At 47.1% G+C, this 121896-nt stretch overlaps 1 protein-coding gene and 1 long non-coding RNA gene across 2 annotated transcripts; one reads left to right on the forward strand and one right to left on the reverse strand.

The window, feature by feature from the left end:
• Positions 1-60346: 60346 nt before the first annotated feature.
• Positions 60347-114669, reverse strand: RGS9 (regulator of G protein signaling 9). The gene is made up of 19 exons (XM_090060031.1): positions 114532-114669; positions 104265-104361; positions 97585-97635; positions 97352-97458; positions 96612-96663; positions 95602-95660; positions 95091-95167; positions 93416-93497; positions 91852-91914; positions 82978-83007; positions 82230-82291; positions 80106-80219; positions 78944-79059; positions 78309-78396; positions 77555-77693; positions 76347-76432; positions 72452-72569; positions 65273-65775; positions 60347-62174 (listed from the first exon to the last, which is right to left on the reverse strand). The coding sequence occupies exons 1-19, from the start codon at positions 114592-114594 to the stop codon at positions 62018-62020; spliced, it is 2064 nt and encodes a 687-aa protein (XP_089916157.1). The 5' UTR covers positions 114595-114669; the 3' UTR covers positions 60347-62017.
• Positions 114670-114864: 195 nt separating this feature from the next.
• On the forward strand, positions 114865-121020 carry LOC149859077 (uncharacterized). Its single transcript, XR_016443978.1, has 3 exons — positions 114865-114997; positions 117644-117787; positions 118060-121020. It is a non-coding gene; the product is annotated as an uncharacterized LOC149859077 (long non-coding RNA).
• The last annotated feature ends 876 nt before the right edge of the window (positions 121021-121896 follow it).

The following is a 121896-nucleotide window of genomic DNA, read 5'->3' on the forward strand; positions in this document are numbered from 1 at the left end:
GGGGTGGGAATCTTAAACCGGGTTCTCCCATTTTTAAACCAGTCTGTGTGTGCTGAACTTCTGCTTTGTTATAGATATAGACCTGGTTCTGACCACTTATATTGCTAGAAGTGTAATATTGATACCTGGCCTGGATTACCATGGATTCATTTGCCTTAGTGTTTGTGTGTAGATAAACCCGAGACTACCTTTGTGCAGGAATGCTTACTTCACTTTGAAAATGAGACCAGCTACCTTGCACTTGTTGTCTGCATGCAGGGTTAGTGAAGAGTAACTGATGCACTGGGAATTTACACCCGGCCTTACTTCACACTAATGTCCCTTATAGAGAAGCCCAGTTAAACAAAGAAGGTGCAAGGAAGGGAAATAAAATGAACTCACGAGCTTTTCACTCCTTATTAAGTGTTTCCAAATGTAGGGGAGGGTTATTTTAGCCCATATCATCTACAAAGCAGACTCATGATATCGACCCAACTTTTCAGTTCAACAGACTTTTTCCATTGCTTGCAGTAAATACCCAGTGTCTTTGTTACAACCGGGCTAAAGGGAATTTGTTTTCTTAGGAATATGGGGATTCATGGAATACAGCCCAAAGCAAAAACCAGATTTAGAGTTAACTGGAATAACTGAGCCCAAATGAAGAGAGGTGCTGAAAGGTGATTTAGCACTTTCTCAGGGGAGATGCTGGGCAAGTAATCTTTCTACTGTTCTAGCAGGAGAGAATTGTTATGAAGGCAAAGTACATGTGCCAATGTGAGGCCTGATTTACAGGCATAGACATAGTCAGGGCACTGGAAGGGACTTGTCAGGTGTACGATCTGTGCACTCCTATACTGTAGGCTCAACTACTTGAAATACTAGGATATTTAAAATGGGAGATTTAAAATCAGGTGAGTTCTATAATAAAGGTGTTGTATCAAGTCTGACTCATTTCATGAACCAGGGAGTCAGGCCCTTTGGTAAGTCCCACTGCGCACCTGTCTGTACCTCCAGGCCCTCCAGGCCTTTGTAAAATGTCCCTCCATTGACAGTTGCATCATCTCTGCTAATATAGTTGATGCTTCTGAATTCTCTGCTTCAAATAGCTAGTTCAGGGTCTTTTCTACAGAGATCAGCACTGAAAACACAGGCCCCCCTCCTCAAAGTAACCCATTCAATGGGCTCCTTCTGAAGTGGTGGATCACATCAAGGGACACGTCCCAAAGTCAGGAACGCTAATCCGAAAAGGCTGCTCTAACCATGCAAAACCATCCAACGTGCCATCAACAGGGTGAGGAACCAGGTTGGCAATTACAGCAGAGAAATGTAGCGCACAGGGTATGCTGAAACCAAATGGCACAGGGGCCCAACAGTCTGTGGTTAGACATCTGCATTTTTATATTGCCTACATACAGTCTGATTTTGCTCTCGGGCTGGTGTAAATCAGGAGCTTTTCAGTCTATTGAGTTTTGCTGATGGAGGTGACAGAAGAATTGCCTTCAGAAATCCTACAAAATAAAAAACTCAAATGCGTGGCCCCAAGGCGGAAATGTCTGAGTTCATGACCTGCCCTAACATATGCAAACAGCACCCTCCCAGGCAGTCAAAAACAGTGAGCTGAACAGCATCTGTGTTTGGTGCAAAGTTTCATGAGGTTACTTTAAAGCAGACACAGGATCACGCTGCAAAACTGGGATCTAGGTTTCGAACAAGCCAGAGATGAAGAATGTTCATATATAAGATTTCTGGCCAGTTCTATAGAGAGAGGCTATATGCAAAATGTGGATTTGTGTTGGGATTTTAAATGCAAAGGATGGACTGTCACTTGCGTCTGGGTGCTAGTATAAACCCATATCAAATATGAAGACTCTTTTTCTGACTCAAGGGAAAGATCAGGGTTGAAAATATCTGCACAGAGACCACAATGAATGGTGTACTATAATAAATGAGAAAGACGTATTAGTTTAAGCTCATGGGACCTTGGAATGGCTTAGTCCTTTTGCCAAGTGGGTTTTCTAAAACAAGCAAAAGATTGCAACAAATCACATCTGCCCTCACATGCACACGTGCGTCTGCTCAATGCTGCACCTTGCCTCCATGCTTCATTCTTTCTAGATCAGGGAAAGTACCCACTGGGCAGAATAAAGTCTCATAAAGCAAGTGCTGTCGCTGAGCCTTGAACTGTTTCTGCTGATCCTGCCCACAAGAGCCCAGAGTAACAATCCTCCCCTTTGTTGGAAAGGTGGCCAATTGGTCGTGATGTCTGTTGTCTCACCCCCTGCTCTTAAAATAAACTACAATCCAATAAAACCAAGGCTGCATTCATTTTGGTGGAGCAGAGAATTGCCTGGGCTGAAAGACACGGGGCACAGAAACAGAGATTATTTTGTTGACCAATGTTCTTTTTTTCTCTGCCACTGTCTGAGCCGCCAACTGCCAGCCACAGGACAAATTAAAACTCTGCAATGAAACAAAGGGACCAGGACATCATGAGCATGCAGATGACACCAAGCTGGGGGGAGTAGTAGATATGCTGGAGGGTAGGGCTAGGATTCAGAGAGACCTTGAGAAATTGGAGGACTGGACAAAAAAATGTCTCATGAGGTTCAATAACACCAAGTCCTGCACTTAGGACAGAACAATCCCTTGCACCAGGACAGGCTGAAGACCGACTGGCTAAGCAGCAACTCTGCAGAAAAGGACCTGGAGGTAACAGTGGACAATAAGCTGAATATGAGCCAGCGGTGTGCCCTAGTTGCAAAGAAGGCTAAAGGCATCCTGGGCTGCATTGGGAGGAGCGTTGCCAGCAGATCCAGGGCAGTGATCCTTCCCCTCTGTTCAGCACTGGGAAGGCCACATCTGGAGTGCTGTGTTCAGTTTTGGGCCCCCCACTACAGAAAGGATGTGAACAAACTGGACAGAGTCCAGCGAAGGGCAACAAAAATGGTGAAGGGGCTGGAGCACTTGACTTATGAGGACAGGCTGAGGGAACTGCATTTATTTAGCCTGGAGAAAAGAAGACTGAACGGGATTTAATAGCAGCCTTCAACTCCCTGGAGAGGGCGTCCAAAGAGGATGGAGCTGGACTGCTCTTAGTAGTGGCAGAAAAAGGAGCAATAGTCTCAAGTTGCATCAAGGGAATTTTAGGTTAAATATTAGGAAAAACTCTCTCACTAGAAGGGTATTAAAGCACTGGGGCAGGTTACCCAGAGAGGTTGGGGAATCTCCATCCTTGGAGGTTTTAAAGACCCGGGTAGACAAAGCCTTGGCTGGGATGATGTGGTTGGGGCTGGTCCTGCTTTAAGCAGGGGGTTGGACTGGATGTGACCTCCTGAGGTCCCTCCCCAGCCTGATTTTCTATGATTCTCTGCAACAATAAATCCTGTAGCAATAGTTAGCTTTTGTAGGAGAAGATTGCAGCTAAACCGCACTCTGTGTAGGAAGGAAAGCAATGGGAAGGAGCTGCCCAGAAGCACGAGAAGCACCTTATCTCACTGAGTCTCTTTCTCACTTTTGCAATGGGCCAAGCCATTCTCATTAGTATTATTTAAAACCCACAGTTTACAGTGGCAGACTCCAAAACTGTTTGCTATCTCTGCATTAATGACCAGCTGTAACTTCTATCTAGGTCAATGCAAAGTGAATGGAAGCTGCAGCAGGAGCTAGAAGAGTCAGTCATGGTGATCCTAAAACCTACATGTCCAGGCACAGGAGAAGACATTTATGTCAATGTTTCAAACTCACTCCAAGATTGCAGACTGTAGAGTTAGCAGTAGCCAGCTCCGGGAAGGTCTGAGTTGCATTTGGCTCTGGCAAAAGACCAGTCCTCTCTTAGTTGCTATTATTTCCTTTCCTTTCCTGGGTCATCCTAGAAGGAGGGCAGGAATTACTAAACCACTAATTGGAACTTGAGGGAGTGGGTGGTCGTTACAGGGAAAGCATGTTCTGCAAAACTTGAGGCTCGGCCAAAGAATTTACTCTTTAGCCCAATCCCAAATCCTTTGAAGTCAACACAAGTCATTCAGGTGCTTTCCGTGGATTTTGCATTAGGCATCTGGAGCAGCTGTAATTCTGATCATGTGGTTGAAGACAAGCATATGCCATGTGACTTATAGTTAATGTGTTTTACCAGTCTGGCAGTATCATTTCTTATAGGAAATGGCAAAATTCTTCATCAGGCCGCCTATGAATACATCATTAGACCTTTAACTGCAGGTCTCTTATTAGTAAACGCTTGTTTATTAGTATACTTCTCTACAACCAGGAGTTTCTTAGTTCTGATACTGTGACCTGAGAAGGACAGCAACCCCTCTCTGATGACTGCACTTTCAGGATGGTTGCCCACCTGAATAAGTCATGTCAATATTTCCACTGTAAGAACTAAGAAACAAGTCACGCCCAAGAGCTCTTTTATTTGTAAAAGCATGAAGGGAAGGCCTGTGAGGCTTCCAAGGGAGAAGATGAGCTCAAAACAGGATGGGTAGGTCTGGTCTCAGTTACTGAGCCTGCCTAGTGAATGATTTCAGGAAGAGGGAAAAGTGAGGAAAGTTTGGGAGAAAGGAAGGGCTACAAATGTCCAAGTCCCTCCAACACAGGTGTTTCTCTCCTGACTAAGCAGGTTAGAGAAATGCAAAGGGTTTGAGTGAGCCTTGCCCTGCTAGAACTAAGCCAGCATCTTTAGAAGAAGGCGCGGTACTTAAACCACTCTAGGGAAAATACGGTTAGCTTTGCTGGCTGACGTGAGATCCCAGCGAACTGGGAAACAAGAACTCAGAAAATTAATGAATTCTGCAAACATCTGGAGAGCTCAGCACTGCCCTGCAAGCCCACATATATACAGACTGGGGCTCTTTACAAGCAAGTAAGCCCTGCTGCAGAGCATACACACGGGAAGGCTTTCATTCCCAGAACCAGCTTTGACACCTACGGCCAGACAGCCCTCATTTTAGCTTCTGATAGCAATGGTTGGCAACTAATCCTTTCCCAGGGCTTTGGTATGAGTGGAGCAAATGCTTTTTTATTATTATTATTTTGTTCCCATGATATCACTAGCTAATTGTAACCAGCAGAGTTCCTCTCGCTTCCCTGTCAAGTTATCATTCTGCCTCAGAGGATGAGAGTCGGTCCAGGGGGCAGGGTACATGCTGCTCTCTCTTGGCTTCATGTTAATTGTCAACCTTCCTTTGAAACTATTTGCATTTCAAAACTTCTGAGTTCAGGCAAATTCCTTTTTTCCTTGTTAATTGTATCGGTCAAGGGACACGCCATTTAAACGATTGCATTCGGACATGAGGCAGATATCGGAAAATATTGTTTGACCCATTAGATACATCCTCAATCCTGGTCTGGTCTGAGCTACAGATTGAGGTACTTACAGATAGAACAGTAATAAGCCTGAGTGTGGAGTACAAAATTAATGAGGTCTATTCAACAATTATATATTCAATATGAAAAAAATGATCCTTTGAAGGCTGCAGTTATATATACATCACCCAGGGGAGGAAATATGAGGAAATGGCTAAAACAAGTGATTGTTCTATTCCACTGAATTCCTAGACTACCTTGCCCTCTCCATGCCTTAGTTTCCTCTGCTGTAAAATATGGGGTAATAGGTATATGGGTTATTGTGCAAGTTAAAGAATTAATTAATTATTATTTATAAGTGTCTAGGATCCTCCAATAGCAGGTACCATAGAGAAACTTTAGAGAAGGTTGAGCATTATACTAATGTTAACCATTATTATATGTTGTCCTTCAGTGCAACCTCTCTCAGGCTGATCTCAAAGCAGTTTACAGGCACTACCCAATTTCTCCATCATTTTCATCCAAGCTGCATATTTTGCTTATTTTATTTTTAATCTGTCTGCAAAAAGAAATGTAAAGAGAATTTTTTATCTGTCTGAAAAGAGAATGAGACACTGGCCTGGGTTCCATATGAGGATCCAAACTCTTCCCAAGTTCAGACATGTTAGATCTGGTCTCAGTCATCACAGCAGACTTGTCATGGAAGAGAATATGCTTTAATATCAGTGCAAGAGAGAAGATGCCCAGGCTGTAGCATGGGCTCTGTCCAATGCAAAGATCCTGAGAATGGAAAACTCACGGCCCCTGAAGAGGAAAGACACTGGATTGTGGTTTCTAAAGGAGAAATTTAATACAAGTTTGGAGAGTAAATAAACTGCAGTCTCATCCTTATGACTAGTGTGAGAATCTGCAGTCCCAAGCACTGAGAACTAAATCCTGCCCTTAATGGGAATGGGAGCAAAACAAAACCAGATGCAGGTTCAACACGAGCGTCATCCTGCCAGGGAAGTGCCAGCTGGACTGAGTTGGCCCGGTCCTAGGAATACACTTTGCTGTTCCTTTGCAAAGACTCAGCATGTGCTCGTGGCTAGTGCACGCTTCTTACCGCAGGAAGCTGCCTGGAGACCCGGGTCCAGCCTTTATGCAGCGGTGCGTGTGCAACAAAACCTGGTCTGCACCTTTAGTGATCATCGCTACGAGTGGGCTGAGAGGTGGTGCTGCAAGAGGTCCTCAGGGGACTCGCCTAGCACAGTCAGCCCTCAGAGCTCCTCTTTGTTAGCCTAAAAAAATACCCTCTACCAACTTCTCTCCTATTAAATATCTGGACCAAAATCCCCACAAAAGGCCAGTGATTTAAAAATCAATGGACAGCTTTACAAATCTTTGGCCCTGAATTTTAATTTCCAGACACTTAACATTTTGTTTTGTTTCTATTTTTTTTCCCATTGGAAAGGAAGCTTGAAAAATTCTCTCTCACTCATAATCATGGGAATTTCTTTGAGCAAGACCCTACCAAACAATTATTCAGGGGAACATTATGTTGACATTACTGTTTAGAAAATATAAAAAAGGGGGTTTTAAAGAGAGACACTAACATCGTGACCATATAGCACTAGTGAATGATTAAAAATTTAGATGACTGCCTTTGAAACAATAAAAAGCTTTGGAAGGTTCTTAATGAGCAGCTATCAGAAATAAAGCATTTAAAACTTCAGAAAGTGCCTCTGTGGAAATTTCATTGTCTTTGATGCTGTAAAATAACTGCAGGGTGGATTCATTTCAAGTTCTTTTTAGCATACTGGTCGTTCAGAAATATTGGGAGATATCTTTCTTAGCAATATGTGGGGAAAACAATGTCTTGGTCGCTTTCATTTATCTGCAATTTGACAGGAGTGCAGTTTATTAACTTGAAAAGAGACAGATACATTATCTGAAACACAGAGAGTATAGTGGGTATTGCCTCCTTTTTATACCAGTGGGAGTCCGTGACACTTTGAACTTACTCACCATTAAACGCCTTCCTGAGTTGTTGAAGAGGCCTTTAAAAAGGGAGCCTGTGCATTTATGATGTAAATTCGTTATTTTGACAGCCTTTGAAATCTGTCATATTCACGTCCAATTTAATGCACTGCAAAAATCCTTTTCTTTTAAAATACTTTTCTTTTAAGATTTCAAAGCCATTTTCATGTAGAAAACTATTGTTATACCTAATATATCCTGAAAGTGTTTTAGCAAAGGAACTTACATGATTCTGTTTTAAGTCATGTCAGGTTTTAAAACATGTCATTTCTTCAAATATGCTTTGACCACGTTATCTTTTTCTTTATTAGTTAAAGTGCACTTGATTTCCACAGATACAATTAGTCAGAATATACGTTATTTTATCGTCATTCAAATTGAGTGAAATTCTTTTTCATTGTATTCACCTGAGCTGTTCCACACGTATCCAAGATCAGTACAGACTGGCACACAGGTAGGGAGATATACAGACAGGTGTCCTGGTTTAGGAATTTGGGAGCTTAACTAAAACAGATTGCATTCAAGAATAATTGGAACTGGTGAGGAAATTAAACTGCTTCTTTTAAAACCTGGGGGGGTCCGAATGCTTATTTGGATTGCACGGAGCATGTGCGTGCACGCGTGTGTCTGTATCCGCACAGCATCAGATGAAATCCAAGGTTCAGTTTAATTCTGATTGAATCCCAACCTCATATATTTCAACTCAATCTTCAATTCAAGAAAACCTCCTTAGGTTCACTAATCCTTATTACACAGTGGATTTTAGCTGTACCTGCACTTCTTTATCAGTTTGCAAGATATTTTCAGCTGGTACAGAGGTCTTCATGCAGCTCTGCTTCAAAGTGGCATACAGAGGCGGCTCTGTAAAGAGTTTCAGAGAGTGTTTACAGATGCCTTATCACTTTGGGGAGAGAAGGGTGGTGGGCAGAGGGAACAAATTTCTCCAAAGCAGTGAGGAATCGTCCTAATCTAGGGAAGAGATCAAATAAGAGTTTCAAAGATCTCCCTCTATAAAGGAAGAAATTAAGTTGAGTTGTTAGCTGTCCAAACTCAGTGGCTATGTTTTGTAATATGTGGAAACATGTCTGTTATACTAGGGAGCCTTACCCTGATAATTTAAGTGCCATTTTACATATGTCGCCTATGCAACATAATTACAGGTGGCGGGATTTAAAATGCAGTTTACTCTGAGTGAAATAAACTGGGAGAATAATTACTTTGGTGGCATTTAACCCTATAATTGGGGGGGGGGGTTAGCACTCATTTTATAAGGTCACCCTGTTATTTCCTTTGTTGCCTGGCTTTGTGATGGCGCTTTCACGTGTTATTTCTCTCCCGTCACAGGGATGATATTTCAGAACTTAAAGGGCGGAAGATTCGTGAGCTTAGTTCTTTCCCACACTGCGATCATCTGAAAGCTTCACATGGTCAAAAGGCTGAGTGAAAAGGTGTTTCACATGAGGCCTCTGGGGCAGAAATCCTAATTGGTCTGGGGATGGGAATGAACTATTAGGATCTGATCATCTTATAGTCAGATCCTCATGTCCTTCTGCTAAAGGCAGGCTGTGGTTTCCTGACAGAGGTCACATCGGATTTTAAACTGACACTATACTTGATCTCAGCTAAAAGGCCATTACATCTCACAACTTGAAAAAACTCGCTTGATCCTTGAAGCAGGGAATCCTGCAGCACTGGGTGCTTGCTAACCCTGTGGCCTGGCTGTGCTTGTTCGCAAAATTCCTTCTGCTATCATTTTCCCAAGTTTCAGATTTCGAGTTGGCATGAGCAAACCCTTGGGTTGCATGAGAAAATACTTTGAAATGGTGCCTAATTGACTTGGGCCTAGTTCAGAATATAGTATGCTACATAAACCACCATAACATCAATCAGAAGGGAAAGGATGTCCCCACGTTTGGCTGAAACTACAGGGTATTTCCTTTGCCGAAAGCATTTTAATCACATTTAAGTATAGGTTTGCTGTGGCAGAAAGACTGAACCATTCCAGTTATTGATTTTTCCCACAGAAGGAAACTTCTGTAACACAGCCCATCTAGCTAAACTTCCTGAGGTTCATTACACCAACTTAGCTGACTTAACTTGCCTTCATCATATCACTTCTCTTCTCTCTGTATTCCCACAGTAAAACACATGTTTCTGTGGTCTGCGATAGTATTGTTTCCAACCAATTTTGTTAGTGTTAAGCTTAGTCTCCAGGCTCTGTACTGCTTCTCCTTTTATTCTGTTATTTATTCCTTCCCCACCCTCCCAATTTACTTTGCACTAGCCGGCTACTACTGTTTATCCCTGATAGAAATCATGGTGCCGCCTTGGTAGAGAAGAAACACAATGTAGTTATAATGAATATAAAAGAGTTCGTCAATGAGGTTGCTGAAACCCTATCTATGTCTTTCGTCTCTAGAGCCGCCCCATCAGGTGTCAATAAGTCCTGGCTTAAAATATAATATATTCCTGGAGAAGGACACTGACTGTGCTACAGCAACACCCATACAGTTAAGGCAATAACCCCTTCTTCATGCACAAGTTATCTGTAGCGGCCTTCACTGGCTTCAGGACTTGGGTGGATCCAACCAAGTTGAAGTTCAGGCTCTGCAAAAGTGTCCACCTATAATTGCTAGGACTTGAAGCCCTGTCAACTGGAGATGTCAAAACAGACAGTTGACCTGAAAGACCGACCTGGTAGATTCCCGAGGTGGGGAGCAAGGGGGGTGGCCTGCCATCATTGGGCATGTCAAGTACTTAATTCTAGCTCTATAATATAACTTCTGTAGTCCAATCACTTGAAATCACTTATGGCTACACTCATTCTCAACTTAAGGATTTGTACAAACACCATCCTCAGAGCTTGAATGAATCCTAAGGCAGATTTGAAAAATTGCAGTTATCTCTTGTCCTTGCAAAAAAACAAACCAAAAATTTGGTGTCTGCAGGGATTTTGATTTGACTCCATAGATGTCTAGCTGGCCAGCTGAGCTTTGCCACTCTGGCTCACTGTAATAGTATGTTAACTTGTAATATGCTCTTCACCCACTACATTGCACTCTATGCTGGTCATCAAGGGAGACAACGTGGGAACCCGTGTTTGTAGAAGCTTGTTTGCATCTACAGTTGTCATGGTTTTATTGAATTGATGCACCATGTTTTAAGAAAATCTGTGATACCATACCTACAGGATGTTCTCAAATTCTTACATCTTTCTCAGGCCCTGCAGAGTAACCAAACTTGACTTCAAGCCTTGTTAACCATTTAAATACAGGGTCATATTTATTTATTTATTTATCTGTATTTGAGATACCTCAATTTTTGGCCTCCCTGCTTGAGACATCTTAAACAGGTTGATTTTCAGAAAGTGCTGAGCACCCATTCTCTGAAAATGAGGTCCCTTTTCAGGTGTTTCAATCTGGTCAGCCAACAACTGGGGCAGTCATAATCCCCCTTGAAAATCTTGGCAAATAGCTGTTTTTATTAACAAACCATTGGCCTTCTGCTGCTATGAGTGCAGCAGCTCGTGGACACAAAAGCAAGTTGGCTTGTCACAAAACACATGGTTTCTTGATGATACTAGAAGAAGTAAGCTTGCAGTATTCACTGCAACTGCACAGCACCCTGGCCAGAAACTCGTAAGCAAAATCAAATTCACTGTCTGAGCACATAGAAAGTAATCATTAATAGCAGTTTTAGTTGCCATCCCCATTACACAGCATCTACAAGAACCACACTCCTTTTACATTTTTTTTTATCTTTCACTTCCCATGAAACCATGGTGATTTGTTTATGAATGCCAGAGGGAGAGAGAAGCAGGGAAGAGAAATACATGTTAAGCTACTCTGATAAAGCAGATCTACAGTAGCAGAAAGGATGAAGACTGTGAATGAAAATATAAGCAACAAGTTTGTCAAAAAGCCACCTAAAAAACCACCCCCTAAAACATTTTGTTGCTCTCACAACCACTCTCCGTATTTATAACTTAGCTGAAGCCAGCAATAAGCAAACAGGATTCCCAACCATTTGAAGATATAACCCCTGGGAATACTCATGTTATTAGAATGGGGTTCTGATAGTAATGCTAGTTCGACAAGTCATTTTACCTACCACCCACACACACTCACATATGCATACGCACAAGCAAGAAAGGGTAGAGCTATAATGAAAAAAAAGCCCAAGAGCCCTCCTCCAGCATCTTCTGCCACCAACTCCTCTCTGCTTTATGTGAGTAAAGCTCTTAGCTCAATCACACTGAGCAATAGCAGAGGCTGTATTATCAGACAAAGAAGTTGTTTAGGGCTTTGTAGGTGGAAGCCAGCACCTTTAACCTTGCATAAAATTGCAAGGCAGTGCAGAAACTGAGGGCACGTATATAATGTGCAAGAAACCCTACTTAATAGGCAGGCTGCTGAATTCTGCTCTACCTGCAATTTCTAAATGGCTTTCAGGCATAGTCCCAGGTAGAGCATTATAGCAATCCAACACTGGAGTGATCCAAGGGAAAAACCAGAAGAATGAATGCTGCCCTGAAGCCTAAACATAGGATGATGTGCCTGGATCCACATTTTTGTACCTTGCAAAGGCATTTTTTTCTGACTGAAAAAAAAATACAAGAACCCACTGTCCCTTAGGAAATAGTTGTTGCCTTTACTTAAATATCGCCCGATCGTGTGAACAGGCTCACAGCTCTACCACACTGATACAATTGATGAAAAATCCATACAAGGCAAGATCAAGGAATCATAATAAATTGTGCAATGTTGGATGGAAAGCAAGTGTAAAAGCTTTACCTGGCATTGGGATATATGCCATGCAGAGGCTTTTTATAGCAGTAGGATATACATCAAGATACCTTGGTATAGAAGTGAACTGTACCAAAGAACAACCCTAAAAGAGCCGTAGCCCTGCCACTTAGAATCATTATATTGACACCCTAGTTTTATTCTTTTTTATCTTCTTACCCCTTGCACCACCAACTACCTAGAAATGTCATGGGCCCACTAGGGCTGCCAACCCTCCCAGATTGCCTGGGAGTCTACGGGAATCAGCATCCATCTCCCAGTGACTATTGAAAGCAATCTGGGAGATTAATATTGTGAACGGGTTGAACAATACAATTAATGACATTACATCATGTTGGGGGAAAAAAGTCTCCCAGAATACTTTCAGTCAGAGTTGGCAACCCTAGTGCCTGGCCCAGCCCACCTTCTGTGCACCTCCAAATCTAACCAAACCACCCTGCATGTCTTTTGCTAATATTCATTTGAAATTTTCCCTATTTACCATCTGTTTTTCCATTCCCTGAAACAAATTTCAGATGTAAATCCTGCAGTCAGGATCACTGAAAACAATAACAATTATAAAAAAAAAAGAAGGAAAAATAAGACAGAAGCAGCTAAATTTCTCAGGCTACAAGCAAAAACATGAAACCGTACCAACGGCTTACAAAAGTGACGTCCACAGCATTATGCCATCTCAGCAACACTGCATTGCGTATGAACTATCCGAAGCAATTTGTGCCCTGAAAATTCCATGGGGATCCTTAATTTCTATTAGTCAAAGTAACCGATTTTCAGAAATCCTTCTAATATCCAGTCATTTGATTTATCACCCAAGTCTGACCCTCGAATAAATATAAACACTCTGTAGTTCCAATTCCATCGTAGGCTGTGCAGAAAATGATATTCTAAACAACCTTGGCGGTTGGTTTACTAACTGATGACTTTTCTCCATCCTCAATATATTAATACATTATCTACAAGAGGATCCCAAATAGCTTGCTTACTGTAGGACCAGTTTTGCAAACCTAGCAGACCAGTAGTTTGGTTTGGTAGGTAAAACATAGTGGAGAGGTGAAATACTTCTAAGGTTACCAGGCACCCAAAAACCAGGGAGGAGGACATTTCAAAACCTTAAATGAACTAGAGTAGAATAAAACGCCACGTGCCTATATGGCTTCCATAGCACTTTGATGTCCATTTCCCCATTCGCCGGCTCTGTAACTCACAGCCCAAGTCAAACAATATGGGAGACACTTCAGCAAGAGTTGGGACAATCTCTGAAGAGTGGTGGTGGCTAGATACAGAGGGCACCTCAAAGTCCAGGTACACTAGGCTTATGCAAGGTTTGTGAAAGAAATGTTTTCAAATGCTGTGGACGGAAGAACCTAAAAGATGTGATGCAGCTGTCCTAGGAGGGTAGATGAGAAAGGATTATATCTAAGACAAACGTTACTTTAAAAATTATCCTTTCCTTGCACTGGTTCGGTAATTAAAAAGATAAGAATGTTCCTGTTTTGACTGAAATGCTGGAACTTCATGCCTAAAAATAAGGAGACCTGCATAAAAATGAAAGGTGAATCCATCCAGGCAGAGACAAAAGGATTCTGCAATAGTCAGAAGAAAGAATTAATGGTATTTTATCTCTCCACTAACACAGTAAGGAAACAGGGACTGGCAGCAAGAATGTAAACATGGTGGCAAAAAAGAAGAGTGTGCGTATTCAGGAAAGAGCCTGATGCTTTGGTGGTGGAAGCCCACTAGCTGTAGCATTATTTGCACTGAGATACGCAAGGATTCTCATTTGCATTTGGAATCGTGTTCATTTTGTTTTTGCCTGGTGCATCTTTCCATTTCATTCTTCACACACGACTCCCACAGCTTTCCAACCACAGCCCAGCCTATGATTCCTTGCATCCTGTTTTCTTTCTTTAAGGAAACACATGTCCACTGGGACCAGACTGAGATCACAAAACTTGTTTCATAGTGACTCCAACAAACCACAAATGGTATAATGCACTCACACCAAATGGAAATGCTGATCCTAGCTTGCATTTTAAATATTTACATTTTTCTCTTCTCGCATTTCAGAGATTCTAAAGCACAGAGGTATACTTATATAAGACACAAATGCAGTCTAGAAAAGTTGGCAAACTTTTTCTGATTTGTATGGTTTTTATAACAATATCTGACCTGTTTCCCAAGAGACAAAGAAAATGGCTAACTGCAGAAGATGTTTGAAAAGAACAATTCACTGCAAGGATCTGAAATTAAAATGCACTGGATCATTTTGATTGGATACGCCGGTCACATGATTTGTTTCTTAGTTTCATAGTTTCTAGGGTCAGAAGGGACCTGAGCAGATCATCTAGTCCGACCCCCTGCCATGGCAGGAAAGAGTACTGGGGTCAAATGACCCCAGCGAGGTGTTTGTCCAGCGTCCTCTTAAAGACCCCCAGGGTAGGAGCCTGCACCACTTCTCCTGGAAGTTGGTTCCAGATCCTAGCTGCCCTGACCGTGAAGTCATGCCTCCTGATGTCTAGTCTGAATCTCCCCTCTGCCAGCTTGTGACCGTTATTCCTGGTCACTCCTGGCGGTGCTCGGGGGAACAGGGACTCCCCCAGTGCCTGCTGATCCCCCCTGACTAGTTTATAACAGGCCACAAGATCCCCCCTCAGCCTTCTCTTTTGGAGACTGAACAGGTTCAGGTCCCGTCGCCTCTCCTCATAGGGCCTGCCCTGCTGCCCCCGATCATGCGAGTGGCCTCCTCTGGACCCTCTCCATGCTGGCCACATCCCTCTTGAAGTGCGGTGCCCAGAACTGGACACAGTACTCCAGCTGCGGCCTGACCAGTGCCGCATAGAGGGGGAGGATCACCTCCTTGGACCTGCTCGAGATGCATCTGTGGATGCATGACAAGGTATGGTTGGCTTTCCTGACTGTATCATATTGGCCTCAATATGACTCCAAGATCCTTTTCTGCCTCTGCACTAACAAGAAGGGAATCCCCCAGCCTGTAGGTATGGTGCTGGCTCTTCCTCCCCAGGTGCAGCACCTTGCACTTGTCAGTGTTGAATCCCATCCTATTCTCATCCGCCCACTCCTGTAACCTGTCTAGGTCTGATTGTAGCCTATTCCTCCCTTCTAGTGTGCCCACATCCCCCCACATCTTAGTGTCATCAGCAAATTTGAACGGGTGCTTTTTACCCCCTCATCCAAGTCACTGATGAAGATGTTGAACAGTGCGGGCCCGAGGACTGAGCCCTGCGGGACCCCACTGCCCACATCCCTCCAAGTCAAAAATGATCTGTCCACAACCACTCTCTGGGTGTGGCCCTCCAGCCAGTTGGCGACCCATTTGACTGTGTGGGTGTCGACACCACCGCCCCCAGTTCCTTAATGAGAACAGGGTGAGAGACAGTGTCGAAGGCCTTCTGAAAGTCCAGGAAAACTATGTCCACTGCTACCCCTGCGTCTAAGGATTTGGTGATCTGATCATAGAAGGCCACCAGGTTGGTCTGACAGGACCTGCCACTAATGAACCCGTGTTGGTTGCCCCCAAGCATGTTCTCCCCTGCTGGCCCCTCCTGGATGTGTGCCAGAATCTTCTGATTGTGTTTCTAACATCAGTATTCAAAAATTGCAAATCCACCCTGCAGTTGTTCTCCAAAATGTGCTTAAAATTAGATGCTTATGTATATGTGTCCTATCCTTTCCTAGCCCTGAAATATCCTCAGCCTACTCTCTTTATGCCTCTTCCACCTCATTATGTGGGCTGGTTTGGGAATGAGGGCCCTGACGGAAATTCCTGCACACAAGGGGGGGTTCCTGTGGGAATCTCCCACTGGTTTAGAGTTCACTTTACACGGCTGAAACTTTGTAGAGTGACGAATCTGGGCCAGGGAATTCAGAAAGTGGTGTGAGTACGTGTGCAAGAGCAACAGGATTGATAACATTCGTAGTTACTTATCACATTACAGAGCTTTCTCTTAAGGAGAGCCCAGTCATCTGGCACATGGTATTAAAATAGGTTCAGTTGGGAGGTGTTCTTTATACATTTTGTAACACTTGAATAATTTCTTCACGTTTAGGTAAAAATGCTGCTTGCCTGTTTAAAACACCTCCCCCCTTACAAATGTACACACACTCTAACATGCACCAGATGCACAAATGCAGCTTTGGTAGGGATTGTATTAGGATACAGAACTGTCATCAAAACACTTTTCCATCTGCTCATGTGCTGTGCACCTGTGTCTTCTTGGCATTGCATTCAGCTGCAAAGTGGAAAATTCCCCAGGTCTTGTCAAACCTGTTTTGCTTAGTTCTAATGTGTGGGGCCCTTAATATACAAAGGCAGCAAACACAAATTAGCAAAGGAAATGTTAGGGGTCAAAACCCTCGATCACTATAAGTTCTGATCCAGCTAGTTTGGGGTTTATATACCAGCCAGGCAAGTTAACATCACATCATTGATGTGTATCGCACAAAAAAAAGCAGCTTTGTTCCTTGGGTTTGATTCTCACTTATGCTTAGTTCCCTTTACACTGATAAAGTGAAGTAAAAGGGGCATGGTATAAATGAGAATCAGGCCACAACATTATTGAAGACCATTGCAGAGAATTCCCAGTACCCAGTTTTCCCCACTGTGAAATTACACAAAAATTACCCACTGGGCAGCAGAATAACGTACTAGAAAAGAGGATGGTAGCTCAGCATGGACCAGAGATTGGTTCATCTGTACACTGCCTGCATGGCAGGGACCACCTGTCCTTTAGTATATATTGTTTGATCTATTTTGCACTTTCTAAAAGCAAAAGTTGAACGTTTATGGAAAATGAAATCCTTTCTTCTTCTCTTTGGACACTGTACTCTTGTAAAATAGTGTATTTGCATGATGCCAGAGCCAAGGTCACTGAGCACATGCTCAAAATTGTAGAAACAACAGATTTTTTGGCCCCCAGAACACCCAATCTTTCTGGTATATGCGGTTGCTCCTGTGATAGTTTGTTTTTTTGTGGGTCATTTCTCTATCCCTGCCATGGTCCCTTCCTCCTCCAACTGCATGGAACTGGTTATGGCCTCCATTTACGCTATTCCTAACTCTGCCCGTGGGAACAGCTACCAGGCCATCTATAACGGGGCTTGAACAATCTGCCTCTGCAGCGCTTCTAATCTCTTCTGGCCTAAAAATAAGCCCTTAAAATGTGATGGGTTTAGTTCTTTTGGGGGAACTCTTCACATTCTTTTCAGACATTCATGATCAAATTAATCCTAAAGTGTAGCATGACTGAAATGATACCACCCTTGAAAATGACATTTGTGTCAATGGCACCGTCCCCAGCCAGTGCGTCTAAGCTGTAATACTGCGCTTATTAGTTTCCAACTAAGGACGACTACCTGGGGCTTCTGCAAAGGTTCACAATGTCGACGAACCTTCCCAAAGGAGTTCCAGATGTGAGCACCACTATCCTCCAGAAGAGTCCCTGAGTTTTAATATTACTTCTCTTAATTCTGCAGCAATCACTTCTTTTAGCATTACATCGTATTTAATTATGAGAACATAAATCTCCGTTCCTGCAGTATTGATGTTCAGTTTGCTCTCCTTTGATCTATCTTGCTGGAGTTCAAAGGTGGATGGGGTTTGTGTTTTTGCTGTTTGATCCACTTTTGTTTTTTCTATTGCTCTAGCTATAGCTATATTCTTTACACCCTAGCATATTCTCATCCTGATTCTCTCTCTAACTTTAAACATGCCCTGTTATATCTGGCTTTTACCTGCTTTTTTTCCTCTCTCTCTCTCATTCTCTCCCAGTTTCTCAAGGGTTCCCCTTGCAGGCAGCTCAAGCCTGTGATGTAAACTTTAATTTGCTGAAGGAACTGTGCAATTCTGCTAATGTGGTACAACAGAAATAACAGTTCAAGTGCAGTTTCAGCAACTAAAGGTGGCCTGTACAAATTGTGGACCGGATCCTGTCCTCCTAGTGAGCAAGGGATGGAATCACTCCCTGGAAACCAATGGTGTTAAAACCAAAGTAACTGAAAATCACCAGGACCCATTGTTTCTATGGACCCATTGTTTCTATCACTGGACCCATTGTTTCTATGGTCTGTGTGAAAAATACAGCCCCTGTTGTGTACCCTTTGGAGAAACAACACAAGAGACAGTGTCCCTTTGGAATTTGTGTAAAAGGGACATTGTCACTAATGAAGAACTGCAAAACCAGCCTCCCTCAAAAGCGGTGATGGAGCTAAGTCATAGCATTCAGATACAAAAATGGAAGCAAAACCCTATGTCAAAAGATTTGTGCTCTGCTTCTGCTCATCATCAACATGGAGGCATCAGGTGAAGCAAGGTCTGGAACTGCATCTAGATTCCCCAGAGTGTGAAGGTGTTGGCAACTATGTTCTGACTCCAAATTATAACAAATTAACAGTGCCAGTTAGCCTCTCAAAATGCTATTTTGCAAATTAAGTACATCCTCTTTTAAATTTGCACATGCTTCTCTACACACGTTTCACCTTCTTCCAAAGCAACAACAAGCCAAATGTTCCTGCAATTTCTGGGTGTCTCCCTCTTGCATACGATGGCCTTGTACTGTCCACACTGTTTCTCTCTCTCTAGGTACCACATCCAAACAGGATGTTGGTGATCATCATCTTCCCCAGCTCTCTTCTTCTTGAGGCATGCAGAATTTCCCGTGTCAATACATTCATCCATTTAGATAGACTCTTGGCATAAGTCAACCTCTGTCTCCCATGATCTCTCCTTTGTTCAGTCTTTCCAGTTATGACTAGATGTTCAAATTCCTCTTTCCTCAAAACAGGTCCAAGAAACTCCAGCAGTCTCTTTCTGATGTTAATCAACAGCTTCCTCCTGCAGCCTGCTCTTAACAAAATATCTTCATGTGAAGTGTGACTTGTCCAACATACCTTAAAAACCACATCTCAGTGGCTTCAATTCTCTTTTCCATTCTTGGTGATATTGTCCGGCATCCTGATGTGTACACGAGGGCTGTTATACCACAGCAATCCAAAACTCCTAACTTCGTCCGCACGGAAATTTTACTGTTTGTCAACATCTTTTTCATTTCCAGAAATGCATCTTTTGCCATCCCTATTCTCTGCTTTATTTCACAGTCGCATTTGACCATCTGATGTTATCCAGCATCCCAAGTAGTTAAATTTATTGACCTGCCTGTACCAGTGCAAATTCCCTATTGCAATCTGTTCTCTTTTAACTATGCCTGTAACTTTTGGGAAACTTGGGCCAATGCTCCTCAGTGTCAACCTTCTTCTTCAGCACATTCAGATGACAAAAGCCTTTGTGGCAATAACTCAGGTGAGAAACAAAGGAAAAGAAATGCAGCAGAATATCCTTTCTGTCTGAAGGTCTCCCAATGATATCCTTCACCAACTTCTCTCTTGGAACTGGGACTCTTGAAGGCAGGAATGTGTTGATGCTCAGCCTGTTTTGTTTTTTGTTTCCCCATCTCCAGATTTTCTCCTGCACTTACATGTTTGTTCATGAAAAAGAAATCCTCTATTGTAAAACTTGTCAAATGAGACCACCCAAGTGGTTGATGGGAAGGCACTGAGAAGGGGTAAAAAAAAAAAAAAAGCCTTGAAAACCATTTTCTTTTTGATGGCTTAGAAAGGGAATTGAATGTTATTGTCTCACTTTAAATATGTTCTTTATAAGGAGGTCATGGAGCAGGCACATCATTTTCTAATTACAACCATGCAGATAACATGGAAACAAAATATATGGAGATTTTCTAAAATAGAGGACGCACTTTCAAACAATATACTGTACAGTTCATTATCCAAGCCTGTAAAACAAAGCAAGGAGCTTTACTCAGATGGGACTAAATATAGTTGTAAGCTGTTAAACACTTTCTCTTGCCAACTATTTTGCTGCCAAGGGGAAGCCTAAGCTTAATCGATCTTTGGCTAGTAACCTGAAAATGTTATCTGCAAAGCCCATTGTTTGAACAGTTACACAGAGGATTGGGTTTATGGCTAGGATTTGCTGAAGGGGGCAGAGTTTTAATGTTCACATACTACTTACCTAGTTAAAATCAAACTTTTAACCTTTCCCAGAGTTTCATGGGATTTTGTCAATGGGAACTGTGCATAATAGGAACTGTGTGGTAAAATCCCACCAAAGTCAATGGGAATTGTTTGCAATGCATGTTGTGTGGCTGAAATCCCATTAGCACTGGGAGTTGGGTGACTAAATTCCTGTTGCTTTCAGTGGGAATTCTGTAACTAAATCCAATTAAAGTCAATGGGAGTAATTTATCATCAGTGCAATGCCACTGAAGTCAACAGAGCTATGCCCAGGGTGAACTTGCCCAGGACAACTAGTATACCATGGGAACTGCATGACTAAATCCCATTAAAGTCCACTGGGGTTCATAAGGCTTGAAACCCATTACATCAATGGAAATTGTATGGCTTAAATGACAACTTGACATTTTCCCTATCAACTTTTCTGGAGGCAGACAGCCACATTGAAGTAAAAGGGCACACAAGGCTAGCAAGGGCTGTTCCAACAGTTCGAGGAGTTGAGCAGCTCTGCGGCTGACATCACAGAGGCAACCGCACTCCTATGAGAGACCGGAAGGGAGGCTGAAGACCCCTTTCCTCTCCCAGTTTTGGCAGGAAAGCAATCAGTCAGGAATGCTGTTTTGGGGGTATGTTCCAGGTGGGGAGGGAGGGGCAGCGTAGCTTTGCTGTGAATTATTCTGGCTTTGTTTACCATGCAGACAGCTGGGGAGCAGGGGGCATAGATGGAGCGAGACGGATGGAGTAAGATAGCTTGTAGCTCCTGGTTCTCCCATGGATGCCTTTTTGATGTTCTCGCTCTTGCTAGCGGTGAGCACGCTGTAGAGGAGCTGGATGTGACTAGGCACTGAGCTCTTTCATTTGGTTTTGAGGATTCTCTCTGCTTTGCCTTAACAAAGAAAGGGTTTTCAGTAGGAACTTTCAATCCCTGCAGTGTTCGCCATCTCCCCAGTCCTGGCATATAAAGAAAGGTCTTGAACAAGAGAGGTACCTAGCAGGGAAAACTTTTCACTATCTCTCCCAGAGAGAGTAGGTGGGTAAACAGGGGCAAAAAGATCAGAGGCCTTTTCAAGGTACCTGGGACAAAGAAGTTGACAGCTTTCCCCAGCCAAACCAGCAGGACTGAGTTTCTCTTCATTGTCTCCTGGTTAATCAATGTGAGAGGCTGAGCATCATCTTGCACCCCCACCTGGACTGCACACAAAATGGGCTCCCAGCCATGCATAAGTTTTCACCCCTGTTTGCTTGAAGACTAGAAGAGGCCCCATGATCCCAGTCCCTTGCATCAGCTGGCAACCTTTTGTGCAAGGATTGCCCCAGATCACTGCCTAAAACCCTGATACACAAGCACAAGGCACAAAACCAATCTGCAAGAAGTGCTAATCACCAAAAGAGTCTTCTCTTGGGCCAGTCATCTTTGTACTGTGCTAGTAGTGATGGGGAGCACTGGAGGAGTGGCCCCAACATTGCCATTCATCCTCCCAGAGCGCTCCAGTGATGGCTTAGGTGACCCATCTCAAATGAGCTGTATACATGCTTCTTAATAAGAAGCATGTATATGCACACTTAAGAAGAGTGCATATAAGCATCATGTTAGCTAATATGAGTTAGCTAACATCACACCTAGCACAGACAGGGACACACCTGTTTAAAAGCATGCTAGACAACTGTGTGTAAATCTAGGTGTGACCAGGTACCCCATTTGATACGGAGGTTGTTATGCTCCACACTAGCTGACTCACATACAGCACCTGGTCTGTTGCTTTCTATGCGTTTTAACGTGATGCATTTTCCCAGCCTAAGCAAAAACCTGAAAGCGTCGCTTTGGCTCCTTCTAGCTGAAACGGACCACAATAAGTGATCAGGGTTTTCTGTGAAGGGCAATTTAAATGCGTTTACATGGCCACTAACTCCCTGCTTTGTTTTTAGAAGATATTCAGGATAAAGAGATGTCTCCCTGATCTCTCTGTATTTGAAGTAACACAGTAGCATGTAATTGAGGGTAGATCACTATTAGGCTAAACCCTGATTATAATCCTTATAATAACAACTCATCATGTGGTGAAAGAGAAGAAGATAAGGGGCTGGATTCTGAACTCAGCTATATCAGAGGAAAGCCTAAATTTAGCAGGATCCAAAAATGCTCCACAAATTTCTTGACTCCTAACTCATGGCTTTAATAACTAAACTGCTCTGTTCCTCTCCTGAGACTTTCTGACACTCAGAACTGCAGTCTTAGTGACTGCAACATCCTTAAGAAGATAGGGACTTTATAGAAATCACTACAGAAATCACTGGGTGCAAAATAACTCTGGTTACATAACAACTCATGCTTCCTACCCCAGGATTTCAGATTATGATCCCAGTTACACCCCTGTAAAGTTTCATGGACTTCAGGTTTGCACTGGAGCATGCTTCAAAGTCTCCTTCACTTTAGGCTAAAAACAACTGATATAGACAATTAAGTCAGGCTTGATTCAATGGGTCAGGGTGATTTCAGCACATGATTATAGCAGGATGCTGGGTGCAAAGACCTAGGAGGTCCCTACCCATCTCACCTTCCCAGGTTTACTCAGCCAGCTTTGCTGGTATCACAGGTAGAGGATATGAGTACCTGCGCTCTTTCCTAGAAGCTTATGAGACAGTTTAAGGCTTTCCCATGGTGGATTTGGAGCTGCTCTGTAATCAGTTATGAATATTGCATGTTGGCCTGTTTACTGGGATGTTTCCTATATCATATGGTTAGGGACAAACTCAGTTCAGGCAGGAAGGAAAAGACTAGTTCATATTAAGCCATTTCTGCAAACACTTCAGAACTGTTAAGGGACAAAAACAGAGCTGCTAGCTGTGATGATTTTTCTTCCTTTCTCACTGAGTCCTGAGCCTACATGACTGGGTTGACTGAAGGATAGGAAGGGATCAGGTCCACAAACTCAGAACAAAACAAAAAAAATCACTGGGAGGATTAGGATATACCATCTTTCCAAAGAGAGCAATAGCTGTTTATGGCAACAGAATGAGACTCAGACCCAGGTCAGGAAAGAAAGGCAAGCAGACTACAGGAGCAGGTGAGCTGAGAGTCCTCAATCACAAATCTAACCCCATATTTTAGGCCTCTATACATGAGCACCCTGGCATTTCAAACAAGCACCTGACTTCCTTTTCCTGGGGCTGACTTTTTTCACCTGTAATGCAGAGATAATTATTCTCATCTGTATTATAGGATAAAGCTGATCTGGGGATCTGGCTCTCAGATGTACAGAGCACCTGAACCTCCAGGCCATTCATGTAAAGCTTTCTATTGGAAAGGTGCTGTGGAAATGCAAGGTATTACCAGGAGAGGAAGGATGGGCTTGTAATTAAGGCACCAAACTGGGACTCACAAGATCCAACTTCAGTCATTGAATTTATCTGTGCATCAATTGCTCCTCTGTCACCTATGGACAATAACAGTTTTGTCTTGCCCTCTATCTGACTCATCCATTTAGACTGCAAGTTGTTTGCAACAAACTATTTCTCCTTGTGTGCATGTGCATCATGCAACATTGTTTTTGAAGGCTGAAAATTAAAATTTGGTGGGCTTTCTAATTTTGGATAAAAATGCTCCAAGAACATTTTCGAGAAAAAAAAAAATCAGCAGCATTTTCCCAGGAATCAAAATCCTTCCCAAATCAGCTGTGCTCTCTACCATTTCTGAGCTTTGCACAGGTTTCTTTGTTATCCCAATTACCGAAAGGATTTGTATGTCAACAAGTGTTTTCTCCTTTTGCATTTGGATTCCTGAAGTTGATCCTTGGTCTAAGGTCCACCCCCAGAATAGTCATCTAATTAGCCAGGCATTTGCACATTTTCCCATTCTGTGGGTGCAGCAGCAGTAACCGAATGTGCATTTCAGGACACTTTTGGAGGGTAAACTTTCGCGGACAAAACTTGGCCTCTGCCTTTGGAAAAAAAAACAGCCCCATAAACTGAACGTTGTTAATTTGCTGCAAGACACAGCAGAAAAAAAGAGGAAGGTGAAGGAGTGAATGAAGCAAAAGAAACTTACTTAAAGATAGACTGAGAAATTAAAAAGAATAGCAAGGGAGTGAGAGAGCACTGCAGGCAAAATAAATTGCTCTTTTGTTTAACTGCTTTCTTTCCAAGTCTGCCCCAGTGTGAAAATCCCCCTTTTAAAAGGGAACTGAACTGGAATTCACACCTGAAAGCTGGCACTGCTGCCTCCTAAGATCAGGATGGCTAAATAGACACAAGTCAGCTTAGATCAGTCTCGCTGCAGCTGGTCCATAAAGGAAACTGAACACTTCCCTTTACACTGGATTACTCCGGAAGAAAGCAGCGTTTGTTCGAGATAGGCTGAATAGTCATATTTTACTTGTGTATTCACTTTGTATCTAGTTCCGCCCCCAAATGCAGAGGGGTCTTGCAAATTCAAATGAAAGCTTCTTTGGTCACTTGTGAGGAAATCATGTGACTTTGGAGCTAGTCAGCCCTGGAACATTTTTAGCTACGTGACTGGTAAAATGCGTGTTGGATGTGCTAGTGGCCTTATTCAAAACAAAGTCCGTTGGCTAGCTTCAGCAAATGATCCTTTCCCAGCTCTGATCGCAGGAAGGGTTTCATAGTATTTGACTGGAATAGACTCAACACTCCCTGGGTGTTACTTGGCTGATCACAGATTCACCTCTCCTTAACCACAGCTAAAGAACAACCTGTAGGATGTATAATCTTTGTTTCACATCACCCTGTGGTCTGGACCACAATTTGGCACCATTATTGGCGTCAGTGGCAGCACAGGCAACGACTTCAACATGGCAAAGGTTTGGACCATTAAGAAGTGACCATTAGCAAATAAGCAATTAATACAAAGCAAAAAATACAACCCAGAGGTGTGGAAGCAGGGAGGAAAAGGCTCTCAGGGGCTTGGAGAGCCTGTGGAATCCACTGGTGTTGGAGAAGCTGGTACAAGCCCATCCCAAATACTCAGCTAGGGAAAACTGAAGGATGCTGAGTGGCTCAAACCCAGTCACTGCTGCACAAAACCCCATATTAAATGACAGTCCCAGCAAAGAGGTCAAGATGTGACTAGACATGGAGTCTACATGGGGCTCTTCCCTCTGGAAGTGGCTCCTTCAGGCCAGGCTGAAGCACTTGGGTAGGCATGTATGGAGAGGCTTTGTCTGCTGCTGTTGCTCAGGGTGGAAGGGTTCAGCAGCAGGTGCTGGATACACTGGGTGACACGTATCGCCAGGCTTACGCAAGAGGCCAGAAGAGTTTATCATAATAGTGCTCTGGGGCTTAAGGTCTATTAAATCAGTGAGTCTCTTTGGCCTATACCTTGCCGGGTGATTTTAAACTGTTGCTAGTCTCAGTGGGTAGCTATGTATATACTTCAATGACAGGGCAGGAAAAATTAAGCTCTTGATGCCCAAGGTGGGACCACTTGGCTTTTTCCCAGGCACTACATCTCTGGCACAGAAACCCCTGCAGAAAGAGGGAGAAAAATCCTTCCTTCTTCAAGGAGGAAACAAATACAATTTCTTTTCCATTACCTATCATAGCAAAGCACTGACATGTATGTTAGCACCTAGATAGTGGCAAGGCTCAGAGCTCTTAGGACTGATGACTATAAGCTTTCCTGATATCCTCCTGTAACTGCCTGTTCACCACTTTGCACACTGTAGCATTACAATTTAGAGTCTGGCCCATCCAGAAATGGCAACACAAAATTGGATCCCAAGCATATGAGGTACACTGGCAGAGTATTTTGAGTCACTGTGCTCTTCATGTCCGAGCAGCAGAGGAATGACTGGGTGTGGGGATAGTGTTGATGTGAAACAGAGACACCTACCGGCTAATCTCCCTGAGTGCCTGCTGTCAAACACAGAAGCAGCAAAGACATTTGAACTAGAAAGACTTCAGTATCTTATCCATCCCAATTAATTGCATCAGGTATTAATGAACATTTTTCACATGCTATAATTTCTAAACCTGGCTTGGGATAACTTGGAAACCAGCATCTTTCCTAGTCTGCACATTTCTTTTTTTGCCAGGCAACTCTAACGAGGTCAAAACTATTTTCTTTCCTTTGCTCTAATCTCCTCAAAGAACAAAAGAAATATAAAAAGAAAACACAATATTTATTGTAAATCAGTGACTTCTGCATTAAAATGATCAAAGTGTGTTTGCTGAACACTTGAAGTTCAGCTGCAAAAGAATTTGGAACTTAAATAAATAAAAGATTGTTTTTCTGTAATGCAAATTGTGAATTCACCCAAAGTCCAATCAGGCACATTTCTTGGGAAGGATGGTCCTCACTCAGCTCCCAGATGATCTGGGGTGGTTGAGGCTCTTAGTGTCTGCAAGGCTTCACATGCCACCACTCAGCGTGCAGTACACAGCACCAGGAAAAGTAGTATCCATTTGCTAAATTTTATAAATAATGCACGGATTAATAGCTTAGATTGCAACCAAGCTCTGAAGGCTGCCAGTGAGAGCTGTGGGTACTCAATTCCTCTAACAATCAGGCCAAAATACCCCAAGTGGGGCAGCTGAACACTTTGGCAGCCAAGTTCATGTGATGTCCTTGGACCTGCCCAAGGTCACAGAGTGAATCAACAAGAGAGCCAAGATGGGACTCAGGTGGGAGTCCTTGCCCATCGGTGGCTAGCTCCGACCACTGGGAACTCCGTCCCTTACTGCTGCTACACAATTACCCGCCTCCCTGAGATCTCAGCTACGCTACTGTCTGCACTGCTCATTTTTGGAGGGCCAGGGGTTTGCGGCAGGAACTTTTTCTCACGGTGAGATGATAATGATGTTTTAGGAAAAGCTTCCATTGGATGAGGCATTTCCCTTTTCAAGTGTTTTAGGACAAATGTATGGCTTAACCCCTTGGTTGCCAGATATAATATAGGCTTGCATCATGCAGGTCCTCTGACTCGAATGAAAGATGAAGATATATGGAGCCTGAAGTTGGTGAAAAGTCTGTCAGTGAGCACTTTGAGGCACGGCTGGGCCAACAGTCCAGAGGGCAGCAAAGGGACCCGCGCTTCACACTCACTAAGTAGGATGCAGTGCCAGTTCCTCTTACAACGGAAACTAAAAAGAGGTTGAATCTGAAGCATTTGTTCCTGAGGCTCAGATCCTGCAAAGCTAAGGAGTAAGCAGTCCCATGAAGCCATCTCAGCAGTGTCCGCGTAAAGTGAAACATGGACTTGCAGAAATGACCCCTACTTCTAAACTCACAGGCAGGTTGAGAGTTCTCTCCCCAAAACCATGAATTTCTCCCCAAATCCCACTGACAGAAGGGCAGATTGAATCAAAAACATAACCTGGGTTCACCCAAAGAAGTACATGGAACTGTTAACGAACCTATGCCAAGTTTTATGCTTATTAAAAACCATTATTAACTCTGCATGCTGTTGTCTTGGGCTCAAGCTGAAAAGTTTGGATCCGGATGAAAACTTTGCCAAAGATGGAGCCTCTCAACTCATCTCTGGTTTGTAGGTCATCAGTTCCGCTGTTCTCTTCCAGGACTGGTCAGCTGCCGGCTGGTCATTAGACCACACTTAACCTGCTCACTGAGTAGACCATCCAGGAATAGGACTCACCGTGTGTTCATCCTGTATGCGATCACAGCCAAGATTCATACTTGGACACTTTGTGTTTTTAAGTCAGCCAAAGCATAGTCTGCTGTAGCTCAGCTGGTAGGAGCTGTGATGAACTGAACTCAGCAGGACACTGTTTGTTTAGCTGGAAGTCTAAAAGCTGTATTGTATTCTGCATCTGGGTGAATGACTATATTCACATTTACGTTTTTGCAAATGGATTAAAGAAAACGGGCGTCCATAGATACAAATTAGACAACACTTAATGTATGTCATGAAACCCATAATTAGCAGGTAATATTCAATGTTCAATTAAAAAATCTGTTATGCTAAATAACACGATTGTTGCTTAATTACAGGCTAATCCTATTTTCTCAGAACATGTGATATTTTCTTATCTCTCAAACTGGAAAAGGCACATTTGAATGGAGAGTATATTTGTGTATTATATTATGACAAATTGATGCATGAAGGAACCTTCATTTTGCTATGGGATTTGTAACTAAAAACGGCAGGGACACTATAATGGCAAAAACACCATGACCCAGTTGATGTGGCACAAGTCTGGGACTTGGAGGTACAGGGTTAATATCTTGTCCTGCCACGCAACTCCTGTATGATGTTGGGCAAGTCATTTAAACTCCCTGTGCCTCAGGTTCCTGTCTCTAAAATGGGGATAATAGCATTTCCTTGCCTCTGAAGGGTGTTGTGAAGATAAATGGGTTTAAATTGGGAGATGTCCCATTCTGTAATAATGAAGACCAAACAGACGTGCTGACAGATCTGTCCAGGGCATCCGGGCCCCTGGTCAGCAAAGCATTAAGCATGTACCTAATATTAGCTAAGCAAATATCTCACTGAAGTCAACAGCAGCACTGCTGTGAGTTGGGTTAAGTACCTTGCTGCATCTGAGCCTGGCTGACTACCAGCTGTGACCAGGAGAGACCCACACCACATGGAATATCAATAGTTACAGTATAGTACATCCATCTTGGTTGCAGACAGGTTCTTGGACTAAATGGATATTTGACTGACTCTTGGACTAAGTGGATATTTGACTGTATCTTGGAAGGGGTCTTAAAGACACAAAATGCTTTGTTACTGCTAAATAATTAAGCCTGATGACACCCCTTTGCTTTAAAGGTAAATTAGATCAATTCTACAGGGAGGGGAAACTGAGGCAGGGAAGTGGAGTGGGTTGGCCAAGATCACACCATGGATCAATGACACTGCCGGAAGAAAAAAACCCAAAAGAAAACACATATTCTGCCTCCCAGTCCCCTCCTCCAACCACTAGACTACATAGCTTTTGTGTTTTTCCTTTTTATTATGCATTCCCTCCCTTTTTCCCCTTAATGATTTAGTGATGTTTGTTCCATCACACTGTGAGCAGACCTAGCAGATCAAAATAGCCAGTCATCTAAAAAAAATTCTTTATCCTTTGTTCTTCAAAGAAACCAAATAATCTCAATCCTTTGAGAAAACTCAAAGGGTGAAGGCAAAGCATCAGGACTGATGAGAACAATGGTGGTGTATCTCCCAATGGACAAATGCATCTATAGCTGTGTGTGGTTATTAAAAAAAATACATTCCCTTGTAGTGAAAATTCCTGGGTCAATTACTTGTTGCTACAGGGAGATTTCCTAGGAGTTTTATTGTTATTATCATTATTTAATGATTATATGTAGCTAACACAACGGTGAATTTTTATGTGGAGACACATAATGTTTGGTAAATCTGAAGTAACATACTGTAGCAGGGAAAGATCTACTGCCTGTAATCTCTATGGTACTTCAGAGGCAATGCAAGTCACTTGCTATTTCATTCAGAGGTCGAAGGGGTTTTGCTCATTTCTGACGAATGCACAGAGAAAGACAGCAGAGTCCAAGCAAATACAACCCCATTTTGCACAAGAGCCATTCCCATACTTTCAGGAATAAAGGGCTGAATGAATGTGCAGTCTGCTCCCAATCAAGTTAATGGCAACGTTCCCATTGAACAGAGAGGGTGAAGAAGCAAATCTCCTATTTCTCATTGTCGGGGGTGCTGATTTGGGGATCTAAGATGGGGATCACCACATCCATAGATATTGCACCTGGGATTTGGCAGCTGCATTTGAACTGCACAGGGAGACTAACTAACTGATTAATTGTGGGCACGGATCACTTGGGGCCTGGTCCATCAGTTCACCTGGCCTTCATTTGCTTCTGAGTCCTAGAGACCCTGCAATTACTGTGGGGCCTCTACTGCTACATGCTTTGTGCTTGTGACTGAGGCACGTTTCAGATTCTCTCTTGATTGAACAGAAAATCTCCATACCGTCTTCTTCAAGCTCATGCACCAGTTCTGGATCTAGTCCATTCCTCCCTGTTTGTTGGGGACATGAAGTACACACAGTGATGCTCAGGCTCTACAAAACAACTCTTCAGAGTCCTCCTGGCATCCCTGGAAAGGAGAGGTGCTGGGCAAAATGTTTTAGTAACAATTTTTTTTCCTTGCCAAACCTGTCTTTTCAAACCAAACGGATATTAGCCAGGATGCATGTCCTTTTGGTCAAAAGTTCTTGGGTCTATTCAAACCAAAAAATGTTCAACTTGTTTCTGAAAAAAAAAAATCATTTTGTGATGGTGAAAGGGAATCAGTCTCTTTCTTTTTTAGCTGGTAGGGGAAAAAAAGGAGAAGTTAAAAAAAAAAAATGGTGGGCAAGGGCCAGGAATGGAGATTTCCTAAAAGACAAACAAACCACGAAGTGAATCTTCTAGGGGTTTTCCTGAAGTATTGAACACATTTATTTTGACAAAAATTAGCATTACATGGGAGATTTCAAGTAAAGAAACATTCATTTGTCTTGATTTATCTTTGAATAACTCTAGTGAAAAAGTGCTTTTATTTGCATGTAGAATTTGTATTGATGGCCAAGTTATAGACACTGACTGAGATCTGAGGAACCTAATTCCTTCAGGCTTCATTACAGATTTTATGGGTGCAAGTTGCTCTTGCATAAGAGTAGGCCGGCTTTGTCCTTGTTGAAAATATAGGCCTCTGGCTTGCTTAAGCTTTGTGCCTGTAATGGTGACATGCAAGCAACTACATTGCAATTCAGTGCTTACTTACTCTATTGGTGTGCAGAAACGCTGTGGACACACTCACACGCAGGGGTCTGGCAGTGACTGCAAATGCAGAGGTTGAGCAGGTGACCTGATACAAAATTCTCCCAAAATTTAATTCATTAAGAAAAAAAAAATCATGTTTTTGCATGCCCAAAGCTTTGATTTTGCACTGACTTTCATATCACAGTATCGGGCTCTCTCTCTCCTGTTTGGCTTGGTCCTGATGCACTATTGTTGGTGCTGCTTGGCAGTGACTTTGCACATCTGTGCAGGCACACCGGGTTCACTGGAAAGCATGTGCATGAAGTTCTTTACAGGAGTAAGAGGGCTGGCATTTGCAAGCTTCCCATTTTCTTTACGTGGTGGCCTAAAAAACCCTAATTCAATAAGTGCCTGTTCTGAAAAAGATCTTTGGATGGGAAATGGCTATGAAATGCAGGATGGATATCAGATAGGAAGTTGAAATATGTCTATCAAGCCAGTACTCTTTGATCATCAGAAGTCACTCATCATTTACACATCACAGGAGGATGCTCAACTCCAGAAGGCATAGAGTCAGCCAAGAAAGAAAAAGGATCAGCCGAGCATTTGTGTCTTAAAGATGTTCAGTCATTAAAAAAAAAAATACAAAAACTAGTCAAGCTCCCAAGGGTAGCAGTGTCTTATGCACAGGCAATTTATGCATGTTTTATGAGACTATTAACTCTACTATTCACCAAAGAGTTAAGAGCTGCCTTCATTTCAATGTCACCAAGTAACGTTACCTCTGATACCCCTTACAAAATCCTCCCATAGGATAGCTGTTGTATTATTTACAACCTATCAAAAGCTGAGATTATAGTTTTATGGTAGGATGGTACAGAAGAAAAACACTTTATTTATAGGGGCCCTGTTCCCATTGTGTTTGGAGCAGGGAACACCAACATATTGACTGTATTTTGGCAGCCCACAGCTCCCAAGAGAGCGATGTTCTGAGGGTCAGGCTGGCGTTCTCATCTCTCTGATCCTCATGAGACAGCAACTAGCGTAAGAGACAAAGACAGTCTGGGTGAAGGTTGAAGAGAAAAGTTCTTTTCACCTCCTCGGTGTCAGGAGATTCGGAAAAGAATGCAAAACGCAGGCTTGTTTTGCTTACGTGATCAAAAAATGAAGCCAGAGCAGACTCTACAGGGGATTTGAGATTACATGGTTAAAAAACAACAACCCTCAGACAGACTTCTTAGAAGGTCAAATAAAACACTACATGCCTCACAGGGAGGAAGGAATCCTCTACTACCAGTGTAGTACCAAGCACCAAGGTGCCTGCTACCTGAAGGGCAGCAGCATGGGCTCAGGTGCTGGTTGCTAGGGGCAACCAGGAGGAGCTAAGGGCCCACACCTGGTGAGTCAGCTGACAGGAAGGGGCAGGGCTGACCACTATAAGACTCAGACAGGAGGGTGAGGGCTCTTTCTCCCAGCTAGCAGCCAAGGGAGAAGGAGCTCTGTGAGAGCAGAGCAGCCTGATGGCATAAGCAGCTTCTGTTTGCAGCTAGCCTATGGAGAATTCCCTGGTAGGAATTTGGATGATGGTTGGCCAGGTGGCTTAGATTTTATGTGATAGCCCAGGGGCTTATGTTAGTGTCATGTTGTTGTTGTTACACTGGAGGCTGAGTGAGGCTATTAGGGGTTGGAGGAGGCCTCATAGGGGCTCTATGGTAGTGTGGGGACCCTGGTGCCAGAGAAGACACATCATTTAGGGGTGCATTGACCCCAGCCCCAGTGCAGGTGGTGGCAAGACACATAGCCCATAAGGCTGGGGTGCACTGAGTCAGACAAGATTAAGGGCAGCCTCCCTTTAAACATTATTAATAATCAAAGATGTGGAGGGTGAGATTGTGAGGGTGCTTTCAATAACACCTGGGCATAGTAGGGGGTGCTAGGGGAGTTTGTGGCCACCCCTAGGACCCTACTCTGCTACAACTGGTCTTGCTTAGAGGAAAATACCTAGGAGAGACTGTCCTTTCTCTGTCCAGGAAGATGCTTGTGTTCTCCACTGATCACCAAAGCCAAATAGCCCTGGTGCTTCTTTCTCCATTTTGGATATTTCAGCTGAGCTCAAGCTTTGTACCTGGCCCTAAGAAAATGCCCTAATCTACCTGAATGGTTGGATACCCAGGTGCTTTCTCATTTGTGCCATCCCAAATGCTAGACTTTAGAAGACCCCTCCTAACTTTTTTCTCCACCAGCCCAGTATTGTGGTGTTCAACATCACAGACACTGAGCCAGAAAGAGGGAAACAGAAAGACCCCAAGACTCCCAACACTGACTCTGTGTCCCAATGTGTATGACCAACACTCTCTAAATGCTCCAGGTCATGACCATCCGAGCACAAAAAGTCTCAAACTTTTTCCATCTGCTTCAGTGCTCCCTGAGTTGGTGAGGGGGGAAGGGTTCTCTGACTACTTTGTACTCCTCGGTACTGCAGTGCTTATTACCATTTTCATTTTGCTAACCATGAATTAGAATGGAGACCTGCCTTTGCTACCATGGGACCTATGGTTCATTATTGCAAATAACCCAGATTAGGAGTTTTGTATTGGGAGGAAATACAATCATTTGTATTATATTCCCCTTTTACAGGGAAGTGGGGTGATTTTTAAAAGGGAGGTGTGGGGTTTTTTTTGTTTTTTGTCTCTTTTAAGAATCATTCCCCCTACCCCACATCAGTGCAAAAACTAACTTTGAAGTCACCTATCCCAGTGTTCAGCCCAGGTTCGTTCAAAGCTTTTGCTGACATTTGAAAGATCCTTGAGCAAACCTGGTCCCAATTCTGGTCTCATTTGAACCCAATTTAAAGCAGGCCTGAGTTGATTTATAGTTTTGCATTTTATATTTTAAAAAAAAAAAAAAAAAAAACTTTGTTCACATTTTATATGAGACCAGATGAGATCATGGTGGTTTTGATTAAATTTCCCTTACTTTTTTTTTTTCTGTTTAAGCCAGAGGTCAAACTTTGAGGAGCAACTCAGTCCAATGAGAGCCAGTGCTTCTAACTAGCTGCCACGACCCAACATCAAATCCATTTGCCACTGACATCTGGGCTCAGGATGAAATCACTTGGCAGGCCAGACCCAGCGTGGAGGTTGCTGGTTCCTGGTTTAAATGCATGAGCCCAGGCATATCTTGAGATGGGGGTGCTGGTGAATCTAAACCAAAGGGAATGTTTGCACGTGCCCCCACATCAGAACTGTTACTGCATTACAACTCTCAGACAATGGGAGAGGGGAGATTTGTTCATCCTCCTGCTCTACCTGTGACAGGTTAGGGTGGTTTTGAGTCGTGTGCCTTATAGTTGTGCAAAAGCATTGTTTGTATAATGCTAGGAATAAGTTAGACAAGCACTTTTATGGGATCATTTGACTAGGGATAAATAAGGGCTTGGACAAAATGACTGCCTGAAGTTCCTTCCAACCTTGTCTTTCTAAGACTTCAAACCTTTAGCAGCTGTAAAGGAAGAGCTGCTTTCCTACTAGTTACCACTGCATGCTCTGGCTTTAGCTAGGGTTTTGTATTAGACTCTAGACCTGACCCTGTACTTCCTCAGACCAGTGACACTGTATAGACTGCTCTTGAGCTTGTATTGCAGCTGCAGCTGCTGTCCTTGGGAGATCAAAAAATTAGCAGATAGGATTAGGTCATGGCAGTGTTTGAAGCTTTGACCCTTCAAGTCTTAGTGAATAACATATTGGTGCTAATATTTGAATGGGTTCAGTAGGCACCAAATAAATGGCTTCAAGATGCAGTATGCACTGAACATATTTTAGAGCTACTTTTTTTTACTGGGGAACATACTGGAGCCTTTTAAAGGATTAAAAATAACCTGCAGTCAGTTAAAGCATTCAGATTATTCAAAATCCAGTATATGATACCAGCCAGAAAGTCTGGACTGTTTGCACCCATGTCAATTCTGTACATATATGTCTGGCTATCTCTTATATGAATAGCAGCTTGTACTGGTGACCAAGATGACAGGTGGGTTGCCAGTCAGGATTGTGGTATATATAATGTAGACTGAGGGAACAGAAGTTTGCAAAGCCTCTCTCTATACCTTACATACCTCTTGCAAAGAATACTTGCTCCTCAGTATTCATCTCACCAAGTGCTAAAGATATGAGCAGAGCAGAAGGAAGCATACCTATCTCAGCATTGCTTTCTGAGGGCCAGGAGTAGGATCTACAGAGATCTATAGAAAGACCCCCAAAGACCTTGATAGGCAACTGATTAGGCCCTAGTCGTCTCTGGTAAGAAGTGGATTGGAAATAACCTCCCTAAACTCCTTTAAGTGCTGCTGATGGTCCTCAGTCCATGCTTCCACACCAGCCCTCTCTTGGGGCAGTGATGATGATGCGAGTTTTACCCAGCCAATATTTAGGTCTTCCTAGTCTAGGGAGATGCGAGGAGAGGAGAAATGAGGGAATGTTTGTGGTTTGCTGCTTTATTTTTTCCTCTAGCTAGCCTCCCTCTATCCTCCCAACAACAACCAATTTAAGACACCAGGGCTAGGTACAGACATCACACAAATTGGCTTAAGTGACCATAAACTTGTTTAAATATGTAACAGAACAGATGTTCAGTGCATATAAACCAGTTTGAAAATGGCTACAATCAGTTTGAGATAAACCTAGTTGAATATAGTATCAGACCTAACTGTTTTGGGTCAAACTGATTTATGTAATGCCTGTCTCAGACCTGTTCCTAGTTTAACTTAAACCAGAGTCCCCCAGCATCCTAGATGCTTTGCAGCCCTGGGCAGGGCTCTCTGCTGGAGCTCTGGCAGAGAGGGCAGGTACAGCAACACCTGCCTGGTTTCCCCTTGCTCCCCACCCCACTCCCTGCTCAAGCAGGGATCCCCCTTCCCTCTCCCAGAGCACAAACAGTAGTCAGCATGTGGTATGTTAGCTAATGCTGAAAAAGGTCTGTGTCAGGTAGACAGGAGGACAGTTGGAGCTAATCAACAGGTAATCTCCCTCCATTCCTTCCTTGGAAAAAGTTGTTTAAGAAGAGCTTGAACTAATGAGAGATCCTTTTGTTTTCTTGATGGGCTGATACATGCTGATAAATGTTCTGTTATCAGCTCCCTGAGGGCTGCTTCCTGGTCAGGAGCAGTGAGGTGGGAAACCCCTCCCTAACCAAAGCATCTTGCTGGGGCCTGGCCATGCCCCCCTCAGCTCAGTGTTCAAGGGGAGGGAGGGCTTCTCTAGCACCCCCTGGCTTCTAGCCTGAGCCATTGCGGGCATGTGTCTGCATTTCTTCACCCCAGAGGGGATGTCTGTGCAGCTACAAACCAGTTCAGCCAGGCAGGTTAGACTAACCTGCAAAGATTGAATCAATGCAGGCTCAGGCTCTTTCAGTGTCTATCCCTAGCCCTGAAGCCTATGAACCAGTGCTGGCTGTGACCTCTACTTTTGTCCATTTGGCAGGCACTTTGTATTTTTAGGGGTTTGAATTCTCAGGCCATGCAGCAGGGTGCTTTTCTGTTCTGTTAGGCTGGTGAGGAGTTTGACTACCAAGAGGCACAGACAGCTGCTGATGGATGCAAATATACCACCTACAGGAGACTGTAGCAAATCTGGGGCCTGATCCTAAAGCCCAGGGACTAGTAGCCTCACTGACCTCAGCAAGGAGGCTACAGAATTAGGCCCCTCCACATTAATCCAAGACAGGTGCACAAGCAGTATCTATATGTACCATGTGCCAGAAAGAAGTTTCTGGGTTCAGAGCAAAGGAAAAGGCAATTAAGGGGAGTTTGCTGTGGAATTAGCCAGGAAAATGGTAAGTAAAGGGGGAATATTACATACATGACTGTGTGAGATCATTATATTACAGAGGCTTTCAACACTATCTCATAAGGACACATTGAAAAGATCTACACATTTCCTAATGAAAGACTAAAAAAAATCCTGTACCTTTTAACATCCTGCACTTTTAACCAAAGGCTTAACCTGCATAGAAAGCAGTGCTTTTCATATTTAAATTTGAGTGGGGCTGTTACAGGACAGGAGGAAATATAGCTAGGCTTTCGAGCCCAGCTGCCAACAAGGGAATGCTTAAAATGGGGTTGAGAGAGAACAAAATTGATCAGGAATGGTAATATAGCTCAGACATCCCAGTTTGCTCCCTGCCCTTGCTTCAGGCCAGTGTGTAGCAGGGTGGTACCCAGCTGCTTGCTCCAGGAAAGAAGCAGATAGTTGCTTACTTACCCCCAAGACCTTTCTGCATCCCCATAGGGACGAAGCAGGGTTCCCTGTGCTGATGCATGCTCCAGGTCACACTCCAGCTGTACAGGAGCAGAGAATATTTGTAATGCCAGCAGTGTTTGCTTTCCTGGGCACCAGACCATCAAGCCTGCCATCACAGGTAACACAGCAATGCCTTGGCGGCACAGAGGCTTCTAAGCTACTGGCCCATCAACACAAGAAACATCATCTCTTGGGTCACTACAATCAGGGGATTGTTCAGAGATGTGTCAAGAGCAGTTTTGGCTGTAGATTTGTTCAGTTGGATCCTAATGAGGAGTTCACAACCAGCAGTCAGAAACATGCTGCCCTTTTGGCCTGAGTAGTTAACAGGATGAGAAATGGGTGATGTGAGTCAGGTGACTTTGTTAACATTACCAATTAAAACAATCAACCAAGAACCTGATGTTTCCTTGAAACCTGCAGTAGCAAACACTTAGCAGACAGTCTTGCTTACAGATCCTCGTGCCTGCCATTTCAGTGAGTTCTGCACCCCAGACTTTATATCCTGCTCCCTCTTCTCCCCTTCTTTCAGGGTCATGTCACAACATCTCCTGCCGTTTTTCCCATGCCAGCAGTCCAACAGCCTCCTGCCCATACTTAAACCTGCATATGGGCAACTTGAGAAATCTTTGTGCCTGCAAATGCTGAGCTCTGACCTAGCAAGCATGGCCACAAACCCCAGCCATTTTTCTACAATGAAGAGCTTCACTTGAGCTTCAACTTGAGCAAAACTGAATGCTTTACACAACCCTTGCCCTAAATGAATCCTGCCATTGTCTTTGGAGCCCAAGACAAAAGCATGCAGAGTTAATAATGGCTTTTAATAAGCATAAAACTTGGCATAGGTTCGTTAACAGATCTATGTACTTGGATAATAAGCACTGGTTGCTTAATCAGGGCAGCAAATGTTACACAGCATTTCCTGAGTTGTATTGAAGGCTCCTGCCCCTAAACTCAGTGATCAGACTGCTAGAGAAGAGGATGCATACAGGAATGTCCTTTTGGAGTCACTGTAAGGACACTGCTCCTCGGAGTTTGAATTTGAGGCAGGGGACAGGGGAAGCAGCAACAGGAAAATCTTTAGCAATTCCTGTTTGCTCCTGAAGTAGAATAAAATCTGACACCCAAAGACAGAATCACAGTCAGTAAGTCTATGCAGGGACCAACCTTGGCATCCAGAAACCTGCCAAGGCCCAGGGTTTCACGGGCCCCTTGCACATCAGCCCAGCCTCTTGCATTGCTGGTGCACGTGGCCTCCAAAGTAAGAAAACAAAAGAAAGTTGACATGGAGCCATAAAGGCTGACCCAATCAGAGCAACTTGGCCTTGAAGGTTTTAGGCTATTTTAATCTGGATCCTGGGACCAAGAGTTTATGGGCTTGTGGCACCATGCAGCCCCACTTGGCACCCAAACTACCTCGCTCAGCGCTCATTCGAGGCCAGCACTGAAAATGGAACAGCTGCATTATTGCAGCACTTCACCCCAGCTAATTGTCCTGGTTGAGAAGAACTGACTGACTTCAAATCCAGAAACAGACCCAGTTTCCTCTTTTGAGCCTGCCTTTCTGAACAATCAGCACTGAAATACATTTATCTTTAGGGCCATTATCAGCCTGGGCCCAAGCAAGGACTTGAAACAATCATGGGAGAATGCCATAGCATAGCAGCAGAGGTAAAAGAGTGAACATACAAGAATATATTTTCTTAGGTGTCTTCCTAGAAACTTAACTCTAATGCATCTCAATATAACTGTGACATTTATAACAGAGCTAAAGGCACAGCAAATTAATTAGATGGAAAAAGTACATCAAACTTATTAACTAATTATGAGGGAAAATCCCTGAAGCAGATGCCTGTGTTGCCTTAAGTGCAACTAACTCTTAACTAGAAACCCCAAAAAGAATTCTGCTATTAAAGCATTATTTGGACTCAGACTCCTAACAAATGTCTTTTTTTAAATCCTGTCTCTCCAAATAATCCCAACAGTTTCTAAGGAGGCGGGGGTGTGAAGGAATCTTTTTAGAACATCTCAGTTGTTGAAGCAAAAAAAAGCTCTAGTTTGAATTATTTGTGAGTATTTAAACCTATTATAAGCTGATGAGCTATTGCGTATTAGCTTGATGTCCTGCATGTGTACTGCACTTAGTACCATGAAGCTCTGGTCTATGGACTAGGGGTCTTGGACAACCTCACAATTCAAATAATTAACTAATAATGTCTAAATTATGAGGGACTAGTAAACTAAAGAACTAATCTAAAGATTGGTACAGCATTTTCCAGCGCCTAGGAATAAGCATGGCCAATAAGCCACTCATGATCAATAAACCTTTCTGCTTTCCTCATCCATAAGAGTCAGATGGGTAATCAAGAAGCAGAGAGGGAGGCTACTTCGTACTGCTGCAGGTACAAGACCAAGAACTAAGAGAAGTTGGAGAAGACCTGGACTATTTGAAGTTCCTGGCAAAACTTCTATGAACTTCAGTGTTGTCAAGATTTCATCCATTGAGCAAAAAGCTATAAGAATCAAGCAGATCTCTTTGGAGAGGTTCTTAGTTATGTGTAAGAGAGACTAGAGAAAAAGTAAAATACCACAATTATCCACTATACTTCATCAGCAGATCCCTTTAGAGGTCCAGAGATCCACCAATTTATTTAAAATTGGTATTAATTTCTAGTGACAGGTGCTGCATTGAGAACCCTGGTGACTGAAAAGTAAAGTAAGATGGGTCATGAAAATATGGACACTTGTCTTAACCATCCCAACACAAATATACCTCATTCTTGGCCTAGAAGAATCAGCTGTTGGAGCCCTTCAGACTTTATCTATCACTCATTGTTGATGTTGGAGGTCATTGGTGAAGCTCTGTTGCAATGATGGGGTTTATGCTGTAGACTGGGAGACAGCTCATTTTGTGTAGTTCACCAAAAATCCACAAAATGGTAATACAGCTACCAACCACTTTTAGTCAGGTTCATTATGATGACTGACAGGTGCAAGGCATCATTCTCAAGTGCCAATCCTGTGATGCATCCAGTCGCAGGTGTTTTGTCTTTGTATAAAGATGCGCAATTGCGACCTACCCCATTGTCAAGTCAGACACTGGAATTTTATTCACAAATGCAGCAGGTAGCAAGGTTAGCAAAGGCAGTGTGGTCTCTGCCCATACGGGTACACAAAGGGCAAACTGGAGCCTTCATTGGCTGCCTGGCTCGATCTCCTGAAATCCATCCCTGCATGGAGTAGTTGAACTGCTCATCAATGTGATTGTACAGTTTGCTGACAAACTGAATTCAGCAGAAACATTCTGTGCTATGCAGAAATATTTGCAAGCGCAGGGCTCACTTCAGTGAATACCAATTACCGGCATATCTTCTTCCTTTAATTGGTAGCAACTAGCACTCAGTCTGAAACACCACCTGCAAAAAGCTTCCCTTCACGTTTCAGCTGCAGCCTCATGTTCAGGGAAGCACAAAAGGTAGCCAGTCTGCAGAAATGCATGACAATCCCAGGGCATCTCTTTTTCAAATGACACCCAGGAATTTGCCTCATTCACAAGATTTATTAACAATATAGGATCCAATTCTGGACCTCTATCATGTTGAGTTGGATCTTACTCCACAAGCCTGTTAATTAGCAAGACCTCTTAATTGCAGTGGGATGCTTTGTGGACACCGGGTGTATATAGAGGGTAAAGGTGGCAGGATCATCACAAGAAATTTTGCTTTAGTGACAGACAAACTGCCAATGGATTGGAGCAGAAATAGGCCAAGAAGGGCCTGTGTTTGGGCCTATTGCAAAACCTCAGTCATCTTTATTATTATTTTTACACTGCCCAATTGCAGGCTGGGTGCTTCACAGTGGCAGCAAGGAGACATGATCTTTACTTTACGGAGTTCACAAAGGATGTTATCCTATATGACAGCATTTCTCAACCAATGGGTCACAACCCAAAAGTGGGTTGCAAGAGTAAATGAAAGAGTCATGAACAAACTCTAAAAATGGATTCTCCTTTAAAGGAGAAAAACGTGGGAAACTGTGGCTTTTCCCTAGCAGGCTGGCAGATGTCCAGCCTGCGAGGGGCTGCTTGGGGCTCCCCATGCCACCCATTGCCCCACACTCAGGGGTTGGGATCTGGGGGTGGGGGGCAGCAGACCAGGAGTGAGGTGCCCTGGGTCAGGACCCATGTGTACAAATGGGTCCTGCTACAAAAATAGTTGAGACCCACTGATCTAGGAGACTGGAAGAGAGGGAGAGTGGGGAATGGCAGATGAAAGGCAAGAGTACCATCAGTAAGAAAGTGAAGTTACTCAAGAAGAGCTAGTTTATGGTACGGTGGCTAGAGAAGAGTTTGTCCACATAACATGCTCTGTGGCAGGGACTGGGGCTTTCATTCTGTCCCACTAGGACTATTAGGGGTTATGGTAATAAAAATAAATGTCCTTCCATTTACTTGAAGGAGGTTTGGATCAGACCCACAGTATAATTCTGTAGCAAGAATTAAACTGATATTTGGCTCTATAAACAGGCTGCTATGGAGTAGGGAAGTGACACTGGCTGTGTACAAGTCTTTGGGAAGACTCAAATATTGTGCTCAGTTGTGGCACACATACTTAAAATCACACTGAAAGCCCAGAGAGGCTTTGGAAAAGAGTTCCAAAAATTACCAGAATTTTGCAAGTGGATTTTAAGTTTACAAGGGCCTGTCCCAAATCACCTCCAGACACTGGAAGGCTTGAAATTCAGGTCCATTGGGCACAACTTGAGCCCACTGTTACTTTGCAGTAATGTTGGTGGCAAAAGTTGTTTGTGGTATCAAAAGGACAGTTGTTCAGACCCATTCATGCCTGGAATAGCATAGAGCAATTGATAAGTAAAAATTACCAGCTTTTGCCTTTCTCCCCTGTTGGTACAGTACTCCAACACACTTCTAGTCACCTGCTCTCAGCTGCCAAATGACCTGAACTGATAAACTGGGCAAATTCAGAGCGAAGGACTGTTTGCTTATTAAACCTCCCATTAGGTTTGTGTGAGTTTTGGGGGGGGGGGTTTAAGAAAAAGAAAAGAAAAAGTAATCGATGTTGTTGCTGTTGTTTCCATTTTCCTAGCAACTTGGTGGAATCGCAGTCAAGAAACTTTGGCTATTTTAAGACTCTGCAAAATCCAAACTGTGTGCTGGCAACCCATCCCTCTGCTTATTAGTAACATTATCAATAAGGAGGGTCATAAATCGCTCACCAAGTGGGAACTCAAAGACCAAAGTCATGTAACACAAACAGGCTCAAAGCAAAGGAGTCCCTTTAGTGTGAGGGTGGTCTGTGTAAAGTTAGGAGACACCTGCTAGCAAGTCCTGAGACACTAGCATCTGTGTAAACTTGCCCCCTCCCTGTGCCCACAACCCTTATAAGGTGTTGAATGAATCAGATTCATGAAAAAGGCACTGTTTAGTGTAGGTCTAAAGCTTACATATACCTAAGTAAAACAGAGCCAGCGCTGTGCAGTCCTGGGATGGATTACCAGGGACCACAGGGAGGCCTATTAATTATTGTGACAAGCTGATCTGCGTGCTGACTGGTGGATTGAGTTCCATGGAGGCTTTTCTTTTTTTGGTGATAACAGACCCCTCTGTGCAAAGTTTTCAAGGAAGTGCAATATAGTTTAAAGGATCTAAGGAAACAAGAGCACCAGAAGAGAGTCCAAAGCTAAACAATTCCCTTCACCCAACCCAGCTGACGAAATCTCATGCTGCTAGCTAATGAGACCAGCACCAGGTGAGCTGCCAGCTTTGCATTACCCAAATCTCAGTGAATTTGGAGAAGCTGAGTGCTTTCAGGCCTCTCTAAAAGCACAAACCAGATGGGAGCTTCTGGGCGACATCTTATTCTTGCACCTGTGCAAAACCTGAGTCACTTTGATGCGGTAACTCTGGATCATATAACAGGGAGCAGAATGTGGTCCCGTGCCTGTGAGAGTGAAGTCATACTAGGGCTCATTCAAGAAGCAGGGAATGCGACTCCAGTTTGAGCCTTTTCATGCTGGGGGGAAGCTAAGCTAGCAGCTTCTCATGTGTTAGAAAATTAAGTACAGCTTGTGTGGCCTGTGCAAGGCTCTGCTCACGGGGGACAGGGGCAGGGCAGAAGGAAGCAAAGAGGGCCGCAGCATGCACCCTGACTCTACGGGACAACTTGCAGAGGCCCCAGCCTCAGCTAAGGCAGCTGGGAATCAGCCAAACACAGCTGAAATCCACCCCCATGCCCCCCAGCATGCCCCATTCCACCTTTGCCAGGGTTTGGTGATTCAGTGGCAGCAGAAGCCAGCAGTGATGGCAGGTTTATGCCAACTGGGAGAGCTGCTCTCTTTGTCTGGGCTTGTTTGTACCACTACAACAGCAGCAGCAAAGATCTGGCCCTTGAAGTTTCCTGAGGCCTGATCCTTCTGCTAATGAAATCAGGAGTAAGCAGAAATGTGAGCACCGACTTATTTCTAAAGTCAAAGATGAACCTCAATTATAAAACTCCTCAAGCACTTGTCATCCAATTTGCCTAATGAGTTAAGCAGTAGAAGTGCCCTGTGCTTTAGCCCCTTTATCAGAACAAGAACTGAAATCTGAAAAAAACCCATATTGCACCAAAAGCAGGTATTTTAAAAAACAGAAAAGTCATATATATTATTCTAAAGCCTCTCATTGTAGGTGAAATCTTTTCATCACCCGCTCTCAATATAACATGCACTTATCTTAAAGGACATTTACTTTTCTCCCCTTACTGACTGTATTCAAATTGTCAAATGACACTTTGTTGGAGATATTAAAACCTAGAGGTCATTGAGAACCTGACATGAAAGCAGGAACACACATTCTTTCGTCTGAGCAAAAGTGCATATTTGGAATTTTAAATGCAAATTTTTGGAGGAAGAATCGCTTTTCTGGCAGGCAAGTACAGACGGAGCATTTGAAAGAAGGTTCTGCTTTAATTTTTGACAAGTGTTATGAATAGATACCATTCCCCACTATTACAGGGAAGGGCTTGAACAGAGGTCCTTTGGAACTGGTCCCCAGTAGAACAGCCACATAAGGGGCAGCTACAAAGGGGAAACAGTTTTTTGGGGACTGTGAATCACAGTTCATTATTCCTAACGTTGTGCTAACTTAACTGTTTAGGAGAGATATCAGGCCCGTGCTGTATCTCCATCATTGCCAAGGCAGCAGAGTCAAAAGCTAAGGCAACTGGCCTAGGAGACAAGAGTCCTAGGACGGTGATATTGCTGGCTCTACCACTAGCCCTCAGTGTGACCTGGGGGATGTCACTTCACCTCTTCGTGCATCCATTTCCCCTGTCCTCATAAAACCTGCCTCTTTTTGCATGCTAGGCTTTTTCAGGCCAGAATCATCTGACTCTGCGTTTGTTCAGCTCCTATACAATGGGGCCCCAATCTCAAGTGGGTATTTGTGGTGCTTTGTGTTACAAATGAGAATACACCATGTACAGAAATGTCACTGATATTAGCGGACATAAGGAGTAGAGATTAGGCACTGGATCCTCACTGATGCTTTGATACCATGGTGACAGGCACCCTTGAAAGGACTTGGATATTTTGGCTTATGATGTACTGGGACATTATTTCAAATCTAGCCCAGGTTAGTAGTAACCAGAGACTGTTACCTGAAGGTAACTTTTTAGTGGTCCTAGAAAGAGTTTTATAGTATCAATTTATTTCCAAGAGGGCAAAAAAAGGTCCTGCAAACACCCAACCTTCCTGCTGGTTGTTCCAGCTGTTTGGTGCGCACAACCATCCATGGGAAGCATTGCAAGCAGGCACCGTCTTGGCAACACATCTTGTCTAAAACATAAAACAGCTGTGATACTGGGCTGGAGGCTGCTTGTTTCCAGCTGTTGGGCAACTAGCAAGATACAGTCAAACACAGGGATGGAGAAAAGGGAAGTGGTGCTGGCTCCTACCTTGGGGGTCTTTAAGAGGAGGCTTGATAATTACCTAGCTGGGGTCATATGAGCTCAAGCCTACCAGGGGTCATATGAGCCCAGTATTCACTCCTGCCCAGGCAGGGGGTCGGACTTGATGATCTGCTCAGGTCCCTTCTGACCTTACATCTATGAAACTATGAAAAAGCCCTCTCCATTAACCAATCTCAGGAAGAGCCAGGACAGATATTTGCGCTCACATCTCAGTGGTGCAGCCTACCTGTGTACGCCTAGAAAAGAGCAAGGGAGATGCCGTCGAGGTCAGTCCTGGTGCCCAAAGGAAAGCAGGTTACACTTGATCCTTCCAATACTTTCCTCCCCCCCACCTTATAGAAACCCCCCCACCCAACTTTCTCCGTGATATAATTTGGGCCTATGTCAGCGAACATCCGTGAACTGAAACACCCAGGCAATCTCATTAACTTGTATGCACAAAACAGACAAATCTGGACCATGCCATCTAGTGCCAAGAAAGCTAACCACACATAGTCCTGGAGAGCCCAGCTCATCCCTTTGCCTTTAATCAGATTTCCTCTTTATTGTGCCCAGCAAGGGGAGAGAAAGGGTAAAGAAAAGATGCACAAAGTTTCACTTCATCCTTTAGTTGCAAGGGGCTAATTCTGCAGGCCATTCTGGGATTATTTACTAGCCACCTTCACACCCCTTAATACCTCTCTTTCTCCTTCCCTTTTTTCTGCGATGTCCAGTTGTGTGACATGCTGAAATGCATCGCGGGACATGAGCAGCTGCAAAGCTATCAAGCCAGCTTTTGCAGAACCATTTTTCCAACTGTACCAAAGATGTCAACAACAATCAATAAGCCAAAGAGCTTGAAAGAGGATAAACAGCAGCCTTTTCTAGGTCCTGAACCAGTTCGGTTCCTCTGAATGTGTGTTAGATTACAGCCCAGCGTGCTAACCCTGACTCACCAGGGCACACAGGTGCAAGCAAGAGCCTGGGGCTATAGAGCACTGCATTTTCCCAAAGTATCACTGTTACAGAAATGTCTGTGCTGGGGCTGCTCGGGTTTGTACCATATAATGCTCAGGAAAACTACCTACTCACTTCCCAACCACAGCTGCGCTTCACAAGTTGCTTCTGCTTAGGAAAGATCCTTCTATTGTGGTAGATACCCTGTACCCATAACGTGGGGGATACTGGCTGCAACACCAGTGCTGTCTCACTGCAGACAGGAAGCTTTTTAAATGAATCTGCTATGCCGGGACATTGGTTCAGACTGGTATACACAAGTGCGTCTTCAAACACCTGCTTGCCACGTACAACAAACCACGTAGCTGTAAAATGCCGCGAGTGTGCTTTCAATAACCGTTGCACCAACACTTAGTACTCCCATAGTATTGCATCTCGAGCCACTGCACAGATGATATCCAATCCACCCTCACCTGACCTCAGCAAGGTAGGTGATCATTATTACAGGTGGCGGAGCCCGTTATCAGTCCCTCCTTCACTCTTTTGTTACCTATGTTGCACGCATGCTCTTTTTCACTAGCCGGATAAATAAGACATGAATTAAGTGCAACTCTGCGTCTTCCAGAGTGCTGAAAACTCAATCTCACAGCCTGCCGGTTTCGTACCCCCTTGAAATCAGCAAAGCCTACTCCGCAGTTCCTTTTCCGTGCCTCCCGGAGAGTTCCTCAGTGATGATCTGAAGTTTGGATGCAATGTTGTTTTTCTATATAAATGACATTATGACAAATGATGAAGGATTGAATTACACTTCAATCAAATCAAGCCAAACCCAGTAGGGATCAAGGTCCCAATGGAAAATATACACGGAGTTCCTTAGCTTCCTGATTTGAATCACTTTGTTCTTCTTCCAGAGAAAGAGAGGGGGAAAGAGGGGAAATTTGGCCTAAAATAAAACATTTTCCTTTTAAGTTGAACACTTGAAAATGGCTGGGAGGAAAGAGCTGAAATCGCTGATACTGAGGATCAGCCCAGGACTTTCACTTTTGGAAAGCAGAAGCCAGAGAGTGAGCTATGGTGTGAAAAATGCAGCGCCGTGTGCCCCGAAGGGGGCTAATGTTTGCTGCATCCAATCTCCTGCAGATTGAGACCCCTCTGCAAAGCACTAACCCAGTTAGTTCCTCCTCTGCCAAAGGGGCAATAGCACTGCCTGGAGCTTTGGGAAGGGCTAGGGATGCATTTACTCCTCCTTGCACTTCAATGAGCGACAGAGATTTTTTTTTTCTGTTTTTTTTTTGTTTTGTTTTAGGGGATCTGCTGGTGAAAGAACTGCCTTCTTCCATCTCCCTCCACATAAGAAAAAGCTTTCTTTTCCTTGCACTGACTGGCACTTTTTTGAACATATCTCTTCTCTTCTCTCCCAATTTTAATTGCCCCATCAGTATTAACTTTGTGACCTTAACAGCCTCCATTGTATTTATTTAAAACTATTTTTTTCTACACGTTGTATTCCGCAGCTCTCTTTAGGGCTGGTGTCTATACATTTGGGGGATTTTATGCTTATGCTCAGCTACATCCCAAATACATATCTGGGATTCATCTGGCCCACGGAAAGTTTGAAAAACACTACATAAAAATATCCCTGTTTCAGGATGGTGGAATTCTAATGAGATTGGGCAAGCTTAAGACATCTCTGCCAAACAAGGCAAAATTTTGCAAACACAACTCGTAAGGCTTTGAAATGGCTGTGTATGAATCGAAGCTCTAGCCCAGATCTGACTTTGATCCCAGCCCCATGCAAAACTTGTTGAGATCCATCTTCTCTGTCCATAAATTCCAACACTTCTGCATGCATTAAAAAAAAATTCTTCTTGTTACTGCTTCATCTCAGTGGGCAAAAATGTGTACATACCCATCCTGAAATACACACATATCATCTCTCGCATGAATATATGGAGCCCTGATTCCTATTTCCACTAAGACCAATTTATATCGTTCTGACCATTAAAGTAGTCACTCCCTTTCCCACTTCCTTATGCTTCCTCTGTCAATTTTTGCCCCTATCATGGTCCACACTGCCAAGATTTTACCCTCTGAGTATGAAGCCCACATACATGTACACACACACACAAATAGGCACACTTGCTATCTGGCAATCACACCCTCATCCATTCCAAAAAATAAAAAGAAATCTATTTGCTACAAGTTTTCTCCCCACAGTAATAGGCTTTGCAAAGTCTTTTAAAGAATAATTTAGGCAATAATTCCCAGGAAATCATTTGTTACCCACAGTTAATATCCAATATGTTCATGTTACATCTCAACTTTGTGACACAGGAATCAAGGCGAACAGAACAAAAATCAGGGGCATTAGATCCAAATGGGTTCAGCTTCTGAGGATAATAAAGACTTGGAAAGATGTATAAATTTAAGTGGTTTTGAATAAAGACGGCATTTCAAAAAGAGGCAGAATTGTTACTTTGAAATAAGCCATTATTTTCTGCTTTTTAAATTCCAGTCTTTAATGGGGGACGAGATCCAGACTGAAGAGGACCAAAGAGAATTTGTGATGCAAATGAAAGGCGGCATTTGAGAAGCAGAGGTATGGCATAATGGGTTGACACACCACCTGTTGACCATGGGCTCAGAGCTTTGCCTGGCACATCTGCAGGCACATCACCCCCAAGACATTAGTGGGGCAGAGGTTAATGTTCCCTTCCCCATGAAAGCACCTACCTCCTTTTTACGTACATTTTTCCTCTGGCTTTGAGCTCCAACCTCAACCCCAGGTGTGAACATCACTGAGTTTTAAAGGGGTTCCACTCTGGATTCAGATCCAGACCCCAAGATCAAAAAACATCCCCCGCCACTGGGATGATGTTCTTGTTATCGGACTGGCCAGTGCCCCAAGGCCAGGGCAGGGCAAGAGGGAAAGTGCATGATATTCCCCACCCCCCCATTGCAAACAGAAATGGAGGAGGGCATGACTGCTTGAATGAAAGAGCGCGTGCCCACGTGTTGGTGTATTGCACTGACCGTGTGTGATAATATCCCCAGCTTGTCCTCCCGGTGTACTTCCAGCAACGGCCGGCTCACTATCCTGGTACAGTTCTTGGTGGAGGACAGCCTGGAACAGAAACAGAGTCAGGGATTTGAGGGCTTCTCACCCCCCGGTAAAGCTTGAGATTTTCATTTCAAAGCCCTTCTAGCTGGCTCTTCGTGAGCCTTCAAGTGGGAGGGGGAAGAAAAGGGTAGAGAGAAGCTCGAGGCTGGGATCTTCCCCTTGCCACAGCCACCAAGACAGTAAGAAGAGTTGTAGTGCTCTTCTTCCTCCATGATGCAAAGACACAATGATTGCCATTGTGTCTCTTGCCTACACCTGCTCATGTCAGCCAGGGACATCTCTAGATACCGTGATGTATGCGTTATAGCTCCTGTGCATTCAGGAGGGCAGAGCATGTCTTTCCTCATGCTTCTGAGTTAATGGAGAGCAAGAGCCAGGGTGCTACATGGAGGGGAAGGGGGAAGAGGAGCATGTCCAACCGCTTTCTTGGGCCCAGACTTGGTCTGTAAAGGTGCTGTGTGTATGGGAGCTTTGTGAGAGCCAGGGCAAGCAGAGCCCTCCTGCCAGGCAAAGAAGCAGTTGCTCCTTGAACGCTGCTGAGCCAAGGGGGTAGTTGTTTTGGGGGCTGTGGTGTCACCTTCACACAAGACAGGACAGGTTCGTGGTGGATCTGCCCCAGCCCATCCTTCATGTCTCCCCCCCATGCTGCAGAGAGGATGAGACCTGCCCTCAGAGCACTACTTCTGCTTAGGCTGGAAGAGAGAGGGTGAAGACTATGCAACCTGCATGGTGCATCTAAAACAGTGACTGATGCTGTTAATTAAAAAGCAAATATGCAACGTGTGCTCCAAGCAACATCAGACCACAGCACGCCACCGCACACACTATCCCCCCCGGGGAGAGGACCAGAGCAAGCCACAATGCTATTAAACAGATAATGGGAACGCCTTCAAATAGCATGGGGGAAAAACCAGCATGGTACAGAGCAGAACAGGTGAGTGCTAGAATGGAAAAGAAAAAAGAGGCATCCATTAAAGAGAACACACATGCACAAAACAAACAACCCTTTATCCAAAGGGAAAAGAGGTTGTTAAAAAAAAATTTAAAAAAATAAATAAAAGAGGCTCTTAATAAGGGCCTGAGCTAGGAGTGAAGGGCTCAGTCTAATTCATGTACATCCACTTAACAAGAAAACTCATTGATAAGCAAACCACCTGATGCTTGCACAGCAGAAAAGAAAACACCTGGTTCTGCCTATGGGTTGATAAGCCAATATCTTTAATCTTTTTTTTTTCCCTTGATGACTGAAGTACACACTCTGTGCGGCCTTATGCTCCAGCCACATTGGTAATAGTGACAAAGCTTTGATGTCCCTCTCATTCAACAGAATGTTGTTTAGTTCAAAGCAAAGAACAGAGGCGATTCTTTGCTTTTAAATTATTAGCTCCCTAAGTCTTCTGTAATGATATAGTTTGACTGAAGTGTGCAGTTTATTAACTACATAAAGACGATATTATTAGAGCGGAGAAAGGCAGCCGAAAGTTTTGCCTTTCAGCTCAGCAGCAGGGGTTTCTGATACTTTGATCTCAATCAATGCTAAATGTCTTTGTGAGATAGAGGGAGCAGCAGAAATTACCTTTGGCACCATGGCTACATCAATTATTTAGCTCCTTTTCTTATAAATTAAAAGTCTTCTTCAACTTTTACCCCAATTTCTTCCCTTTTTTTCTTACTCCTCCCTACCCCCCAGTTGACTGGGGAAATAAAGGCTGACTAGATGTCTGGCTGCATACACTAATGATTACCTCTACGTTACCTACTGGTAAATCCTAACTGTGTGCTCTAGCCTTGCAAGGTCTTCTCTGGGGTTTGGCGACAGGTTAATGCTAACAACTAGAACAAAAACATGTGAACTTGGCCAATTTGCTGTTTAACCAGATGATGGCATGAATTGTTGTAGATGTGTCCATGTCTCTTTGGTTTGTTCCCAGTGCCACTAGGACTGATAGAGCTGCAGAAGCAAGAAAGCTAATGCAGAAGAGGTATTTTTACCATATAGCTTTGCTGTGAGCTGGGTTAACCCAGTGGTGATACTGCAGGTATCTTATCTATACTATAGCTTTCTCCATTGGTCTCCAGTGCAGCAGTGGGAAATTTTAAGAGCAAGAGTGACAGCTACCACCTTGGCAACATATAGGAGACTGAACTAGGGATGGCTAGAGATTCAAAGCCTCCTTATTTAGTGCTGCAACTTAGGCTTTTAACCACTGTGACTGGACATAGAGGAGGGACCCATAACACACCAGTTGGTTACACAAGTATAGCATAGACCAAACCTTTGTGTGGTAGATGAGCTGGCAAAATAAAATGCAATTATGTTGCCTAGTGATGCTGTTCTCTTTAGCTTGCTCTAATAATGCTTTTCCTTTCTGTAGCCCCTTTTCAGATAAAGATTTGAAAACACCTTAAAATTAAACTCTGCAAGGCCTCTGGGAAGTGGGCAAGTATTATTTTTCCTATTCAGAGTTGATCCAGTGCCTGACGGAGTTAGTAAATAGCATTTCATTGGCTTTAGTGAGAATTGGATCAGGTCTTTAGAGAGATATATAGGGCTATAGTGATTAATGGCAACATTCTGAAAAATATCTAAGTGACTTAGGTGCATAAATCCCATTGGCTTTCATGGGAGTTAGGCTCCTTGGCACAGATTTACTGATATATTTAAAGTGCCTAAAGAATCATATAGGTGTCTAATAGGATTTACATTTACAAGCAGGGTAGGCACCTGCCTGCTATTGGGAGTCAAGCACTTTATATCTCTGAGGCCCCTGTAAACCCATTTTGACTAGATATGAGCTAGACATGAATAGCTTTTTTCCCTCCTCAGATTTTGAGGCTCTAGCAGGCATTAAAATGGACTAGGGTTTTTGTTTGTTTGTTTGTTTAAATCAGAGCAATTGCTTTGTTTGGGTCTCCAAAAATGAGGCAAAAACAATGTGAAGTGATGTGGAATCAAGGTAAGAGGTCTTGTTGACTATGGATTACCTTCTCATTGGGCGTGTCTACATGTTCATTAATGCGCTTTTGCTAATGCATATTAAAATTTAGTATTTCCATTATGAGGAACTAGAAAAAGGTGCATTAGCCTATTTTAATGTGCATTAGTGAAAGTGCAAAATTTTTTTTGTGCTGCTTTAATGCACACTAAAGTAGGCTAATGTGCATTAAAGCACATGTGTAGACTTGCCCATGGAGTCTTTTAAGCAGAGGCATCAGGGAAACATTGCAAGGACAGGAGTTAGCTACATGGATGTTAGTGCTCTGGATATAAAATGACTGCATCATGAGAGTGGTAGGAACTTCCAAAGTCATCTCATCCAGTGTCCAGCAGGATTCACTGGTCTTAAACCAGGAGGAAGGAACACAGGGAAGGCAGTGATACCCACACTCAAGTTACAGATTCTTTTTCCGTCCATGTCCTGTTTCCCGCTGGGAGAGTCCGCACAATTGCAATTGCATCAATGCAACTCCTGTGACTGAGCTCCTAAGAAAGTCTGCTTGGAAATCTTCTCCTCTCAGCACCTTCGGTCATGCAAGGTTTTTCTACCTGGCTAGAAACACCGAGAACTAGAACATCACCTGGTGTCAATGGGCAGAACACAGTAACTTCAGGGGAACCATACAGGTTTACATCAGCTGAGCACTGGGCCCTTACAGCTCAGCTTGCATCCTGCTGTATTTTGGGAGGCTGGAATGGCATCCTTCTGACTGCAGCCTTACCCTGAGGGAGAAATGGCAGATCTTTGTGGAGAGCAAAGGCATGAGCTACAGGAAAGTTGCAGTATGGCTGTCAAGCTGTTGGAGAGCAGCATTCTGTTTTCATGGTGATCAAAGTTTTGTAAGAACAAGAACATGAGGAATTGCTTCAAGCTGCTATGGCAACATGAATTTTAAGAAGTAAATGGGTTTACAAGTCTTTTTAGAGTGGTATGGAACAGCTCTTGGAATGAGTGTCACAAGGAGGATCCTATCCAGGAATCAGATGCTGCTGAGCCAGGCACACTGCAAAATATACCACAAGGAAGAGACATCACCAAGACTGGATTCTCCTGGCCACCAGCACTGCCTCCCCCTCAGCTAGAAAAATGATGTTGGGATGGGGATCTTCATGAGATATTCATCCCTAATCTTATAAGGAGAAATTCACCCCTGGGAAGAGGCGCACTGCATGCACTACTAAATTTGGGGTATATTCTGAGTTGAGCAGAGTTTAAGCACAGGCCTCTGCCTAGAGATGAATTCCACCCACAGAGCATGATTTCCAAAAGCATCATTAATCAGAGCTGTGGACGTGGGCTCAGCTTGTGTCTCAGTTTGCAAGCCAACTTCCCCTCGGTGCAAAGGCAGCAGTGACAGGGAAGTTGCTGATGGCTCATTTCATACCATGATGCTATGAAGAGCTGTCATGCTCCGAGTCAGCTGTTCTTCTATTAATGGCATTTCAGACAGGAAGAACTTGCTCAGACAACTATGCAAACCACATGGAAACCTCATGAGAATGGGTCTCTCTTCCAAGACATCAAGTACTTCTCTTTCTGAGGCCTGATCCTGAGAGGTGCCAAGTTCCCTGTTCACTTTAAAGTCAATGGGAATCGAGGCCACTCACTCACACATAGTACCAGGCCTCTAGAGAGCAGACTCAGCACTTGGGGCACTTGTACACGTGACAGGGGTTTATTCTGTGCCCCCTAAATTGAAATGCTGGATTTTTAATTGAAACCCATAGTTTAAAATTTTCTGTCACATTATGGCGAGGGGTCTGATCCTTTTTTTTGGTCAGAGCCAGAGCCTGCCTGCTGCTGGGGGGCGAGTTTCTGGTGAGCCAAGTGGCCCCTGAGCTGCGGGGGCCCCCGGTTCTTCCCTCCATGGTAGCAGCATCCCCGGGCTTAGCAGGTGCCTGCTGAAAGCAGAAGTGGCAAGGGGCCTGCTCCTTTTTTTTCTGCACACCCTGCCCACCTCTCCCGCGGCCAGGGGGCAAGCTGACAGCTGCAACGCATCATCACAAACTCCACTTCATCCAGATGCAACTTAGTTTGCAATGATGCAAACTCAACTAAACCCCCTGCAAAACTGGTGCACGTGTAACGTGTGATACCTTTAAGCCACACAAATGACATTTTCTTCATGTGTACATTGTGACGACCGTCACGTGTATAAGCGCACTTGGAGTATAAGTCCCAGTTAGAAAGAAAACGGGAAAAACGTGAGAGTGAGCTGGGGGCAACCAGTGCTACTGAGAAAATAGGTCACTGTAGGTGCTGAAATATGCAAATGTCCAGTTTTCCAGACCCATTTTTAGCCAGAATGTCTGTACTCCAGAATATATCTCCTGATTAGCACTTAACCCTGGGCTACATTTACCCATGCCTTTCAACCACTTTGCATAGCTGTGGCACTAGTACGACACCCACAAACCCAACTTAATGGCCGCTTAGGGTTAGCTGAACACCAGCAGTTTAAAGCACAGCCCATGTTTGGCCTCTGCCGAGATGACAAGCATAGATGGGACAAAAGAAATTAGCTCCTCCTTCACTCCTGGGGTGCCCTCGCAAGGTCATAGTTGAAGTACATTGGCAAGGCACCCTTAGAGTTTGTCCCAATAGTGCCCAATGTAGACAAACAGAGGATTGCAGCCTCTTGGCGTGTCAAGCCTGGTCTCCTTTCATTGGCATCCCTCAGGCATGCCGGTTCCAGAAATCTGGGGTCAGTCTGAACTTCAGGCCAAGGCTCAAGTCAGAAATAAATAAACTCCACCCTGGATAAATCCAGCCCGGGAACTTTAGCCATTCTTTGTGCCACCTGGAACTTCTTTGCCAGTGACGGACTCAGTGCAAGTCACGCAGTTAATCAAGTATCTTGTCCCCCACGTGGGAATTTGTTACAAACTTTTCCATTACAGCCCCCCCGCTACATGGTTCCTGACAATCATAACCAGGAGAATGGAAGCTTTTCCAGGGTCTGTTAAGAGTCAAAGCAGTACTGTAGCAATAAACATTTCCTGCGAGATGTGAACAGATGTTCACGTCTCAAAGCAGAAGCAAACAGGAATAGAATCAAAAAGGCAGGGGCTGATTTCGTTCCCCGCGCTGAACTGTGAAAAGAAGTCTTCCTCCAGCCACCCACCCCTTCAACAAGGAGGCCGGTGTGACAGAGTCCTACTCATGTAGGGCAGAGGATCTTCTCTGCTGCTGCTGGTTTCTTCTTTCTTCTGTCAGCCAAACAGCAGGGGACTTTTTGAGAAACTGCCCATGGGGAGTGATCACTTTTTCCAGTCATTAACCTTACACATCCTTCACATTATCAGAGTACTTTGGATGTCTAAGTTGCTGCAGTGAGCTAATTCCTTCAGGTGACTCCAGGCAGCTTTAAATGGGCTACTGCACAGCAAGGGGATTTGAACTGCAAGAGCTGAAAGACTCCAGCACGTCGAGCCTCCAACCGGGGAGGAAAGGGGGGAGGAATATCATCAGATGTCAGTGTGCTTGCAAAGCATATGATAGCAGCACTTCTCTGAGCTACCCAGGGATCTGAGGCCTCCAGAGGAACGACTAAGCAGGTCCTGAAAATGCTCTGACCTGTGATGGGAGCCCGTACCCTAGAGCTGATTGCTGTTAGCATGTTAGTTTTGCAGTGCTGAACACGAAATTTCTTGGCTCTTTACATGTGCCAGCTCTAGGCATTTACAGGCTTCTCTTTGGGTGTAAGGGGCAAAAGTGATGCCTATGTACCACTTTAGTCCCACTTACACTCTATAATGAGGACTCAAGTGCTGTAGATCGAGATGGATTTTGCTCTCAGGGCACAAGGCAGCTGTAACTTCAGCAGCATCAGGCTGAACTTCTGCTTTTCCTCCACTATGACTCAGATCTCAAGACACCAGCAGGTCCACGCAATCTGCAACCCCAGTCTGGCCTTGGCGCACAGATTGCCAATAGCACGCTTGTGGCACGTCCTATAGGAACTAGAACAACTGCACACGGGTCACTGAAGGCCCGCAGGAGGGTGGTAACTTTCCGTCTCTAGCATGGACATTATGCATCAGCGACCAACCTCCCCTTTCACGCTAATGCAGAATCATGAGGTCAAATTCGTTGTTCAACAAGTCATCAAGTCCTTGTTCAGATAGCTCCACCTGAGAGATCCAGTACACGTGCTGCTGTCCAAAGCCTACAGCCATTGCATCCAGCTACTGCAAAGAACTTCGAAGAGATGAGAAAACCACACAAACAGACACTATGAGGTCTTTTTTAATTCCCACATATAAACATACAGGCCCTAGCTATATACACCACTGTTCTGTTCAGCCCTGTGACTTCTGCAGTAGAAGACCTGGAGGCCTGCTAAAAGGACCCCTGCCTCTTTAAAGAAATATTACCCAATTCTTATTTACTACAAAAGTCCTCCTAAAATTGTGTGCACTGAATTAGATATTACCACTGCTTAAACACTGCTGAGTAGCTGGTGGCATAGGTAGTGTGCATTATGTCACATTTCTCATGGTAGGCAATAGGAGCATGTTGCTGACTGACCACATCGCAGCCCAGTAAGTAGATGGGTAGAGAAGAAAACTCAGTTTTTCTCTTACAAAAAAGAAAAAGCCGCTGATTCTGGAATATTTTATTTTAGAGTGAGAGTTGTCTCTGTTCAAAACACAGGCCAAGCCCAGCAGCATTCCCAGAGCAGACAAAACAGGTCATTTGACTGAGCACTAACAGCAAGGAGTGGTCTGAATTGTATTACACATTCCAAGATAAAACAAACATTGGAAGATATTACCTGTGGCTCGACATTTGTACAGAAGAAGCAGTCAATGTGCTCTGCCCTTCGGGAGAAGACAATAAAAGGGTACATTTTCAGAAGGAGGTCAGAGTTGGGTATAACCATGTCATAAAACATTAGATCCTCTTTCTGGATGAGCTACGCACAATCTTTTATCTAGCAATCTAAAGGTCATCTGTCTGCTTTGCATGGGTGCCTTACGAGGTGCAAGCTGTGTTGTTGCTGGCTTAGCACTAGCAGAGTTGCACATTGGTGCAACCAATCTGCCTTTTACTTGGGTCTAAATGTCTACACAGGGCAGCCCAGAGGAGCTAAGAGATGCTTTGGACTAGAGACAGAAATATTATTTCCCTCATATCTCAGTGAATCTTTCTATACCTATTAAAGCTGGAACATCTTAGTGGGCACTTACGGTTTTCTATTACCCAGATATAAAGGCATATGGGTAGTTGCTGATTAGGCCTGAAGAAGGCATCGTCCTTTCCTCATCTCTCTCAGCCACAGATATAGTGGCCTTCAATGTGGAATGGTCTTGAAGAAGGCAAAAATTGTGGGGATGACTACCTTGTTCACCAACTCCCCTCCAGGAGACAGTATAAAAGCAGAAGAGAGAGGCAAAGAACCACATGAGAGCACCAGAAAGACTCACTATCACAGCAGTAAGTCACCATAAAGAGCTGTTTATACTCAGTTCAATTGAGAGACAATAAAGGAATACATTTTATATGTACTGAATCACAAATCTTGTGAACTCACTGCTGCAAGAGTTTAGGGAGACAAGCAGTTGATGCTGTGCCATAAGAAGATACTTAAAAACTGATAGGAATGTAAACATCATCTCCTGCAAGAGTACCTGCAAGAATGCAATGGCAAGGGAGCTTTCAACCGTCATGCTTCAAAGCATGGTATTTAATGAAGGAAATGCACCAGTGGGTTCCTCCCCTCTTTCCTTTCCTCATTTGCTGACATCTCACAAGATCCAGGGATGTAAATTCTCAGCAGAAGAAGTCACCCCTCCTTTCTGACTTCAATTAAACATCGGAATGGGAACTGTGCCACTGAAATAGGGGCTAGGCAGTAATGCCTTGCTCTAGCTGTGCACCTTTAGCAAGAGTTCAACTCAACCTGCAACAGCAAACAGTACGTGCAGTGGGATGTAACGTTCACTCAAGAGATCAGGAATTAGTCAAGTGCACGAGTTGGGGAAAACTACCCCAAAGAAGGGGAATTATTAACCCTTTCCATAGCCTTCTGGATACAACTAGAAATATGATTACTGTCCTTTGTCTGAGCCCGGGCCACAAAGGCTGGGGACTGTAGGACAATTTAGGACTGAAATCAGTGTTGCATAGGTACTCACTGTTCCACCCCCTCTCTTTTCCTCTTGCATGCACATGTACACAGTCTTACAAGTCAGCATCAGTTTAAATTGATTGCTGAACATTACAGAACAGGCCACGCTGCCTGGGTAGGTAGGTGCACTGAAGCAAGATCCCAGCAGAGGGCAGCAGCTCTTTAAAAGAGAAAAAAATATATAAGGGAAAATGATCAGGGGGAGATTCTCCCTCTTCCTACTAGGGTTGGGCAGATTTCCTTGGGGGCCCGTTGGAAACAAAATGCCACGCTGGTGCAGGCAGGAAAGATTGCCCATTTGCTCAGATTCTTCAGGCTCCCCAAAGCAGGAGCAAATTGCTCAGTGAAAACTTGTGAATGAATAGCAAGGCTTGTGCTAGAATTTGGAACCTCCTGCCACGGGGAGGTTCCAGAAGAAAAACTTTTCCAAACATCAAACTGAACTGCAAAAAAAGAGGAAAAGGCAAGAAGAAGGGGACTCATGACACCGATTATAGCTCCCCAATTCTCTGCTCAGCCTAGGGCATCTTCGAACAGATGAGAGGGCCTGCTGGGAGCCTCCTGCAAGGGAATATGGGCCAGCAGAGCACAGATGGAGCACAGAGCATATTCCACGCCTCCCCTGGACACCTGCAGTTACTCACACTGTAACAGAACAGCAGTCCTGACAACTCCTGTTATCGTGAGTCTTGTGATACCTGTGGTCTTTCTGACAGCTCCTGTTCCAGAAGTCTTATGAGCTACGAACCTTGGCTTCCAGTGACTAAAACCAGTTCCTGGTTCTCCTGGCTGCTATAAAGAGCTGGAAAAACGTGAAGCTGTACAGGTCAGAGGCCCCTGTAGCTAAGACAAGGAACCCTAAGGATTTGGGATTCTCAAGCAAATCTTGTGGTCTTGGGGGCAACGCCTAGTTTTTGGCCATCCTGGAATAATAATCTTGTCCTAACAAGATGCTTGGTCACCACGTGGAGTCCCTGGCCATGGCATCACATCCTGCAGCAGGCGGTGCTACAAGACCTGCTCATCAACTACGAATGCAACCCCTCATCAAGACAATTTTAAGATCCAGATATCACGGCATGAGAACATGGGTTTCTGAGGAAATCATCTCCTATCTCTGCTAGGAGGGGTCCTGGTAATATTCCCATCCATATGGGAAACACTCCTGGTTCCTTCCCTCCCTACCAAATTACATGAGCCAGTAGACTAGGGAAAGCTGCAAAACTACTGCCCCCAGAAGAACACATAGGGGTTGGGTCAGACCTGCAGGCTTCACAGGTCCTGGATTGCTGCTAAGGCAAGGGTGGCAAAGTCTGGCCCATGGGCTGGATCTGGCCCCCATTTCCCAGCAGCCTCTGCTTGTGTGGCTGGGGCCAGTTTCCATGGAGACCCCAGAAGCAGCCAGGCTGTGATAGCGGGGCTGGGGTTTCCATGAAGACCAGCCCTAGCCACACTGGCAGTCAGCAGCGGCACCAACTTCTTCCTCGTGGGAGCTTGAGGGGGGCTGTGCTGCAGGCAGAAGTGGGGTGGGCTCAGCTGCAGCCATCTGTGCAGGGCAGGCAGTGGTGCTGCTGGGAGGGTGGGTATGGGCAATTTTGGGGTGGCTATAGCTCCCCCCTAGTGCTGCCCCTGTTTGCAGAGCATGTGGCAGGGTGGGGAGCTGCTCTGGGGCCAGGCTGGGGTCTTGTGATGGTGACAGCATGGTCCAGAGCTGTGATCTGCAACTTGCAGGCTCTGGCAGGGGTGTGCAGGCACTGGATCGTGGCTCTGCCCCGGCTCTAGACTATGCTGTCACCACTGCAAGGAGCCAGGGCAGAGCCATGATCTGCTGCCTGCATGTCCCTGCCTAGGGCATGCAGGCTGCAGATCGTGACTCTGGATCATGTTATCGCTGCCACAAAATCCCAGCTGGGCTCTGGAGCAGCTCTGCACTCTGCCAGTGTGGCTGGGGCTGGTCTCCATGGCAACCCTGGCCTCAGTCTATCACTGCAGCTGCTGCTGGGGCTCCCTGGAAACCGGCCCCAGCCACACGGGCAGGGGCTGTTGGGAAATGGAGTCCGGCTGGATCCACCATTTTGCCCACCCCTATATTAAGAAGATTTCAGGGCTGGAGGCTGAGTATTTCTGTGGTAGATCATCCAAGCCTGGTGTTAATCCTGAAGAAGTGTTGTTCCAGGGCAAAAACACCCCAAAACTGTCCTCAGCCTTGCCAGAAAACAGGCAAGCTGCCTTAAATCTGGGCAGCAGGAGAGCATGCAAAACCAGAGACGGGTGAAATCCAGTGCACAGTGGTTAGAGAGTGCACAGGGCAAGGAGACAGACTGGTAGGGGGCAATTAATATTTAAATGATAGGCCCCAGTTGTCCTCTCTAACCTGTTTTGCTGGAACAGACAGAAGAATCAGAGCTTGCAGTAGAGGAAAGGGAGGAAGAGGGCACAACTCATACTCTAGACTTGAATGTTGTAGGGTGGGTTGATCAACTAAAGGACTTAAAGGCAGAACTTAATTTGCTGCAGCCAGTGCGACAAGCTGTGTTGAGTTCAACTAAATACAGTGCAGACAGCAGCTTTACCATCCAGGATTTCAAATGCAGCAGGAGGAATCAGCAGAATCAACCATTTCCACTTAGGGCGAGCACATTTCCACATACATTTAGAACATACAAAAACAACAGTAAAATAGCTAGTCACAGGCCACGTGGCCAATTTACAAAACACCCAAAGTTAGCCACATGTAGGCAGCCCCTCTGCGTAATCAACATGTTTGAAGCAAACAAGGAGGGAATCATAGTGTCAATGCAGTGACACCATACTTGGGGGCTGGACCTGATGGTCTGCAAGGCCCCGAACAACCTATGAATACCTGGGAAGTGACACTCAGGACATTCATGATAGGGATACAGTTTGGGTCAGTATATCCATTTCAACTGTGAATGGGCCAAAGCCAGGAAATCTGATCTTCCAAAATGGTTAGGGGGCGGTTGGATCCAGGGTTTCCAGACCCTTCCTGACAGCTGTGCAGTGCTGCCTTAGCTATTCCCCTTGTGGTTTGTCTTCTGTGGAAGTTGCGGTTGTTGTCAGCTATCGGGTTATGCCACCGTAGACCTTACTGGTGTAAGTTTCAAACATCTGCATGGGCACATATCCCCTAGCCATCGCCTGTCTCCAGTTTAAATGGACCTAAAATAGATAATTACTAATAAGAACCTGAGATGGGCCTGAGCCCAAACCCTGGATCCAAAGACGCCCAGACTTTGGAGGTGTTTGAAGTCTGAATGCCAGTCTCTGAGATGCCTGCAAGAGTTCTACGTTCCAGCTGTGTTGTATGAAATGCAACATCACCTCAGGACAAGACAACTAACTATGCATGATAGACCATCTCTTAGGATGTATTTGCATCCCCTAAAAGGTAATAAATAAGGTTCATTTGTCAAGATGCCAGTGAGAGTTGGGTCTAAATTTCAAAGGATATGAAGGAATATAGGTCTAGAGATGCACACAATTCTTGAGTTACATACAGGGTAATGGGTCCATTATTCATAACTGGTGTGGTTTCAGCTTCCTTGATGCTGAAGAATATCTTTAATGCACTTCTTGAACAGCATGGTTCTTGTATTGAACCGTATGTGGTGAACCTTGCAGAGTCAAGGTCTGGAAAAAAACATCCATTTATAAGTAGGTCACATCTTGGCTGCCTCAAGGGCTGCTTGTTATCCAGCCTTTCCTTCTTCTGTAAGGGTCTCCCAAGGGCAGATAACCTCCTTTGCGGAGTCCTTGCTAACTCGGTGGCAGTCCTCCTCTTCCTCCTCAGAGTCTATTGGATAGATTCTGCTCTCCAAAGGAACATCCGTTTTTATCTGGAAGAAGCTGTGTTGCAAAATGAAAACTTGTCACGCGTAAGGCACTTTTTGAAGTGCTCTCTGAGACAGCGAATGCGCAGCATGGAGTTTGGCTTTGAGTCTTTCTATCACTCCAGCCCCAAAGCTCAAAGTAAAAAAAACTCAGAGGCACAAGCCCACACAGACAGTAAAGAAAGTGTGCACACCAACCCCTTTGAAGAAGGAAAAAAAAAAATCTGCTGTGCAGCACTTCCCCAAACTCCTCAGGCCCCAACCAGATGGGTTAAGAGGTCTTAAAACTTGTCACTCTGATTTTGCAATGTGGACTTATTTACTTACCCAGTAGCAAAGATGGACCAAAAGAGGTGATGGTCACATCTGGATTACTTTTTGGCTATAGGACAAACCAGAACTTGCCCAGGGGATTCAGAGAGGTGGAACTTCCAGACCAAAATCTCCTGGCTCAGAAACTGTGTTTAATGATATCTTGGCTGAAAATAGTGGAACTTTTGCAATCATTTCCCAAGGTCCCAGCCACCTTGTTACCACTTTCTCGCTCATTAACTTGGGCCATATCTGAACCTGCTCTAGGGAAAGTCCCTTTCTAGTTTTGGAACCAAAGTTATATACAAGCATATTTAGACATTCAAGGCCACTCTACTCTGATATAAACTTACCATCTTTACTTGTGGTACTTTATTCATAGGAAAAAACAAAAAAAAAATCCAAAAAATCCCCTCCCTCTCAAAACCCCCAATTATTAGTGCTGTATCTTTCCAGTAACACTGCCCTTTCTTCTCCTGAATGGCTAAGTTGCTGATCAGCAGATGCAAATAAAGTGCTGGAGCCAATACTCCAAGCCATCATTTGAAAAGGGGGTGACTGAAAACAGATAGCACATAAAAGGAACAAGCTCACAATGTGTAATTTTCCATTAAACTACAACCCCCCCAAAACAAACAAACAAACAAACCACAAAACCACAAAAAAAAAAATCCTTTGTGGGCCTCTCCCTTGCTTCTTCTTGCCAGGAGATGCACAAGATCAGAAAGACCTGAATTTGAGGAGTTTGGAGCAAGGATTCAGTCTTCTAGGAAACATTCAGATGGTCTCCCTCACTCCTACCACTGCTGGATGCAGATCTCTAGGTCTCTCCCAGGTACTCAAAAGCCCCCATCAGTAAAGGCATTCAGATGCAGGTTGTGATACTAGAAAATGTTAACAGCTGCCCTCAACCACTGACCTGGAGGAAGTTCATGTTGCCTTCGTTCAGGCAAAATAAAATGCTGATTAGGTGCCTGTTTGCTGAGAGCTGAAAGGAGGCCTATTGCCCAGGCAAGGCCCTCAGAGAAGCTAACGATGTTCAGCTGAGGAGGTTTGCTGGAGATGGACTGCATAGGCAAGAGCTGGGGCACAGAAATGGTCAGCAGCTCTGTCTGGGCAAGGGTGCAAGGCATCGGGAAGCGGAAGAGAAACAGCTGTGTGCATGGCTGGGAAGGGGCACGGACAGGGCGGACTGGCGACACAGCTTGGAAACCACGAGCAAGGAAACAGCTGGCGGCTCGTTGTTCCCGCTGCATTGAGGACGACCGGATCGCGCGTCCGTTGTTTGTAAACGGAAGGCATCAAAGAAGTACTCGAATTGTGCAATCGCTCTCTCCCCAAACTAGAAAGGCCCCAACTCTTGGCTAAGTGTGCAGGGCGAGGGATCACAATCTTCCTGAGAAGCGGGAAATGCTAGCGCCCCCTTTCCCAGCAGGGAAACTGGGGCACAGAGAGGACTCTCCATGGTCGCACTAGAATCGCCGCGGAGAGTGTCGAACCCCACGTCCTAACCCCAGGCCGCTACAGCATCCTTCCTGCGGAGCAAGAGGTGACCTGTGTCGTGGGCAGGAGGGACGCTGAGACAAGGGCAAGGGGAGGAAAGGCTCGTGAATCAATCGAGCGCGGCCCAGCCCAGGCCGGAGAGCTCTGCTGGTATCACCATGGCTGCAGAGGAGTCATCCCGGGCCACGGTTTGCCCTTCCTCGCTTGCAGGGCTGGGCCGTGGCAGGACTTGAACTTGTCCGGTCCACACGAGAACAGGCGAATACATGAGCCATCAAAGCCCCCGTCGGCAGAGGGGAGCCCCCATGCATCTGTATTTGCCGCAGAGTGAGCCCCAGCCAGAGCCCCCGTCTTTGGGTTCAGGCCTGAGCCTAGCGCAGGCTGGGAAGGTCCCCAGCCACCGCCGCCGGCCCTGCTCCCCGGAGGCGCCCGGGCTCTCACCTACCAGCTGCGGGGACAAGCGCTTCGGCGCCGCCGCGAGCCAGGCACTGAGGGGACGCGATCGTCAAAATGGCGTGAAACCAGGGCTGAGCGCGAGCCCCACACGCAGGAGAGGCACAACCCCCTCGCAGAGCTGGCACCGTCCTTCCCGTAGCTCCGCCTCAGGTGCAAAGCTGAGGAGAAGGTGCCGGGGCCACAGGTGCGGCCTGTTACTTAGCTCCCAGCCTGCGCGGCTGCGGGGAGGGGGCTGCTCGCCACTTACTTCCTTGCTGTGGCCTGGGGGGGCTGGCTCCGGGCCCACAGAGGAAGCCGGGTGTTTTGTGCACCGGCGCAGGCAGAGCCGGGGGAAGTGGCTGTCGGGTGGGGCTGGGCTACCTGAGGAGGGCAAAAATCTCAAAACGCCGCAGCGAATGCGACAGGAAATGAAGCCCTTCCTCAGGCCCTGGGCTAGCTGCCCTTGCTGCAGACCTCTCAGGCTTTTTCCTCACGCCCTGGTGAGAAGCAAAGCTCGCAGGCCTCGCTTTATCCCCGTGCTGAACATAGCGATGCGCGGGGCTCGGAGCCACCCCTCTGCGACGGTTCGGCGCGGTCTCTGGCCGTCGGTGCGAGTTCAGAGCAGACTCGCGTACATCTGTTACTCGTGGCCCCGTATGGGTCGAGAGCTGCCACGACACAGAGACACGTGGCCGCATCCCTGTCTGCCCCGTTCTGTGCTCTTGGAGGCATTGCTGCTCCACAATTAAGCACCGAGGAGGATAACGGCACGAGGGGCCCAGCGCCCGCATGCAGAGACCAGCATCAGAGGGTCCCCCCCCGGCTGCCCGGCTGCCCAGAGGAGCACGGTGCAGGGATACTTACTTGGCCACTCTCTTGGAGGTCTGCTGCAGTTGCTGTTCCAGGTCATCCAGGGGCTGGACCTTCCCGTGAGGCACTGCCGGGCACTTTGGTGAGAGAGTCGCAAACACCGGCGAGTTCAAACATCCCCGTTTCAAGAACCTGCTGAAGGACAAGCTCATCCGGGCTTTGGGAGGCACCTTGGTGTCCGCATGCCCAGGCACCTGGCTGTTGCAAGGGCCCGATTCAGAGTCTGTGGAGATCTCGGTGCTCTCCGTGATGGAAGGGAAGTGGCTCGAGGTGCACCCGTTGGTTTCCCACTTGGTTTCCAAGCCGGGGGCACTTTCTAGAGCTACGCTAATGGGTGAGGGGCAGACAGTGCTGTTTGGCAGAGCGACGTGTCCGGGGGATTGGAGAGGAAGGTTAGTTGGGACGAGGCAGGAGGGGGATGGATTTGATGGTGATGGAGGAGCACGGGTACCGGTGTACACAGCCAGGTGAGGGACTGGAGCTGTGAACTGACATAACTGCAGGGAAGAAAAGGAGACACTTTAGATCAGGAAAAGCAGCCGGCGAGTCACAGGACACAGACCCCTGAGACTCTGACTCCTCTGTCTGGCTCCCAACTGGAAATAATCCCCTCCGAGACTGGAAGCCCTTTGGACTGTATACCATACTGGTGCTAGTAAGTTATAGAAATGAGAGGTGTAAGATCCTAGCTAGCTAGGTAGGTAGATTGTGTTTGTGATAGTGCCCTCACGGACTAGCCCCAAGACGGGATAAAGGCTCTAGTACGAACTTGCTCAACTTCAGAGGCTTGCGTTCTTACGTCTAAGAGACCTGCCCTCCCTGTATGAGATGTATATAGTATTGTGGGTGTTGCTGGATGAATTGCAGCAGGGACATGCTATCTGTCTGGCACTGATTCACCCCTATGCATGTTTACTATGTCATATACATGAGGATGAATATTAAGAGCTCTCCAGTAAGCAAATGCTTGGATAGCAAAACAGGTTTATGGCTTGCAGCTGGTGCTCTGGTCAGGCTGATGAATATTTAGGCTACAATATTCCAACATAGGGAGGGAAAGGAGGCAGCCTGTAAGGGAAAAGTAACTGTCTGACATGAGGACTAAAGCATGCATTACTCATCTAAACTGATCTCCTCTGGTCTAACAGCAGCTAACTGGTCTCTCAACCGAGGAGCACACAGGACTCAGTTCCAGAAAGTCCCCCTGCCTGAACAGCAGGTAGCCAGTGAGAGAATCCATGATGTCTTTGGGGCACAAAAAGCAAAAATACAGGCAAAATGTGGAGAGACAGGTAACAGGTGGGAGAAATAACCCAGAAAAAAAGAGAGAGGAGGAGAAAGAACAGGACAAAGAAAAGATGACAGCAGCTAGGCCAAACTACTGCAGTCCTCACACGGCAGAGGCTAGATCTTACTGCCTTGGGAAAGTAAGGGCTCAGATCCCTGCAAGACATGGGCTTGAACTCAATACAAAGGGCCCCAGGGCTCTGGGTCCAGTTGGACCAGGATCTGAACTTGCATTTGAAGGCCATCAGTAACAATCTGAGCAAATATCGCAAGCTGGGAGCAATCCAGACCCAGACTTTGAAATGTGAGCTCCTCGGTAAGAAGACCGGTCCCAGTTGCAGAGATCAGATTTACAAATGGGTCTGATGGCTCCAAAGTGCATTTGCCTGGAGGTCTGTCTCTCAGAGTCAGCTGTGGGGCCTAAGCTGTCTTTTCATCCTGAGATCACTAAGCCTTTTGTGCAGGATGCAGGGGGAGACCTTCATCTTCTCTTCAGGCAAAAATGAAGCACAGAAGAGACTTGTCCAGGAGAGAGCCCTGCTCTCCAGCAGATTCCTATCCTGCTGCTCCGTGCTGCCTCCCGTAGGAGTAGAGATGGCTGCAATACTGTTCAAACAGGTTGACTATAGTCTGTGTCACCAATTGTGTCTCCTGGTCAGCCGATGCTTGCAGCGCAGGAGAGCTGCCAGCTTTTCTTCACTACAAAACTGAATTCTCTTTTTTTCCAGGGATACAACAGTGCTCTCTTCAGAGGAGCTGTGCACTGGGGAAAGGACAGTGCCTTCCTCACTGCCCCACTTCAGGGACAGAGGCAAGAGGCAGATATGTGGTTTTGTTCTGGCTGGTTGCCCATGCTGGGCTCCTCAACTCCTCAACAATAAGAACTACAGGTTATCATCATATATATCTATATATCGATAGATCTATCTATCTATGTATATATAGATATATTTATATATAGAGAGAGATCTATAGCTAGATCTATATATATGATAACATGTAGTTGTAGCTAGATCTAGCTATATATATAGATCTAGATATCTATAGCTAGATATCTAGATATTGATATCTAGATAGCTATATATATGATAACATGTAGTTCTTATTGTGTGTGTATGAATATATATATATATATATACACACACACACACACACACACACACATATATATATATATATTTTTTTTTTGTTTCCTCTCTTTCTCAGTCTTCCCTCTTGTGGGGGGTGTACACACACACACACACACACACACACCCCCCCCCCCACCCCTAGAAGAGGGAAGACTGAGAAAGAGAGGACAAAAATAGAAAACGAACCTCCTGGAAGAACAAAGGAAAAAAGAGCTTGGGACTGAGAGGAAAACATCAAATCCCTGACAAATACTGCAGCCACCCTGACAGCAATGCAACATTTTTCACAAGAGGCGAAGATGAGAGGGATTCTGCTCTCTGCCTTTCTGGCTGGGGTGGTGTGAGGTGCTCAGAGGACTTTCTGACAAGCAGAAGTCACCTTCATGACCTCTCCCATGTGTCTCAGTGACATTTTGGAAAAGTTGCTTCTTGTTTTGAATGGCCCCCAACAACTCTCTGTCATACTTCCATCCTCCCCAGTCCTTCACATTGGCCTTAAATGCCTCAGGTCTCCAAGGAAATGGGTGATGGTTGATGCAGCCACCTGTAAGCGCAGCTGGAATTGCAGAGGACAACCTGACACTTCTTCTGTCCAGTGTGTGGACAACACCCAGGCAGGAATGAGAGAATAGACGGGGAACTCATTTCATGTCAGAGGCCAGGGCCAAGCCTGGCAGGAGGGAAGGAGCTGATACTGATACTGTCAGTGGCAACAGGGAGTTCAGTAAGTGTCAAAGACCTCCCTTCACGAGTGAGCAGGAAGAAGCAGTAAAGTACACAGACAGAGGAGCTATCAGTATCAGCCCACCTTTGGGAAATCACTACTTCCCTGAAAGCCTGCACATCTCCAGAAGAGCTGCAACCTAGACAGAATTAGTTTACCTGTAAGCATGTCCAAAGATTGGTCAGAAGCAGGATCAGGAGGGTAGCTGGGCCCTAATTCATCATCCATTTGTATCAATGGAAGAATTTCTATTGATTTCAGTGAATGCTGGATTTAGCTCGGGCAGACCACTGCAAAGGATTCAACTTGCTGATTTCATTACAGAGGTTAGTTGTAATCAAGGAATCTTGGAAAACTATAACACCTTGTTATTAAAGCATATAGTGAGGCTGGGACCTTGATTTTGGCAATGGATGGCATAGCCAGGCTAAAATCTGACTTGAGCATACAGATGTGATGACTGCTCAACAGACTGAGGACAGAACCAGAGACTCCAGGGCTAGAAACACACACCGCTACATCATGAGCTAAAGAATTAGGCTTTTTCAGCTGGGTCCCTAAGTCTCACATCCTCCACAGCAGGAAACCTATAGCACATGCTCATCAGAAGGTTGTGAAGATAACATGCCTATGGTTTTATCTTAGCGTACACCGCTTAGGTTTCCCCAAAAACTCCCAAATGAATCTGTGCCAGCAGAAATAAAGATAAGCTCAACATTTAAACAAAAATATTAAAGGTAATGGCCCCGACTCCCAAAAAAATACATGCATGGCAAAGAGACAATGCAATGAAAGACAAACACTCTGCTCTTTTTCACTTTCTACATTCATTTTTATTAGACAGGTGAGCAGAAGCAAGGAATGCATGGGAATAATGGCAGAGAAATAAAACCAAGCAGCACTCCGAAATCCAACAAGAACAATTAATTTCTGGACTAATACGATATAAACTCCAATTTACATGGACTGGCTTTGATGTGAGTCAGTGGTATTAGCCAAGAGAAGCAATGTCTATGCAAGGGTAGGGACTATGCCGAATGTGGGAAAAACAATTGATGGAGATGAGAAATAAAATCATACCAAGAAACCAAATAAACATTGCAGCAGGTAGATTTCTTGGACCCTGTGTCACTGCTGCTGTTTGTACCACAGCAGTGCCCTCCAGGAGACAGGAAATCTCCCATGTTCACTAGTCTCATTTAGCTTTTGGGAGATTCAAATAGCCTGCCAAGTGCTAAGCACCCTCAATAACCATTTAAACTAAAGGCTGCTGACTGTTCTCAGCCCCTTATAGAACTGATCCTTCCAAGCATAACCTGACTTCGAGGATTTACAGCCTCATCCTGCTCCTATCGAGCTTCATCCCCGCTGAAGGCAACAGGCGCTTTGGCATTAGCATCTTTAGGTGCTGGAGCAGGGCCTTACCTGGCAGGCCTTAAAATCAGAGTAGAGGCCACATTACTTATTTTGCTTCAGCTCCTCTAGGCAAGATGAACAGCCGCTGACACCAGTCGTGAACACCTCAAGCACTGCAATGAGGTATCAGAAGAGGAGCTCTTTTTATTCTTCAGTGACACCAAAAGGGCTCCCAGGAATCACCAGACTGGGTGAAGGCAGGGGGCTCTCACTCTGTATCCTGGCCCGCTGCTTCAAAGGCGGGCACAAAAATTGACTGAGGAGGCAATTAGGCAATAATCAACCTGTCCCCTGTTAGTTACAGGCTGGTTCCTGACCTGAGATATGAGGGTTTATAATCCGTCTAGAATGTGGGGTTTTTTTCTTATTCTAATCCTGGATGTTCCTTGGATCCGTTCTCTGATATTTCTCAACTGTCTGCGACATATTGAATTGCAGCATGTTCTGATCTGCACAGTCCTAGGTCTGGCATCACAGGAGAGGATGCTATGGGCTTGGACCCCCATCCCAGGGCTGCAGTAGTGTGGTATAACAGTTTAAAGTGCGAGTGGAACCTGGCACTATTTGCACGTGTGTACGAGGGGTCTGAAAAGAGCCAAGTGCACATCCACAGGACTTGGGTTCCTCTTTCTTGGGCTCCTTTAAAAATCTCAGCCTAGCCTTTTCTGGCATGGTTTCAGAGGTAATGCACTCTACCTCCAAGGACAGGGTTCATTAGGCTGATTTAGCACTTGAGTGCCAAGGGATCTGCAGCTCAGTGGGATCAGTAAAGTTGGCCCCCTCTAGGCCCAGTATGTTAGGTCCTGCTTTCACCTTGCAGATATAAAGCCCCAGATGGAATGAAGGTGACTGGGGACCACCATCCCCATCACCTTGTACCTTGAGAAAGCACCTCAAGATATAGCCCAAAGTGATAAACCACCAGGAGCACTGGATATATATATGGTACCTAACTTCTCTCCCTCATGTCCCCCTGTGGACTGTTGCATGGTACCTCCTGTGTCTCTGCTGTGCACCTCCAAGGGGTTTTCCTGGCTGGCTGGGGCTGCAGCATGATGCTCCTAAGAAACAGTAGTCGAACCTGTGATTTTGTTTTGCTCTCCCTGCCACTGCGACTCTGGGAGCTGGACCGTGCTGGCTCCCAGTCAGTTGTGTGGCTGTACAATGGCTGCAGCTGGCATGGCTCCATCCCTCATGGCTGAAACTCATGCCCCGATGAAGAAAAGCAAGTCCATTTCTGCAGTCCTTTATGCATCCTCCACCCTGTTCTCAGTTACCTCCTGGTCCGACCGCTTCTCGCTTCCAGCGAGGGCGATGGATGAGCAAGACCGAAAGGATTCAAGCTCAGCCTCTGTCCATTTCCCATCCTCCCATAAATTCTTTCACCTTCCCCTGGCCAGGGTTTTCCATGAACCTCATCATATCCCACTGACCATCCAGCCCCAGGGGCTTCCCAACAGGCCTCAAGGAAGTGGGTAGCTCAGATCTGAACTCCTCTCTGTGTCCCCAGGGGGAAAAGGAAAGTGAAACTATGCTATTTTACAAGAAGCTGAAATCAGTAACGATGTCTCCCAAACATGGCGGCTTCTACACCACTGGGCTACAAGCCAGATAACGCCTGGAAACTACCACTCGCTCTTTTAGAACAACAGGAAATAGCAGAGCAGGAAAAAGACAAGATGAATGTGAGTCAGGGTTAGAGAAAGGGGACCTGCAGCCCTGGCTGTGTCTCCCAAACCCACACACCTGCTCTCACAAGGCCTGGGCAGAACTCATCACATGAACGTGTGACAGAGGGACAAGGACTGACCCCCTGCATGGGCTGTGGGCCCCAGGATGCCTGCAGGATTGGGAGGTCCAGCTGCCATTACAGGGAACTGGGAATGCAAACCACCTGGTGCCTTTTAAAAGGCTTGATCTTATTGCTTAGGCTAGAAGCTTCCTCCCTCCTGCAGCCAAGCACAACTGCAGCTCCCCAGCGCAGACGCTGCCGTCTCCTGGGGCTGCAGGGTGCTAGGTGCTAGACAAGGGGCTCTGGCAGATGGACCAGAGTCGTACCCCCTGGAAGGGAGGACCAGTGCACCCGTGCCCCCTGCCAGCACCTTGCTGTGCTCCCAGCTCAGACCTGTCCCTGATCCACAGCTCTGGCTAGAAGTCCCCCCTGAACCTCTCGGAGCAGGGTGGGAGGAGGCCCTTCTGCCTTGCGCACTGGCACACGTTTGTCAACGCGTGGCTGGAGCAATACAGCCGGACCTGGGGCAAGTTGGAGCAACTGGACAATACTGCTGCCTTGTGGATCAGGGTGCACGGGGGAGTAATCATGGAGCATGGGCCCTGCCGCGTGACACAGGATGCACACAGCCAGCTCCCTGACTCCAGCAGCACTTTCATGCCTAACATGCCTGAAAAGTGACATCGACTGCTGTGGGTGCCATGGCAACGGGGAGAAAGGGGTCTGGAAAGGTAAAGCAGCACTGACACCTTCAGGTAGGGGAGAGGAAGCTCAGCCCTGGGCTCGCCTTGTCTTTTTCCTGCATCCTGCCCTACAGGATCTGGAGCCTACTTAACAGGCTGCTTCTGTGTGAGCTGGTTCCTACGATCCAGCTTGCTCATAACCTGGGTGATGTCCACAGCGGTGGCTGCTTCTCGGGCTTTGGCCTCTTCCTCCAGCTGCCTCAGGATGACAGGGCTGGGGCTGGAGCGGAGCTGACGGCGCGTGAATGAGAAATTGGAGCTGAGGAGAGAGAGAGAGAGAGAAGCAGGGAGTTACAGGGGTGGTAGGAGACGAGCTTGAGGAGAACAGAGCCCATCGCCAAACCTTCTCCAAGCTCCAGGTAACCTGCTCAGTGCAGAGGATGTGTCTATCTGCTCTGCTCGGAGAAAATATGCTCAGGGTGCTTGCTGCAGACATTTCAGTGCAACCCAACCCAAGCCCCTTCCTGCACAGCAACTCCCCTGAGCTCTGTCAGAGGCCACACGGGACCCCAGCCCCAGTCCTTGATCTGTGCCTGGGAGTGACCTTCTGCTGGTGACCTGGCTTGCTGAGCCCAGTGTGGCTCACCTACAGGATATGCTGAGCAGGGGTTTCCCATTACTGTGTCCTCCCACCCCATCTTCACACCTCCCCAGGAGTTCATGGTCAAAATACGTCATGCAGCCTGGTCATGAGTGCATGCAGGATCACCTATGGTCACAAAAGTGACTTGGCTGGGAAAAGCAATCAGAAGTCATGGTAGAAGTGGTATCTTTTATTAGAAAAATAAAAAAATTTTCTAATTGCAAACTTTCAGGCACAAAAAATTGTCTGGGAAAGGCTTCTCTGTGGCAAAGGCAGCCCAAAGACGTTAAAGAAGTGGGCCCAGGTTGGATTTCACCTGCAAGCTTGAATTTCAGGCGTTCTGAATTGTGTTGGGACCACTTAGCACACTTCTCATCCAGGACGGCCCCACTCTGCCACCCTCCCTCACTGCGAGTTTGCACTTTACTTTGGGCATTGTCCCAAGGAAATACGCGGAGGCATTCGCACACTGCGATGACCAAGTGGAAGAATCTGGCCAATGTAGGCACAATGGTTGTATAACGGCAGGACGTCCCTTTCACTTAAAATGTCTGTCTTGAATCTGAATTCACTGCCTTGAATTGTGCAATGAAATGAAGCACTAGACCCACAGACGCATCTGGCTCTTCACATCAGCCCCGCTCCAACAATAACCGCCCCGTTACGCTTCATTCCACCTTGTGCCCAGGATACATATTTGTTTTTCCTCCTAGATCAAGCAACACAGTCATTCACCGAGCAGCAGGCACATGCGCCGAATCCCCCATGCATCCAGATGGCCCCCAGGTAGAGCAGAAATACCAATTAGAGAAACAGCCCTGTTCAATTAAATCCCTGAGGCTATGCATGAGGTGTGCATGCGGTGCCTGGCACAGCGACTGCTAGTACACGACCAGGCAGCACCAAGGCTGAGAATCTAAGATTTCATAGACACCAGGGCTGGAAGGGACCTTGCAAGCTCATCGGGTCCAGCCCCCTGCCCAAAGGGCAGACAGTCCGTAGTGGACAAATGATCCCAGCAAGATAGGCATCCAAGTGTTTCAAGATGAAACGCAGGGAGGCTGCTTGGCACCATTCAGCCAGGGGTTTCAAAGGCACTTCCAAATGGTGCTTGTCTGGGATTGTACCCAACCTCTGAGACAGGGATAAAATGCCTGCCTGACAAGGGGATACAATGAGAGAGAAAATGTGGCCCTGGTACGTAACAGGGTCTTGTACCTCTAAGTGCTGTGCTGATCGGGAAAAAGACAAATGCAGAATTTGGTGGCTTATGGAAACCTGCGTATTTCAAAAGATAACGAGCCCAATGAGATCGGGCCAGAGACATGCAACTCAGCTGCCAAGTGGACAGCAGCAGAAAGGCATCTTTGTTCTGGGTCCTAGAGATGGGACAGTAACAAAAGACCCCTTTCCATGACAGTGGTCAGTACCTAGCTAATATTGGGCCCAAGCTTGAACCACAGATCTCAAAGGGAGCTTGGTGGGATCAGCAGGGGTCATATGTCCTAAACACTGAGTCTGTGCCCTGAGCAGATGGAGATAATTGGAGAGATTGTTTTTTTTAAAAAGCATTCATCCAGACCTCACCCTGCCCCTTTGGGTGTTTGACTTCAATAGCAGCAATTACTCTCATGCTGCTGGCTGCACCCCCCTCACCACAAGCTGCATCTTACAGCAACCTAGAGCCACCTCCTTCCACGCTGTTTGTTGGTGAGGCATGTTGTGCCGGGATGGCCCTCCCTGGCAGTTCAAGCAACAGCTTTGATGTCCTTGATGACACACTCTCCACTTCCTTTGCTCTTTCCATGATGGAACCGTGATCAGCCACAATGGAAACCCGTATAAAACAATCAGCCTTTGATGTGAGGCACTAGCCTGTTTTCCTGTCAGCGTACCCGAGATGTTGTCTGAAGTGTGAATGTTACATCCCTCCAGCAGCTATGTGAAAACATGAATGCATCTGCCAGGGTTACAAGCAACCTCTCCAGATCTGCAGCCTGGAAGTGTCTGACAAATATAGCTGTGGCACTCAGAGACTGGCCACATCTGCCCATGGGGGAAAAGAGCCTGCCTGATTATTTGTAACTTGTATTACAGCTGCACCTACGAACCCCACATGGACCAGAAAGCTGCTGCACAGCAAGGGACGTGAGCAACCAGACGGTGCCACCACTGTAGAGGAGACAGGAGATGCTGTCAGGGTGTCAAACTTAGCTTACGTCTGGGGAACCTGGGATCTGTCTTTTCTCCTCGGTGACACTGAGAAAAAACCTTGTGCCTTGTGGCGTCAGGAAGGACCTGGTCCAAAACCACTGAAGTAGGAATGTTTCCCTGGATTTCAGTGGGCTTTGGTGCAGGGCTCAGAGAGTGCAGGAAGCAAAGCTCCTCCACACTTTCTGAGTGGAGGCACTCTCTCTTTCAGAGGGCAATCGTTGTCTTTCTGGCTCTGACACTGCAACTGCATTGGACTGAGCTGTCTTCAAAGGCCATGAAAACTCTTCTGCCAACTGATCTGAGATCAAAAAATATGCAAAGGATCTCCAGAGTTCATCTAGTGCAACCTCCTGCCTAAGGCAGGATCATCTCTATCCAAATCCATCCTCTAACCTCTTAGCAAATCTACACAGTCAAGCCTGACACAACCACAAGACATAAACACCCCAACCTGACACAGGTAAAGCAGGAGAGGGGGCAGAGCGGCCAACATCCAGCTGCTGCAAAGATTATTAAAATAGGTTCAAAAAATCCAAGGAAGAGGGCAATGACCCCTGTTACAAAGGAAGGCAGAAACCCCCAGTCTGAACCAAGCTAGCCATGGGGTAAAATTCCTTCTTGCCCCCAAAAATAGTGAGTGGTTTGACTCTGAACGGAGGGGCAAGACTCTTCAATCAGGACCCTCTGGGTTTTAGTCCCAGCAGGAGAATTGGCACAGCCCAGTGCAATGGCTGAACCTGACCTGCAAAGTCACACAGAACCCGACTCCCAGTGTCCTCGACCTCTTGTCAGCCTTTGCAGCGATACCAGGGAGCATCAGATGCTACTTGTCTGGCATTTCTTGGTGTCAGCATCTACCTCAGCACTGGGCTAGGGAAATGACAGTTGTTCTGTAAGCACGGTGGGATGTGGGCAAGACCCTGTTACCCCTTCTTGGTGTGTGGCGCCCTTCTGGGAAAGCAAAGGGGCAGATCAGGGATCACAGCCTTCCCAAGCACACGCCGTAAACAAAAAGGATTGCTGCTACTGCCAACTAAGCTCTGATTGCACATGAGCCCTTTCCAAAGGGCTCCCAAACAAGCAAAGTAATCAGCCTCTAAGCAAGGCTTCTTCTCTGTGAAAAGTCCACTTTAATTAAGCAAATATCTAAATCACAGTAATTTTGCTGCGACTCAGGCACTTTGCCTCTTTGGTAAAACAGAAAGCATGTAACCCACAATTACACCCCATTACACTTGCCTTTTTCTGACTGTCTGCTGTGGCACAATGGCCTTGTCCAACATCTCCTTGTAGGTCGGAGACTTTAAATAGCGACCATAAGAGTCCTACTGGGGGGAAAAAGGGAAACTGGTAGTTATGGATTGCAAACACCCTAATTAAAATCATCTCCGAGTACAGCTGCTCAGGAGCCAGTGAGGCTGGGAAATGGATAATCTCGCCCAGCAGCCCAAGAGAATTCACTTGTATCTTGCAGGCAAATACATTTATTAAAACCAGTGGCCTTTCATCTTATGGTAGACTTCCCAAGGCAGAAATCAGAACAAAAGTAGTTTGATGAGTTTCACTCAGGACTGAAGAGTCTCCCTGTTATGACAGTATGAAGTCATTTAGACTACAAGAGTCAATGCTGGGCCATTTCCTTTGTCGGTGCAAATCAGCAGAGTTCTGTTGACTCCGATGCTATTTTATTGTACCTGCAGATTTGGCTCACACGCCCCTTTTTCCAAAGTCGGCTCTCTAGATCTGGAGGGAGGGGTTTCAGCTAGTGCATTTTTTTTTTTTACTCCTGTAGCCCTAGGAAACCTATTATCCTCCATGCATTAACTATATCTATCTGGGAGCTGACACGGTTCCTCAGCTTATTTTCAAGATACAGTGCCAAGTTCTTGATACAAGGGTCACACACTGGTATCACTGCATCTGATACGCTACACAATTATCGATGAAAAACAGCAGGGCTACACTATGTGTGCCACCCTGTGCTGACCTGCTGTGAGACACAGAATGAAATATAAGGTGGCACTTTAAAGGATATCACAGCTAGAAAAAACAATAATGATAACCAGCATGTGACATTTCAAAGTGCTGCACAAGCTGGTTACGTAAGTCCCACAACAGGGCTGAGAGGTAAAAGAGGATTATCCTTTCCATTTTACAGAAGGGAATGGAGCCATGGAAATGTCAAGTGATTTGTCCAGGGCCACAAAGTGGTTCAGTGCTAGAGGCAGGATTTGCATTCAGGACACCCTCCCTCAGAACCTAAAGCTCTGTTCTCTCCCTGGAGCCCAACAACCCTCCCAAATACACTCGCTTAAACCAGTTCCTTCTTTATGCAAGTCTGCAGGTTATTTTCGGTCAAACAGAAGTCACTTGGGAGCCAGAAAAGGCAGCACATAAACATGTCCAGGCACAGGTAATCCCTCCTGGCTTGTAAACAAATGACAAACCTTTTTCATTAGCATATAAATGTGAGTCTGAGCCGCATCCAACACATAGCGATGAGGGTGCTTGAGACCTTTGACTGTGATGCCCATGGTCGTGCCATCAATGTTAATCCAGCGCCTCGCTCCTGGAGCCAGGAAGAGTCTGAAATCAGAAACAGCCAGTCACTACCGGTGTTAATGAGCAGAGAACTCATGAAGTCCAACCCCAGTGTTCACAGGCAAATCCTGTGCCTTCGTATCATAATAAAGAGTCACGACAATATTTTGTGACCTGGTCCAAAGCCCACTGAAACCCACATGAGATGTCCCACTGACTTAGGCGTCTCTGCAATGTTTCTCATCCACAGCTTGCAAAGCAGGACACAAGTGTTAACTAACTAAACCTTGCTAAATGGCAGCAATGTCTGGACGGTCTTGTCACCCTTCTCGAGGCAGAATATAAGAATGGAAGTTATAGACTGAATCTAGGGCAGAACCCAGGTCTTTTGGCCCCAACTCTTGTACTTGCATTGACAAGGCTGGCCCTCTTCCTTATAACAACCCCATGAGCTGAGAGGGGAAGAAAGTTTTACTGCACATTTGTTCTTTCACCTAAAGGAGATTCCTTCACCAGCAGGACGATAACACATCTGTGCCCTGTGACTGCTCACACAGAAAGTCCTCAGCAATGCACTATTTATAGGGGACGGCAAATGCATGTCAAGGATGTCACAAGTCTCAGGAAGGTGTTAGGAAACCACTGTATCTAAATGCTCACTTGTAGATCTCTTCTGCTTTTTCTTTGACCTTGGATTGGTCTCCGTACTTCAGATCCTCACAGGCTTCCCAGAAACTCAGATTCTCTCCTGTATCATGAGGAGTTAGTGACAAGGAAGGGAGAGGGACAAAGATAAAGGGGGAGTAAAATCAGAATCACTTTAGTTAGTTCCTCAATTGAATTCACTTGATTCAAAATCTGCTGGCTGCCTCCTAGGAACTGTCCGGATGCCCTGAAGTTTTTAATGGGAGGCCTGCAAAGCCTAGGCCAGCTGCTGGCCCTTGACACAGGGATGAATTTCACCCTCGGTGCATGACATGTCCACTTTGTTCTCGCAGGAGCTGTGCGCGCTCTGGGGAGAGAACAGTCTCCTCGCACAGTGGCTCTTTGTGCTTGTATTTGTGTCCTGCGCCACTAGATGGTGATGCATGCACTGACTCCACATCCCAGCTCCCCAAACAGCAGTCCTTTCTCTTGGGTTTACCTCCTTTCTGCTTGTGTCTTAGATCCCCATCATATACAGCCCTAATATAAAGCAATGCTGCTACAAGTGTCCCACCTCATCTGCTACCATTGCAAAGCTATGCTGCCAGATGTTCAGGAGGGCAAGGGTAGAGACTGGCATGTAGACTCACCGCTGAATTCTTTCTTTAGGAACAGCTGAAAGTTTTGCCGGCCTTTTGGGTCCCTTATCAGCTCACTGAAATTAATGGCCCATCGCTCCACGCGCATCCTGGTGGGGATTTCCACGCTGCAAAGGTTTCAACACAAACAGCCCTGTGGGATTCATGTCACCCATTTAATTGACCTATTAATTGAAAGTAGGATGCCCTTCACTGGAGCGCCAAGAGATTTTCCCAGCCCTCTGTGTTTTCCGGTAAGCTGTAACGAGCTCCTGAGGTCAGCACACTGAGCAAGTGGCAATTAAGCAACTTTGTGCACAGTGGGATGGGGAATTACACGCAAAGGGGCCAGCTCTGCTCTGCCTCATACCAGATTTGCACATTGATTTGCTACAGCGACTTGCTCAAAATCAGAATCTCTCTGGAGGAGGCAATGCTTTTGGCCCATCGGCCTAGATTCCCCCAAGGGCACCACATCAGTGACCCAAAGCAGCTTTGGCCCTGTTTTAATGGGGAACTTAATACATACACTAGCAGTGGAACAGACCCCAAATATATGACATGCCCTGTATGGGGTTGATGCTTCACTTCCTTGGCAGGGAAATCTCTTAGTGAAGCTTTTCTAGCTCAAGAACTCAGAACCAGGACCTGCATCCATAACTGAGCATATGCCATTTTGCTACCAGTGTAGCGTAGCCATGGCTTTGATACCCTTAGATCTGCAGCCTAATACTCGTGGGAACCAATGGCAGTCTTAACCCCAGCAGCAGGGACTCAGAAGGGGCTGCAACCCCCCCAACCCCGTCCCATGACTGTACACAGTTCTTGCTGCAGTGCCAACACATGCTACATCATAGATGACCAAATGCCACTCTTCAGGCAATGGGAGCCATCCCACAGCAGAATTAGGCCTGTTGAACCTATCACTATACCCACCCGGGTGAGAATTCATGCACTCTCAAACCATTAAGGCAGACTCCACTTAAAAAAGAAAGGAGAGCAAGAACTGCAAATCCAGCACTGTGCCACAGTCAAGACCTCTCAGAACAAAAAAAAGCAATCCCATTTGTTACTAAGGAGCAGAGATCATGGCAGGATCCACGCTTCCTTGTTTTGGCATCCATCAACACAAACGTTGGCGTGAACCAGAAGCTGGTGAGGAGTCAATACATACAGTTTTGCATTGAGGTCCCAGAATGTGGGGTCATCCGTTATCCAGGGGTTGCTGGGGAGGCAGACTGCCAGGAAGGGATCGTTGGTCAACAACTGCTGGGCATATTTCACAAGCCTGAAAACAAGGCAGATGAGAACAAAATGAGCATCTGCAAGCAGCATCTCAGACAGCTAGATTACAGACCAAAGGAGTCCCTGCACAGTCCTTACGGGCTGGAACTGAGGCCCTGAGAGCGGGCCTCAAGACACACATTGCCGTGACTCTTCCTACCCAGGGATGCCAGGCCACAAAAATACCCTCCAAAAGGCAGCCGTGATATTGTTTTGTCTGAATAGCCAGGGATTTGGCAGGCTCCAGTGCCTTGTCTCCCTTCAGTGCCTTACTCAAGGCACACAGTGACACCAGAGGAAGATGTGGGAAAAGAACCAAGCAATCTTGTTTCAACTGGTGGATCAGACTCCTCAAACAAAAGGAGGGCCATCGGGATGTGATATGTCACCCATTAAACAGAGCAAGGACACAGAGAGGAAGAAAACAGATGTTGTTGTAGCCTGGACTTGGATCCAGCCAGCTGGATGATGGCAAGGGGCAGGAGAAGCAGCTTTTCAGAACTGGCATCTTTTAGTTTCTCTTTAATGTGTGCTCCCAGCAAACCCCAGGATGGAGGGGACATTGCTGAATGCCCTCGTGTGGCCCCACTCCTCACCCAGCCCTCAGAGCTTATTTCCCTGCAAGGTGCTATGAGACATGCCAGGCACAAAGCTCAAATCTCCTCACTGTAGTTGGAGCAAAAAAATGGATAAACACCCCCACGCACACCCACCGTAAGATCTGGCCAAACCTGTAACAACAGCCAATTTCGTTAACGCCCCAGGAATATTTCTTTTTCCCCCCCTCTTTCCTTTTGAAAAATTCATCTGGTTTCTGTGTTTAAAATTCATCCTGGGCTAAGTCGCTTTCATGTGTTCAAAGCTTGGAGTGCGCTGTCCAAGGCTTTGTTGCTAACAGGCATCTTGGCACAGATCCTGCAACTCTACAATGTTGTTGCACAAAGTATACCGCAGGGTTGATGCAGACACATTCAATACTGTCTCCTCAGTGGAAATGCCAAGGCATTTGGTACCTGCATACTTTAGTCCGATCCATACCTTCTAATCAAGCTATGAATATAAACCCATCCATTCAGGGAACAGTGCTCTGTCCTCCTAATGATCAGGGATTTCTAGCTCCTCCCGGATCAATAGCATGCTCTGATGTGTGCGGGCTATCTGGAGGCTGATCTTACCTTGATCAGTAATAATTAGACTTGGGACCAGACTTCTGGCTTTGCATTAAGACCCAAATATAAAAAATTCCTCAAAGCGCAGGAATGTTTGGATCTAGGGACTGGATTTCATCCCGCAGAGAGGCAGGGGCCAGCATGTGAAGTGTTTTGCCAGAAAACATTAGCAGCACTATGGGGAGGCAGGCAAGTGTCCTGGCCCCAATCCACAGGTTGGGAAGCTGAGGCACAGAGAGGTGCATGCCACCTGCCCATGGCCACAGAAGGGGTCAGTGGCAGAGGCAGGAGCTGAACAGAGACTCCCAGTCCCTAACAAAACCAAGAGACAACAGCACCTCCCTCCCTGCCCTTCCTCCCCGAGTGCCCAAAGACACCCAGAGACCCCTAAGTCATGTGGCCCAGTGTCCAGTCAACTGCAGTGAAGGGTGGGGAGTCCTCCCCAGAGAGCAAGGAGCAACACAACCACTCTACAGAGGCCGCGGGAACCTAGCCATAGGACTTGCCTTGGTGTGCTCGATCAGTGTGCACAGGGCTGCGGGACCTGCTCTTCTCCACCGCTGTACCAGGACCAATTTCCATGGGTTAAATTTCCCAAGAAAACTCGTGAGCTGATTCTGGATTGGGACATGGAGCCCTTCTCTGCTCTGAGACTCTCCTTTGCTGTCTCCCTGGTTCCCAGTCTACTTAATGAACAACCTAAAGACACAGCATATAAATGGCGCTGTGTAGGGTTGTGCTATTGATTGCCCTGGAGAGTCACAAGATAAACAGTGCAATCATCTCATTAGTAGAAGAGAACTGAAGACTAATTAATGTGTTGGAAGAAGGAAGTGGAAACTTACCCTTCCAGGGAGACAGAAGATTTCACTGTGGACTTCATGAGGGCCTGCCTGTAGTACATGATCTAAGAGTAAAGAGAAATGCTTCGTGGTTAGCAGTTGCAGCCACAAGTGTGAAGGCTCCCCAGCTGGCAGCCTGGCCTACCCCATCCCATCTGGGAACAGAGGGGCTAGTTGCAATAGTGCCCCCTCAATAAGAAGGTGCCCATGGACTTAAGTGTCATTACATCCCTTTATCACCAAGCTATTTTCATGGAGGTTCTTCTACATGTCATGTTCTATAATGTGGAAGTAATTAATGGGAGTTTCTTGTGCTGCATGACAATAAGGTGATAGGTACTGCCTCATTTCTGTCTCCCCTGTAAGGAGTCGACTCACCTACAAATTCAAGCATGTCATTAGCATTGCTACTGGGCTGCTTCTACCCTGGCAACATTCAGGATACCTCCCATTGCTCTACTGCGCTCAGGTGCTCTGCCCTGAGTGTTCAGGGTGAAAGAAGCCCCCTTCACTAGCAGCACATTGTCTAGCTCTGCTCCAAGCCTTGCCAGCATGGCCAGTGCTGACAGCAGTGCAATGGCAGGAAAAGTCCTGCAAACATATTGGACTGCAGCCTCCTCAGGGCAAGGACCTTATCAACCTGCGCGCTTTTAAAGCACTGAGGGGACCTTGGGGCAGTCATGCAGAAGGTGGGGCAGGACAGCAATGCATACCAACCCCATCCCGCGAACATTTCACAAGGTCTAATTACCTCCCGCCTGTAAACATCAAAGGTTTTTTTCTGCAAAATAAAGAAGGAAAAGCATTAATCTTGGTGGGTGCTCAGAACTGCTCTTAAAAGAAGAACAGGCCACTGGAGAGTTTCTTATTGGACATCTCTCTCCACATAATCCTCATAACCATTACAAACAGATCCAGCCTATTATCTAAGCAGCTCTTTTGATCAGGGGATCATCAATGCTAAGTGCTGCACACACCAGAAGTGGTTCTCTGAGCTGTATTTATGTATAGTGTGGCCCACTCCACCACAGCCTGCCTATGCTCATTCAGTTAAAGGGTTATGCTAATAGAGCTAACATAGATTCATTTAGGAGACAAAGACTAAATCATTCAATACCAGTTAAAGGAGACAGCAACCAACACACTGAGGTTGTAAATTAGGAGCCCCAAGCACACTGTCTTTTGGGCTAAGGGTGCTTAAGCTGCAACATGAATAACTCAGAGGATGTCTTGGAAGGCAAGAAATTGACTGCAGGGCATTTATTCCCATGGCTCCCTTTGAAATGCGGGAATTACTTTATTTAGAAGAAACTTAGGTGGTGAGGAGGAAAGGCAGGCCAAATCAAGGATCTTCCCAGCATGCCTTCACTGTCTTGATCAGACTTTTAGTCTTGCGACTGTCATTAAAGCCACCAGGAGGTATGCCACGTGTGATTGGTGAAAGCATTATCCTGCCTAATTAGCTTTGTTTTGTGGGATCCTAGGGTGTTTATAGATGGGCTCTGGGAGGCGGCATGCACACACACACACACACACACACACACACGTTAATTAGCAAGCTGCACTAATTAAAAACACCCCAGCATCACATGCATCAGCATCCCCATGCTGCAAAAATGGCAGCGGGGCACTTTGAACTAGAGCTCGTTGCACTGATACACATGATGCTGGAGGCTGCTGGAGTACATTAACTTCTGTGCTCCAGCAGACTCAATTAATCGAGTGTGCTCCAATGTGCTGGATTTACTGCACGTCGGAGCAGCCTTCCTGAGCGTGTGTAAGTGCCCCTAGTATTTGCAAATAGTGCCAGGTTTGCAACCCAGGAATCCAAAATCCTTAGTCTGCTGAGCAGGAACCAGATGGAAAGCAGTGGCATGTATGTCCCCCCCACAGGGGACCTCAGCTCTGACCTCTAGACTGACAGGGCATTCTCGCATGGCTGCTCTAACCCCAGTGCAGCACAGCCCCGGGATCAACTGGAAGAACTGGCGCTGGGTCTTAGCCACTCCAACATCTAATCCTGCACAGCATGGAGAAGTGAGTTCAGGTGCCAAGGCCTCAGGAAGCCTCCTGGGTAGGGCTTAGCAAGGAGCCAGTTAAATCATTTGCACTGGTGACCGGTGTGACATGGACACTCATCCACTGGGAACGGATGAAGGCAACCAAAGTTGGCAGATCACCTCAAACTGGTCTCCAAACAGCTGTCAGAATAAAGTCCCCTTGATAATTTTCCTTTAGTTTTTTGGGGGGGAAAACATAACTTGTATTATTATTTGGATGAGACCAGGGCCAACTGTTGTCCTGCCTGCAATGGCCCAGGCTGGCAAAAGCAAAGCTTGGGTGCTTCATAATTGGCGTCTGGATAAGCGACTGGGTCACAAATATGTGTCTCACGAGCTGGATCTGGTCCTGGGACAGAAATCCCTTTAAGGGATTCCCCAGCCTGCAGCATATTCCAGCATGCTCCATACTTGCCTGCTGGCATCTCCTGATACCTCACACACAAGCATCTTTTATGCATGTGAGGATCCACTGCACCATTGCAGTGACAAGAACAGGGAGGGCTGGGCAGCACTGAGTTTGAACAAGGCTAACACAAATGATCAGGCTCAAATTACAAACCACAGCATCTGCCATTTAGTCTTGGAACAACTGGAGACAAGGGAAGTTTTGCTTGATTAGTTTTCAGGCTCCTTACAAGCAACTGGGCTGCTCAAGGTTAAAACAAACTGCTCTGTTTGCATCCATGATTCTGGTCCTGAGTCTGCCCACTCACATCTACGGAAAAGTTTCAGCTTATTTCAGTGGTGCCAGATTCAGGATCATATGCACACAATCCTGGTCTTACATCTGCAAATGACACCTGTCAAAGCCATGCAGGCATCACCCCGCCCTCACATTTCTATCAGGGGTGTCTTTACTATATATCTAGTCCAGGTAAAGAGGGGAGACAGAAACTCATCTGCTTCTGCTTGCTTCCCAGAACACAGCCTGAAACTTCTACCCATTTACAGTTTCAGTTTCATAGTTTCTAGGGTCGGAAGGGACCTGAGCAGATCATCTAGTCCGACGCCCTGCCATGGCAGGAAAGAGTACTGGGGTCAAACGACCCCGGCTAGGTGTCTGTCTAGCATTTAGGAAGACTCCTCCTCAGAGAGCTGGGCTCCCATTTTTAACCAACTATTTCATATGTAATCAGAGCTCATTAATACAGAATGGATTTCCTTTATCCTCTGGAGAAGCCTGAAAATTAAAAAAAAAAAATCAGATACCTTCAGATTTCCCAAGTGCCGGCTAAATTATTTCACCTGATGACAGGAGCCAGGAATAGGTAGTTTGTGAAAATCAAGGCACTAAGACAATTAGGTAGAGGGAAAAAGCTTCTAAACAAAATAAAATGTCCCTGCTACTATTTCTGCTCCTGGGTGGTTCTTTCTGACAGCCGTGGTGCCGTTGGATGAGGAGGGAGGAAAAGCAGCTTCATAGAAGTGAAGATGATTTAGTCTTCAACAAGCCTGAGTGCCTTACAGGAAGGCGCACACCCCACACACGAGAAAGACAGACAACTGCGGGGAAAGAGAAAAGGGAAAACACTGTAAGTGAAATGCTATGCAGAGCAATACACCCATGAGTAAAGGTGAGGTCGGAAAAAGAAAAGCTATTTAGGAAACAGTCCACCCTCTGTGTAAGTAGTGACAGCAGGTATCTAGGGATCAAAAAAAGGGGTTGTGGTATGCAAGAAGCTGCAAACCACCAATGGAGTGGAGCCCCCCCAACCTGGGAAGTATGAGAGAGAAGCATAAGGTGATCCCACCCACCCTCTCCCAGAAGCCAAGAGGAGCAGAGGCCTGTCCCGGGGGCCTGGCTCCCACCAACAGTATCCATCCGTCCCATTCAGCAGGGCAAAATATGCCCCCAAAGCACTTGGAGGACAGCTGGGATTTAAACACAGGACAGGCCAATTCTGGAACAGCAAGGGGGACGATGGGTCAATGCTTTTGCGGACGCCAGCAGCTGCGCAGAGCGGCTGCACCTGTTCCTTGAGTTGGATCCCAAAGCAAACCCCAAATACCAAAGCCCCCCTAGATTTTTTTAACTTGAGTGGCTGATTCTCAGGCTTGGTTTTAGGGCATATCTCCCTGTCCACATCACCAGATCCCCCAGCTCATAGTTCGGATAGGAAAGACCAAGGCCTGAATGGGATGCTGAGAGTCCGCTCTAGTGCTGCAGGTAGCATACGAGTACCTGCTCTCCTGGCCCATGCTATCACCTGAAGTGCCGTGGCACCCAGAGCCCACCGCCTGGCCACCTGCTCAATCCACAATGAAGCCTTTTAAGAAAACTAAGGGACTAATCCCAGCTCCCTTGCCCCACAGCTGCACAGGACTTTCTTACGATCCCTCCCCCAGCACCAGTCGTTCTGGTTTCACTTCTGCTATAAACCCATCACAGAGACTCTAGGCAGATGGGGTAGTCTAGCCCCCTCCCCAGGCTGCCCCTCTGAAGTGGGCTCCAGAGTCCCCTGAACATGCGACCACTGCTCCCCTCCCACTATGCACCCAGCTCAGCATCGCCTCCTTGGCCTGCCCTAGACCATGTGGTATGCCGAGGGTCCTGCTCTCTGACTGATGGAGAAATACCCTTTAGCCGAAAAGCACCATTACTTTCCCTCATTGAGATTACTGTAATTGGTAAGACCCTTCACCTAGAGATTTATCCCATGTACCCAGAGCGCAAAGCTCATGGTCCCGTTAGGCTCCAATCAAAATGGCAATTAGAGGGATAACTTCAGTCAGTCTCATCCGACTGTCACATGCTCCATGAAGCATCACGCACAGCTCTGTCACCCCAGGTAAAGCATCACCTCCAGCCTGCTCCTTGGCTGAGCACCGACAGCGAAGGTGGATGGAGCGTAAGGCACTAGAGCTGCTCCCAATTCAGGGCCCTGATCCTGCACAAGCCTCATGGGATGGTGTGAGATGCTCTTAGCTGACTGCTGTGCCAAGATGTGATCATCGGTGTACACTGAGCTAAGAGCTGCGCTCAGGCACTGCAGCTAAATCCATCCCGAGCAACAAAGGGAACATCAGTGAGCATCTGGATACAGGGATAGAGCCCTGGAAACTAGTTTCTATATGGTAACACAGCTCAAAACAGAGCTGGGGGGGGTCCCAGCAGCAGTGCCTGGACTGGGAGTTTTGTCTGTTTTGGAGCCTCCCTCTGTCCCGGGAAAACTTCTGCTGGCAGGACCCTGGTGGGAACCAGAGGTGGTCTGCTCCAAGGTCATAAGGGTCCTGGCACTGGCTATGCTGCTAGGGCCTGGAAGCAGTGGGATCACACCTAGATACCTTCAGGCACTCCAGGATGGAGTTTGAAATCGAGAAGCAGCCCATAAGAGGCACAGTCTGGGCACCGCAGGACCCATCCTGCACCCATGCTCTGAGCTCCACCAGCTGTATTGCGTCCTCGCCTCTGAGCCCAGCCAGCAGCCCCCTTGCTCCTGGGAGCTGGGCAGAGAGGAGCTGAGCAACAATGACCTGGGAGCAAAGATCCTGTTTGGTGGGCAGCTGTGTACCAGCTGCACAGCCCGGACCGGCATTGCTGCGGCCCTGTGGCCTGCTGTGAGTCTGCTCGCGGTTTCCATCAGCAATTGGGACAACATTAAGTATTTATCACTCAGCTTGTCCGAACATCTTAGGTTCATGATGTGTAAAGCCAGGAGGGACTGTTATCATTCTCTAGCCTGCCCTGCTGAGCCTCGTCTTTCAATCTCTGCAACAGGCCGAAGAACTTGCTGCTGAACGACAGCATATTTTTTAAAGAGACTTCCTGCCCTTAGTGAGACTATCCCTCCCTTCCTACTCAAAACGAGTGCCTTATCCCTCTTCCTGCATCCCCAAGTCCTTTATCCCATTAACACACTGAGACTCACTCACAGGTCAGTGCTAGAAGCCACCTGGAGAGGACGGCTGTTTGCTTTAGCTGCTCTTTCTTCCAAGAAACGCTACCAAAGCAAGCCTTCCCAGGCAAGCAACACATACTTGAAGATGTTTGTGCCAATCGTGGCTTCAAAAGAATTAATTCTGCTGCCTGAAATGGATTATCAGTGGGAATATTTTATTTCCAGCTTCAGAGATAAAGAAGCCTAATTAGCAGACAAAGCTGCAGTAGATGGAGGCAAAGCGGAGCCACAAACCGCAGCTGAGTTAAGATGCTGGTTTCTCTTCTCCCCCACTGCTCCTCAGTCCCCCTGAACACACCAGTAAAACTTCTGGCTTTAGCAGGAGCAGGATTTGACAAGACCCACCAAAGGGGAGAGAGGGATGCATTTTGCGGTCCAAGTATCAAGACTCTAAGAAATTAGCCAACCTAGAGGGTTTAGGAAGTCTGGTGTTTTCCAAATCAGAAGAACAGCTGCCAGTCAGAGGGGGGGAGAGCCGTGCACGTTAGCCAGGTTTTCTAGTGCATTTTCAACTGAGCTTTGAAATGTAAACAGCAGAAGCAGGAAGGATGCTCTCCACTCGGGAGTGCACATTAACATCAAGAGAAGGCAGGCTGGGAACACCCCTTCAAGCATCTGGCTGGAGCTGAGCACAAATGTTTCAGCCAGATTTTCCTTGATGGAAAAAGGGGGGTCTTGAGCAAACTGGGAATGTTCAGTGAAGAAAACAAAAACCCCTTCCATTTTCATCTTAAATGTGGATGGAAATCATGGTTGCGGATGAAAATCCAAGAGCCTAGAAAAGCGGAGATGCAAAAATCTAGAACTCTTGGGACAGAAATGATACCTTTTGTTAGACCAAATAGGAAATTGCTTGCCATCAGACACCTCCGGGGAAGGAATCCTACCTGATCTACATGACAAAGAGCAACTCAGAGACACTCCCACGATCCCAGAGGGACAGATTTTCCATCTCCGGCTCCCTCTGTGCAAAAATGAAGTTTATTTCCTACCTATGGGGACTTTTTACCATCTTTAATTTTCCCAGAGCCTGATGAAGGGCCTCTGAGCCCGAAGGCTTGTAGAATTTTTTTGCAATTTCCTAGTTGGGCTAATAAAAGGTGTCGTTTCTGAACCAAGAGTTCTAGGTTTGTGCATTTCTTTTTGTCTCAGACCGACAGAGCAGCCAAATGCATGCCTGAAAGAATTGAAGGATTTTTGTGTTTTTGGTTTTCAGAAAAACTCTGAATAATTGCAAAGGAAGTTCTTGCTGAAAGCTCCACAGCTTTGTTTTTTCCTATTTTTTTCCATGCGGGGAAAAATTATTCCCTCCTCAGCTCACCCCAGAATAGCCACACCATCCCTTCCTGGGCCCACTCGCAGCGCTCTACCTAAGCACTTCTCTTTCTGTCCCTTTTTCCTCCCTCCATTCCTCCCTTCCCATTCCCTTCTCTCTCTTCTCACTGCTTTCAGATAACCGCCCCAACTGAACTGATTTCCATTCACTTGGGTATTTACTTTCTTTGGATTTATAACTAATGAAAAGTGCTCACAGACAGACCCAGAGCATCCTGCTGAGCCCCTCCAATGACAAACCCAGAGTCCAATAGTCAGCTCACCCCCCACCCCAAGCATGGTGCACAGCCCCCAGATGTTGCTTTGTGCTCCCACGCTCGCTCTCTCGGAAGGCCTAAATGAAAGAAATATACCCTGCAGGGCACCCAAAAACCAACCAATCAAGCTGATTTGGGACTGGGCATGGGAGGGTATTTTTAAAGCTCTAGAGCCGCTGTGCAAAGTGCCCTGCTAGCTGCCCATTCATGATTATATCAAAGGGATCCAGCAGCAGCACCTCCACTAATGGTAGCTGGGGGAGCTTGGCCAGTGACTGCTTCTGCTCTCACGCTGCATGCGGCAGGCTCTGCGGGAGCCAGTGGCGTCCTGCTGGCCTAGAGTTGATGCACCCCAGCTGGGACTCAGGTGTAGCATGAGATACACAGTGCCTTTACTTGGCGTGTTCTCAATCCCTTTGGCCTGCATAGGCTGGTGTTCTCCCACCTCCTGGTACAGAAGGGGCACATTTATACGTCACCATAGAGCACGTGGAGATACAAGGGTGAGCCATGTAGGCACAGTGTCCCCTAATATTCTGGATGCCTCTGACCCTCTTTCGCCCACCAGGCAGGTATAGCACCTGCAATCCTAGCGTGCCCTTCCTCCTGCTACACCCCTCCAGGGGAAACCTGCCGGAGCCATAAAGTGCACAGGGGCCTGCGCACGGCATCATCAGAGCCTGCTGACTTGATCCAGCCCCTCGCTCCTTGGCATCTCTGCAGAGCCCAACAGGCGTCAGCCTCACCAGCAGGTTGTTACTTTTGCTGCAGAGACATTTATCCTTCGGGATCTAACCTACTTCCCCATTTCGCCAACGCCGTGGGGCAGTTCGCCACGTCTGAAGTGTTTGCAAGCACTTCAAAGGCTCGCCTCTTGTGTTTGCCGTAGACTCGTGGGGCCAATCCGGCTTAGCACCCTTCTGCTCGCTTCCTGCGGTGCAACAGGCACCTCGCTTCCCCCCCTCGCAAAAGACATTTCAGCTGCTGCCGTTTATCGTGGAAAGGAAACGCTGGTGTTTCGCTCTGCTTTTCCATCTCCATGGCGACAGAACTCCCTCGGCCAAAGCAATTACCTGCCTCTGACAGCCGAGATGTTTCAGGGTTGTCAAAAAAAAATGAAAAGTTTATTGGCAACGCAGCCAGTTTTATCAAAGTAATCATCGCCTCTACTTGCTGAGCAGCGCTGGGAGCCCACACGCTGAGCAGAGGCCAGACTCTGCGCCATTAGTGAGGGTACCAGGCGCAAAAACAGGGAACCGCCCGCGACGATCGATTCCCGGGCTCCTGTGTCCACTTTGCCCAGAAACACGAGCGAGGGTCCCGGGACCGCTCCATCCACAGCGGCACATCTCCGCAGGCCCAGCCAGTCGCACTCTCTGTGGTCTCAGATCATCAGCGTTACTCGCTGCAGTCAGCCAAAGCCACTGATGTATTCAGAGACAAAAAGAGCCCGCTAGATCAGCGGTTCCCAATCGGTGGTACGGGTACCACCACTGGTACGCAGACAACCTGCCAGAGGTACACGTTGACAGATGCATTATGCTGACTTTATATGTCAAAAATTTGCTGGTGGTACTTGAGGTTTTAAATTGTACAATCTGTCAGAGTTTGGGAACCGCTGTACTACGTATTATTGCTCTAGCCAAACTAGGCTCCCTCTACGAATGTCTATGAAAACTATGAAATCTTGCACCAGGGCAGTCAGATGAACACCTCAGTAGAAGTAACAACCGATGGGCTTTGAATTAGCAGCTTTGGCTCTACCCTGTTTCTACGTTGTTCTCAGCTGTAATTGCTTTGCTATGGCTTCTACAGACTGCTACCGTCCAATGCATTGAAAATTCAGGGAGTTTCATGAGCACACAGGGCACGTGTACAGATAGATACCCAAGCTAGCTCTAAATAATGGAAGCAGCATGCCACATTAGCATGGCATTCAGTCCTGGCTGATCAGCCCTGGGCTGGAAGCAGAATAACACAGTTAGACTGCACTGGATCATGTGGACACACTCACAGTGTCTATGCCCTCCCATTCAAGCAGTCTGAAAGTATTCAGGCTCACCTGGTTTACCTTATGTTCATTAGGATCTGTCACTCGGTCCAATCCATACTCTAGGGCGTCCTGCATGCCTGGCTGTGACAAACAAAATACAACATTAGATTTGGGCCTGGTGCTTTAAACCCACCTTAGCCATGCACAGAAAGCTCCTGCTAATGAACAGCTCCCGTCTGGGAGACAATGGTAAAACACTGACTGATCTCTCTTGAGATGGCCCTGTGGCTTAGCTGCGAGGGCAGCGGGCATATACCTGAGGCACCCAGGTCAGGATAGCAAGAGACAACTATTGAGTGGGGCATGCAAATGATGGTGACACCTGGAGACAATTTGGGAGACCCTTTTTAGGGAATACCCAGAAGATACCTTGTTGTGGGAGAACACGGTTAATACACAGGACACTTGTTCCTGCTCAATGCAACAGGAATCTAGATGGGGACATTAGAAGGACTGGGACAGGGCCACCAATTTGTCTGCCCTGGGTTCAAGGGATTTTGATGATGGTCAATAATTCAATCTCAGTAACGAGCTCTGTGCTTTCCGACACGGAAAAAGAAACAATCCAAGACATGAAAGGCGAGTGGGGTTTAGACAATGTTGTCAAACTCTTGCAATTTAATCCCAAATTTCCTAATGTTTCCTACTTTTGTAAGTCCCATCCCCTAGAATCCACATGATTAATGAAGGCTGAAATGATCCATTTTTTAAAGGAGATTTCTAGCCTATCTGGGTTCAAATCACAAAGCTTAATGTCCACGACAACAAAAGGCAAATAACAATTGCCCAGATGTCGTTACAGCGATGATCCTGCCTTGAGCCGGGGTTGGACTAGTCCCTTCCAGCCCTACTTTTCTATGATTTGTTTTAACCCTTGTGATTTTCAAGCAATTTCGTGATTCTGGAGAGTTCTGACTCATCGCTTTTGGATGTCCGAGGTCAGCGATGCTGTGTAGAATCAGAGGGAACAAATTCAGCCCTGGTGTAGCCACAAAAGAGCATACTGGGGCCAAAGTAGCTGGGTGGTGTAAAGACTCTTCCAGCCATGGCATTATCTGCAAGCAGAGCTCTAATTACACGCTGACATTTGCCTCCAACTTAAAGCCGCCCTGCACGTTAACTGCTGGGTTCTCCGCTGGCTGCTTATTCAATATACACAATTAGCAACGGCTCTTTGATTACGATGGGGAATAAGGAGTGTAGCTTTTCGGGACATGTCAGCATCCAAGGACATGGTGCGACCGGCAGGGCCTCGCTCAGGAAACACCCTGTCGACATCTGCCAGAAGTAACTGTACCCTGCGGGGTGCGTGCAGCTAGGGCTTTCTGCTCGTGGCGCGGACCCTGTGGTGAGACGCTCCTTGCCACGTCTTTCAGAGCAAGCAGGGCGCTCTGGGACATTAGCAGGCACAAGGGCTAATGTCTCTCCCCTCTGAATCCAGGCCTGCCAGGGGAGCACAGCCAAGAAGGTATCACCCCCAGGTTGCCTTCCTAAAGGTGAAATGATTTCCACCCAGCAGAGCTCCCAGGACCTTCACCTGCAATTGAGATCTTATAGTTGTGCGCAGCTGTGCTCAACTTACAGGTGTTCGATGCACAAACCAATACGCCCTCTCCTGACAGTCCAGGGCATATCTGTCTGCCTTCTTCCGCTCCTTTCCTGCCCTGGAAAGCCAACCAGAGGGTTTAATAACATCAGACGAATGCATGGGTCATTTCCCACTTTCAACGACATGACTTTTGCTCCGATTAGCTGCTGTTCCAGGTGACTGGGCCAGCACTGAAGCAGCTTGTGCTATTCGCAGTTAAAACAAGTGAAATCAAGGATGTGCAGCTGCTCCAATCCTTCCTAAACCCTTCTTCAGCTATGGGGACACAGGGCCTCCTGCAGAACGGCTCGATGTCAGCTGCTGCTCACATCCACAGTGTAACTCTATGTCCAGAATCCAGGGGGGAGGCTAGGCTTCGACTAATCAACTTCTTCCTGAGCTCTGCTGGACCAGGTGCATTCTCGTGGTTAGAGAGACAACCACGTCTCCCTATAGTGGCTGTATGACCAGGCAGGGGATAACTGTCATGTCTCATCTACCCAGATCTCCTGGTAATGGGTGGCTTTGTTGGGAGCTCGTGTCTGCTACACAGAGAGCTCCCTGCAGGAGAGTGTTCCTCATTCAAAGCCTCCAGGTTGGAGAGTTTTGTGCTTTGGATGCTTCAATTCACTCTCCACGGCCTTGGACAGGTCACCCCCCCACACACACACATACAACTTCATTGAGGCATTGAGAGAACCCAAGTCAATTCAGATTTAAAAACCCAACTGCAATGTGCAGCCTAGGCCAGACCCAAACCACACAGCAGCAACCCGCAGAACTGGTGTATGTATACATGATGCCCTGACGCGCTGTATTTAGACTTGACTGGTGCAATTGCAACAAGGGAAAACATGGGCCTACATGCACCTCTGCCAGCCCATTATATACAAGGGCCTACAGGGCTAAGGGAGATGCATGAACCCCTGTTTAAATAATTAAGTAAAAGTAGCTTCATTGCTAGGGGGGGCATGCACAGGGAGTCTGGGGTTTTCACTTCCATGCCATCCCTATTTTGGTGCTATTTCTAGATGGAGTTTATAGCCTAGTTGCAAGCACCCTGAGGTTGGATGTGTTCACTGCTGCCCCCTCATGACATGTCTACTGAAAGCATTTTGCTCATGTGAAGCTAGTCTATGAGCCAGAGAGGTAAAGCTTTGCAGGACTGGGCCCCAAGTTTCCAAGAGGGGCTGCAGCAGATGCTGTGGCAAAAGCCACTTCTTGCATGCATGACAAAACACTTGCAAGGACGTCTTTGCATGTCCCCGCAGGGTATGTGCACACTCAAATGTGCTCTCTGGCCCACACAAACCACATTGTGACTCCACATTGTGTGAAGAAATAGGGAGATGCTTGCATGCAGGACAAATGCCAGCAGTGTGGTTTTTGCCGGCTGCTGCTTTTTCAGGCAGTCAGTCAATTGGGCTGGCTGATTTTTCAGTCATTAAGCATCAAATGAGTAACAGTGGGTATTATATGGGGGGGTTGGGAAATGACATGGAAACAGCTTCCAGCTGCGCATTTCCCAGTGGGTGTTTTAAGCCACTTTAAAACTGAAAATTTATTTTTTTTTAGAGTTGCTTCTTTTGTTTGACTGCAACCGAAGACAATGCCTCTGCCCCACTCTTGCCCCAAAGTAAAGGAGAGAAGAGAATGGGAGTGAACTCACTTATACTGTTCTTTGGCCTGCATAATAATAAAATCCCATTTGTAGTTTATTTTTTTATTTAGCAAGTTGTAGTGTTCCTGGGATTAAAAAAAAAAGGTACTGTTAGTACAAAACACAGACATTAGCAATCACAAGCTTTCTGTTTGCGTCACGGAGACCCTGCTGCAAATATTATCTCCTCCATGAATTAAACAAAGGCCAGGCAGGCAATGGGAGATATAAAATCTGGCTTGTTCATAGGAATGGCAGCCATTCTGAATATTTCATTCGAACCTTTTGGAGATGGCAATTTCCCTACTAAAATTATCATTTATTTTATACACTTTTATGCATCAGCAGCTATTTCACTTCCACATTTATGGCCTCAGGTGCTGCAGGGGCAGTGCTTCATTCAATTGAAATGGGGAGCGTGTATGCTGCTTTTCACCATTCTCCGGTCTCAGCAACAGCTGGCCCGAGCCAGTGCAGCCTCAGGGCTTGCAAAGGAACAAGGTAGGTAACATTTTCCTACCTTTTCATATTCTTCCAAATCCCCTTTCCTCTTAATATTTTTCTTTGCAAGGTAGATTGCTGAGGGAAAAGAGAAGACATCCAGTTACTCAAGTCCAAAATTAGCAAGTGTATGAAGACACGCAGACCCTGTGACAAAGGATGGAGCCACTGTCCTGAGGGTCTCCTTCCCACACACAAACTCTAATGTCACACACGCCTCCTCAGGAAGGTGCCCTTGGCTTCTTCGGTGTGTGGAGGATGGTCCCCTCACCCTGCAGAAGTCCAAGAATAACTATCCTCCCACGCTGTACATGTAGCATGAGGAGGCTGATTTTAAAGCTGTTTGGCCAACAAGAACTTGCAAATGGTTGTGCTTGGCTTATGGCCTGTTCCTTCATCTCCGAGAAGCACAAACTCCCTGGGGCTCCAGCCTGGTTTGGATCCCTTGGGAACTCAAATAATAATCCCATTTCCCCTAGCCTGCATCTGTTGGTCTATTTAGATGGTAAACTGTGGGAAAGAAAGTGGCTGTAGCTCCAGGACTGGCAGAGTAGGGCTGTTATATCACAAAAGCCACTGTATTAAAGTGGGCTGAATTTAGCACCGTTCTTGACATCTGAATCTTTTGGAAGGGCTGAGCCCACAGAATAAGGATGCGCACTGGCTGTGCCAAGGGGTTGCACCGCTGTGTAGACATGCATCTTTTGGATATCTATATATGCATCTTTTGTTCATTGCTGTTGTGTCTTAGAACCCCTCTCTACCCTCTATCCACGCTCTGCTAGCAGGGCCTCTGGTGTCTCGGGAAGAAAAGCAAAGAGAGGTAATGGATCATTAGAAGACCAAAGTATCAAGAAACACACTGAGCCCAGGGGCATGAACCAGGAGCAGCTGCCAGGGATAGGCACAACCCCAAAAGCAACAGGCCCCTAGGGCAAGCAGCAAGCACTGAGTGCTGACGGTATGGGCCTGCGTGGCATGGCCCAGCGCTCGCTGCGGCTCTCCCAGGGCAGGACAGCTAACACTTACCATAGTCGGTATCATCTGCCGGCCACTTCTGCGCAGGCCAGAAATAGGGGGTCTGCAGGAAGAAGGCAAAAACTGATCACACACCAGCTAAATCTGGCCTTTTAAAATCATGGCAATGGTTGACACAATATTGCTTATTTTTGTGCGCAAAAGAGATGGAACAAATTTTCTGCCAGAAATCAGCTTTTCATTTCCCCCCTATTTTGCCATGTAAGGGGATTTCTCAACACACACACACACACACACACACACACACAATCCATCCATCGCTTTTGCACTCAGCACTTGCATTCATGAGGCTATGAATGGTCCAGCCAGGTGTTCCAGATGCACTATGTCTGCTTTTACAATCAGTTATGACTGACCAGAAATACATTTGCAGAACCCAAAGCCTGGAACATTTTGCCTTCACATTGTTAAGATCCTGGATCCTGATCTGGGTGATCTGGAGGTTTTGTATATGTCTTTCAGAGTAGATGTTTAGCATCATAGCCCTCTAATCTCTTGCTGTGTGAGGAGGCAAGTCCAACCATGGAACACAGTTTTACTAGATTAACAAATCCCATTAATGATGTCTACCCTCCAAAGTGTTCCAGCAATAATTATGGATTTTCCAGTAGATAAGTTGGAAGGTAAGAGACGAAAGCCTCAAGCCTTTGAAGCTGCAACTTATTTAAACAGAAGCACGGAAACGTTGGTGTTACACATAGCCAGAGCATTTTGGCTACGAGGCAACTCACCTGAAACCTGTAGAGGTTGTTGTCTGTTTTAAGGGTGAGATTCTTTGGTTCCTGCAGGGGGTAGATGTATCCAAACTTGACAACCATAGTCCCCAAGCGAAGTGCCTCTAGAAAGAGACAAGTGAGATGTACTGAGACACAAAACGGGACTGCAGCAAACTCAAAAGCAAAAAAAAAAATCAGGTATCATCTAACAAGGATTCACAAAACCAGCTGGTTATGCTCCTACCCACCTTCCTCGGTGATTTGCAGATGCTGGATAATCCACTGCAGTATATCACCACCTGCAAGGCAAAAGAACCAGCAGACACTTTATATCAGAAGACGCCGGCGGTTCAGGGAGCCCTCCAGGGAAACTGCCACTGTCACCATCTCCAAAAGGGGCCTGGAGCCCATGGTGCATGCGGGTCCCAGCAAGCAAAATGCGATCTTGAGCTCGGAAACTGACCCGGAGCTAAAACGCGGGGGACTGCACTCGGCTTCCTTTCATTTAATCCAGGTGGGACCCTGGATCCAGGGGGGGACCTTTCATTTAATCCAGGTGGGACCCACCTGCCAAACTAGTTCAGCTCTTGGTCAGGCCATATCTGCCCCTGAAACCCCTGCTGTCAGAAGGGGTCTTAGCATTGAAGCACAGCCCTCCCTCCTTGTCACACTGCCCCTTGTACTTGGTCTGGGGCTTCCCCCCCCAGGTCAAGCAGCCTCACACTTTGGCCTCTCAGCATTTTCTGATGCACAATAGATACCACATGGCCTTACAGCTTTCCAGAGAGCAGAGCAGCCTCTTCAATGCGATGAGCAAAGCTGCACTGGATAAGTAATGCATCATGTTCAGAGCAGTGGGGGAGAGAAATCCCCGTGTCTGGCTCTATAGACACTGCTGAGCTGGGGCCCCAACAAGCCCCCAGAGAGGGGTTGCTGCAAGTAGAGGCAAAGTCCACCCAAGGGGGAGGACTAAGAGGAGGGATTTGCCCTATTTAAGTTCACAAAATAGCCTGGCAGTGAGGCACAGGCCTTGCGCATGGGCGAGTTTCATTCAAGGGACAGCATGTCCCAGAGGTGATGTCCTTCCTTCTGTGGGCCCAGACTTTTCTGCTCACAGATGCAAAGAAGGACCTGAGGCCCTTTCTCTCCCTGTGAACAAAAGATAATCCTCATGTATTTCCTAGGGGGGTTGTTACCATGCCTCGACAGGGGTAAATTGGCCCTGGCAAGAGGGGCAGCACTAGACAAGCACCCCAGATAATGCCATGTAGAGCCCTGTACGGTGCACAGACTGAAAGGGAGATTTGATGCATTTTCCTCCCCTAGCATATGGGTGAACTCCAACCCTAATGTGCATGCAGTCTTTGGAGATCCCGTGATGAAACGTGTTATGGGCAGGCCAAGGATTCGAGCCAAGACTGCTGGCTCCTTGGGACAGGGACCTGCTCTGCCCCACTGGGTGCTCAGAGACCCCTGAGATACCCCGTCAGGCCCTGCACGACAGGTTTTAAATACGTTGCAACAGCATCTCTTGCGCCTGCAGGTAACTGAAAAGCCTTCATTTTAAAATCCATATTTCTGACAGCTTTTAATGACTCTTTCTGCAATAGCTAAAAATATCTTCTGTAAGGACAAACAGCTCTCAGTTTTGTGACGAGGACTTCACGTATGCAATTATGTCGGGTTTTGATGCAAACTGGATGTGTTCTTTCTGAAAGGTGACTCACTGGGAACTTATTACTGCCAGCGTGAAAGGCAAGGGGCTGCTCATCAGGAATCAGCCAACTCAATTAGGAGCCTGACTCCTAAATTAAACCGAGGCATAAAAAAACAATTCAGATTTCAGAGCAGGAAATCTCTCACTTAGTAATGCAGAAAAGACTTGTAAATTGAACCTGAAAGAGGCTTTATTTATTAGATGTATACCCTCCCCTATCCAAATAGCTCAATCGTTCCAATAGACTGCTGCTGTGGGGGTGAGGAAGGAGGAGACACAATAGGTCGGTAGTGACAAACAAACAGATCAAAAAATGTCAGCTATTCCCAAAATGTTGGGGTTGGGTTTTTTGGGGGGGGTGGGGGGGAATCTATTTTTCGAGATTTATGAGAATTTGAGGATTTTGACACAACACTGAGAAAGTTACACTATAATAATAATGCACTGAGAAAGTTTTTAAAAAAATGAAAATATTTCAGACTGCATTTGAAATAATCACTGAGAAAACATTTTGGGTTTATGAAAATCGTGTTCAGGGACAAAAATAATTTTCAATTGAAATTCGGAGGTTTGGATTTTGAAAGCCCAAAGCCAAACTGCTTTGTGATAAAACGAACCAGCCAAGAAAATGTTGTAACAGCAGAGGCCCAGTGACCCAGTCCTGTCCCCTTGGCGCAGAGGACAGGAACATGGACCTCAGTGACGGAGGAGCATCACAGGGGAGAAAGGCAGGAACTTTCCAGTGTTTCTTTTTTGGACTCCTCCTTCCCAAAGGCAAATGGCCCAAAAGAGCCATTCGGTGGAAATAAGGGGTCTCTTAAGGAGGCTGGGGCGAGCGAGCCATATGCGGATGCACTGCCTGTTCCTAATCCTCCTGGGAGAGGTGGTTTCAGCCCTGCAGAGAGCCCACACAAGGCTTGGGCACCATTTAAACCCTGCTGAATCAGCTTAGGAAGGAGTTAAGCAATGCACAACCTCGGTGGGGATTTTCTGCACAAGGGTGAACTTCACCCACAGGAAATACGTGCACTTTCCTCTTGCTTACTCCTACAGATTGGGAAGAAGCGTGGTTCTCCTGTCACCCAGACTCTAATTCCAGGATGCGAGATCCTGCTTAAATCAAATCCAAAATAATGTCAGAGGGGCAGCGGAGTCCCGGAGGAGTGTCTGAATGGAAAAGGGTGCAAGAAGGAACAAGAGACCGTTACCAGGCAGCTTCTTGTCTTAAAACAATCACCCCCTAGCACCTCCAGATGCACAGAGTGCAATCCTACTTCTGCTTAATTAGAAGATCATCTCTGTTAAGTAACTAATCTTTCTAAGTCCTTGAGTAGTTTCGTGGCTTCTCTGGCTTTTCAGCACTTCCAAGCGACACCGAAGTCTCTTGCCTTCAAAATTCCCTTGGAACGAACAATAGCCGCTAGTCGAAAAGACGCACCGACAGGAGCCCCCTTTCCTGCAGGCCAGCTTTCCAAGCTCTGTGGCAGGCTGCTGGCACCTCAGGCACCAAGTCACCATCAACCTTCGCTTGCCCCTCTCATTATCTTCTGAGGAGCAAACAAAACCAGTGATGCTCCCTCCAATTCAAATGGGGCACCCAGCCCCTTATCAAGGACTAGCCTCTCCCCTCCAGCATCGCTTTGCCATGCCGATTGAAACGCTGACCTTCCCTGCCTTTCTACTGCTTGCTTATCCTTGTGCCAGGAGTCCAGAGCTTTCGCCCTACTGCCTGCTTCCTTAAATAGACCAAATTAAGGGATTATCCTGTCGTTCATTTCTAGACAGCTCTCCTTGCAAGTGCTCTCCCGGAAAGGGGAAAGTTAAACATGGCTGGTTGCGTGTCCCGTGGGAAGGGGTGACCAGTTCTGAAAGGAGTTTCCTTACAGCAGGGGCTGCACACCCATGCGGTGCACCAAGGCGAGCCACGGGCCCCTGGGGCCACGTGCTGCATGGCTACCTGGCCCACCCAACCACAACCCCATGTGTCCGTGTGGGCCCCCCCTCCCACAGCTGCGCCGTGCGCTCACAGTTCCCCAAACTGCACTGCACACTGGGGCGGGATGGAAAGTGGCAGCTGGAGGAGGGAGGGGGAGCCGGGAGACTAGGGGGCAATGGGGGATAGTGGCAGCCTGGCGGGAGCGTAACCCCTTGCAGGCCACATGCAACCTGCTGGCTGCCCCATGGATAGTCCTGCATTGAAACAAGAAGCTGACACAGACCCACTGACTTCAAGGGAGCAGTGCTCGTTTACAGCCGCCCAGACTCTGATGCAATGTCTTCGCAGTTCCAGCAGGAAAGATGAGTCAGTCTGTCTTGCAGGCACCATGCTCAATTGACAGATATGCAACCCAAAGAGGACAGAACATATCACAGCCTAAAAAGCAGAAATGATTAAAGTGCAGAGGAGCACCAGTCTGCAGCCCGGGAAGATGTGTGACTTTTGGAAAAGACACCTAAGGATCCAAAGTAAAAACAGATACCGCTCACTCAGGCTTGAGTCCACAGGGGTGCTCTCTCTTCACACCCTCTGGTCATTGATTGTTATTAATAAGTAGCATTATTTTTAATGCCCCATCTCCAACAACATTTGCATTCATGGCATTTTCACAAATTTAGCCTGGCTGGTTTCATTTCTTTTGTTAGAGTAAGGGTTCCTCCTTTGCAATGCTGCCTTAAAGCACAGTAATGATGCTGCAGGAAGATGCAGAGGGACAGGGTCTCAGGCTGCATAAATCACTTTGCTGACTGCAGTGGAGCTGTATCTATTCAAAGGCAAAATCTGGGGACATCCTGTTCCTCGGGCATATTCTAAGTTCTCCTTCTATATGCCCTGCTCTGACACGTTTCCATTGTGGCTTTTGGCAAGTTCCTTAACTCTGCTACCTCAATTTCCACATGCAGAAAATGGGACAAACAACCGCACAATAGTTCTGTGAAGGACTGCTGAATTAGGTTTTGGCTGACTTGTCCTCTCAGATGTGGCTGTACAGCTCCCTTGATTTCAGAGGTTTTTTGTCTTGGATTTTAAAGTACCACAGAAGGAGACAAGTGAGTGTAGACTCCAGTACAATGTGTGCAAAGCGGTGAATATTTATAGCGTAGTATTCTTCATAAGTGCTTCTCTGGCAATTTCTAGGATGGGGAAGTGAAGGTGTCGATAGTGTATTTCTGCTGCCATGAGAAAGGAGCTGGCAGGCACAAAAGCAGAGTGTGACTGTCGCTGACTGTAATGATAGACTTGACACATCAAAGCACACCTACCCATCTATTTCTTCTTCAGCCTATTGGAGTGGGGAAAAGCTATAATTTAGAGGCATAGAAATGGGTTGAATATTTTGCTCCTCTCCAGTGATTCGAGGAAAAATTATTATTACCAGAAAATGTTAAAAAGGGAGAGTAATGTCTTGTTCGTGTCTAATCTACCATATTATACATCTTGGTTTTGTTCTGCTTTTAAATGTGGCAGTCAGTTAGTCATAGTCCCCCAGAGCCTAGAAGACCCATGTAACTGGTGTGATAAAGACATCTCAGCGGCATCACACTGGAGCCACGTGGCTAGCATCTGTCTGGCCTCTTCCGACTCCTCAGCCCCAACCAGGTATCTATTTCAGACGCTCCATTTCAGCCGAAGCCAACAGCATCCATAAAGTCGACGCTGCTTCGTCTATGCAACGGCATTAGGAAGTTATTCAGAACATGTCAACAACCTGCCTTCGGCATAGCAAGAGAGAGCCATAGAGCATAAGTGCCTCCTACTGTGGATAGCTAATGCTCCTTCCACTACCCCAGTAAAGACCTGTGTTTCGGGTGCAAAGCACGCTTGACTCAATCCCCCAGACACCCAGCAGTTTGGTATACATGCACGTGTGGAGGCTGCTTAGACATTAAGGGACTTGTACAGGTAAATTAGCAAGAGCCAAAAGAACACAGTCGGTTTTTGAATGACAAAGTGGAAACACTAATATGTTTGCAGACAAGTACAATCCAAATCAGGGCTCCACAAATGGATGGATGACTATAAGATGTGGGTGGCACAGAACTCTCCTCTGACCCGTCCACGTCCCAGGATCCTGTCCGAGGAAAATCCCACAGAGCTGAATGAGTCAGAGCTTCGCTGCAGATTAGTACATCCCTGAGCACGGCTAAGGGCCTTCCCCACAGCCAGTCTGATGAAAACCAGATGGACTGGACGTTAAATACACATTTGCACTGTTACCTGATGTTTGGCATTCCCAGCGCTCTTCATGCCTCCAGATCCACCTTTAGCAAATGACCCACCTGGCCACAGTAAATGGCAAAAGTCTTCATTTTAGCTTTAATAAGCACTGGCCTCATGCAGCCTCAGGATCCACCTTATTCGTCACTGAACAACTCTGCTGCAAATGAGCTTCTTTCCCCCTATATGAAAGTCTGCTGTGCTCAGGCCTGCCCAGCTGTACGTTCTCCGCTTCCCAGCTGTCTGGGTGTGCTGCAAGCCGGGAAGCAGTCTAAAGTCTGATTTTCCTGACTGAGACACCTAGTGTCTCCACTGCTTAGGATTTGTACTACTATGCATCTGGCAGATATGTCCTGCCACTAAGCAGCTTGGGAGGTGAGGCTTAGTTCTGATCATTTATTACCTTAAAATATCAGGAATGTCAAATATGATGTAAGAGAAACTGTTGGAGGGTCTCAAGAGATGTGACTGAGGAGAGGAGCTGAATCTATCAGACATCTTCTCTCCACAGTGCTAATCACACGTTAAAGCTAGAGAAGTGTGAACAAAGGCCAGAAAGAAATCCAAGAGCTTTAAACAGTCTGATTAATGGCCCTCCCCTTTCCCCCGGACCTCAAGTGAGGAGCTTGTGTGCCCCTCTCTCTCTTTCAGGATATCAACAGCTCATTCGATCTTTGATCATCTCCAGGGTGTCCCAGGTAGTCAAAACTTGAATTTCCAGTGTAGGAAATAGGAAGATTGTTTTTACCGTCTTGAGCTTTCTGCATGTGTCCTAGAAGAGTAAAGTCACATGGGGCTGAAGCCCAGCTTTCTTCTGTTTTGCCCTCAAGCACCCAGATCCCCAGGGAGAAGATCAACATCTGTAAGCAGAACAGTAGCGCAGGTGGACCGCTCTGGGCTGATTTCCATTTTGTATGGAAAAAAAAAAATTGGGTCTTCTCATGATGCTAAGAAAAAAACCAGAGTAGCACATAGTCAACTACTAGGGATCTTACCTGCCACGGCATGAGGGATGTTTGTGATCATCACCCTCTGCGTGTGCGTTTTGATGCCCGTGTCGGGATTCTGCATCTCCATGAGGAGGCCTTCGATCTGCAAAGGATGATAGGGACAGAGAGCTTTGTGAGAATAAGAAGTCCACAACAAAAAGAGAGCCGCTTCACAGGGATAATCAACCTGGAGCAGCGCAAGGGAAGAGAATTAGCAGGCTGCACCAACACCTCCCTGCCTTCCTATTCCCTCCAGATGCTGCTCCAAGGGGCAGGTTGCTATTGCAGGAATACTAAGCTGAGCAGCAAATGATACCTGCTTAAGGTACTACCATGCATTGTGTTTCCTGAGGGATGCATATGGCTGTGATTAGTAAAAGTGGACCATGGGGGTGGCTGCTGCAAGCAAACTCAGCTCAACTCTTTCAGGAGAGACAAAGGATGGTTTGGAGTGAGTGGCAGAAACCTCACGGCTGCAAACACCTGTTCGTTTCTGGCCTGCCAGCTGGGAGCTGGGGCAGTAAGAGGAACGTTACAATACAGGGGAGGAGCGACTAAGACATGGAAAGCTGGCCCTACGGGACTCGCATCCCATTTATTTACAGATTCACTTGAAAGTATGTCAGCAACAGGTTCTGGCAGAGGTTTGCACAAGATGTGTGGACACCCAACGCAAAAAGTCTGCTCTGCAGACAGGAACTACAGCAAGTCTTATACACAGCTCGCTCACACACTCACCCTTAGGGCCAAATGTCAAAGGTAGTTGGACGTCCAAATATCCCAAAACCTTCTCCCTGGTTTATTTTAAAGCAAAAATGAAAAAAGAAGCATTTGCCTTAGCAAGGTTTGACCCCTTTTTAGCCACCGCTCCGAGAGCAGAAGAACCTAGGTCCTAGGTCCGGTCCCCTTGCACAGATGCGATGGGTTTGCTTATTAAGTAGCATTCCTTGATCTTGCCGTTGCATCGGTCTAGGCTTGCACACCAGGCTCATCACTGTGGTACTGAAGTGCCCAGAGAGCAATTACATGCTTGTCTTTTTGTGACCTGACTCTGGAAATACACCCCTCCAGTTGGGGGTTTTATGCTAAATAAATCCACCAATGCCAGTTGTAAAGTTACTTCCCTCTGTGGACATGCGCATGGGTTGAGGAAGCTCTTGTGTAAAGAGGAACATTTTTAAAACTCTCAGTGACACAGAAGTGTCCTGATCCAAGTTGATGGAGAAATCCCGGCTGGTTTCAGTGGATTTGGGATCAAGGCCCAAGTCTCAGTGAACGTCAAGTCCAATGTCTCTGGGCTTGACAGTGAAGACAAGATATTCATTAACTATTCATTTTTAAGTACAGTGTCACATTAGGAATGAAACAAAATTTTCTCCCCGGGATTGCTAGTGGCAGGATTGTCCTGCTGATGCCAAAGGAGGCAACTCCACTGAAGTCAGTGGTGCTGCGCCTGCTTACACCAGCTGTCAGTTTTACCCCTCAGGTAGGGCTTGATCTCTGAAGCCCCATCCCGTGCACCATCATTCACATTTGGGCCAACAGCGAGTGTGAAATGCTATCTGGTCTGACTTGCCAGCACTTCACAGGTGCTTTGCACAGGTGAGGACGAAGCTCAGGACAGCGGGGGAGTAGGCCCCTTGTATTTAGGGCCGCTGGGCTCTTTGAACTGAGCCAAGCTCCTTAAATCTGGCACTGAGATTTCAGCGATTTAAGCAAGGTTTCAAATCTTTGTACCGCTTTACTGCTGGAAGAGCTATTGACGGCTAGCGACACGGAGAGCTCTGCAAGCGTATGCCATGAACACTACCTACAGCTTGAAACTCATTTGTTCTGTTGGCATATCCTGGAGGCATAATACCCTGGAGGCTCAGCCTCCTTTCATGATCATCGCCAGCACTTCGGAAGCACCAAAGGAGAGACTTTTTCCCAAGGATCCCTCCCAGGTTTTACATGCAGCCCTGTGCAAGCTGGGCTAGGTATCTGGGAGATCAAAATATCTCATGGCTCTTTGAATGTCAGACTACCTACTGTCTCAGTGGAACCACAGTGCCCGGTGCTACGTGATGAGGGAGGCTGATTCTCAGCACCGTCCACCTCATCTTGCCGTCTGCATCCAGACATAACACCTGCTGATGACAGCGATGGTGCAAGAGAGACCAGAGCATGCACCAGCCACGAGTCAGGCATCGCCAGAGTCCTGAGACTGCCTTCAAAAGTCAGGAAGAGCTAAAGAATAAACCTTATTTTTTCCATTTACCTGGTGGTTTCTGAGAGTTGAAGCTACATGTTTTCCTGGTTATTTCTGCAGCCACAAAGACCAGAAAGTAGCCTTTCCTTGATAGCGAAAGGAAAACCATTGCCTCCAGGATCTGGGGCTTTAAGGGGAACCCCCCGCTAAACTTCACAAAACTTTGTAGAGAACGGGCAATGCTGCTAATCCGCCCTGCACACAGAAGCACAGGCCACGTCCCAGCGGGTGCAAGCGTGGGTCAAAAGCAGAGTGATGCTTGTGTCTATATGCAATTATTCATCCTGGCTCTGAAGACGGAGGAGGAAGCCGCCGCTCTGGGGACTATAGCACTAGCGTAGCTCGGAGGGTGCCTTGGTTCAAGTCCCTATTCCGTTGCGGGCTTCTTGACCCCGACGTTGATGCTTCCACTGTGAAAAGGGGATAATAGCATTTGCACCATGGCCAGGAATGCAGGAAGGGTAAATACATTAAAGATTGTGAGGTGCTCAGACACCACAGAAAACCTCAGGGGCCCTGAACACTTCCTTAGAAACCAGATTGCAACGGGACCGTCCCAAAGCGGCACCCTCCAGCTCAGACCACCTGCCTGTCCCGTTGACTTCACCGGGGCTCTCGCCTTTCCAGGCCCGCTCCATTGGCCAGACCAAATTCGCTGCTGACCCTTTGGGTCTACAGTGTATGCCCTGCATCTCCCCCCAGGCCGAGAGACAGAGCTCACCGAGAGCCCAGGACTTGACAGCTCACACGAAGCCGTGTCAGTCTTCTTGCTAACGAGCAAATAACTCCAGAGACTTGTAGCTCTTGTTGTCTCCCCGCTGCTCACCCTCTCTTCACAGAAGCTGAACACATATTAAAAGCAACAAGGGAGATAAGCAAGGGAGCTCTCGCTGGGTGGTGCCTGCTGCTCTGGCTGCAAACCACGCACTTTCCTGATCAAAACTCAGCAGGTCTTTTCCGCTCCTCCGAAGGGAACTGGCTGCTTATTATGGATTCCTAGAGATTAGAAATTGCCATTAGCACCAGTGTGTCAGCAGGAGCCCGGGAGGACTATTTAAAATACAATGAAAACATCTGCTTTCCTTTCTGGGGCTTGGCCGTGTGCGCTTTCCCAAAAGAGCCCTGGCTGGTTTTAATTTGGTGTACGTGAGGCCGCTTCCTGCCCTCGCTGCACACGGGCAGGCCCGCGGCGTACCAGATGAACTCCTGAGGAGATCTGCCCCGGTGCAGACAGCCAGCCCAAAGCGTGGGCTGCATTTCAGGCCCACCCGGAAAGGACAGAAATGCAGCAGACCCTGATCAATCTGCTGTTCCAGCGAGCGAGTTACTCCCAGTGACCGCTTACCAGAGGCAGGGAGCGGGACAGTCGCGGGGAAGCAGAACAGCAGCAAATGACATTTCAGTGATAAAACAGCCCTTGGGGAAATGAAACTGTGGGTTCACTGAGGTCCCCAAGACCCTGTGCAGAAGTGACTTTTGCCCCCAGAGCCCCAGGGAGGGCGATAGGAAAAAATCTGTAGGCAAGAGGCACAAAGAACATAATCCCGAACTCAGGACTTGGGGGAGAAAGTTTGCAAACCGGGTGTAGGAGGCCACAGATGGGACAGGAGGAAGAAGAAAATAAGGGAACTGTGTTTCAAGCCTCAGCTACTTAGACCCAATTAGCTTGTTACCTGCTTTTCGTCTGTCCCTTCCCTCTGCCCGTCCCCTCCTGCATGCTGAGAAAGCTCACCGAAGAGAGTCTCGCCACTCGACCCAGCCTCGATGGGCTAAACGGGGCAACAGAGAATCGCAGCTGTCTTGCATTCCCGTGCACCCCCGGTCTCCCTGCTCAGCCCTGCTCATCTGGCTGCAGCAGTGGGCTCTGGTCCTCGGGCTGGGAGGTGCCCCGGTGCATGCCCAGCTTCCCACTCCTACACTTGTAATCGCTGACTTTGCTGGCGGGCATCCGTTGTCAGCAAAGCAGCAGCCTACAGCCCTTCAACTAAGTGAGGCCATGCAGAGTTTGCTACTACAGAGCGGTGGATGAAGAAGGAAGAGGCAGAGGCAGACCGCCGCTTGCTTGCACTGGCCACAGCTTGTCCTACTGAGCAGAGGTTTAGTGCTAGGCGGTTTTTATTTTGCATTGGGTTTCTGCAGTGCTGAGCAAGCAGAAAGAGCCACAGAAGGGCTTTCCTAAGCTGTCTAGGTGCCAGGAAGAGCATCGATATCAGACACTGAAATGTGCATGGAGGAGGACTGCCCCAGGATGGTACCTTGTGCTTCAAGCCTTTCATTGCAGGTGCCGTCGTCCCCCACAGCAGCAGCACCAGCAGGTACGGAGCAGACAGTTACTACTGGGTGACCTGCTGTGTGCATCCACTGCTTTGTGGGCAAGCGACCTCCGCTTATGCAAACAGGATTGCCCTGAAATCCTAGAGATGATGCCCTTTCAGATAATTCCCCCGGGGAGAGGCATGCCCATAAACTGTAAGAGCCCAGTGTTGCTTGCAGAGGCTTTTGCATGTGATATTCAAAGGTAAAGGGGCTTAACTACATTAAACGTGCCTTTCCTCTCAGTCACAGACCTACACAAGGCACCTTCTCCTAGTAATAGGCAACCGTAAATCCTCCGGATCACGGTGTATGCAGAAGAGGTCGTCAGGTCCCTGATGAACCCACTTGCGGCTGACAAGCCCAAGAGTGACCCAGCGTGTTGCCTGCTTCACAGATCCAGGTGTTGTCCGAGCTGGAGTCCAAGTTTACAGCAGGCTGCTTCCTTCTTTCTTGCTTCGCCTCCATCCTCTGGATCGAAGCCGCTTCATTTTGAACTGCCCCCGGTGCCACGTGTTCCCTCCAGACTGGACAGGATTTTCCACACTCCTCCCAGATTTCTATGTTGATGTTGAATGACTTTATACCATTTTTGTGCATGCTGTGGTACCATCATAGAGGGCGACCCATCCAGAACCTCCTCAAATCTCACTGTACAAAATATTCTTGGGGATACGGGCTCCCTCCATCCTCCTGACACGGCCAAGCCATTGCAACCTCGTCTTCTTGATGGTGGTTTCTAAGTGCGTCTGTCCTGCATGCTCCAGCACCTCTGTGTTTGCCATTTTGTCTTCCCACTTTATTTTTAGGATCTTGCACAGGACTCAAACGTGGAAACTGTTCAGTCTCCTGATGCGCCAGGCACATGTAGTCCACGTTTCTGAACCATAAAGCAGGGATGACTGCAAGTCTCCTAGATTTGCATCTTCACCTTAGTTGATAGTTTGTTCTTATTTTCATGCACGTTTCTGTAAGAGCCCAAAATTCTTCGCTGCTTTTCCGGTTCGGTCAGTTCAGTCTGAAGATTGAGATTCCCGCTGATCGTAGGACCCAAATAGCAAAAGCTGTTGGTGTCACCAAGAGATTTACCGCCCAGGCACTGGTTCTTCCACCCCTTGGTACACGATCATCATCTTTCTGAAACTAATCCTCAACCTGAAGCTCTTGCATGATTCAGAAAAACTGCCCAACGCATTTTTCAGGGAAGATTCATGGTGGGCAACCAAAGCTGCATCATCCGCAAACAGGAAATCTCTCGGAAGCAGGTCTTCCACCTTGGCTTTTGCTCTAAACCTTGTGATATTGAACAAGCCTCCACCCAGCCTGTTCAAAGGTAACCGCCAGCATTGCTGTCCTTGGATGCGTGAAGAAGCAGGAATGAAAAGTAGACGTTCGAGAGCACGGGGGCTATGGCACACCCCCGTTTCACCCTGTTGCTGATGTCAAGGGCATCGGATTCTTTCTTTTCATACACTACAGTTGCCTTCGTACCTCGATGTAGAGAGCGAATGATGTTCAGCAGTTTGGGGGGGACAACGCCGTTTCTTCAGGACAGTAAAAAGGCCCCGTCTGTTGACCGGATCGATGAAGGCCATGTCCCCTCTCCTGTTAGACTCCACAGTATTGCAGTATCCAGTGCTACGGACAAACACCTGCTGCTTTATCCGTTAACAACCCCCATTCCTAATCTCCATTTATGTGCTGGTTCCTGCTTGCAAAGATCCCAATCCCAGCTCTGATATTTGAGGCAGGAATGCAGCTTTTCATCTCGGTCCTTCCATCGCCACGCTAATTTTATTCTTCACGAGGCCTGTAGCCAACGAGCCCGTCATGGTGTCCACCACGCCAAGATCAGAGGTTCTCTCACACACGTTATTAACAAAAAACAAAACAGAAATGGAAAATGTGTTTTGCTGGAGCCCAGTTCACACTCACCCCCAGTGCAAGACGGCTCGGCTGGCACAAAGGGGCTACACCAGAGTGTGAGGAAGTCTAAAACAGGGTGGTGGAGGAGTCAATCCTTCATTGCTTGCTATTATCTCACCTCACCTCTATGCTGATGCAAATGAAAGAAATCTCTAGAATAGCTAGCTCTTGCACAGAGCTTTACAGCAGTAAATCTCAAGGTGCTTTCAGAGGAGACCAATAACACTACCCCCATTTTACAGAAAGAGAAACAGAGGACAAGGAAGGATGTGCTATGCATTGTAGACAAGAGGCACAGCAGAAAGAAGCGGAGCCTCTCGAGTCCCTGTCCCCTGTGCCAAAGTACCTCCATCGGGCACTAACTGGGGGAGCACAGGACGGACAGCACTTGACCAAGGGCCTTCTAGTCATGTGCCAGTGTGACTCCCTCCACGCCGCCAGGCTGGACACTTGCAACGCGTCTCTGCCTTTCTCCAGAGACGGAGCATTTGAGATGCAAGTCACAGGTGGCTCTTTTGGGGGGGGCACAGCACAGCTTGTCCTGGCCCAACCAAGCGCGGGGCAGAGCGTTTCTCCTCCCTCCCCTCCAGACAGCCAAAGCTCTGCTCCTGCAAAGCGCAGCTGGTGAGGCTGATGCACAGCAAGAAGCAGGAATTTTAATGAATGCTAATTTCCCCCCCCACCTATTTAAGTTAGTCTAATAAAAAACATCAGATTCACCTACAGAGCCGTGTCTGCCAAAACTGAAGGAGCAGCAACCGCTTGGCGACCACGTCCCTGGGAAATTCTTGGTGGAGGGTCCCAAGGCAGCGCTGGAGGGACCTCAGTTCAGAGGAGCGGTCAGCAAAGGCAGGGCTGGATCCACGCCCGCAGGTCTGAGCTCTGCCCCCCGGGGTCTGGCCCTCTATAAATAAGCAGCAGCTGGCAGGGGTGGCAGAGACCAGCCCGAGGGGAAGCAGAGGGGAAAGGCAGGCTGCATCTCAGGGCATGTAGCCTGGCAGGGAACACTGCATATCCCCCCACTGATCTCAGAGCAACACATTGCAAACTGCTGACCAGCATGCCAACGATGCAGCTAAACGACGGGCCAGATCCTGATTATTTCAGGCTTATATGGCTCCTTATAGCTGTAAAATCTGGAGGCACTTGTAGACTCTCACCAGGGTCAGCCTTTACCCTCCAACTACACGAGTCATTTAAGGCCAAGAAGACAGTATCTCCCCTGCCGGGTAAGTCTGAGGGCCTGCAGAAAACCACGGTAATTTGCCTCCCATCAGCGTGGCTGCAGGGGCCTCCTCCCAGCCACGGCTGGCCTCGGTTAAAGAACTGTGGGAAGGGGCGACACGTCCTCTACCCCTGGTGGCAAACCTCTCTCCTTTACCCCACGCAAAACTTTCTGCAGTGTCCTATGAGGACGTGTGAAAACAGAAGACTCCCTCTTCCACCCTGGAGGAGTGAAACCCATCCACAGTGAGCCACCTTGAGCTTGCTTTGGCACAGAGTACAGCTCCCTGCCTGCAGCTGATGAGAGGACAGGACAAGCAAGGGAAAGGTCCTGGACATAAAAGTGCGTGAACCTGGGATGGATCCTGGCCACTACCAGCATGACAGCTGCTGGCCGCTCCTTTAGGCAATGTCTGCCCAGAGTTTCTGCTACAGAGCTGCTGGCACGAGCTGCTGCACATGCACCTCCGAGGACTCTCAGCCCGGGGCCAGGAACGCACCAGCCTCAGCCAGGTCCCTGCGCACACTTCCCTGAATGGTGCCATTTCATTCACGGCCATACGTTTCAGCTCCGGCATGGCATGAAACTGCTTCGTCCAAGCCTCAGCTGCACAGAGGAGCGACTGAGCAGACCTGCTTCATCTGGGGAAAAAGAATCCCCCGCCTCCTGTGCCCTGTGCTGGCCACGCGGCAGGAACGAGCACGCACAGGCCCAGGAAGCATACGGGCGTTGCACTGCTCGTGGAGCAATCAGGACCAACAGTGTTATGACACCAGCAGCACGCCCCCTCCGCCTGGCTGGCACAAACCATACGTGGAGCATATGTGACTGTGGGGGTGCCAGCTGGTGGCAAGGCGCTAATGCAGACTCGAGCAATTAATGATGCCTTTATCGCTTATCTTAGCTTCCTACAGAACCGACCCTGAGCAGATCAGTGCAACGGGTCCCCTGCTCCCACTGGCAACGGGAGTCTGAGGTGTGCAGCGACGTGTAGGGCACGCTGCAGCTCACAGGGTCTGCCCATGCATATGGGCTGCAGGGCATCACCCTAAGAGTGGCCAGGTCCCACTGTGATCTAACCAGAGAGACGGTGAGAACCAGAGGCCGGATCCAGATTCTTGCCATCGACTTTGGATCAAAGGCCCCTGCTCAGCCACGCAGGAACTTCCTGGGCTGAACGGGGGCTGACCACGTCTCAGGCTGAGCAACGCGGCGCTCTCTGAAGTCTCCCAGGCAAGACCCACGCTGACAGCAAGTTGCTGCACTCTCCTGGCTTCTCCCATGCAAGTATCTCAAGAACACGTTGCAAAGGCTGATAGGTGAGCTCATCCCCATTTTAGACAGAGCAAAGAAATGCTGCTAATTAGGTTTTTTTACAATAAAATGTACAGACTAATGATCTGTATCTTCCCCAAGCAATCCCACTGCCTTCACAGTATAAATCAGTGCAAAATGTGACCCATTTTTTTTTCTTTGATGGGGCTTCCCTGCCCAATCATGCAGAAACGAACACCTGCAAAGGAACCAGTGTACACGTCGCCTTCGGCATGAAAAGCACAAATGTTTGTCCTGTAGGACTCGTATTGTGAGACTGAATAAATTCACACCCCGTTGCCTCTCTCCTCTGAATTTCAAACCCAGCCACCTCCTCGTTGTGGTGTATGCATGCCCTGGCAGAAACGCTTCATGTCTGCACTCGTCTTCCTTTTTCTGCTGTGCTTGATTGTCCTGGGGGGTGAACTGCTACGCAAATACGAGCCGGACAGCTGTACCTGTCACTGGAAATTCAGCTAATTCCACTCAATAAGCTAAGCCAGGTAAAGACAGAGGGATGGAGAAAAGCTGGATTAATACCTACCCTCTTTAAGCTCGTTTCCTATGCCGGCTCTAGCAACATGCTTTTCGATGGAAGTTTAAACAAAAGACAGAAAGCCCTTCCAGAAGGATGCACGGCATCGGGAACGTGCTCCTTCACCTCCCCGCTCCCCGAAGCTATAACCGTTTTACATGCACTTGTCTTCCCAGGAGGGAGGAGCAGACACGCAGCCGGTGTTCGCGTGATGTATCCCTTGAAAATGGACATCGGCTGCACGTCTCCCTGGCGGCTGCGGGGAAGGGGAGGAAAAACAAACCCACGACGGTTCACGGGAGAACCGAACTCTGATACTGGGGCTTTCCCCCCCACCCTGATTTCAGTCCAGGGTGGGGGAAATCTTCCCCTAGGATCATTCAAGGATAAACCTGCAAGATGCGAGAAATTCACCCTTCTCTTTCCTTTTTAAAAAATTTTTGCTGTATTAAATATCTAGATTAACCCTCCCCCTCCGGGCCAGGTCTCATCCCAGCGCTGCTGCTACCCCCGGAGGAGGCCCACAGTGCCCTGGGCCAGGCTGTCTCCCCCGGCACCTGCGGAAAACAGGGCTCTTTGCCCCAAGAGCAGGCGAAAGCCACTGCGGCCCGCCCCCGGGTGCCCTGTCCGTCCCGGCATCCCCGCGCGAGGCAGGTGGCACGGGGGTGCAGGTGCGGGGCCAGATGCATCCCTGCCCAGGCGGGGTTACCTTTTTGAGGACTGCCATTCTCGGCCTGTAATGCTGCCCCTGGTCTAGCCGTTTGATAGTCATCGTGCCCCCCCGAGGCCGAGCGAGGCAGCCGAGAAGCGGGGGGCGCTCCGCCGCCCGCAGCCGCCCCTACGCGCGCTCCCGGTCTGGGAGCTGAAGGCAGCGGTGGAACCAGACCCCGCCGCGCCGCAGCCAATCCACGAGCGAGTTCCAGGGCCTCATTTGCATGAGCGGGCTCAGCGCGTCCCGATAGGGGGAGCGCGGCCGCTGGAGGCCAGTGGGGAGGGGTCCTCGGCCAATCAGCGGGCGGCGGAGTCCATGTAGGCGCCGTGGCTGAGGCGCTGCCAGGGAAGGGCCCAGTCCCGCTCTGCCTGCGGTGGGGGGCGAGATCAGCTCCCAAGTGAGACGAGAGCAGGGGACGGCAGCCTAGAAAACGCTGTTCTTTGCCTACGAGCAGATGAAGCAGGTGAGTGGTCAGAAATACGGCGCCATAAGTACATAAGAAGGCGCCAGACCGGGATGAGAGGACAGGCCGCGAGTGGTGATACCAGCTGGGTCCCGCCAGGTGGGGAGTATCCCCTGATGACTGGTCAGGGCCTGGCAGGAGGCGATCTCGACCCCTCACGTTATAATATGGGTCCCTGACCTCAGTACCGGGGAGGAGGGGCCCTCCCACAAAACCCGCATTGCTGAGCGGAGGGGGAGAGGCGACGGAGGTGGAGGGCGGCCAACCGAGCACTTGGCACGAAAGGGGACGTGCAGAGACAGGAGTCGCCGTATCGGGGCAAAATGAAGCAGGACGCGCCCCCTCTCCGGGAGGGTGTCCAGGCACGTCACCCAGGTGAGCTGCGTGTGCTTGAATAAGCACTCAGGGGAACGGCCCCCACCCCTGAAAGCCTCTTCACAAGTCAAGCACCCTGTGCTGGGCGGCTGGGATTGTGACGGGCTTTGCCTTGACAATACTGGAAACTCAAATCCATCGTTTTATCCAGAAAGGACCAAGAGCACACAAGCTTTATCCCAGGCGTGAACAGTGGCGATGGCCCTTGGGAACAGGGAGAGGTGAGACCTCAGTGCCACCAGGGAGGAATCCATGTGCCAAGTCTCACATTCAAGAGAGCTAATGTGTGCAAGATGTGAATATGTACTTCACAAAAGCACACACCACCCAGATGGGCCTGAGCCCCCTCCCTGTGTACTACACATGCACATACACATACACTGAACCCGGCGTGTGCACACACAAACTGTATGTGCGTTCACCCTCATGTATTGCACAAATTGTACACAGTGCATGTGTACACACTTCATGGACACCTCAACACGTGTGCCTACAACCGCACACACGTAGCACACATCAGACATTCTCAAACACAGCTTGCATCCACTTGAAGTGTATGTTTTTATGCAGCACGGGTGTACACACATCATACGCACACAATGCACCCACAACAATACTAAATGTGCACATGCTGTACACGTATGTGTATGCACACCGCATGCACAGTCACGCTAGACATGCACATAATGCACATATCACAGGTGTGGGTGCCCACGTGCATGCTATATATGCATAAACGGGGCTGTATTTGCATGCCCGGCCCAGCACTGTGCTCTCCAGCAGCTCGGCTGGCGTCCCAGTTCAGAGTTCATGCGCTGCTGGCCCTGATCTCGTCACCATGTTCTTTTTCCCTTCACAATAACAGCCGAAAGCACAGACTGCCTCCATGAAAGGGCTTTATCTTGATCTCGGCTCTTAAGCGTCTGAATGAGCCGGCGCTGTGGGTGCTTTGAAAGTCTTCACTCATAAAGATTCCCATGTGAACTTCTTCCCTCCCGTGGCTCTCCCAACAGTAGTCAGATGACTGACATCACACTTGCTTTACAGAAGGTTTTCCTGGAAATCTCCGCTCCTCTCTGCTACATGATTTAACCACAATTAATAACGATTGTAGTTCTGCAGGGTACTATCAGGGTAATCAGATCTCATGTTTCAGGGCATCAGCTGATTGCGGAAAGGATCAGGAGGGAGGTTCTTCACTCATTTTCAGCATCTCAGAGCTGAATTGTTCCATTGTTGTTTGCCGCTTTGAAATGAAACTCCTCATAGGCAACCCTCTGGAGCTGGTGAAGGGGTTGACAGGGAATGTAACAGCACAGACATTTCTTGAAGGCAAGTGGCAGGGAAAGGAAAGATGGTGAAGTGGGAGAGCAGTGAAGTTGCCTGGGCAGCTCAGGGTTAATGGAAATTATTTGGTTTCATTTAGAGAAACAGAGGTGGTACAGGAAACTGCTTGGCTTTTATATGTAAATAATTAGTTAATATTAGATAATATGGGGGTAGCCGGCACTCAAAAATAGGAGCATAGTTCTGGGTTTTGTGGAAACAGTAAACCTTTTTGCTGTGCATTGCAAAACATTTCCTCTGTGCTGCCCTGCTCATCAGCCCTGGGGGGAAGTGGGGGCAGAGAAGAAAGGGTCAGTGTAAATGCAACAGGTGAAGCCAGTTTTAAGTAGTTGGCTTTTTTTTTTTTTTTTTTTTGGCCATATAAAATAGTTGATTGTAGACATTCAAAACACCTCCTTCTTGTAAAAGGCACATTAACGTAAAAATTAACAGAAGGCATCAGCAGAAGTTCATGCACCTGGGTATGAGAAATGCCAGACACAAGATGAAAGTTTATTAGAGTGAACAAGTCATCATCTGCTGCTCCAGCCTGCCCTTTTACAAGGCACTCACATCCTGCCTGGGCTAACTCCAGAAGGGCCATAAAGGAGGCAGTGATGGTTTGACACAGCCAGCAGATGCTGGTCCAGGAGGTTCAGCTGCACCAGCAGAAAGCCCTAGTGCTGGCACATGTTGCTGCTTTGCTGGGGGCTCTGCTGACATAATGCTGTCGGCCTAGTGATAGCAGCAGAGGCTTCGTGGTGTAGGCAGGCCCCAGGTTCTGCAGGAACAAAACCACCTTGCAGCATGCTGAGCTCTGGCATGGACACCTGTGTTACCGACACCAGCCCTGGCGCCTTGTGCGGGCTCTCAAAGTGTCCTACAAGCATCTCTCCGCCTGCTGCATGGCTGCTTCCTGTCTTCATTTGTCTGGCTTCATTTCAGCTCTGATCAGACTGGTAAATGGCACCAAAGTAAGGAGGAGAGTAGGCCACCAGAGATCAGAGCTGGCCCGTGAGGTGATGCATTGAGCCTGGAGGCATGGAGAGATGTGGTATGAATTATGGAGGAGGCCCAGGGACTTCGCAGGTAAGGATACAACTTCTGTTTCAAGCAGGGGTGGGCCGAATACATCTTGTGGGCTGGTCCTTGTCTGGCCCGTGGGAGGTCCCTCAACCCTGCCTGGCGCAGGCATGGAGGGCAGCTCAGGCCATGGCATGTGCAGTCAGTCCCAGTGCCCTTGGGTGCACAACGGGGCTGGGGTGGTGTGGTAGCCAGACTCACTCCCTTGCAGCCCTCGCAGTGGTGGCTCCTTCCACTGCTTTTTTTTTTTTCTTTCCTTTTCCGTTTTTTTGCACCAGTCCTGGAAGCACTGTAATACCAGGTCAATGCATGGAGTGGATGGAGCAAGCTCCAGTGCTACCACCCAACACCAAAAAGAATCTGCTCAATATAGACCTCCGATGGAGGACATATCAGAGACAATCACCTGCCTTGGGGAGCCTGCCTACGTGGTCACGGTGCTTCCCCTGCCAGGTAGGTATGCTGCAAGTCTCCACCACCACTGGATCTGGCCCTGCTGCTTGGTCTCACTGGCCCATCCAGCCTCCGCCCATTGCTGGCGGTGCTGGATGGAGTGGGCAAGCAGGGTCTTCATGCTCATCACTGGTTTAAAGACTAACTGACATGTGAAGGGTGAAAGCAGAGGAGAGGAAATACATGGCACAGACACCAAACTGTCTTCTGGAACAGCCATCAACAGATCGTATTTCCTACCCATATGACAGCAAATTAGCCAAGCATCAGATTCATCTGACCAGGAAATAAGCCCCGGAAGGGCTGGAGGCTGAGACGTATGCAGAGCTTCAAGTTGTGAGCCAGAAAGGTCCTGGCTTAGCAGTAAAGCCCAGCCCTGCTTGCTGGCGGGGTGGGATTGTTCCCAGAGGAAGAGAGGTGACTGTCCTCTCTTATCAGCGAAGGTACAAAGCAAGGAAGGGGAAGCCAAATGGGAATGATTGCTAAGCACCAAATCAGCAACTCCCAGGCTCAAGGCCAAGCAGATTCCCTGACTTAGTTTTGCACGTGGTTTTGCATATCAGTATGAGACATGAAAGCAATGGGCTAGGAGCCAGGCCCAGTGCAGGTAGGAACCATGCAAGACTCTCTCCCCGGATCAGTCTTGACAAATCTGTTGAGTCTTTTCCCACCCCAAGAAGCCAACTGTCCTGGATGTCTCCAGTAGAAAAGAAAAACACTCTGGCTGCTTGGGGAACTCTTTTTAATTCCATTTTTTTTAAAGGACAGATGATTGCTTTGATTGTTTTTTGTTCAAAAATCACAAGCTGCAACTTGCAACACCACAGGCATGTGATGTGTGACCGCCTCCTTGTCTGAGCAGCCGGGGGGAACATCAGGAAGCCCATTAGCATTGCCTTGCAAGCATGTCAAGCATGCATCTTGGGTGGAAATTCATTATCTGTTTGCTATCAGGAAATCTCAAAGCACTTTGCAAAGAAGGTGGGGAAGCTGAGGCAGGGAGAGGGCCAGGACTTGCCCAACAGCACTAAGCCAGTTGAGGCTGAGCTCCGGAACGGGACGCAGCTCTGGAGTCCCAGTCCAGCGCTGTATGCAGCAGACAACCCCTTGGAAGATGATCCATCTCCCAGTATTGCTCCCGTGTTGCTCTAGCAGCACCATCATGTCTGTGAAAGGGCAGAAGGTGTGTTTCCACTTTCTGGGGAAAGAAAAGGACAAAAACTGAGAGAAGGGCCTCGGCCACACTCCCTCACAGGCTGTGGCAGGTTGTTGTGAGGTAACTGGAGTATTACTGGGAGATGGAGCAATGCTGAGCTCCCTTGCTTCCCTTACTGAGCCTGCCTTTCCACCCACCTCCCTTCTCTTTTCCCTCTTTTCCATTTCCACCCCTGAGCCTCAGCTAAGAGGCAGGTGGAGGACGGCCATGCCAGAGCGACAAGGCTTGGGAGGGTTTCCCAAATAGGAGCAAGGATGAGAGTTGGGATGGGGGGCGGCCGTCAGCGGGGAATGTGGAACGACAGGAGTGACAACTGGGTCCGAGGCTGTGTAGACGGAGCAGCAGTGGCAGCAGGCTGGGGAGTGGAGTGGCAGGATGCAATGGGTGCGACAGCAGTTAGGAACAGGAAAGGAGCAAGGACAGCGGGGGAGTGATGGTTAGAGCTCCCAGGGGGTGACAACTGGGGAGAAAAGACCCCCAAAAATGGAGTTTTGGCAGGGGAAGGAGTCTCAGACCTGGCAGAGAGGAAAGGTGCATGGGTGGCAGGATGAGCTGTAGGAGAAAAGCAGGGCAGGATAGGAACAGGAGGGGACAAAGGGCAAAGAGGAAGGCAAACAATGAAACTGAGAAGCAGGGAAAGTGCACAGATGGCAAAACCGAGATCCCGTTAGGTGGGAGGTGCTCCTGTCTGACTGACTGAACGGGGCGTGGGGTTGAACAGCCTGTGTTATAATAAAATGGCTATTTCTGTTTCTCCCCCGAATCCATCCTTGTCTGCAGAGAGCAACTGGCTCTGGTGATGGGAGTGGGAGGATGCTGCTGTGTTATGGGGGCACAGTTATGCCTCCCGCAATGGGGAACTCCGGCTTGGCCATCCTGATTTTAAAATGGTCCCAAGCGCATGTTGGTATGTGGCACGGTGGGTGGTGCAGCCCCTTGCTCTGGCTGGGAGCTTAGTTACCTTCTTCTGCTGGGGCCACAAGGATTTTCCTCACCTGAGTCTGCCCCTTCCTCATCTCTGCTTTATTACTTACAGCTCAGGGTACGCACTCATGCAACGGAGGAAGCCAAAATTCAGAGCAGTTTTAGCCTTGACTTGCATGTTGCTTGGTACTCCTGTCAGTAAACTGGGGCAGGAACATCTCACTTTGGCAGGGTGCTGAGATTTACAGATGGAGAAAGGGCAAAGGCTCAGAGTCACTGAGCACCCACAACTCCACGTGAAACCCATGGGAGTTGGAAATGCCTTGACAGTAATTAAAATCAGGATCTGAGCTGTGTCCAGCCAGAAAAGGAAGTCAGTGCCAAGTCTTGGACCAGAACTCAAGAGCTTCTGACCCCCCATCGCTGCACACAGGCTAGCAGGTGATTATAGGGATTTTATTAAGGTGGGTACTGCTCTCTACTGATAGATGATTTTAGAAGCACCATCTGGAATAAATGTAACACCCTGAATGTCACAGAGCCTTGTGGGAGAGAGCACACTCACCATGCTGGGATAGGCACTTGACTACTTTTTATGATTGATTTCAGGGGAAGAGTTTTTCCATTCATTAAAGCAGTTTCCCAATGCTAAGTCGGCGTCATGTTTTCCACAGCCATTTTTCTTCTTCAGCTTTTTAAAACTCTATGATACAATCAAGAGATCAGAAGGCAAAAAAAAAAAAGTATGCAAAGAGGAAAGTACTGGGTGCCAAAGACAGGGTTTGGGGGAAGAGAAAGGGAACATCTGATATAATCAGTGGGTGTGTGTGCATACATGTGTGTGCATATGTATACACAGATTTTCTGTAGGATGGCTTAAACATTGCCAGGTTTGAATGATGTGAAGTGCGTATGAGTATTCGCTGCATGTTTTTGAGTCATGTGACCCAAGTACCTTCTTGCTAAAAATGTTTTTCCAACTATTTAAGTTGGTTTAAAAGAAGATATCAGATTCACCCAAAGAACCTCTTCTGCGTGTTTTTAAGAGTCATGACTGTATGATGTGGCTTGGTGTTTCAGGAATATAACTGATAATACCTGATTGATTGAGATTGCATGTGTACACGTGCACATGCCTGTGTGCAAGCATGTGAAATTTGGCTTTTCTATATGTGCTTGACCAACGCGACCCATCTCTTTTGGGCCATTAATGGAATAATACAAAAAGGAGACAGTTTTTTAGGTCTCTAAACTTGTAGGCCAGATATTCAACTACAGCAAATCTGAATACCTTCACTAAAGGAAATGGAGTTGTAGCCCCTTATATCATCTCAAGATCTGGCTGCAATTAGCCTAAGTTTCCACGTGATAGGCAGATGATGAGTAAGGATAACCAGGATTAGAGCTATTTCCAATCAGATGTGCAATTTCAGCCTTGCATGCGTCTAAGTTTTCAGTCTTCAGCGAAGTGTAGTTCTGTACTGTGAGCTAGTAGTGAAATCCTAGAGGTCAGTTCCCATTA

Source organism: Crocodylus siamensis, chromosome 8 (assembly GCF_052110815.1).
Source record: "Crocodylus siamensis isolate JL-2025a chromosome 8, ASM5211081v1, whole genome shotgun sequence".
NCBI lineage: Eukaryota > Metazoa > Chordata > Crocodylia > Crocodylidae > Crocodylus > Crocodylus siamensis.

What these genes read in the sequence shown, in the direction of transcription:
- RGS9 (XM_090060031.1), bottom strand. Translation starts at nt 114,594, where the DNA reads ATGACTATCAAACGGCTAGACCAGGGGCAGCATTACAGGCCGAGAATG. An exon ending in CAGCAGACAGTCAGAAAAAG is followed by an intron (nt 72,570 to 76,346) that starts GCAAGTGTAATG and finishes CTCTCTCCTCAG; the next exon opens with CTCCAATTTCTCATTCACGC. An exon ending in CCGCTGTGGACATCACCCAG is followed by an intron (nt 65,776 to 72,451) that starts GTTATGAGCAAG and finishes TCTTCCCTGCAG; the next exon opens with TTATGTCAGTTCACAGCTCC.